Source organism: Marmota monax, unplaced genomic scaffold, assembly GCF_021218885.2.
Source record: "Marmota monax isolate L192 unplaced genomic scaffold, Marmota_monax_Labrador192_F-V1.1 WCK01_AAM20220418_F8-fsc00035, whole genome shotgun sequence".
Classification (NCBI taxonomy): Eukaryota; Metazoa; Chordata; class Mammalia; order Rodentia; family Sciuridae; genus Marmota; species Marmota monax.
The window spans coordinates 5,860,883-6,005,061 of NW_026691961.1; the positions used below are offsets into that span (position 1 = coordinate 5,860,883).

General features: G+C 42.5%; 1 protein-coding gene and 1 long non-coding RNA gene across 2 annotated transcripts; one reads left to right on the forward strand and one right to left on the reverse strand.

Annotated features, from left to right (window-relative positions):
• Positions 1-760: 760 nt before the first annotated feature.
• Positions 761-28,970, reverse strand: Ercc4 (ERCC excision repair 4, endonuclease catalytic subunit). Its single transcript, XM_046440577.2, has 11 exons — positions 28,745-28,970; positions 27,200-27,380; positions 22,668-22,863; positions 21,433-21,640; positions 19,656-19,836; positions 18,570-18,698; positions 17,404-17,514; positions 14,950-15,547; positions 13,195-13,287; positions 7,389-7,501; positions 761-5,173 (listed from the first exon to the last, which is right to left on the reverse strand). Exons 1-11 carry the CDS (start codon positions 28,949-28,951, stop codon positions 4,440-4,442), a joined length of 2,751 nt encoding a protein of 916 aa, XP_046296533.1. The 5' UTR covers positions 28,952-28,970; the 3' UTR covers positions 761-4,439.
• A 20,413-nt stretch (positions 28,971-49,383) lies between these two features.
• LOC124077616 (uncharacterized) lies at positions 49,384-54,001 on the forward strand. The gene is made up of 4 exons (XR_006846697.2): positions 49,384-49,573; positions 49,952-50,057; positions 50,260-50,316; positions 51,095-54,001. It is a non-coding gene; the product is annotated as an uncharacterized LOC124077616 (long non-coding RNA).
• Positions 54,002-144,179: the final 90,178 nt, after the last annotated feature.

Consider the following 144,179-nt stretch of genomic DNA (forward strand, 5'->3'; position numbering starts at 1 on the left):
AAGTGGACACAAACCAGACTCACAAACTGCTCCTTCCCCAAACCTGTCCACAGTGTTTCATTCTGGGCTCTAAAATCAGACTACTTGATTTCTGATCACAGTTCCACCATTTACTATGGGTGACTGTGGGCAAATTACTTAACCTTTCTGTGCTTCAGCTTTGATCTTGTAAAACAGGATTGAGCATCTTTATGGTTTTGTTGAGGATTAAATGAGAATGCATAAAGCCTCAACAAATGCAAGTCATATTACTACTAAGAAAAGGTTCATTAGGCTGCCGAAATTTTTATTCAGATATTAAAGCATTTTGAGTAATAAAGTATCCCACCTCTCACTAAAAAGGGACATGGAGCTACATTTTAAAGCCAAATCAAGAATAATTAAATCATTGAGATGAGTCAATTTGTAAATTAATAATTAAACTTGCTTAAAAAATTACAGTGAACTCCAGGTGTGTCAAAGGGGACAATTCTCTTCCAATTTTGATGTCAAAGGAACAAGTATCCATGTGGTGGGCATACCAGGAAAATTAACCCTCCTTAAGATGTCCCAGGAACTGTTTACTGTGCAATCATTGTGTACCAGAGAATTGAGTATTTTCAAAAGGAGGATACTTCCTCCTTCCCTTGGTTAAGTAGATTGTTGCAGAGTGAAAATAACCCACAGAAAAGTGTATTTATGGCAAAAAAAAAAAAAGGGGGAGAGTAAGTTGATGTTGTAGAAAGTGGATCACTAGCAAGTCAGACAGCACAGGCAGTGAGTGGTTCACCAATGTTCAGCTTTAATCATTTATTCTGCGTAATGAAAAAGAAAAGATACTCTGAATTTTAAATACTTACTAACACGTTGTTGGCAATATATGCCCTTTCACTATACATTTTATTTTTGCTTTGTCTGTAACATACTGAGGAGGATGTTGAATAAATATACATTTTATCACACACACGCACGCGCGCGCGCACACACACACACATTGGTGACAGATAGATATATTTCAGTTTCATCTTCCTCCCATCCAAATCTTGACTTACACAACCATAAATTAAAAAAAAAAACAAAACACTAGCACAGTGGTAAAGGCTGCTAAAAAGATGGGTCATGAAGTGTTTAAGTTCAGGATCGGAAAGGAAATAGCTATGAGGCAAAATAATAAAGCACAGTGACAACTCATTTCGGAGCCTGGTGACATGTGAATATACTCTAGGCTGAGAAAAAGAATCTTCCTAATGTGTTGGTTTTTCAGGGGCCATTTCTAGGTTAAACTGAAGACAAAGGAGAATTTCCCTAAAGTTCTCTGAGCCAAAAAAAAAAAAAAAAAAAAAGATCAAATCATGCTTCAAAACCAAGAACGAAGGTCAATAATGCCTGTCTCCCTCCCCTGGCTACTTTCCCCAGATTTGCTTCAGGGAAGGTTTTCCTGCTGAAGGCCCAGGCTTAGTCTTGTACTAAGTCACCTCACCACCACCAAACCTGGATTTATTCCTTTGTGTCCTGATGGGTTGATGAACGAGACAATTATCTTCAGGTCTTGCTGAGCTGGGGAACTACATTCTTAGTAGACACCCTGTCTACTAAACCTCAGACTAAAGAAACAGTGACTTACAATATTTATGGCCACTATGAGAAATGATTTCTTCCTGTGTAATTTTAAGGAATATCAAGAGAGGTACTATGATTTAAATAAACAAAACTCAAAATGATTTCTCACAATATTTCATGTGTTTTCAAGTTTTTAGGCAAAAAACTTGTAAAATCAGAACAGCAATGATGATCTATCTGGCTTTTAAAAAAGGTTTTGAAAAAGCTACACATGAGTTCACCAGTAAATTGGATATTTGCTAGATGGAAGGAAAAAGGCAAAGTTAGTAAAATGTTGCTAGAAAATAAAGTAATACTTTAATTTTGCAACGGCATGCATCTGTAGTTCCTTTATCAAAGATTCTTTGATTGTAAAAATTCATAAAAAAATTTGAGAAAAGTAAATACTTGATGAATATATTGAAAGTTTTCCACAACTGGAAATACATTAAAATACACTCATTTAGTTGGGAGAGGAAGTAAGGGAGAGTCCTTCACCTATAATGACCAATTAAAGTTCATTAGAAATTACTGGTCGAAATTCAAACATACAAGAGACGGTGTACCTGTCTTCATGTCCCCGTAGGTACAAGAGCAGGCAGCAGATTTTGAGAGTTGAGGGACACTGGAAATAAATACAGTTGAGACTGTTATCCACATTGTATCAGATGACACGGGTTGCTTAATATGGTAGCTCTCAGAAGGACTTCAGTTTTGAACGCTTGGAATGAAACCCCCATCATGGAACACACTATGTGAAGACTTTTGTTTTATGTAATGACACAACAATAAAAGGCAGGTGGAATTATACAAGAAGAAAAAAATAGAAATTACATACCCGACGCTGAAGTGCTAGGCTAGGGTGAAGAAATGTGATAATGACCATTGTCATTTGAAGTGGTATGTCTATTTTAGTGGTCAATACACTATGATTGAACTCTTCCATAAAATAATAAATACAGAAGTGAATGCCAACAATTAATGTTGTCATCATTCAGTGGGTTTGTTTCTTACCCTGGAGGGTATAGTTTTATCCCTGGGACAAAAATAGTAGCTCAAATCTTTATTCCACCCGTTTCCTTCTCTGTTCTCTACATCACCTTACGGAGTTCTATGGTCATCAAACTGGCTCTTGATACCCCTCAATTCTTTCCTGAAGTGCCCTGGAGGGAGTTCCAAACCCACAGTCTGCATCCAAGGGTTCTGTATCGTAGATTTAACTGAGAATCGAAAAGATTTTGGAAAAAAAATTAAACTGCATTTGTGCTGAATGTATATAGCCCCCCCCCCCTTTGTCATTATTCTCTAAACAGAACAGTCTAATAGCTACTTACCCAGCATTTACCCCGTATTAAATACTTAGATAATCTAGAGATGGTTTAAAATACACAGCAGGATGTGCACAGGTCGTGTGCAAAGACTACACTGTTTTATAGGAGGGACCTGAGCATCCGCAGATTCGGTGCCATAACAGGGTTCTGGAACCAGCCTCCACGGACAATGAGGGACCAACATACTTTTAAGTACCAACAAATCAAGATGCCAATGAGAGGTTCAGTAAGTGCTTTTGTTAAAAGAGAAGACACATTTCTGTTACAAGGGTCACTGTCCTAGTTTGTCATGACCAACCAAGAAAGAGCTGACACTGATCAAAGATTATACCGGATGACAGGGACAGCAGAACTGATGCCTACAGCAGCTCTTGAGGTAGAAAATTGACTGCTCGTTACTAAACAGTGAATAATAATAGCTAAGTTAATAATGTTTAAATATCAAAGTTTAAAAACTGCAGAGATGCTATGGAGACCTTGCATGCACACCTCAGTAAAAAGCAGACCTAAGTCAATCAGGAGGAGATTTAGAAGGAATTAGTTTCTTTATACATTTCATTTGAGCTTTTATATATTCTATGCTTTGATCTTCCATTTATCTATAATCCTTTTATCTCAACAGGAAAGAAAGAAAACTCAATCTTAAAAGCTTTGAGGGTTGCTCATGTTGGAGAGCTCACCCAGGAAAAGAAGGAGGTGCCTGGTACAGGAACAGGAGGCATGGGGACTCAGAGGACCATGTGTTTCTGGAGGATGTGGTATGAGTTTCTTAGTCTAGTGAAGACAGGTGGGAAAAGTGGGAGTCTTTACAAGACTGTGAGTATTCATTTGGGTTTGAAGATCTTTGGGATTTAGGAGACTGAACATGTGCAAGAACTAAGAATTCTAAGGGCTCCTGCACCTGTACCACTCGATTCTGTGAACAGGTAATTCATTTTATGTCTTAAAAGTACTGGTTTCTGATAAACAAGTTATAGTAGGTGCTGCATATATTTGGGTGGTTAGGAGACTTGTCAGCCAGCTTTAGAAGTGGCTCTCTTAAATTAGCAGCAGGAAGTCCCCAAGGAGTATGAAATTGAAGGAAATGTGGTGGAAAGAACTGATCAGGAATGGCAGAGAGACTCCTCCTTAGGGTTCCAGAGGGCCCTGTGTAGAGAGCAGGTAAGAACATGATTGTGTGTCTTATCAGTTTGTGTAGGAGACACAAATTCCTGCTTGCTTCGGAGCAGTCTTCTATGAACACTTGCAGAACCTCTGTCTGGTCCTGACACTCCTCATTTAGAGATGGAATATACTAGGCCTGACCTGGACAGTGCAGCGGGTAGGGGAAGAGAGAGAGGCCAGGGACAGTTAGAGAGACACCTAAGCCCAACGTGCACAGGAAGCTTGGCTTCTGGTCCACCGACCTTGGAGACAGGACGCACAATCATTGAAAGCACTGGAAAAGAAGGAATCACTGAGCGGATGATTAATAATGACCCCGTGCGGCTGGCAGAGAGGGCTGCGCCAGTCGAGGGAGGACAAGCCTGCTCACTTTTTCAGCTTCCCTTTAGACACGACTTCCGCATAGGGGGTGTGAAGGAACTCGTACAGCTGCTTGGCGTTGGCAGCGTGCCCCAGGAGGCCCGTGAGCTTGTCCAGGGACAGGGTGGCCAATTCTGCGATGTTCTTAACGTGGTTCATCAAGGAGTGGCAGTTTTTGGCGTTCACTCCGGGCATTTTTAACAAGAAGTCTTGGGGGCCAGGGTTATACTTCTCCGACTCGGGGAGGGTTTCGGAATCGGCTGTGACCGCCAGGGCCGTGGCCGCATCGGGCTGCGGCTTATTTTGTTTCAGTTCCTCGAACAACTCCGCGGTGGCATGGGGGGACGGGCACCAGAGAAGCCGCAGCCTGGGGAAGTGAAGCGTGAGAAGGGTGAGTTTGGAGCTGACGTCATTGCTGGAGATCTCCTGGAACAAGGCACCGCGGGACGTGAGGGAGAAGGGCTTGCTCGGGTCGAACTCGATGAGCAGCACCGGGCGCTTGTAGTAGCGGGACATGGAGACGCACTGGCTGTAGAGGCGGCCGTTGTTCAAGGAGCCGATCAGGTCGCTGATGCTCTTGCGCTCCACGCACATCTCCGGGGTCAGGATGTAGTCGCCCACCTCCAGAGTCACCGGCTCAATGTCGATGCCCCGGCGGTGGATCAGGGATGGCAGCTCACTGCGAAACTCGCGCATGTCCACTACTATGCTCTGCTGTACTCCGTTCTGTTCTTGGCCACCTACCAAAAAAAAAAAAAAAGGAGCCTTTTCAGTAATGTCACTGGGGAGACACTCTTGGAGGAGCTCTGTTAGAGTTTAATATCTGTGTTTCTGTTATTATCCTCTGATGGATGGTTACATAATGCCACGTGGCATTATTCCACATTTTTCTGTCTTTTCTACAACGTTTATTTATAGAGAAAGCAGAGGTGAATTCCCTTAAAACTAAACAGAAGTGAGAGGCCTCTATGGGTCGTTCCTAACTTGCAATGACTCACGGGTACAGACATGTCTGTTCTGGTTTGTGCTGGTTTGTTCCCTCCAAGGGCCCTCACCACATGGCACTGGGCATGTACTCCCAAATCCTAGGACAGAGCCTGCTACATACTAGACACTTAGCATGCTCACTGAGTCAACTGCCTTAGAGCTGCTGTCATGATTTCGGTGAGTCCAGAGAAAAGAGGGTCCAGAGAAAAGACAGTCCATGGGAAAAGAGGACACTGCAAGAAAAACAGGAACACAGCTTCTGATGCTGTCATGTACACACATAAACCAGGGATGGTGTAAAGAGTAGGGCTGGGACTTAAGGGTCCTAAGACTCCCCATTTCTAACAAAACTCTAGGAGATGCTAATGCTGCTGTTAAGAACTACACTTACATCTATGGAGGGTATTGCAGAGCTATGGCCCTCCAACGATGCCCATACCCCAATCTCTGCAACGTGTAAATAAGACACTTGACAGGTCAGAGGGACTTTGCACATGTGATTAAGTTAAGCATCTGGAGATTGGGAGATTGTCCTGGACTATGTGGGTAGGCCCATGTGTCCTTAGAAGTGAAAGAGGGAAGGAGGAGGGTCAGAGAGGAGAGAAGACATTGCAGTACTGGCTTTGAAGGTGGAGGAAGAGGATATGAGCTAAGGAATGCAGATAGCTTCTAGGCACTGGAAAAAAAAAAACAAAAAAACAGGGAAAGGGATTCTCTCCTGGAGCCTCTGGCAGGGACACAGCCCTGCTGGATCTTTATCCTAGCCTACTGAAACCAATTTGGAATTCTGACCTGCCTGCAGAACTGCAAGACAATAAATGTGTGCTATTTCAAGCCACCAAGTCTATGGGAATTTGTTACAGCAGCAATAGGAAACTCATATGGAGGCTTTAAGGATGGATCTCAAAGGGCAGACTTCCATTAAGAGACTTCTGTGTGGTACCTACATGCTCTTATATATCCTTCTCATAGTGTCTTTCACTCTGCAGTCCTTCATGAAATGTCACCAACCTTGATGAGTTGTTAAGAATCTTATCAAAAAAGACACAGATGTTCTGAGGCAGTGTTTCTCAAAGTGTGTTCCAAGGACCACTTCCATCAGAGGAGATGCTGAGTCCATTCCACACCCACTGAATCAGAGTTTCTATGGATGGAGGCCAGCGAATCTATAGTTCTAGAAGCACTTGAGGTTACTCTGGAGTCTACTAAATTCTGAGACCCAGTGGTCTCAGTGGCCCTGACCTCACCAGTAGTTAAATCAACTCAATTTTATTGTTTTTCTCATGTTGCTTGGCCAATCCCAGCTGTTTTCATGGGTTACATTTTTATTTTTATTTTTGATTTTTGTTGTGCTGGATGTTGGAGCATTCTAGGCAATCACTACCACTGAGCTGGATTTTCAGCCCCACCAGCTGCTGTCATGGGAAAATGGGGACTTGGGTGTGGGAAATGGTTACTTCTGGTTCATGGTGTACCTGGCCTTTGGCAGAACTTGTTGGCATGCCAGTGCAAACACTGCACAGAAACAAGATTGCCAGACACCTGAGATGTATGTGCCCAGAGTAACTCTCCTAGGTATACACCTGAAGGGAGAGGCAGAGGAAGGAGGGAGAAATCCCCTCAGCTGGGGGTCAAATTGGCTTTTTTTGATTGAAGACCAAAACCTAATCAGCATCCACCAAAGTTTCTTTGGAAAAGAGCATTCTGAGTCTCAATCAACTGTTCTAGATCTAATACTGGATACAACCACTTCTAACCTTAGGAGCACAGGACTCAACCTGATGTGTTTTACAGGTGACACAGTGGCTTTGTTCTGGGGAAGATGTGTGGCTATTAAATGGCAGAACCGAGGCTGGAGTGTGGGGCCTGATGTCCTCTCCCTGGCCCCATCTCTGTTTTTAGGAGTTTTTGGAGAAAAGCCAAGCTCCTTCCCGGCAACAGAGGTTCTTGGCAGAGGGCAGGACTCACCGGCTTTGCGGGTGTCGGTGGACGCATTTGTTGATGCTGCGCCTCTTGCAAGGTCCAGGTTGGTGTCGTCTCGGCCTTCTCTTTCTTCAGGGATGACCATGCTCGCCTTTTCCCTGGTGGAGGAAACATTGACACATTTTTTTGAATTGATTTCAAAATTCTAGATTTTAATCTTTTGAGAATTTTCATATCTGATGTGATCTACGTGACTGTCACTGTAAAAGAGAGTTCGAGAAATACATCAGAAGGGAACACACAGGTGCACGTGATGGGTGAAGGGAGCTGGAAGAATTTCTTGGTTGGGTGCTACTTCTTGATCTTCTAGAGTTAAAAAAAATTTAAAAAACCAGCTATTTATATATTTTTTCTGTATTCAAGTATTTTGAGACAATAAACATGCATGTAAAAAATGTTAGAGTTGATTTGAAGCTGTGTGTAAAGCTAATGTGTTATTGGTACTTAAAATGAAATCATTTATATATATATTTTCAGGGTACTCATTAACTAGAGGTTAGAAAATCAATGATTAAGAAAATGAAAACACACATATGACAGCACTTTGATTTAAAAATCTCCAGGTGGGTGGCTCCCTTAAGCACTCTCAATTTTAAAGGGAAATGCAGGTTCATGCATGAACCAAATTTCTACCAGAGATGGAAACAGAAAATCAACATCTCAGTATGCTATACCTCAGCAGCAGTGTTCGACCATCACTCGGGTATCCACTGAAGGACACTGTGCAGTGCCCCTTGTGCTGGGCTAGGCCCTGGGATGCAGACACCACCGTGCAGGGACCTCTAACTTCAAGGTGGCACAGTCTCTGTCTGTGATTGCAGATCACAATTCTAACTAAGGCTTGCAATTCAAAGCTATGGCATGACACGTTCCTCAGCAGTCACCGCGAGAGTATCCTAGGTTTGCTATACTCAGTTTTCAAAACCAGTAAAGGATGCTATAATTAACTCATGAAACAGTGAGTACTGAGTGTCCCATCTGTGCCAGGTATGACAGGAGAGACAGAGTCGCTGGGCCTCTTCCCTCCAGGGGCTTGTAGCCGAGTTGAGGAAACAAAGAAAGCCCTGGAAAAACCTTGCAGAACTGAGGAACTGCAGCAAAACAGGCCAGAGTAAGGCGAGGCAGAAGGGGCTTGGTCAGTACTAACCAACCTCAGCAAGGGTCGGAGCAACTGAGATTTTCTGATTAAAGGAAATGAAATCAAACGGACCGATTCTTCAGCTACTCTGGATAAATGATGTTTTAGAGCAGAATACCACTTAAAAATACCACTAAAGAACAGAAATGATAATTTTAAATTCTAGGCTATTTGAAAGCATCTACAGATGCAAAGTTATTCTCAGTTCAGCATAAATAGATGGTGAGGGGGCAGACAAGGTTCTAGCTGTGCTTTCTTTCTCATTCTCCCCGCTGGACCGTCCTCACCTTGGCAATGGCTGGGGTGGCCATGCCTTGCTGCTCCACCACAGCCACACGCTGGTTAGGACAAAAGGCTAATCAGGCAAGAAAATTTTTGCTCCCATAAATTTTTTTTCCTTGAAAATTTGGAATTACTAAATTCATTGTTTTTGTTCTTTTTTTTCCCCTCTTTATTTCTGCTTATTTTACTAGCTAAGCTATGTATCACATGTGGGCTGGCATCCCCATTTCCTGATTGGTCTGTCACCCCTGGGGGTCAGTTAGAGTGCAGATCCTGTTCCATGTCATGTGAATCTGAACCACTTACTGGCTGTGTGGCCTCAGGCAAGTCATTCAATGGCTTTGGGCCTCAATTTCTTCATCTGTAAAATGGGGCTAATAATATAACTCACTTCAAAAGACTGCTCTGAGGACTACGTTAGACACGTAAGCTGCTCTGAACGGCGCTTGGCACAGAATAACTGCAGCATCAGTGTGGCTGTTAGGACTGCTATACTGTCCTTAGAATGTGGTAACCACATCCCCGAAACATCCAGGGTTACACTATAAGACCCAAAATGATTTCAAATGATTCCGTGACTGTTTCCATTTGTGAGAAAAAAATATACCCCAGAAATGAAACCTGGACTCTGAGGAAGACAAGCCTTCCTAACCGGTCTCTCAAATTCGCTTAATAGGAACCTGCCATCATTGTAAACCTTTGATTCCTTGTCCTCCCGTTTAGCATAACTATCGGAGTTAGTCTGCGAGATAGACACAAAATAACTTTGGAAGTTCAGTGTCCTGCTTCTGCTTGATCTAAAGTACCGAGGGCTCCTGCTTTTGCTTTGATATTTTCAGTGGCATATGAACAGCTTGCACAATGTTTTGATATAGGAAGGAGGTGCTGTATTAGAAGTCTCTCTTCAAATGGGTACCTACTCAAGCCCTCCAGCTAACCTATCTTGTGACTGTGTCTTCTGACAGTAAAATTTCCAATAGTCTCACCACTTCCTTTGAAAAGCAGTGACCTCCTCCAGACTTTGTATGCTGAGGATCTTATAGTTTTCTACCCCGGGAACATTTTATTATCAATACCTAGAAGTGTGGTCTCTTTTCTCTTATCATTTGTAATCTACTCGTCTTTAACACAGCCAAACAATTCTTCCCCTGCCAGTTTGCCTGATTCATCCCCTTCTGGTTAAATAGGAGTGTTGCTTCTGTTCTTACACCACCCATGGAGGCCTTGGCAAAAGCACATTATCTTATTCTCGTGTTCAAGTTTCTTCTAAGTACAGAGCGGAGGAAATGCTCTTTCAGCAGAGAGACACCTCAAATGCGGTTTTCTGAAGAAACACCTCTCAAATTCCCCAAGTTTTCTGGGAAGGCAAATATCTTAGGATTCTAGATAGCAGAACCATCTGACTGTTGTGTAATATGGGAGATCTCATTTATAGCAAGTAGGCAATTGCCATTGAGAGTTTAGAAAAAGTTATGGTGGATCTTAAGTAAAATTAGAGTAAAACCTGATGTGGAAACATTGTCCCATTGAAGTGGGGGAGTCCATGTTCCAGGTTCTGCTGGGTGAGGTCTAGGTGCGGGGGTTCACTTACATGTCACTGAGCATAAACCAGGAGTGACATGGGGTCCCCTGTACCTGACCACTACCTACTAAAAGTACCACTTGCTCAATTAGGTTCCTGATGTATCAGAGAAGAGGCAGCCACACAACTAAAGGCTGGTACAGAAAACCCACCCCGTCAGACGATTCCTGCCTGGTGTTCTAAGCTCCTCTGGCCACTGTGCCCTGCAGGGAAAGGGTCAATTCACTTGACAGGAGATGTTCAAACTGCCCACTTCTCGGACAGGCCTGTCTCCTTGGGAATGGCCTTTGGCTCATGAGTGATGACCCCTGGAATATTCTTCCTGGTAAGAGGGCTTTGAATGCCTGAGGCCTTGGGCCCATGTCCCCTGGTCCCCGTTTGATTAGATAGTTATGCTAAAAATGTGGCTCATGGTGAATGCCAGGTTTTGCTCTGAGGTTTGGGGTCTGCGTGGCTGGGCCCCCGTGAAAACCCTGGAGGCTAAGGCTCCATGAGTTTCCCTGCGGCCAATCCTTGCCTGTGCATTCGCACATGGCTGCCGGGAGAGTTAAGCACATCGCTGTGACTCTAGGGCAGGACACCTGGAAGCATAATCCTGGTTTCCCTGGATGTCACCTGCCTGTCTTTTCCCTTGCTGATTTAATCTGTATCCTTTTGCTGTAATAAACCCAACTATGAACACAACAGTCTTTCTGAGTCACGTGAATCCTTCTAGAGAACCAGTGAGTCTCAGAGTGGCCTTGGGGACCCCTGAGGGGAACACTAATACCCTAATCTGAATATTTTAGCTCTCGGTGTTCATTTGTGATTTGGTGACAATTACTTTAATTAGAGACAATATAGGGAAAGGATGTTTTTTAAGAAAGAGTGAAAGAATGGGTAGGAGGTACTGGCCCACATCACCAATCCTTTGATTCTAGCTCCTTAAACATCTCTTAAATCTGTCCCGTCCTCTCCATTAACCCAGTGATGGAGGCTACCTTCTTTCACCCGGCAATCCCATCAGCCTCTGACTAGCTTCCATGCTGATTCATTTTTCAGTTTCATGTCACAGAAAACCTTTACAAATTCACCTAAGTCACATTCCCACTCAGAGTGCTGCAATGCTGTCCTGGGCCCTGAAGTCCCAAACCCTCAGTGGGCCTCTCGCACTCCTGAGCCCTTTGTTCAGCGTGACCAGCTTTCCACCCCATCTGTCTGGCAAATCCCACAGCTTTTTCCAGAACCAGCTTGAACACCCCTGCCTCCTGCAGCTGCTCCCGACCGGCTTCTGGCCTAGGTCGATCCCTCCATCCGCTCTCCTGCTAAATCTTTTCTTTTACCTTTGCTGTTGGCAGTGCTCTCAACCCTATTTATTATGCTCTTTATGGTCATTTAGAGTCTAGGTCTTTTGCACGGGAGGATAAACTCCAAGAAGGCATAGACTGTTCCCACCCAGAACATAGAGGCAGTGCGGCAGGATGGCTGTCCATTTTTGAAATCCTGTCTAGTGCCCTGGCAGGCTGACTGCCACTAAAAAATAATTTTTGCCCTCTTGTTGCCACTGGTACCTCGCCAGTGTCTGAGGGGTGGAAGCCTGGTGTGGACCTGCCACACTCATGCAGGCTGTGGTCTCTGAAGGTCTAGCCTCTCTGTGGCTTAGCTCAGTGATGCCTGATCCAGCCTTGGCCCTGGCTTCTGAGGCCCCTTAGAGATCATCTTCCCATACCTAACTGCAATTTCCAATGACAAGAGCAGTGACAAGATCCCTGGTGGAGGATCATCAGATTTCTAGAAAGCTTTCAGGGGCAAGAGGTAGCCAACCAGTTTGTAAATATCTCATAAACATTTTCCTTATGTTAAGCTGAAAAACATTTTTTTACTGGGATTTGGAATGCTACAGATCTCCATTATTAAAAGCATACACATATGTTCAGATAAACAACATCTTAAATTTTTTTTCTCCCTGGAATGTTTCTACTGATGGGGATCAGAACTGGATGGGTCATAAAAGTATTTCCCAGTAAATGGTAAAGTAGCCACCCACCTACGGACAATGGAGATTTTACAAGGAGGGGAAAAAAAAATCACAATTCAATGGAAAAGGAGGAATCTCGTGCATAAGGTGGGGAGGAGGGAAATTTAAGAAGAAGACATTGCTTAAAGAAGCAATGTTTTAGTAAGATTTTGGATGTTTCCTATTATAGTTTTTTAGAAGCAGAAGTTTTCTTTAACATTCTCCCAATATAGGTCCAGCATCCCTAATCTGAAAATCTGAAATCCACAATGTTCCAAAACTGTCTAAGTGCTGACATGATAGTACAAATGAAACATCCCCCAGCTGACTTCTGTCCTGGGGTGCAGTCGAAAAGCAGGTGTGCTACAAAAGCTGTCTCAAATGACCTTCAGGCCACGTGTACAAGGTGCATTTGAAACATAAATGAACCTTATATTTAGACTTGGATCCTATCTTAACGTATCTCATTATGTATGTGCCAATATTCCAAAATCTAAAAAAAAAGAAAAACGAAACAAAGCTTCTAGTCTGAAGCATTCCACACAGGGAATACAACTGGTGCTCTATTAACTAAACTGCTGAAAAGCAGTGGAGATGGTGGGAGAGAAGGGGAGGAAGAAAAGGCAAGTATGCAAGAGGCACAGTCTGGGGACACCCTGGCTGGACCCCACTCCCCATCCTCCCCCTCCCCTTTTACCCAGGGCTGGTGCATCTTCCCCCACCCGAGAGGCCTCTGGTCTGTAAAAGGCCTTCGGTGTTCTCTCGACATCCATGCTGATCATTGAGGGAGTACCTTATGAGTTTTTCAAAAGCTTCCTTTTCTTTCCTCAAAGCGGTGAGATAGCGTTGCTCTTCTGTCGAACCTCCATATATGAGAAAGTAAACCCTGCAAGTCAAGACAGAACTCCTTTAGGCTGCAGGAACACACTTTTTAATCCATGAAAGGAGCAGCAGAGCATCTGAAACCAGCAACCCAGACTGCTCAAATAATAAATGTTTGACTAAGAATCAAAGTTACCATTCATTACGTACTTAGTCAAATTCAGCTGCCTAAACCCCACCTGTCAAAGGTCTCATTACCCAAAGAGTTTTTTTTTTTAAATTCTTTCATCAAATGGGGGAACAGAGTGAAGGATAATACTGAAATCTATCTGGAGGGATAGAATAATTCTTTCCTCATAAACATAAAACAGAATTTTAGAGGCTTCTCTTTTTTTAATTTTTTCTCTGCATCTCTGCCAAACTTAAGCTGGAGAAGAGTTATAAAAACCGGCTTATAAAAGGTCATGTTGGTGAAAAATAAACAGATGAATCTATATGACCTTTACCTTCACAATACTTTCTTGGTTCTCTTTTATTCACATATTAACAGAACAGAGCCGTCACACATTTTATATAAGTACATGGATGGAAAGGATATATGGATTCTATTAGGCATCTGAAAAAATAATCTGATATATTTTCTCTTAAAAAGGCCTGCTTTTAATATATCTTGTTTGCAGCTAAAAACTGAATTAAGCACCTCTGCTCCTCAGGGTTTTCTTTATCAGAGGTACTCTCCCTTTTCAGCCTTGGTTTTTCTTTTAGCCTTCATCTTCCTGGATTATGTTTCTCTGAGGAACAGACAGGGAAATCAGTGGACAAAGAGTTAAGGGGCCTCGGCTCTCCTGTGGATGCATCCTGTGGCTGAGGCCAAGTCCCTGGCCACTTCTGGGCCTTAGTTTCCCACTGACAGAGCTGGTAGCTGTACCCTGGGGTCTCTTCTGCTCCAAATAATATGCTGTTCTGTGCTCAGACAAGAAAGAAACTTCTACACACAAACTAGCTACAAAGTTGATCGATAGTAAAGTATGAAAAATTTACCAGCCTGTAGTGATTTTACCAGCTTCATCTAATCTCTTTATCTCTGCATTATTTCTGATCCAGCTCCTCCATTCATCTCCACTCTGAAAGGCTGCATTAGTTAGACTGCGAGAAAGGTTTCTTTTGGCTCTGCTTTTGGTTCAGGCTGAGTTCAGGATATTAATTTTGCTGTTTATTTCCCCTCAGATAAGTGGAGAGCTAGAACACTATATTCCTTGGGAGGCATCGTTTTCTCATGTGGTATTTCTGTAGATTTTTCATTTGATCCTTCTTGAAACTCAAGAAAACTGGGTATAGTAATCCCCCCACCCCCAAATGCTTTCATTTTATGTGGATGTAATTTAGAGTCACTTTTTAAAATTTATAAGAAAGACATTTTATAAGATTAAAATGATTCAGCCAAGTCATAGTTATAACTTCTGGTAGAACTTAGAATGCTAAAACATTCCCTAATCTTTTTCAGATACTGCACCCCATAAGTTGGAAACTATCACAGAAAGAACACTGCGCAGTGCAACAAGAACAGGGGTAGTCCCTTAGGTCTGATGCTCAGCTACTGCATCTGACATTCGTCCCATGCTGCTCAGATTCATCAAAAAGCAAAATAAGGTTCCATAAGCCCAACCTGCGTGGTCACAGTGGAATGTGGGAGGTAAGCAAACCGCCAATGTTCTTTGTGACTTGCCTCAGAGGTTTCCCGGGCCTGCTTGCCCTGTAGATTTCCAGCTGCCGGACAAAGGTGAGCTCTGCGTCGTAGAGCACCACGTACCGCGGCTCCACTTCGTGCAGCACCCTGGTCAGCGCATACGGGTCACTGCAGCCCAGCAGTGGGTGGATGATGGTGAGCGGCTCCTTGAGGATCCCGTAGGCGGCATCCGAGGACAGATTGACATCGAAGGCTTCGTGCTTCACCTCCTCCTCGCCACTCTCGGGGCTGCTGCCCGCTTCTCTGCGGTAACCTTCCTCCACGTCCGCGGCCTCTTCCAGTTCCTCTGACTTCCCGATCATCTGAGTCAGCGTCAACTTTCGCTTCTTCTTCTTGAGACTCCTGTCTCTGGCAGAGGCCCGATCTTTGTTCTGGGGCTCTTTGGGTCTTTTGTTGGATTTCATGGCTCTCTTGGAACCGTCCTCCTTTCTGAATCGCATCCACACCTCCTCAGCTTTGCTGTCCTTCTCAAAGGTCTTCCTGTACAGCCTCAGCAAGAAGGCCTCGGCGCCCGCAGTGAGGTAGTCCCGCAGCTGGGCGCACGTGCGCTCATCGCTGGCACAGATGAGCACCTGACCTAGAAGCAAGGAAGAGCATTACCTGGTAATTGCGCCGGTCCCTTCCCACGTCCCCCACTGCTTCCTCCAAAGCCAAGGCATCTCAGCCTCCTCTAAAGGAGCCACAAGTTACAAATCGTCTCAAAAGGGTCTTGGGTGCTCATTGTGTGCCTTCCCTTCCCTCTTTGGCAGGGTTTCTTAAATCTTTTGCGTCAAGTTGAAGCCAGAGCTATTTAGAGTCTCATGGAAAGTACAGCCGCAGCAGAACAGTGGCCTTAAGGAAGCTCATTTTAATTAATAACTTTGCAGAGGATCTTTTATGCCCAAATAAATTCCAAATGGATTATAAAGTCAAATGTTAAAAATTAACTCAAGAAGAAAAAGAAGTGGGCTGGGGTTGTGGCTTAGCAGTAGAGCTCTGGCCTAGCACGTGGGAGGCGATGGGTTGGATCCTCAGCCCCACATAAAAGTAAATAAATAAAATAAAGACATTGTGTCCAACTATGACTAAAAAAATAAAAAAATAAATAAAAATAAAAAATAAGTGACTATCCATCTCTTGATGGAGATGATGATCTAGATTTAAAAGCAGTGTAAGAGGTTGGGTGTAGCTCTGTGGTAAAGGAGTGGCAGAGGAGTTGCCTAGCCTGGCAGGCACTGCAAAACAACAACCTCCCCCCAGAGACCACTGTCTTTACTTTATAATATAGAAAGTTGTATTTAAGAAAGGTGAAGTCACAAAACTTTTAATAACTATGACAAACGTTAGTAATCTTTACTGTATAAAGAGCTAATACAAACTGTGGACATAGTCTAAATTGGCCAAGGAAATGAATACGATTCACAGAAGAAAAAAATGCATTTCAGAAACTATGGAGCTTATCAGATATCAAAATTTAAAACATCTTCTTCAACATTTTCTTAAATTTTATTAATTTTAATAAAACTGTTAGATGTATATAAACTATGTACAGATACGTGAGTACTCATAACAAACAGCTAGGTTAAAAAAGAGATAAGCTCTTATGTTGCTAAAAGAAATGAGAACTTGATAGAAATTGGTGTGATAATAAGTCTAAAGAACTTTAAAAATGTTAATTCCATTTGACCCATTAATTCTATATCCAAAAATTGTTAACTATGCTATGACTTTAACAGTGTGAAATAGAAAACTCTTAAAAGAAAACCTGGAAACACACCAATGTTAACATCAGTTGCTAGAGGCAATTTCTCCTTCTCCATTTATCTTTTTCACTTTTCTGCAGTGAGCACCTATGACCCTGAGTCATAAATCATAGCATGTAAGTTCTGGGATATTATTATCAGTGTATTTACTAACACAAGGATTGGGTGCTCCTTGGTTGCTTTGTAGGAGTTCAGAGACTCAATAGATACTTTTCTTTTTGATCTCGTCTTATTTTTAAATTTATAATTCACGTTTGGTCTATTGTGCCAATCTACTAGAATACCCATGTTTGAAGATAGCAGGCCTAAAATTTGTATTTTTTTCTAGGGTTAGCCCAATGTCACTGCACAGGAGTTAAGCCTATTTTGCTGAGTTATAACACAAACACATTGGCTTATTCCTTAGGGATTCCAGATTGAAGGCCTGGTGAATACATATGCAGAGATTAGCTGAGTCTTTAAATAGAAGTCCTGATAACCCAATCAGTGAAAAATCTGCTTCATGAATGTACAATGATTTAACCTGGAGAAAAATCACATCAAAGGAATAGAATGGAGACTGCTGTAGGATCTGCATTCTACTGGCATTTATTCAGCTACAGTTTATAAACAAAATAGTTAAAAGAGCTTGTCAAATTAAGGCTCATTTGAAAGCCTCTGAAAGCAATGTCATCATGTCCTTTATTCCTACCTGGGCCACCAAGGGCTTCGCTCTCCTTATTTTCGGCCTCAATTTCTTTCAGTACTTCAGTCAGTGCCTCCCACTTGGGGTTGCTTTCTAGGACCAGTTCCTTTTTTGATTCTGCATAAACATAAAAGATAACCTCATTCTATGTGATATTATCCGAAGGCTTTTAGTTCACCAGCACCATCTCATAAGCTTACACCAGCACCCTTCCAGTTATCAATTGATGGAATGATGCTAGATAGAACCTGCTTTCCTAAAAAAGGCCTACTTAAGGTCTAAATGACAGATACTTCAAACCGGCACGAACACAGGTGGTAGGAAGCCTTAACAGAAAGTTACATGCATGGTGCTAAAAGGAGATGGTTCTGTTAGCTGTCTACTGTGATGCTTTGTACGGGGAACTGGTATAGAGTGATAGTATTATTTCCAAAATCCCCCCAATTTTTATAATCTTGAACATGGAGAAAAGAAGACAACGATCAAACATTTATTTCTACAAATACTCAAACACAGCATTAATATGTATTGATTAAGTCTTGAGACAGACCTTTAAACTAGACAGAAAGTAAGTATTAATTCTATCCCATCCCTTTAAGAAAACTAGTGATATTTGATACTATATTTAGATGTTGGAATCAAATCCGCACGTTCCTCCTTCTAGTCTATTTACATTCTTTAAAAGTTAAAAGGGGGGCAGGCATGGTGGGGCACACCTGTAATCCCAGTAACTGGGGAGGCTGAGGCAAGAGGATTGAAAGTTTCAGAGCAGCCTCAGCAATTCAGCAAGACCCTGTCTCAAAATAAAAAGTAAAAAGGGATGGGATGTATTTCAGAGGTAAGGCATCCCTGGGTTCAATCCCCACTACCAAAAAAAAAAAAAGTTACACAAGACTTTAAGTGCCAAGATAGTAGTTACTTTGGAGTTTTATTAAAAAAAATCAATTTATAGTTTTTACATAGCAGTAAGAATACTCTTGATTGGTATTGGATCATGGTTATTTGGAATCCTTTGGCAATCTGAGATTTGTCATGCTCAATACCTTCAATTTATGAACAAATAACATGCACATATATATTTAACATGTTGCTGAAGAATGTAATTTACATTTTTAACTTGGTGTTTCCACGCCAAATACTTAAATAAAAGACGCACTTAATGACTTAAGTACCTTGCCCTTCTTTCATTTCCGTTTTTTCAGGCATTTTGCCTTTTTTACTCATTTTGGCATCTGGAACATGATAAACCCTTGCTCGAGCATTTACGAACATTGAGGTGCTGGAGTCAAGAAACAGCCAACCTAGTGCGAAAAGTTAAAAAAAAAAAAGGCTTCAATTCATGGTTAATTTAAAATAGTCTCTTGACGGTCACATGACCATACCCAGTTGGCCGCCATCTTCTTTTCCTACCTACCAGGACTTCCCTCACGGTTATAGCCTCTACCACTGTTTGGCTAGACTAGTGATTTTTGAAGTATGGTCCATGGACTCCTGGGTGTTCCCAAGATGTTTTCAGGCAGTCTGTAATGCCCAAACTCTTCTCAAAATAATACAAAGACATTATTTGGCTTTTTTTATCACTGTGTTGATATTTCCAATAAAGGTACAAAAGTCCTGTGGTGGATCACACTATTGATGCATTTGTGTAAACCAAGGCAGCGGAAGGAAAGTGTACTAGCAGTAAATGCATTCTTTACTGACTTAACGTTTAAAAGTTATGACTTAAGAATGATTCTGAAGGAGTACAAATTATTAATTGTATTAAATCTTGACCCTTTGTGCCGAGGGTCCTGGTAATGGGGGAAGGGTGTAGCTGGCAGGAAAATAAGATGGCAGCCAGTTGTGTATATGTGTTATTTCCTGCAAATCTCTTCTTTTCGGTCCTCAATACTAGCTGATGAAATCCACCCCTTGCTGTCTTTTTGGGGAAAATGAATTTTAAATGCCTAACAACTAAACTTCCAGAACACAACCTATTTCTAAGTTGGAGACTGCCTGTTCTATACGCGGTCTTTTCTAGAAATAAAATTGCCTGGAATGGATATGAATATTTATTATTACACAGAACAGAAGTTATGTAGGCGGAAACATTAGCTATCAATAAAACCTACATCCTTGTGCAGTGAACATAAAATGTAATTTGAGATCTTAGTATATAACATGTAGTGGAATATAGCATGTCCCATATCTGGGCCCCCCAAATCTAACCCTTCATTCAAATCAACTCCTAGAATAATATTAATAGTGTTATATCACACCTGAATTCTGACCAAAAGCCTTCTCCGTTGCTCTCAGAGATTCCAGAAGGTTAAGAAATGTGACACAGTCGTACTGAGAGAGATACTGTAGCAAAGTTCTCAGTATCTTTAAATCCTGAACCAAGGATTTGGTCTTGGCTCCAAGCTGGTGCCACAAGGGGTCCAGATAATGGCGGATTGTCTAAAACAAGAATAAAACTGAATATTGCTAAATATATTCAATACAGCTTTCTAAACACAAACTGTACCTTCAATGAGGATTGCTCCTTGTTCCCTAAAAATGGTTAAAACAGTAAATTTTCATGTGATATATACTTTACTACAATTAGGAACCCAAAACATTATTCCCCAAGGAAGTGACTAGAATATTTCAGTTCATAAAATTCTAATAATAAATCTAATTTTTCAAATACAAAGTCGAGTATCTTATTGCTACAATCTTTATGATCAGATAGTGGTCAACCTATTATTATGTATATCTATATTATTGTCAAGGAGGGAAAAAGCCTAATAAACATCAGAAAATCAGTATCTGTTTTAATGAACAGAAGCAGTGTCATTGCACAGCATCTCATCTAACAAATTGAATACTGAGCAGATAGTTATTTGGATGACCATGTAATCTACTGACCGAACCAGGACTCTAATAAAAATGAAATGAGTTACTATTAATAATTACTCCAGGACCAAAGGAAGATGCCAAGACTGTCCTAGACAAGTTGGGACATAAAACTAATGACATGCCTCTTTTGTAAAAAGATCTACAAAAGGTTAATTTTTTTCTTAAACAAGATACAAGCTATGTCTATGTTTAAATGTGACTACTAAAAGAACATCTAAAACAATGCTTTGACTTTTATTAGCCAGTGGATGATAAACAGATATCCAGTGTAAAATATATAGGCTATTTTTATTTTTCTAGTGTTTAGTGTCATATATAGTATATATGTGTATATATAATATATATGATATATGCCATTTATATCATATATACAAATTATCAGCACTCATTAAATTATAACACACTTTAGGATGGAGAAACAGAATACATGAAATTAGTTTTATGTGTTAATATTTCACAATAAAAGTGATTCTCTGAAATAATCAGAGAAATGAGAAGTTAAACTTGTTCTTTTTGATAATCACCAGTAACAAAGAAATTGATTCAGAGCTTAAAAAAGACATTAACATCTTCTACCAAAGTATAACAAAAAGTTGCTCGGAAATTTTAAAAGCCAGCATTTTCTAGATCTATAATTCATTATAGTATTAGACATTTATATACCAGTATTAAAATTAACATATGGTGGAAAAAAAACTCCCCGAACTAATGTCATACCATTTTCTCAATTTGGAATGTAATTTTAAGACACAGCGAGTTTCACATTTATCATCCAAGTTATTTTTTTATTCCAAAAAAGAGATGATAAATTCATGCATAATTACAAAGCATTCTTATGTAAAACTCTTCTACCTGTAGATATCCAAATGTTGCCATTTCAGAGCAAAGTTATTTATACTCCTCTTGACTATAGTTAAAATAAGAGATGACTACTTACAAAAGAGCTGCAAAATTGAGTTATGCTCACATGCTGAGCCGCCCTATTTTACTACAAAGACTTTGCGATAAACCAAAGCAGGTATACCTTAAATCACTTCCAACTGAATTCTAAGATAACAGCAAATTTCTATTAAGAACACTGCAAATATTAAAAGAACTTGCATTCTTTAAAATGACAACAAATCATACTTAAAGTAGAAAAGAAAAAAAGAGCACCTTGTCGAAAGGTTTCCCAATAGCGTTTTCTAAAGATAAATCTTCCACTTCAAGAGTTGGGTTGTGGCTCTTCAGCTCCTTGAGACATGCATTTAAGATGTCCAGGATGGCCGTCTGGATGGCGAGCATGGCAGGTGTCATGGAAACATGGATCTCCACCACCTCAGGCTTGTGCTGCTCTAAGAATGAGTGGACGGACACATGGAACCTGAAGAGACAAATAGTTTCTGGAGTTTCAACAGAGCTATGTTTTCCTGATTCCAGTTTTTAATACTGTGATAGTTTTTGCAAATGCAATTATGGAATGAACAAAATGGAAAGCAAAATGGTAATGTTTTTAAGACGACTTTGGACCTCCATCAATAGAAGTAAATCAAATACGGCAGGGTCAGCGGACTCTGGTCTGGGCCAAGTCCAAGGCCTGTTTTCATTAGGCTTATGAAACACAGTCCACCCACTGTTTCCCATTGTCTTTGGCTACTTTTGTGTTTTCAATAACAGAGTTGAGTTATTGTGACAGGCCATATAGCCTGAAAAACCCAAGATATCTACTCTCTGGTCATTTATAGGAAAAGTTTGCTGACCTCTGAAATAAGGTACAATCAAAAAAGGAAAAGTATTCCAACTACTATTCTTTTTTTTTTTTTTTTGTGGCGCTGGGGATCGAACCCAGGGTCTTAGTGCATGCAAAGTAAGCACTCAACCAACTGAGCTATGTCCCCAGCCCCAACACTACTCTTAACATACTGTATAAACAAAATACTTGCTAGCAAAGGTTGCAAAAATGTTTGAAAATTGAAACTTTGTTTTCCCTGGAAATTTACATAAATTCTTCAAAATCTTTCTGCATCAGTTCCCCAGTGAGTAATCCTCAAACCTGAAGTGGCAGAACTGGCCAATAAAATCTGCAGTTCAGTAAAAGGTGTTGTGTCTGTGGGCCTCTAACTGCTGGGGGCTTCACTAAATGTTTGAGAAGGAGTAAAGTAGCTGTCCTTGAGTGGATCTGAGTAACTACCAGAAAAAGAACTCTCAAATCCCTTTCTACTTTCCAAAGATTCACAAATGGGGTGACCACATATACTTATACCTGGATGCGTTTGTTAGGAACATGATAGGGCATCTATCTATCTAGTACAACTCGCCACTTTGACATCGTATTATATTTATGTTCTATTTTTAAGGTGCAATTACATTACAGCAGACCCTGTTACAAAAATGTATTACACGTGATTTACCTTGGCCATAGGTGGAGCTTCTTCACAAAAAGATTTCTCATCACTCTTTCCACGTGACAGAAACCAGTATCAAAGGCCACGGCGTTGTCTGTGAAAGCTTTGATGAACCCACGTTTGTTTTTTTGGCGAAAGAGACGCAGGATGAATGCTTCCTGGCAAGACTCGATTATCCTGTGGGCTCTGTACACCAAGATGCCTGAGGAGGGAGGGACAGTTTAAGCTACAGAACAGACGTGCAGTTTTCACACACACACACACACACACACACACACACACACGTCTGCTCATCCACACATTCCTTCCACCTTTTCTGGAATGCCTACTTGAGAACGGGCAGGCCCTCTTCTGGGCTGGGGATACAGCCACAAGCAAAAGAGATGTGCGCCCCCGCCCCTGAGGAACGTGGGGTACACAATATAAGTAAATAAAAATAGTTAGCACATTTCAAGTGGTAAGGAGAAAGAATGAATGAGAAGAGAGGGAGAATGAGGCCTGGCGGGGGTGGTTTGGGATTTTTAGACAGGGTGACTTCACCAAAGTGATGCTTTAATAGATGTGGGATGGAGACCAGGAAGAGCACCTCCAGAGTCATCTGGGCCAAGAATGGTCCCAGCTAAGGGAACAATAAGCCTCAAGGCCCTGGAATAGGGTTGCTGGCCTGCTGAAGGAAGCAAGTGGGCAGTGAATTCTTTTTGTATACAAATCCAATGGGGACAAAATAGTTTAAGTTTGGAAGTTCAGGCAACGCCTGCATCGCCTATGAGATTGAATCAATTTTCAGAATCAGAGTATCTTCAGTTTGAGTCTATTTAAACTCGTCTATTTAGAATAAGAACCTTTAATGAATATACTTGATACACGTTTTCTCATTTATAAAATGAGACTGTTGGGCCAGAAGTTCTTTCTTATACACATGCCATTTTTCATGCAATGTGATTAGTGATGACCGGGAGAGACACAAGATGATATGAGGGTAAACAGAATGTCATTTTCTGGATCAAAAACTCAGTTACTCTACGATGATTCTCAGAATATCAGGCCTAAATCAAGCTGGTAACCACATATACACAGACAGCTGGAGAGATATAAATAAAGCCCTATGTAAGCGCATTTGTGTCTATACACATGTGCTACACACGCACACACATGTACATACATTTGCCATACATATACATGTGTATTTTCAGTACCAGTTTTATCACTCACAGGGTTTGAAAAATGATACCAATGAGTTAGGAGCCCTTGTCATAGTTCAATAAACTCAAATCTTAGTCTGCTATTTTGTCATTTAAATATTGGATCTAGCAGGGCGCACCTGTAATCCCAGTGGCTCGGGAGGCTAAGGCAGGAGGATTGCAAATTCAAAGTCAGCCTCAGCAAGACCCTGTCTCAAAGCAAAAAAATTAAAAGGGCTGGGGATGTTGCTCAATGGTTAAGTGCCACTGGATTCAACCCCTATTAGATCTATGTGGACGGAACTAAAATTTACTCTAATCAAATTATGTTTTCAATGTGATAAAAATTAACTTAGAAATCTATACATAAAAATTTTCTAATAACCTCCAATACATATACATACTACTTTACTACCCAGAAAATATTCTGTACTGAGTAGGCTGGTTTTTCCAAGAACTCTCTCTATGTATAAAGAACTTTTTATTTGCCTGGTTAAAATATTACATAAAGTTAATAATAATAAAAATGGACTTCTAAAGGAAAGGTAAACCTCTGTTTTAGAATATGTAGTAGATGGGTCTTTCCCAAGGATTCTATGAATGGGCCACAGTCTAGTTAGCTTGGGTTGAAATATTATATAAAGTTAAAGATAACAAAAATGTACTACTGAAGAAAAAGTGAACCTCAATTTTAGAAAATATGGTGTGCAGAAGGGTTGTCATTCTTCCAGAACCCAGAAGGAAGGAGAACCCATTTTGCATCTCAGGCACGCTATGCCTCAATGGGAGGCACTACTGCATTCCTGATTTACAGGTAAAAAAGACCAAGGCACAGAGAAATTAAGGAACCTGCCTAGGGACACAGAGCTGGTGCACAGTGAAGGTGAGCTCACAGACCTCCATATTTGAACTTAAGTTCACCATACTGCTTGCTCACCTTCATAGCTTTAGCACCTTTCTGCAAAACACAGGAATCCTTAATAAGTGAAATGTTTGTTGAATGAATATAAAACTGAATTCCAGCACTGGGTTTACAAAAAAAACTTTAACATGGAACTTTCTTAAAAAAAAAAAAATTCTGGGAAGGATGTTCTGAATTCTCTCTGGAGATAGCAGGATCAGTTTTAGCAATAAACGATGCATTGTCCTGTCTCACATTCTTTGGAAAGTACCATCTGGGTAGATAATTGTAAAGTTCTCTCTCTATTTAGGAATTCTAGTTGTCAGGGAGATCTAGGAAAGAATGGCTGTGATAATAGGTGGGAGCAGAGAAACGGGTTGGAGCTGGCGGTGGGGGGGGGGAGTCAGTACTTTTTAGGGGGTCACACGCTCCAGGGAATGCCCTTGAGTCTGTAGAAGTTTTGATGAGATTCTTACAGGGATCCTGGGGGAGAATCCCAAGGGAAGAGGAACTGGAAAGAATTCATTTCTGGCATTAATTTGCATTCCACTCAGCCAAGCAAGGGCAGTCCCACTTTCATTACTGGTTGAGACTTGATGAGAAAGGGGAGGGAATCTGGCACTTTTAATGAGGAACCACCTACAAGCTGGACCTGAGGGTGGCATGGATTCCAACAGCTTTCTGCCTAACTAGCTGAGGCGGAACAGACAGAATAATACTGACATCTAGTGGCAGTTTCTATGTGTTTTTCATTCTGTCAATTAAAATAAATAAATCAATAAATAGAACCAGGCTTAGGATAAAGTAGCCAACAGTAAGAAACTTCATGACACAGAAAGATTTCTGGCTCAAAAAAGCCATTTTTAGGCTATCATTTATTAAGAGTTTACTATGTACCGGGCACTATGCTGAGCATTTTATTTTATCTCATTTAATCCTTATAATTCTAAGAGGCACTATTTTCTTGATTTGGGCAGGAGGATTGAAAGTTCAAAAGCCAGCCTCAGAGACTTAGCAAGGCCCTTAGCAACTTAGCAAGATCCTGTCTCAAAATAAGACATAAAAGGGGCTGGGGATGTGGCACAGTGATTAAGTGACCCTGGGTTCATCTCTGGTACAAATAAATAAGTAAATAAATAAATAAACAAATAAATAAAACCAAACAAACAAGCAAAAAAAAAAAAAGAAATGAGAAAACTAAGGTTCTAACAATTAAGGAACTTGTTTGTAAGCAACATGTTAGTATTCAAAGTCAGGTGAGTCTGGCTGCAAGGCCCATGCCACTGTTTATAACCACTGTAAATGTTATAAAAGAGTACAAAACTTTTCCTTAACCAGTTCACTCTGAACCATATAAATCATACAGTTATTCATTACACATTTCTTGATGATCTTCTAGGTTCAGGGCAGTATGATAGACATAGCAGGGAGAATGCTTATGAATGTCCAAGTTCTCTGCCTTCCTGAAGTTTATTAAATATCACTGCCTTCTGACCATCATGCATCCAACAACTGTGTTTAGTATCTGCCATGCACCAGTCACATGCCTGGGATGAACAAGGTCTTCCTGGTGCTTAAAAAGCTTATCTCCCAAGCATGGCAGACTAATAAACAGGAAGATGTAAAGTAGTGTTCTGGTGCTATGATGGGAGAGAAGAACAGGGTAAACTGAGAAGCAAAGTCCCTAAATTAGCTATATGATATGAATTCCTACATGTACAAATTCTTTTCTATACATTCTGGTCAAAATAAAAACACTGTTCTAAAATTAATTAAGCAAATAATTGGCCTAATTTAATATCATAGAAATAATTACTCTTAAGAAAAAACAGCATTAATGGAACTATTCAATGATTATTTACAAACTGGGGGTGGTGGCACATGCCTGTAATCCCAGAGGCTTGGGAGGCTGAAGCAGGAGGATCTCCAGTTCAAAGCCAACCTCAGCAAAAGCAGGGTGCTAAGCAATTCAGTGATACCCTGTCTCTAAATAAAATACAAAATAGGGCTGGGGATGTGGCTCAGTGGTTGAGTGCCCCTGGGTTCAGTCCTTGGTACCAAAAAAAAAAAAAAAAAAAATTACAAACATTTCAAAATCTGGTTAAGTTGTAAAAGCAAAAGCCAGTTGACTACAAGTATTTATTGAACATAAAAGGCAAAGTCAAGCTTTATACATATAGTCATGCACCACTTAATAATGTTTCCATCAGTGATGGACAATGTATACAATGATAGTTCCATAAGATTGTGATGGAGCTGAAAAAGTCCTGTGCCTGGAGCTGCTGTCAGGTCATAACACAACAATTGCTCATTTGTTTGTGGTGAGGTTAGTTAAGAAGGACCTAGAGCTACTATGCTGCTCACAAGAAGGATCTAGTGTACAGTTGGGCAGAGCAGACAGACAAAGATAAAAAAGTACACATGGATGCAGACATAATGAGATTTCAAATTCTTACCAGTTATTAAATCTGAAGGTATTCTGTCAGTTAAGAAATCAACCACCAGTATTCGACTTGTTGCAAATATGACACCGCCTCTTGTGTAAACCTCATAGCGATTGTTACTTGCGATTTCATTTGTCACTCGGCAAGGGAGGTGTTCAACTCCTTCTATCTTCAGCTGACTGATAAAATACTCCTAAATCAAATCAAACTCATTAGTAGGCTGTTTAACAAAGTTTTTTTTTTTTTTTTTTGTACTGGGGACTGAACCCTTGGGTGCTTTACCACTGAATTACATCCCCAGTTTTTTTTTAACTGTTTGAAACAGGATCTTGCTAAATTGCTTAGGGCCTTCCTAAATTGCTGAGGCTGGTCTCCAATTTGCCATCCTCCTGCACTGACCTCCCAAGTCCTTCGGATTACAGGAGTGCACCACCACATCCTAAAGTATGTGCACCACAGCTACTGGGCAGTTTTTAATAGACTGCAAGTATTTAAAATGAATTTCTGCCTTTTTCATAGATAATAAACTTAACAGTGAATACACAAGCTAGGCTATTACTTTATGCTGACCAATCAACCCATCTACACTTAACCAGGTAATTTTTTTTGTTGTTTTGTTTTTGGGGTCACACTATGGAATAAATGTACTTCAGTCATTATTAGCACTTTAACAGTCACAACAAAATAACTTTTAAACTCTGGATTAAAAGATTTCTGCTACCTAGAAATGCTTTTCACTCAAGCCAGAAGATAACAAGGGAATCCTTTCTCCATATAGTGTTTTAGGATATTAGTTCTATCATGAACCATCCTAGAGGGACTTTAGAATGTCAACAGGTCCCTTGGCTCATTACCCCTCCAGTTTAGTCTACAAGCACTGGGGATACCTAGATGAAGCAAACGGGGTCCCTTACCCAGAAAAAGTCTGCTGACATTTCTCCCCTGGCCACCTGCTCTATCTAGGGGATGGTCAGACTTGTCTCTCCAGGCTGTGTTCAGGATCAACAGTCCCCAGCACAGTTGTGTCCCCCTTCCATCTTCCTCAGTGTCAGCCCTTCTAACCTCAGTTAACCTTCCCAGGATCCTCAGCTTCCAGCTCCCTCCCCTCTGACATCATGGCCCTCTTCCCCTAGCCCTCCTCCTGGGGACTGTGCTATTTCTCCAGGCCTTCCTCGTCACTACAGGGGTTTCCAGCCTCAGCATCTTCTCCATCACCCTCTGACACCCCCAGAAACACCCTTAATATCCAGCTTTGGGACACCCCCATTATCAGGTTTAGATTCCGCTGCAGACTTCGAAGCCTCCTTTGCAGGGTCCTCCATCCCACCCCCACCCCCACCCCACCCTCCTCCTGTCATTTCCCTGCTCCGCTCAGAGCACCTCCTCTTGTAGGGTCCTCGCGCAGTGACAAGGATCCCACTCAACGCCCTCCCTCGGTGCTCGGACCTGCCTCTGCTCCGAGCCCCGCCATCCCTGTCGCAAGCCTACATCCGCGCCAGGGCCTGCAAGGGCTCAGGGGCCCTCGGCGCCCTGGGGTCCCCTCACTGGCCGCCGCACCTCCTCGGCCGGCTGCGTGTTGAGCACCAGCACCAAGCAGGCCGGGTGGCAGTGCAGCCGGAGGAAATGGTAGAGGAGCCGATCTGCGCCGAGCCCGCGGGCGCACACGACCAGCCCGTCAGTGTCGAGCAGTTCCAATACCAGCTGCCTCTCATACTCCAACAGCGGCGCCATGGCTATCCGTCGAGCCGGCAATCCCGGCTCCATGGGCGCCCTTCCCGGGCCGCGGCCGAACGAAGGCGGAAAGAGCCGAACGGAGACGAACGTTGGCCGAACGCTGCCGAAGAGAGACGAGCCCGCAAGGACGAGCGCTGGCCGAACGCAGCCGAGGAGGAGGCGAGGAAAGCCGAGGCTGGGACGAGTGCGGGACGAAGGTAGCCGAAGATAGCCGAATGCAACTCGAGAGCAAGCCGAAGGTAGCTGAAGAGGAACCGAGGCCGAGACTAGAGTCGCCCGAAGGTAGCCGAAGGAAGCCGAACCCCAGGGCAAGTCCTGGTCAAACCGTGCCGGAGAGGAGCCGAGTGGAACCGAAGATTCTGAGGTGTTAGTGCTCGGGAGTGGCGTCACTTCCAGGCCTCAGGCTCCATCCTGATGCTTCTTGGTACTTTAGACTTAGAACGCAAGCTACAAAAGTCCCAGGAGAGAGGGAAGTCTCAGGTATTTAATCTCCAAACATCGACAGTTAAAAAAAGTGAATTGTTAGTGTTTCAGGTGCGCCTAGATTTTTCCTCAGGATGAGGGTTAGTCTTTATTTTTGAAACTTATCTCCTCCCTCTTAATTTTTATTTATTTATTTTTTAAATTAAACAGAATACCAGCCACTTTGCTTCTAAAGGCCTTGAATACAATAAGCTGTTTTAAAAGTCGCAACCTGGAGTCTCCGCAGCAGCTGCGTCCCGCCTTCCACTAGAGGGACCCCGTGTGTCGCATTTGTCCACACCCAGAGAGGCCTGGTAACCCAACTGGGGGCTGGTCCTGTGCAGGAATCCCCTGTCCCTCCCCACGACTCCACTTTCATCGCTAGAAAATAGAAAATACAACTAAGCAAAAATAAAAATGACTTGATATTCCAGTTACCCAGAAATAACCACTGTTGCTTCATAAATCTGTTTTTAGTCCTTCCCCCCTCCCTAAACTCTGTGCACGTGCACACACACACACATAGACACACACACTCACACAGAGTTCTTTTACCTCTGTGACACAATAAATGATCCTAATCTAAACCCTTAGTTTGTCACTAATGTTAGCAAACTTTTAAACATGATATTAATGTGCTTTCACAAAGTCCTTTGATAGGACTGTTGAGGTGTCTGTGATGTGGGTGTACCATACTTTTTTCTTTCTTTCTTTTTCTTTTTTAAAAATCGAATCCTTTATTAGAGAACACTTAATAAAAGTTTGTTTCTGCCCTCCCCCCATATTATAATCTTTCACTACATATCTTTGTGTAGAAATTTAACTATGTCTTTAAAATACACTTCTGGGAATGGATAATCACTGGAACAAAGAGAACCAATATCTGTAAGGGTTTTCATGACATTCACATGGACACACTGCTCCCTAGAATATCTGCACCCATTGACATTCACACTGACAGATTCCAAGAGGATCTGTCTCTCTACCTTCTTAATATTCTATTTTTTTGTTTACATTTTGTCATGATGGAAACATCAGATAGTAATTCCTGAGCTCTGCTTAAGAGGAAAGACATGGCTGTAGACACAACTGCATCATTTCCCGGGCAACAGATGCTAATCTCTGCAGTTCCACAAGTGAGAATAATGGAGGCCCAGGGAGGTTATGTAATTTGGGCAAGGCTGAGGAGCTCGTTAGTGTGTTTCTCAGATTTAGTTCAGGATTGGGTAATGGGAATTCAGCCCATGTTTAGGGAATGTGTTTTGGAATTGATAATGCTGATGTGTTAGCCTGATTGCCCAGCTGTGGTAGGCAGATGGCTCCTGAAAGACGCCATCCTAATCTGTATGTTATTGTCCATGACAAAAGGGGCTTTGCTAATATGGTTAGGCTGAGGACCTTGAGATGGGAGATTATCCCGGGTTATCAGGTGAGGCCAGTGTCATCACAAGGGTTCTTCTAAAGAAAAAAGAGGGGCAAAAGGGTCAGCACCAGAGGAGATGTGTCAGGGGAAACCGAGGTTGGGGTGATGTGGAAGAGTCCCTTAGCCAAGAAATACAGCTGTTAGGAGTTGAAAATGGCAAAAAAAAAAAAAAAAAGGATTCACCCTGAGAGATTCCAGAAGGATCATCCCGCTGACCCATTTTGGATTTCTTACCTCTAGAACTGGAAGTTAATGAATTTGTATTGGTTAAGCCACTCAGTTTCAGGTAACCGGTTATCTTGTTATAGTGAAGCAATTGGAAGTGAATATACAGCTTTCATTATTTCTACTGCACTGAACTTTAAATGCAAAGTCCCTAGCTGTCAAAACAGAGCAAAACAACAACAACAAAACCACTGATAGGAATATACAGTGAAGCAGTCATTTTGGAGTGTGATTGGTCAAAAAATATTTATATAAGTTTTAAATTCCTATATAGATGGATGCACATGTGAAGATACATATACCCAGCGAATGTTCATTGGGCACTTGGTGTGTTCAGTGGGCACCCCAAGTGTATGTACTAATTTCTGAGAGTAAACAAACTAGGCAAAATCCCTGCCACTATGGGGCTTGTGTTCTAGTGGGGAGCTTGTGCAGGAGGCTATTCATTCATCATCTGTGGGAGGCCAACCTTACGGGTGACTGAGTTACACTCCCCAGCTGGGTGCTGAGGCGCTCAGTCACAGAAATGGGTGTGTCTTGCTACAGCCCCACGGGTGAAGCTATGCTCACCTGTTCCTTTGTAATATAACCCCTTGCCCTGTTTAGAATAGAATCTTCCATGGAAGTGCCTTGTGTGTGTCCCCTCCTCTTACTGTGCCCTTGGGTGTGGCCTACCCAGGTGTCAGTCAACCCGCTGACAGTGGACATCATGAAGATAGACTCAGCCCCCTGAAACCTGACCCCTTGCCTCATTTGAATAGCTTCCCTCAATAAAAGGGGTCAGTGCGTGCTCTCGCTCTCTCTCTCTTTCTGTGGACGCTTAAGGTCAGAGGAGCCGTCACAGCGACCCCAAAGAAAAAGGTATTTGTGACTCTTGTGTGGTTATATCGTGCAGTCCAGTTAGCCCAGTTTAATTAGAGTGACCCCTGAGCCTTTTAGTCACGAGAACAGAAACCCAGCAATCATCATTGTGTGAATCATTGTTCCTTCTTGGACATTTCTACTAAATCTCCAGTCATAGGAGACTAGTCAATTTTTCATGCACCTCTATTAAGTGAACTGTCATGCAGCTATTAAAAGTTGAATGTGGAAAAGACACCCAGTGCCTGTTATGTATAGAAAAGAGCAGTTGTAAACCAACAACGTGTAGTAAAATCCCATTTGTCTAAAAACATCAGAAAAGCGAATTGGATCTTCATGTGGATGGACGGCATGGAAAACTCTGGAATGATACAAAATTTCAACACTAGCAGTGGCCATTGGGGAGTTGAACTGAATGGTTGGCACCAGCATTAGAAATTTAGATTTCAGTTTCTTCCCTCCTGTTCTGTTTGGTTTTTCTTACCATGAACTTATATTGCTTTTATAATAAAAGCAGAAAGAAAAATTTCACAGTGATTGTTTAAATATTTCATCAGCTCTAAGATATACCTTGTGAGTTCTAGATTTAATATGTGTGGTGGGCCACAGTTAAGTGTTGTTATCTACAGAGGCAGACTTTCGTAAAATGTAACAGATTATGTCTACATATTTAATTTTGTTTCTGGGTAAAAGTTTTCACCTGAAAGTGAAGGGATTCTATGAGCCCCCTGCCAAAAAATTACTGTCACAAAAAATTTCCAAATCTTTTAATTTTTTTGTATCTTAGACTGTCCCCCCTCCCCCACGCCCCTTAGACTGTTATGGTCACTGAAACCATTTCTTTCCCTCTAGGCCACTCTGCAGTTTTCAGTTTTGCCCACGTGTGTACCGGGCAGTCACTTACCCTTTGGCCTTTGGCGTGAGACTAGGAATGAGATTAAGCATCATTTCCTTCCTGCCTCGAGTGAGAACTCAGCACCCTCAGTTAACTTTGGCTCAAATGCCACACTTAGTCCACTGTCATCATCATCACTTCAAGCAACTTCATTCCCTACGGTGAGTCTTTCTACATATCCCGGATCATCCCTTGGTACTGTAGGGGTTTGGTTGCAGGATCCCTGCCGATGCCATTTAATGCAGCTGCTCAAGTTCCTTGTACAAAATGGTATGCTGTTTGCATGTCACCTCCTGCTGAGAGCCATAGCCAAGTAGGAATGACGCATGGCAATTTCCTTGTCAGCCTACCCAATGTTGCTTAGAGGGAGGACTCTCCATTGTGGAAATGGGCTTGCCTTGGACCCAGGTCATTTGCAGTGACATTGCAAGAATGTTTGAGAAAGGTGACCCTGCTCAAGGACCAGGGTGGATCCGGGTTTAGGGTGGATCTGGGTTTAGGGTGGATCCTGCTGGGAATAGGGCGTATCCTGCTGCCTCAGGGGCCCCGCTCCTTGAGTTCCCGTGGAGTTCTCGCGGGGTTCAGAGAGTATTTGGGATGCAGAGCCCGGTGGAGATGTGTATTTTCCTCAGAACGTGCGTGTAGAGAGCCGGCGAGAGTCGGGAATAAAGACTTGCTGTTTGAGTCTACAAGGCGGTGTGGTGGCTCGGTTATTTTGTGCCCAGCCAGACTGCGGCAACCTCCCTTACTCTGTACTCTTTGAATAATTTCTAAATGCCATGACACTAGATGTCCTTACTGCATTGTTTGGGGAATGATGACAGGGAAAAGTTTGTCCATGTTCATTACTGATGTAGTATTTGCGAGTATTGCCAGTCTGAAGTTGGTTGAATCCGTGGTTGTGGAGCCCACAGATACAGAGAGCTCCATACACTTGGCTGGTTGCTGAGGATTCAGGGATGGGAAGGCCTCCCTTTTCTTGGAGTTCTCTCTCAAAAGGAGGCCACTGACCAAAGAGCCTGTGTTTAATAATCAGGTGCTATGAAGGAAAAATCCAGGGGTCCTGAGAGTATATGATAAGGGAACTTCTAGTTTGGCTGTCCAGAAAGGCTTTCTGGAGGAGCTGACGGTTGAGCACAGCTCTGAAGCCTGGCTAACTAGGGGGAAAAGGAGAGAAACTTGTTTTGGGCAGAAGGAGCTGCAAGTGGAAATTCCTTAGGACATGAACGAGCCCATTTTTGGGAAGTGATCCCTGGGCTGAGCGCCTCTCCTAGGGCTGGTCACCAAGGAGCTTCTTAGAGTTTGCTGTGGTGGTTTAAGGGCTCAGCTGGAGCTTGGGGTGGGATTGGCAAGTGCTGGGTGCTGAGGCTGGGAAATAAATCTTCTTTGGACTGCTCTGTGCAGGAGCAAACAGGTAACCACCATTGCAAGTGTAGTTCCTAGGTTCTGTGAAGTGCTCACTATACATTAGGGGAGGCTAAGCAGTTTTCTCACTTTATTCTGTAACTCTCTGAAGCAAGTGCTAGTATTTTCTTTGTTTTTCAAATGAGGAGTCTAGACTCATAGGTGTTGAGTACCTTGTCCAAGGCCGCCCAACTATGCCTGGGGCGGAGCCCAGGCTAACTGACTTCTAAATATGTTAATCACTTTCTGGCTTCTGGCTCCTTCAGATGTCTAAAGGCCTTACATGCCACCCCAGTGATTTAAATTTGAACTTGTGGCTCAGATGATTCCCATCCTTCTGTGTTTAAGCGTGCCTTTAGCATAAAGGCAAAATGTTTTTGGATCACTGCCTCATGATGAGAGTAGAATTTTTATATCCAGGATTGAGATAATACTTTTTAAAAAGTTCCTATCAATTCAGCAACACTTGCACATACATTGTGTCTTATCAATGTAACAATTTCTAAAACACTAAAAAAAAAAAAAAAAAAATTTATGCCTGCACTCACAGTGACTCAGGAGGCCCAGGTAGGAGGATAACAAGTTTGAGGCCAGCCCATGCAACTCAGTGAGAACATGTCTCAAAATAAAAAGGGGTAAAGTGCCCTTGGGTTCAATTCCTTGTATCAAAAACAAGGAATTTTTTTCCAGTGTCTATCTTTAAAAAGCCTGCTACTGATTCCATTTTCAGACAATGCTTGGTACACGTGGGTCTAGAGAAGCAGTGTATATTATTTGGGGTTCTCCAGAGAAATAGAATCCAGAAGATGTAGATATCCATAGAGAGATTTATTATAAGGAATAGGCTCACATAGTTATGGAGGCTGACAAGACCCAAGGTCTAAGGGGTGAATTGGCAGATTGGAATCTCAGGAGACCTGATGGTATGTATCATTCTGCTTCAAAGGCCAGCAGACTCAAAACCCAGGAAGAACTGATGTTTCAGTTCAAGCTGGAAGGCAGGGAAAAACACGAATTGGGGAGGGTAATATATTTAGTCAGCTCATTGATTTCAATGTTAAACTCATCCAAAAACATCTCCACAGAAACATCCAGAATAATGCTTGAGCAAACACATGGGTGCACCATGTCCTAGTCAAGTTGACCCATAAAATGAACCATCATAAATTGCAAGACCTCTGGAGGTCTGCCCAGGACCTGAGATCCATAGGGGCCCCCACTGGTGAGTTTCACTCACATTGATTCTCTGAAAATAGGGGACCCAGTGGTACATATCAGTTATGTTAATTCTCTGAAGATGATGTCACCTGAATTCTAATGATGCTGTATGAGGTTCACTGAAGGAGGATTTTCTATTTGGTTAACTAATTATTACTCATAGAGGCAGAAGGAATTTAATCATTAAGTGAATCTTTTCTCTTGGAAATAAGGACTTTTGATGACTCTGCAATTAAATTAAAAACATTTTTACTGTTTGACAAGCCATTCATCATTAATGGAAAACGGGAGGAAAAAAGGTAAGAATGAAGTTGAACGTGAAAACTAATTACCTGTTCCTTTTTGGAGCAAGTAGTTTTTTCTAAAAATGATAGTGGTTCATATGGATCAGGCAATTAACCTTCTGTAGGGATTGATGTGGAGCCCTGAGGAAGCTTTTCTGTGGAGAAAATAATACCTTCACACGGCAAGCTTTGCAAAGTATTTTTTTTTCTTATTTTTGGAAACATTACTTACTGCATTGTCCTTTTTAGCATATATTTTAAGGGGCAGGACCAGCTACACAATTTGTGGGGCACAGTGCAAAATGAAAATGTGGGGTGTCTTGTTAGAAAATCATTGAGATTTTCATGATGGCAACAGCAGAGCAATCAGCCAGACAAGGGCTTTCTGAGCATGGGGCCCAATCTGACTCTCAGGTCATGGGCCTGGAAGCCAGACCTGAGAAAGAGCTTTGACCTTGAGAAGGTTTGTGCTAAGAGTTGTCTTTTTTCAGCAGACACTGATGATGTTGTTGAAACACATTTGCCTGATTTGGAGTTTGGGCCTCTTGCAATGGGGTAATGACTAGTGCCATTCCCCAGGCAACTCTTTCATAAGGGGACTTTGATTTAGACTTCAGATGCTTTTCCAAAGATGGTTCCTTTCCTTACAGTCTTATAGAAGTGCAGGGTTGGTAGAAGAAGACATTAAATTGCATCTGATTATTGAGCCATGTTACTTACAGTGACCTGCAAGTTAATGTTAAAAAGTAAATAAATCATGCATTTTTATTTTAGGACTTTGCTATTGAGGTGGAACATGTGAAATAGAATCAAGTCTATAAATTATAAGCAACACAAAGTTATTATTCCAAGGACACATGTAATAATAATAATACTATGATAATCAAAAAATTCCAAGTGACAATGTTTTGCAGCAAACCCCCAAGACTATAGTTTCTTACAACTGATTTTCATAAATGAAAAAGGAAAGGTGCATAATGGTGTTATAATTTACTGCCTTTTGTGGATAAGGTATATATATATATATATACACACACACACCACACACACACACACATATACATTTTATAGACTATGCTTGAATAAGAAATATTTGATTGATTTATGTTGCATATACATAGAATCTGGCACGGCATGTATCAACTAACAGTACTGGTTTTCTGTTGGAGGAAATCGGAGACATGGGAATGAAGATGAAAGGGAGAATTTTTTCATTGTTTATCTTTTAATTCATTAATTTTTGTATGTTGCACTAAATTTTGGGTTAAAAGCATGAGTTTTGATAAAGAAAATCACACACACACACACACACACACACACCAGGGAATTTTATTCCGCCATAAAAAGAAAATGAAATGACTCGGCACTGGAAGGAAAATGGATGGAACTGGAGACATCATAAAAATTCAAAGGGAGCCCAGTAGGAAAGGGACGAAGGGGGGGGGAGGCAGAGGAAGAGGAGAGGTGCTGGGAAGTGATATTGGCTAAATTATATTATTATATTGTGTGCATGTATGGATATGTAGCAACACATGCCATCATTATGTACAACTCTGATGCACCAGGGAAAATGCAGGGAAAAAATAAATAAAAGTTTGGTAAATAAATAAATGCATCTAAGTTATAGCTCATTTGAAATAAATTCTGTTTTGCATTTCTTCATGGCCTCGTCCTTTCTTGACCCCTGAAATTCTTGATTTGGAGTGTTTTCTTATATTTTTCTAAGAAATACCACTGAGTGAAGGTTATTTCTCAATTACAAAAAATAGGTTTCGGAAATTCAAGTTGGCTCATCTCAAAGGTGGACACTAGATCTAATCATTGCCCATTTCTACTTACACAGAAATATATGATAAACAGCATTGACATTTACAGTGAGAATGATGTTTGGAAGCCAAGCAAGTAGTTAAAAGGAGGAAATAGGCTGATAGTTTGTGGATCATTTCAGTGGGAGAGATAAGCTTGTAGAATAGCTTATTCATGAGAATTGCCCTTTAAGACAAATAAATCAAAAGGCTGGCTCATGGTTCTTTATCCAATCTTGAAAAAAATCTATTCTACTTCCAGACAGATTCTTGCAGTTTAACCATAAATTCTTACCAGAGAACATAATGATCAGTCATTGAGTGTATGCTGTGGTCTGCCACTCAGAACCCTCCTGCCCCTCAAGTCCAAACAGGCATTCAGCCTCCATCTGCTTGAAACGTTGGAGGGCAGGTCTTCTCCTCTGAGTCTCTAAGACTTGCTCCAATGAACAAAGCCACTTTACCCAAGAATACTTCTTCCTGGGCTGCCAGATACAATTTGAATAGACACACTGATAACCGGCAGCACCCCACAGTGGTTTCCTATGGGGTATAAACTATTATAGCAGCAAACAGCAGATCTATCTATAAATTCCTGGACACTAGTCTTATCAAAAGGTGCTCTCTGTATCCTTGGATCTGGGTGACCTTTGTGACTACCTCCATGAACAGAGTGTGGCAGATGTGATGCCGTATGACTTCCAAGGTTGATTCACAAAGGGCCATGCCAGTTTCCCTTGGGATACGCACTCAGAGATACTTTAGCTGCCATGTAATGTGTCTGGCTACCCTGAGACCACTATTAAAAGAGAGAGAAAGGAAGAGAGGGATGGCTGGCTGGCTGGGGGTCGGGGTGGGGGGAAGTGGAGAGACTGAGTCATGCCCAAGGGACCATAGAAGTATTAGATCCCTAGCTGATTGTGTATTCTCAGCCCTGCAACCAGACACGTGAATGAAAAAACCTTTGTGATGGTCCCCATCCCACCTAGTGTCTCACTGTAATGTCACAAGACACCTCAGTGAGATTTGTCTAGCTGACCCCAGCTGACCTCCAGAGTTGGAGCAAAGTGATTGCTATTATTATTGTTTTAAGTCACTGTTTTTTTAATACACATATATTTTTAGTTGTTGATGGACCTTTATTTTATTTATCTATATGTGGTGCTGAGGATCAAACCCAGTGCCTCACACGTACTAGGCAGGTGCTCTACCACTGAGCCACAGCGCCGGCCCTTAAGTCACTGTTCTTGTTTGTTACCAACCAGCACTGGAATACAGCTGCTTGCCAAATTTTGTATCTTTTGCTAGAGCAGATCAATATCTCCTTAGAAACATGGCAAATATGTTGAATTTCACCCCCTTTGAAGAGGAGGACCAGAAACAGTTTCCATTTACAAGCATGGGCAAAAGTGCACATTTACTGACTAGTCCCAGGCAAAACTTAACTTTTCTGCTCTATGCCAAAATACAGATCCAAAGGTCCTCTATCCTGTGGACATCCTATTGGTCTACTATACTGGTGACATCATTGACATTCCAGATGAGCAGCATGTTCCACACTTTGGAATTCTGCTCTGACCCATAAATAAATGTCTTGAAAGGGTATGAACTTTGTGAGGGAACGAGGCAAGAAATGAGCCTCTATAGGAGATCCAATTCATGGCTCCATCTTGGGCTGCATGACCTATGCCGATGCTGTGTATTAAAGATGTCTGTGATGCTGATGGACACCATATGGATTTATGGCAAGTCCCTATAGGAGACCCACAATGCAGGTTTTAGAGCAAGGCCATGCTACCTGCATTGGAGAATTACACCCATTTTGAAAAGTAGCTCCTAGTGTACTACTCAGGCATGGTAGAAAAAGAGTACCCCACTCAGGATAGCAAGTGACCATGTGGTCAGAACTGTCTATCATAAGCTGGCTTCTGCCAGGCTCACCATGTCCTAAGGACAGGAAACTGGTAGCTTGATAGAGCAATAATGTGACCCGTGGAAGGTGCAGATGGGCACAGCTTGGAAGGGATAACATTTGGGATACAATCTTTCAGGACACAGTCTACCCCTACATGAATCACCAGTGTGTGGTGGTGTCTCCCCATGAGGTAGGACAGATCTGGGAACTAAGGGGTGGTTCCAATGTCCTATGTGGAGAATTTGTGCTTCTTGTCCCTGCAAATTTGGATCTATACGTTTAAAACTACTGATTCCTACAGAGGGAATGCTCACACCCAGAAGGTTCAACAAAAGTCATTATACTTGAAACTATGGCTGTTCTCTGGTGACCCCAGCCTCCTGGTGCCAAGAGCAGAGAGTAAGTGATGAGAGGAGTCACCATTCTGACAAGTGCAGGTGTCCCCCATCTTTAGGAGCATGTTGGACTGCTGTTATGCAGAAATGGCAGGCGAGAATGCCATTGACACATGAGTTCCCTGGGCATGTTTTGATATTAGTTGGCCCATTCTGGATGACAAAAGGTAGTAGCCAAAAAGTGTAGGTTGCCATGCCTGAAAAGTACAAGTGACCAAGTGCTTAGATCCTTTGGGAATAAGGGTCTGGGTGGTTCCATCTTGTCAAGCAGAGGTGCTCACTGTGGGCATGGGGAATCTAGAATGGTTTCTAGAATAGCTCAGCGAGCTCCTCCTGGGATCCGCAGAGGCCTTGGTTGTGGCTGCATCACAGTTCACCTTCTTTGGACCAATCCTGTGTCCTCTACTTCCTCCTAGGTGTTGAGAATTCCCTAATGAGTTCTCTGCATGTCAATCTCTTTCTCAGAGTCTGTTTTTGGGAGAATTTGGCTTGTGACAGCCGTGCAGTGCATTTATCAATTATTAGGCATATTTTAACATCATTATACACATGCATAGCATACAAAAGTTGGAAAACACAGAACAATAAAAAGAAAGAAAATAAGCATTAGCCATAATCATTATTTTGTGGGTAGCTATTTATTTAAACGATACCACACATATTCTATTTCAATTTGGGGATCAGTGGAGATAGGTGCTATGTGGCTAGCAATCGAAATTGATTCTGGCTTATTAAAAAGCAAAGGAATTTGTGGAAAACTACTGCACAATTCACATGATTTCCAGGAAGACTGGAGAATCAGTTTTTAGAAAGGGCAGGAACTAAGAAAATTAGGGACCAAGATCATAGGCAGATCTACTCTCCTCTCTAGCTCCAGGAATAATGGCCCACTGGGTGGTGGATGTGTTCTCCTCCATCTCTTGGCATCTCTTGATTCAGATTCAGTCCCCAGAATTGAGGTGTTAGGGCAGGCCCCAGATGGCTATAGTTAGGCTCCCTTGCTGAGTCTTCTAGTGGGCTCTGTTATGATTTATGTTATTTTTCAGTATGTAGCCAAGGCTGTGTATTGGCTATGTTATGGTTAGTGTGTAGTCAAGGTCAGAAACACACTTATATGCTTGTGAGCATGTGCCCACTGATGTAACCTGTCGGCAGTGTGCCTTCTTTGTTTGTATATAAAAAGGAGGCTAAATGGAACTGGCTGGGGCTGAAGCTGAGAATCTTTGGATAACATATGTCATGTCGACTATCCTAACTGTGTCTTGCATTTTCTTCCACCTGCCGAGGAGCCCTGAACCTTGCTTCCTGGGTCTGAGCCCCCTGCACAACAGAAAGTGTCTGAATAACCCTGCTGCCCCTGAGCAGGAGGGCCTGGAAAGGAGTGTAACAGCCCTTTTCTGCTTCAGGGAAGTCTCTTTCCTTTGGTTCCTTGTCCATGACTTGCTGCCCTATATGCCTGCTGATCATTCTTGGCTTTCTATTAATATTAAAGAAAGGACAAAGGGCACATCATGTTCTTTTCTATGATTTCTAATAAGTACAGATGAATCTGCAATTATATAAAGGTAAACATTTAATAAAAATCCAACCTCAATAAATTTATGATTAAAAAATAAAAAAATAATTGGGCAACAAAAGGTTGGTGGGTAGCTCAGTGTGCAGAGGTAAAGCCTGTAGATGTCCTGGCTTCACTGAGGGATTTCTGGAATTTACCATTGCTATGTCTTTCTTATTTGTTTTTCCAAAGAAACAAGCCAATGTTGGAAGAAAAATACACTAGTGTTCTACTGGGGGATGTTTAAGTTTGGCTTCCAGAGCTCCGGAACTTGGCCAGCATGTTCCTGAAGAACAAAGTTTAGCAAAGCCCTGCTTCCTCTGTCTTTGGGGAAATCTGCTTGTTTCCACTTGAAATGTTTCTTCACACACTGTATTTCTCTTTTTCAAGGAATTTATTTAAAATTGGGAATGTATGTCAAATCTTATAATCTCACAAATCTTTCTCTATTGTAGCTATGGGCTGGATTTTAAATTTCTTAATATTAGTCCATTCTTGATTTCCATGGGCATTTTATTCAATCAGGTAAGGACTTTTTTTGAAGGCCCATCGAAGTGTATGTGTGAAGTGTAACCACAGTAGGCAAAGAGGAGCTATCTTTCGAGGAGCCCAGTCTTTTGGAAAAGCATAGGTTCTGGAACCAGAGAGGCATGTCAGTAAATTCTTCCTGTGTATCTTATTAGTGGTGTGGCCGCAAGCAAGTCTCTTGAGTCTTGGACTTAAAAAAATTTTTTTTTTTAGTTGTAGATGAACACAATACCTTTATTTATTTACTCTTATGTGGTACTGGAGGATCCAACCCAGTGCCTCACATGTGCTAGGCAAGTGCTCTACCCCTGAGCCATAACCCCAGCCCCAAGTCTCGGACTTTTTGCCTATAAAATGGGAGAACAGTAATGGATGGTACCTCACAGGAATGTCTCAATAATCAACTGAATTTCCATGATACAGAGTCAGAAATCAGTAAATATCAAGAAAAGGATATTTTGAATTAAGTAGACTCTTGCAGGAGCAGAACAATTTGGTAACACAGATTTGAAAACACATCACACAGATAATTTTGTTAGTTTGAGTTGTAGCTTCAAAGGACTATATTTCATAGTAAATTTTCAGTCCTTGAGAAAGTACATATTCCTCCTCTGTTTTTTCCTTCACTACACACCTTATTCCTCATACTAGGTTGTATATTAAAATATATTATTAGAGTAGAGTAAAAATATATTTGGATGAAACTTTCCCTCAATTTTTTCCAGAAAAATGACTATGGTTCCAAAGAAAGGAGATTGAAATGAAATAAATGGAAATTGAATATTAACTGTTTGGGGAATTTATTTTGAGTTGACAGCAAATCCAAGGGAAGGAATGAAAAATAGATAAATAGGGTTTCAATTAGGCTTAAATATAGGTGGATTTTTAGTGTATATACATACATATGCACAGTATATTTTTGTGGTTTGCAATGTATAGCACATAGACTGTGTGAATATAGCTATGAAGCTTAACCTTATTTGTATGCACATAGTAATTAGTGTGCTTTGTTATTTTGTTCTAGTTGACTTGCATAAATACAAAGTTCTGCCTTGATGGAATCAGCAGTAAATCCTGAAGACTCTTTCATCTTTTTACATCTTGCACCCAAATACAACTCCACAAATGTAGGGGGTGTGAGAAGTTGCTTATTTATTTGGATGAAGGAAATAAATTTCTTTCCCATACTAATTAGTGTGAGTTTCTAATCTCATTAGATAAAGAATTTAAAAGACTCCTGAATGATTCAAAACTAGTTAATAACATCTTAATTATCTTGCATCATTTTAATAAAAACAAAAATGTCCCTCTGGGTTGTACTTTGTCTCGGTAGGAATGATGACTGATGGGATTTAGGGAATGGCTATTTATGTAAGTAGCAAATTCTTCAAAAAGAAACATGTGACTCACATCAGAATCATTGGCTGGACTCTGGAGAGGTGGCTTTTTTGGAGATAAGATGGTCACCAGGAGGAAAGGGCCAGATGTTAGGGACAGAGTGGGAGAGATCAGGAGATGTGCTAGTTTGTGCTCTGGTGGAGCAAGGCTGGATGGCTTAATTCTCCGGGTGAGTTCCCTTGTAGGGTGAGGACTAGGAGAGAAGTGAGGAAGAGCTTCCTCAGGTTGAATGAGGAGGGAGTGAATCCCACTGTACTTACACTCTGAGTTTGAGGGACTGCTAGGTCCAGATGCAGTGACTTTAGCATCATTGCTCATGACCACAGAGGAGCAAGTGCATGAGAAAAACTAACTACATATGTAAGGGTACCAGACTTCAGAGCAGGATGAAACCCAGCACCCAGAGCAAATACCACCTGTGAGCTAGAGGAGCCACAGGAGAAGGGCACATGTTCACTGTATTTCTATCTCATGCTTTAACACTATTTTGGGGGAACATTTCCCTTGTAAACCTTACACTTGTACTTTTAAAGGTAAAGAGGTAGAGATTGGAAAGAATTGTATGGAGAGAAAAAATGTGATTGATAAATTAAAATCTGTAATGGACACAATAGCTATCTAATTTGTGGGTTGTTTAATACATAAAATAGAATCAAATGAAGTGAGAGACTTGATACATTTCTTGCAACACTCAGAGGAAGAGGACAAAGACATGAATGCCGACTTCAGAAAAGACAGTAGAGAAGAACAGAGGGTGAGTAAGAATTTCTCAAGAAGTAGAAAGAAGTGGCATAGTAAGAAGGAATAATTCAGAGGGGTGATTGAAGATAGTTTTGGCCAAAGGAGGATGTAGATGTCAGATTTGTAGTTAATTAAGGATAAAAAGAGATTAGATTAATGGAAAGAGAGGAACAAATAGTTAACACACATAGCAACAAGTTAAAGGTTTTATGCTTGGTGTCTCAGAAATGTCACTTTAAAGGATTTGCAGAACCTCCATGCTGTTACCATGTGGCAGATAGTGACTGTACGGGCTATCATGATTTCAGTGGAAAAAATGTGAAAAAATTTCATCTTCAAATCAATGATATAGGCTATGCAGATGAAATGCTTGACTCTTAAGAAAAATGAGAACTTATTATGAGCACTTGGGATAAAAGACTATTTTACAAGGGAAAAAAACAAGAGATTAAAAAAAGATTAATCTGAAACATCAAATGATCAAAGCCAATGAAACAGCTGTACAGAAAGTGGAGAGGAACATAGTGCATCGAGATTTTGATACCCAGCTGCTGCAGTCTGGCTGGGCACAAATCACGAGCCACTGAAGCAGGAACAAACTTTATTTTTGAACTGCAAGAAAACACTTCACACATGCTCCCGGGGAATTCTCCCCGAACGCCATGCGGCTCGCCCAGGAACCCCCAGCCGGAAATATTTCTCCTGGAAATCCCTCCTCCTGCACTTCCCCAACCAATGGGAACTCTCGGGGAATCTCCAGGAGATCTCCAAAGTAGCGTGAGAACTCAAAAGTAGCGGCCGAGGCGGATAGTAATGCCTCACCTGTCAACCAATACTGTTGGCAAAATGCCAGGGGCCATACAGACTCAGCTGTGGCTCTCAGCACCCAGCTCCTCTGCTGCTCATGTGGGAATTCAACAGAAAGGCCTTCTCGGGACACATATCTTTAACATTCTCTTCCTGAAAATAATTACTGATCATTACATTCCAGACAGCTGAGAAGTGAATCAAATTAAAAAATTAACAATGTTGAATTCATTCTGTAAAATAATTAGTTGTAGGCCACTAAGTGAGTAATACATTAAATCTAAATAGTCACTACTAGAATGCCTAGGGAAAAATAATAATATTCACAAAATCTTCAAAAGCATATAATATACAAATGTTGAGGTTCTCTAAAAACAGAGCCAAAATGATGTGTATACACTGTATCATAGAAAGAGATTGACTTTAAGGAATTGGCTCATGGGATAATGGAGAGTGGCAAATCTAAATTCATGTGTGGGATAGCAGGTGCAAGACCCAGGAGAATTGATAGTGCAGGTGAAGTCCAAAGGCAGTCCATTAGAGAATTCCCTCTTACTTGGGGTGAATCTAACTTTCCCTTATATTCAAGTCTTCAACTGACTGGATGAGGCCCACCCACATTGTGTAGGACAATTTGCTCTATTCTGTTGATTGAAATGTTAATATTATCTAAAAACACCCTTGCAGAAACACCTAAAATGATTTTGATCTGGATATCCCATGGACCAGTCAAGTTGACACCTAAAATTAACCATCACAACAAATAAAAGTATTTTAATCATATGTACTGTGATCTCAAAGGTCAGATTACATCCATAAAACTGGAAAAAGTTGAGAAGAGAGAAGGAAAGAAGTACATATAGTGTTGTGCTAGTAAACCAACTCTCCAAAACAAAAACATACCACTCCCTGTGCCGGTCAGCTTTCCATTACTATAACAAACACCTGACACGATGGGAACTTACATACAGAGAAGGTTTGTTTTGGCTCATGGTTTCAGATGTTTCAGTCCATGATTGACTGGCTCCATTTCTTTGAGCCTGTGGCAGCGTGGACAGCATATTATAGTGGAAGCACATGACAGAGCAAAACCACGCACCTGATGACCAGGAAGTGAAAGAGAGGAAAAGTAAGGGGCAGGGGTCCCACTGTCCACTTTGAGAGGTTGCCCTCAATAACTGGAAGGTCTCCCACTAGGCCCCACGGCTCTCAGTGGCACCACACTGGGGACCACACCTATGATACTTGGACCTTTGGAGGATGCTTATTATCTATAGTGTCCCCCCAGCAAAATCAGACAAAAACCCTTCTCCAATTTCTAGTACTTGCTGATTTTTATGGTGTAAGTGCTCTGTAATGGCTGATTTCAAGCCCAACATGGGGTTGCCCAAGGAAGGCTGGGATGAGGCTGCTCCAGGACAAGACACCTCCAGGGCAGGCCGTTCACCTGTGCAAACTCTAGGCTGAATCCTCACTTTTACCTCTCATTGTGTTTCGTTTTTTTGTTTGTTTGTTTGTTTTCATTTGCCCTACATATCTTTCTCAATTATTTAATTTTATCTCTTGGTACCAAGGATAGAACTCAGGGCTGCTTAACCACCTGAGCCACATCCCCTGTCCTTTTATTTTATTTTTTTATTTTGAGACAGGGTCTTGCTAAGTTGCTAAGGTGGGTCTTGAACTTGCAATCCTCCTACCTCTGTCTCCTGACTCTCTGGGATTATAGGCGTGCGCCACCATGCCCAGCTTATGATCTTATTTTAATCTTCTTCTTTCGTATATGTAAGTTAAGCAATATGTAGTTTTGTTTTTTTAAAACCTTCGTTGAAATTTATTGTCATTTGACAGAGAACTTTATCTGTTTATGTTTATTGTCACAATAAATACGTTCGATCTCTTGTTTCATGGTTACAGCAATTGACAGAGCAATGGCTTTTTTATGTTTCTTCTCACAGCAAACATGCTTGATTTTACATCTAATATTTTGCCATAAAAATTGATTTTCATTGCTTTTTTCCCCTCCTCTGAATTCTTGAGGAGGATTTTTCAAGTGTATCTCCTGTGTCACTTACAGTTTTCTACAGAGTCCTTCTTGCTTAGTTTTAAACTATCTCCAACGTGAATTTTAATTCTTTTAGTAGAATTTAGATTTCCTTGACCTGTTTTCTTCTTTAATGAGGCTCTTTTGCATTTATGCCTTCTTCTCCAATGGCTCTCCACTTTCGTTTCTTAGAGACTTCCTGAATTCATCTACATCTGTGTCTGCCTAGATGTAAATGAACATATAGATATGATTTACCAAGTATTTATATCTGTCTCTATGTATAGATAAATGTAGATATACACATAATAAAATATAAACAGAGACATAAATGTATAGATATATCTTCATGATTTATGGACAAGAATTTAAAAAAATTTGTTCATTTAATTTGGAAAATCACTTCTAACTTAAGCTTTTTTCTCTGGGATTTAGGGTAATGTTCTCTTTCCTTGTGTTTTAGTACCTTTTAAAGGCATTGAATGAACATAATTTTAAATGAAGCAAATCCTTGCATCATTTAGTTAACTATTCCACAAAGATATTACTTGTGAATAATAAGATATGTGATTTTCATGACAATGGATTGTTGATCCCAAGTTATAGAAGACAAAAAGTACATTCTCTGTGAGTTTTGAAGTCTAGAATAAAAGCAGTTTTAAAATAACTTGTTATTATAGAATTTATTTTCCTCTACTGAGAAGAAAGTCCAGGTGTAAGGGCAATTATTGGAATTCAGATAGATGAGAAATATTTGGTATAAAAATTGTCTAAGTGGGGTAGTAATCAAATTAGAATGGTTAAATTTTATTTGAGGTTTTCCCAATATCCTACTTAGAGTTTGATATTTTAATATGAATGCATAACATTTAGGATTTTAACAACATAAAGCAATTTAGAAATTTACAAGTTCATTTAGCAAAGAACTCTTAAAAAAGCAATGCGTGTTCACAGTTGACCCGTCTCTTCCTGCCTTTCTCAGGAACAGTGAATTCTAAGTGTATCAGCACCAGAAATTTATGAATATACAAATATCTATGTTCACGCATCCGACTTAGCAAGCCTCTTGTGAAAGTGGAACAATTTCATATAAGATATATGCAGCTTTCCAAATGTTGTTTATTTCCAAGTGTTCCTATAGAGAAATATGGGAGATGCCTATTTTTACAGACTTAGAAGGCACACACATTTCGGTGCTGGGAGTGTGAAACACCTGCTGGTGTAGAAAGAGCCAGAGATACTCTATTTTGACTTCAGACCTGCTATCAATATCCGACAAGAACACCTGCGCTGCGAATTAGTCAGTTGCTGCCCTCAGACTCCCTGCTGCGCGGTTCTCTCATTGCTGGAGGGCGGGAGGGCTGGACTGTTTGGACACATCTGGAGGAATTCTGCCAGTATGCACCAAGTGAAGGTGACCCGGATGTCCATCTTCATCTCTGCTCGGCACTACAGAGGCTAATGCTCTGGAGGACAGACCTTTAGTCATGCAGACCTAGGCTAAGGCCCAGTGCCGCTTTAGTTAGCTGTGCGGGCTTGGTAAGTCACAGAGCCCATCATGTATTAAGCAATTTGCCTTCCATCAGACCCTGAGATGGGGGCTCTGTACGTATCAGCCAGGGTTCAATCAGAGAAGCAGATCCACAAGGTGCAATACAGAATAACAAGTTATTATAGGGCTATGAGCATACATAATTATAGGAGATGGTTGGAATACACACATGAAAATGTAACATGTATAATCCCAATTTCATATATACATACATATTTCCTATAAAAATATCATATAATGCAGCATATACAAACAGTATATATATGTGTGTGAGTGTGAGTGTGAGTGTGAGTGTGTGTATGGGTGTGTGTGTCTGTGCATACATACTTGACTTCTTTGTATATTTCGGGTATTAACCTCTTGCCAGATGTATAGTTTTCAAATGTTTTCTCCCATTCCATAGGTCTGTTAATTGCTTCCTTTGCTGAGTGGAAGCTTTTTAGTTTGATGTCATTTTTGCCTTTTGTCTGTTTTCACTTTTGGTGCCTATACTTTTGAGGTCTTATCCAAAAAATACTTGCCAAGATCAATGTCATGAAGCATTTCCTCTGTTTTCTTCTTAGGATCTAAAATTTAACGACCACACTTTCACTTTTATAGCTTTTGTCAGTTTATATCATATTTTTACATATTCTCTCATTTGAAGCTCAGAACACCCAAAATGTAGGTAGACGAATCTTTGTTTCCATTTTATGAAGGAGAGGAACGGTGGCCAGTGTGGGGAGCACAGGTCCCGAGCTCAGGCAGACTTGATGTGTCTCCACCCTCCGGCAGGCAGCAAACAGGTTCTCTCTCTGTAAACATCTAAAAGTTGAGATTGGTAACCCTTATCTCTTTTGGTCATCATGGAATTTGACTGACATAATCCACATAAAGCACTCAGCTCAGTTCTTGATGAACAGGAAGTGCTCAATGAGTGGCCACTCTTACTGTGATATTGGGAAACTGAGGCTCAGAGGCATGGATTAATCTGATAGCATTTATCCAGTGAGTCAGGACTCGGGCTTCCAGTCCAGGACTCTGTTCAAATTGTTCTTCCTCTGCAGATAGGCTTCAGTTATTCATTTACTACCCTGGATACACTGCTGGATTTGACTTGCTAGTATTTTATAAAGGATTTTTGACATTTGTTTCCTAAGTGAGGTAGGATTTCAGTTTTCTTACATGTGCTATGTTTATTTGGATTTGATGTCAAGCTTATGATAATTTTGTAGCATAAGTCAGGTAGCATTTTATTACTATTGAAGAGAAGATTTATTGTCTAAAGATTAGGAAGAATTTGTCTGTCCAGCTTTATGGACTGGGGCCTTTGTTCTCCTTCTATCCCTCCCTTTCTCTCTCTCCTTTCCTCTCTCTCTCTCTCCCTTCCTTCCTTCCTTCCTTCCTTCCTTCCTTCCTTCCTTCCTTCCTTCCTTCCTTCCTGACCACCCCCTCTTCCTTCCTCTTGTGGTATATCTTTTTTTTTAAGTTATAGATGGACACAATATCTTTATTTTGTTTGTTTATTTTTATGTGGTGCAGAGGATCGAACCCAGTGCCTCACATGTGTGAGGCAAGTGCTCTGCCACTGAGTCACAACCCCAGCTCCGTCTTGTGGCAGATCATTAGTGTTGAAATTTATTTCAAGGTAAATGGTTTCTGAATTTTAAAATTTCATCTCATCCACATTTGATAATGCATCTGAAAATCTACATGTCATCTAGAATTGAAAATTTCATAGCACATGAAGTTGTCCATTTTGATTTTAAATCATTGTGATACCTGTTGTTATAGCCTCCTTTCCATTACTAATGTTATTTGTGATGTCTGTCTTTGTTTTTCTGAATCAGACTTGCTGGAGATTTTCCTATGTTATGGGTCTTTTCAAAGGTCCAGCTTGTGACGTTGTAAGCCAATGCTAGTATTTTTTTTCTGTTTATTTCTGTTTTTATTTATTTTTTTCTCAATAACCTTTGACTCTATTTTCCTGTGCTTTTCTCAGATTGTCAGTTGAATTTTTAGTTTATTATTTCCTAGTTTTTAAGTTTGCAATTCTGGTAAATGAATTTACATGGCTGTGAGTGTCTCTCCAAATACCGTTTGGACTATTTCACATGCATTCCAGTTCATTTGGTTCTAAATATTTTACAGTTGCTACTTAAATTACTTATTTAACCCTTTAACTAAAGAATCTAGGTTTCTAAATATATGGACTCTGGGAATTATCTTTTTTAGTTGATTTATGATTAGTTATACTTATTGTACTACCATCAGTGTGAGATCAGTTATTACAAAGGGTGTTGAGACATCCTTGGTGGTTCAAATACCAGGTCATTTTGGGATAAATATTTTATGTGCACTTGAAGAAACTGTGTAATCTGTTGGGCTTTAAGGTCTTCTGTGGCTTGACGGAGACCTTTCAGTTTCTCTGGGTGGCGAGCTGCGATCTGTTTTGCCTGTGTCTGAGCACCAACACGCAGGGTCTGCAGTTAGCAAGAACACCTGAATGGCAAAACTTTGGACTTTTGACCTGGTGGTGTGGCTCTGCCAGGTGGCTTGATTCTGCATGATGGCATTTTCTCAGCCGAGGAGCCGGCTCAGATCCAGAGAGCAAGCACGGGCCTGTCATCTTAGCTGGCTGTGTGCATGGATTTGCTCAGTCAGTCTGTGCTTCTGTCTCCCCAGGGGAATGGGCGTTGGCGGCCCATGTGGATGAAGAAACCCTCTGGTGGCAGACTCCACAAGTCCAGTCTCCTCCATGGCAGGCTTTCCTGCCGTGTGCTGCTGCTCGCTCTTCTAATTTGGGCTCAGTCTGCTTCCTACCTCTTCTCAGCCTCTGTCTGTGATGGACAATTCCTTGTTTTTTTTTCCAGCCTCCAAAATCTATGCTTGCTCAAGTCCAGTCCATCAAATGTTTGCAAGTGTGGTTAGTTTTCTGTTTTGAAACATAATCTGTGGAAACTCTGGCGTGCTGGGGTGGCATTAATGTTCCTACGTTGGGCTCCGCAGTGGACGGTTGCCATGCTTCTTTACTGAGTGACTATTTTTAACTGCTGTTGCAGTATAGCCAACATATAATAAACTGTTCTAATTTAAGGTGTGCCATCTGATCCGTTTTTATGTATGTTTATACCTTGAAATCATCATCCTAGCTAATGAGCTCCAAATGTTTTCTTGGGTCTCTTGTAATCTTTCCCTTCATTTCCTGGACCCAGGGCTCCCCATCGCCATGGCAGGCCCTGGAAACTCCAGTTAGTAAGTGGAGCCACCAGGGGGCTCACCTTGCTTATTTACCATCTGAAGACCACTGTCCTGCATTGCCCCAAATCCAGTGTTCTCAAACTCTGGAGGCACCAGAGGCAAGAGGAACAGCAGTGCACAGGATAGGCAAAGCAGATGGAGGGTCAGGAGGACATGGGGTTGGGGAAGAGGGTAAGATCCCTGCAAAAGTCACTTTCATCATGCACTTGAGTCACGTTCTAGGCAAAACACTACAGCGGCTCCTGGAATTTGATTCTACAGATTGACACAGTAACTTAAAAAAAAAAAGTATAAAATCATGGGTGGCTTGCCAAATTCTTGTTTTGTCAAATTAGGACATTAGATAGACAACTACTAACTATGATTACCAGCACTTCATAAAAGAGATGACATTTTACACTGAAAATGTTGGAAGACTCTTTATGATTGTCAGTCTAGCAATAATGAAGAAGCATCCTGCCCATTTAGCTTTCCAATAACCACTGGTATTTCTTACTTTCTGTCTTATACAGCAGGACAGCTGCCAGTCTCACTGGCAGACATTGTTCTCAGGGGCATTTTGAGGACCAAGTTGAACCAAGTAGCAACTGAACCCACTATTTCTCTCTGCTTTCTCTTTGCTGGTCTGTAGGAGACCTGTTGCCCTTTCTTCCCTCTGTAGGGATTCCTGCTGTGGCAGTCACTGTTTTCCATCTTCCCCTTCTTCCTGGGTTCCTACAAGACTACATTTCCCAGCTTCTTGCTGTTGATATAACCATATGACTGGTTCCAGCCAATGGGCTGGGAGCAGAAGTGTTATACTCCATCCATGGTGTGTGATTCTCCCCCACATTCCTTCCCTCTCCCTTGTAAAGGAGCTTCTGCTGACATGGAGGTGCCACAGATGGAGGCAGTCACCACACGGAGCGCAGCTTCTCTGGAATGCTGCCCACCCAGTCTCCCAGAGGACTTTGTAGGGGCAAGAGGTGAATTTAGGTAAAGCTCCAAGATTTTGGCCTTGCCTGTCCCTGCAGCTTAACTTGGTCTGCTCTGACTAATGGCAGCACCCAACTGGAGAAGACTGGCATCCGATTTTAATAATTACTACATAGAAATAAATATCAAACTGAAAAGAAAGCAATTCTCAATTTAAAATTTTGCATTTCAACTCTAATTCTCTTGAACTTCTTTTCATTTGTTAAAGATCTGAATTAAAATCTCACGAATTAGTTGGAGGATAAAAATTCAGATGGCCTGGCATTCCCTTTATTGTTTGATCTGATGTGTTTTTCAGGCTTCTTTGTTTCTGGGCATTCTTGGAGAATCTAGATAAATGATTCACTCTTGCATTTTCCCTCAGGGTCTCGTTCTTTAAAGCTCCTGTTCCATAAGGTGCCGGTAAATACAGCATGATTCCTTATTTTTGATTGTGTTCACACAGTGCCATTGACAGCTCTCTAGTTAACTTGATCTGAGCAAACAGCCAAGTTCATTCATTTGCATATTTTAAAAAATAAATAGTTGATTATTACTCATTTGTTCTTAAAGTCTTTATGGTGCAGCTACTGAATACTGGTCCCTGGTAAAAAGAGATATGAATGAGGGCAGATGTGCCTGGATTTCAGGAGGCCTTGAAGCCCCACAGAGAGCTTCAGGTTTCTTTTTGAAGATAGTAGCTGCATCCTCACATTCTCCTAAGTTCAGGCCACTGGAAAGAAGGTACAGTGCCTTTCGTTGTTTGTTTGAAGGAGTTCTGAGTCACCTGAACGTACCTGGGCTGGATACCTACACTGAAACTTCTGGCTCGAGGAAGAGAATTGTGGTCGTTGGCCAGGCCTGAAACAAACGCTTACTCTTGAACATATCATCTGGGGCAGAAGTCAGCAAAATCATGGTCCATGGGCAACCTGCCCATTTTTGTTGATGAAGCATATTGAGACATGTTGAGAGCCACAGCTGAAGGGGCCCCAGCAAACTTCCAGCTGCCAGCAAACTTCCAGCTGCCGGCTGATGATTGGCTCACAGCGGCCCCAGCAACATCTAGCTGATTGGCTCCTTGGCCCCAGCAACATCTAGCTGATTGGCTCCTCTGCAGTGATGCTCATTGGGCTGTTTCCCTGCCCTTTCAGACCACAGAGCTGCTCATTGGGGGACTTTTTTGGCTCCGCCCACGTGACCCAGCCAATCGGCCTCAAGAGCAGGAGGATTGTGGGAGGTGGAGAGAAGCTTGTGTGGGAGAGAGAGGCTTGTGGAAAGCCGGTGGTGGCAGTTGAGGCTCTGAAGGTTTTTCCTGAGAGGCTGTTTTGTTTGGCGTGTGTGGTTCTAAAAATAAAGTTAGTTTCTTTTGACAAATGGCTCCTGATTGTGCCCAGCCAGACTGCGGCATTTGGTGGCTCGCACGGGGAGCGACTGAGGGTAAGTGAAACTGCTCGCCCCTGAGGGCAGGGCGAGAGGATGGGTAGCCATTTTAAGATTCCGCTTTTATTTTGCTTCACTTTTGTTTTAAGTTGCCTGTCCCTGGAGATGAGTGAGACGGAAGAAAAACCGCTCACATCTGAGGAAAAACTATTTACGTCTGAGGAACAGATAGGGAGAAAGGACGGATGCACATGTCAGGAGGATAGAAAGGCTATAATGACTTTTTGTTGTTCCCTTTTTATTTCATTCTGTCTTGGTTTTGTTTGGCGTCATCTTGTTGGGTTGTATTATAGTAGAAATACGGGATCAGAAATTAGTAAAAAACAAACTGAAAGAGTGTTAAGTAAATTGTTAGAGGAAGGAGGCATCTCAGTAAAATCAAGAACAATCAGGGCATACGTTGATACAATACAAAAATGTAGCCCATGGCTTTTTAAGGAGGAGTTGTTAAATATATCACAATGGAACCATCATGGTGAAGATTTAAAAAGAATAGAAAAGAAAAGCCCAGGGACTCTGCCAGTTGGCACATTGCCATTGTGGACGTTCATATCTTGTTTGCTTAGTCCAAAGCCTTCAGTTCAGACAATGGTAGAGGAAGGAGAAGACATAATGATTCAAGTAAAAGAGAAGGTCTCTCAAGTTAGTCAGACAGAGGAAAAGATTCAAGTAAAAGAGAAGGCCTCTCAAGCTAGTCAGACAGAGAAAGAAAGTGTAAAACAGAAAAAGCCATCAGGGGGAAAGTTACAACAGGAGACTGCTACTAACACCTTTCTATCACCAGAGGGTGTAAGTGTCCAACCAACAGCACCACCTCTACAGGAGACTGCTACTAACACCTTTCTATCACCAGAGGGCGTAAGTGTCCAACCAACAGCGCCACCTCCATATGCTGGGAGGCCCCCAACCCCCGCAGTTGATAGTTGGGATCCTGAGACAAGATCTCAAATATTAACATGCCCTGTATTTGAGGCAGGAGGGCAGCGATTTTACCAAGTTTTAAATTTCAAAACAGTGAAGCAGCTAAAAGAGGCTGTAACAACCTATGGTCCTCAAGCACCCTTCACTGTAAGCATGGTCGAATCCATTAACAACTTGAACATGACGCCAGCAGATTGGGCTAATATGTGTAAAGCTGTGCTAAATGGAGGACAATACCTGTTATGGAAGGTTGCCAATGAGGAATTTTGCAAGGAGACGGCTAGGCGAAATGCAGCAGCTGGTTATCCTCAGAGAAATCTAGATATGTTGTTAGGAAAGGGACCTTATGAGGATCAGCAGCAACAAATTGCATATGATCCTGGCGTATACGCACAAATTGCTGCAGATTCAATTAAGGCATGGAAGACTTTACAAGGACATGGAGGTTTACAAGGTCAATTATCTAAGGTAATACAAGGAGCTAATGAACCTTATGCTGAATTTGTAGATAGGCTTATTCAAACAGCTACCAGAGTTTTTGGGAATACAGAACAAGCAATGCCATTACTAAAACACCTGGCTTATGAGCAAGCGAACCGTTGGTGCAGAGATATCATTAGACCATGGAAACATGAAGATTTAAACACATATATTAAATTATGTAGAGACATTAATGAACAAGAGCAAGTCGTGGCAGCTGCAGTAAAACAGGCTTTAGATGCCAGGCCAAGAACATGCCACAATTGTGAACAAACAGGACATTTTAAAAGGAATTGCCCCATTGGAGGAGGGTTTAACAAAACTAGGTATCAAAGGAGTAGAATACCAGGTATTTGCCCACGATGCCATAGAGGGAGACATTGGGCTAATGAATGCCGTTCTCAAACCACCATAGAGGGTACTCCATTATCAAAAAACGAACAAGGACCAGGTGTTTATCCACGATATCGTGGAGAAAGGCATCGGGCTCCATTGCCAAAAAATGGACAGGGGGGCCCAATGCTCCGGGGCCCAAAACCACAAATAAACGGAGCACTGGAGGAACCCAGCAACCCCATCAGGGTAGTGCCCAGGACACATTGTCCATCAGATCCCTCATCAGACAAACCAGAGGGAGCGCAGGGTTGGACATCTGCGCCTCCGCCAGAGCAGTACTAACTCCAGAGATGGGAGTTCAAATCATTCCCACAGGGGTGAAAGGACCTCTTCCCAAAGGAACAGTAGGCTTATTATTGGGACGCAGCTCTTCTACTCTAAAAGGACTTATGATAAGTCCTGGGGTAATTGATCCCGATTATGAAGGTGAAATAAAAATTATAGCCAGTTCTCCAAAGGGTATATCAGTAATTTCACCAGGAGATAGAATAGCACAGTTACTAATAATACCCAGCCTACATGATAAATTTTCCAGTCGTACTGTAGAAAGAGGTTCCAAGGGATTAGGCTCCACAGGTGTAGATTGGGCTATGCTTTCTTTAAATTTAGATTCTCGCCCCATGCTAAAACTAAATATTCAAGGACATGAATTTAATGGGCTACTGGATACAGGTGCAGACCTTAGCATCATCTCTCGTCAAGAATGGCCAAAACATTGGCCATTACAACAAGCCACTCAAATGCTTCGAGGCCTAGGAGTGGCAACTAATCCCCATAGAAGTGCAATGGTATTAGATTGGAAGGATCCTGAAGGATGTGAAGGAACTATACAGCCATATGTATTGGATCATCTTCCTATAAATTTATGGGGACGAGATGTCCTAGATCAATTAGGTTTGACATTAACAAATAACATCAACCAAAATGCACCCACTATTATGACTAGACAAGGTTTTAGGAAAGGAAAAAGATTAGAAAAACAAGAACAAGGTATAGCAGCACCAATACAAATAGATCAAGGAACAGACAGACATGGGTTGGGTTTTCAGAAAGGGCCACTGAGACAATAAAAATTACTTGGAAATCAGAAAGACCAGTATGGGTTCCTCAGTGGCCCCTGACTAAAGAAAAGATACAAGCAGCCCATGACCTGGTCAAACAACAATTAGCAGAAGGACATATACAACCTTCTGTATCTCCCCATAATACTCCCATTTTTGTCATCAAAAAGAAATCTGGTAAATGGAGATTATTGCAAGATTTAAGAGCCATTAATAATGAGATGGTTATTATGGGACCTGCTCAATCAGGGATTCCTCAGTTGTCTGCTTTGCCAAAAACCTGGTATGTTTTAGTTATAGATATTAAAGATTGTTTTTTTTCAATTCCAATTCATCCTGAGGATAGTCCACGTTTTGCATTTACTATCCCTGCACTGAATCATGAAGGTCCTGATCAGAGATATGAATGGAAAGTACTCCCTCAAGGGATGGCTAACAGCCCAACTATGTGTCAAATTTATGTTAACAAAGTAATCCAGCCACTTAGAAATCAAAATCCTGAACTACAAATATTTCACTATATGGATGATGTATTATTAGCACACAAAGATAAAAACACATTGCTAGAATGTTATGCCACACTTACAAACTTATTAAAAAATTATAATCTAGAGATAGCAATAGATAAAGTACAATTAAATTTTCCAATTAATTATTTAGGAGTTCTATTATCCTCAACCATGGTCCATCCACCAAAAATTCAAATACGAGTAGATCAACTCAAATCACTTAATGACTTTCAAAAGTTATTAGGAGACATAAATTGGATAAGGCCTTATTTAGGTATACCAACAGGAGAGTTGGGACCTTTATTTGATATCCTAAAAGGTCCATCAGATCCAAATTCACCCCGAATGTTAACGCCTGAAGCAAGAAAGGCATTAAAAATCATTGAAACATATATGGAAAATATGCATTTGGATAGAATTGATATAAGTTTGCCTTTATTATTTATTGTACTACCAACAAAAAATATTCCTACAGGAGTATTTTGGCAAGAAGGTCCATTATTATGGATACATTTATCTTATTCTCCTAACACTATTCTTACTAGGTATCCTGAGGCTGTAGGACAATTAATACTCAAAGGAATAAAAGCAGCAAAGGGAGTGTTTGGAATTTCTCCCAATAAAATTATTACTCCATATACTATGAATCAAATTGATGAGTTAGCTAATGAGTTAAATACTTGGGCAATAATCATGTGCAAGTCTAATGTTTCATTTGATAACCACTTACCATCTAATCCTTTATTGTCTTTTTGGTCATCGCATCCTGTAATTTTTCCAAAAATGACAAGAAAAACACCTATCATGAATGCTCCAAATATATTCACTGATGGGTCAAATAATGGTACAGCAGCAGTAGTTACCCCCGATCAAACTTTTACATTTTTAGTACCCAAACAATCAGCTCAAAAGGTAGAGCTTAATGCAGTTTTACAAGCTTTTGTGATGTTTAAAGATTCTGTATTTAATTTATTTTCTGATAGTCAGTATGTAGTTAATGCTATAGTATCTCTTGAAGATGCTGGTAGGATTTCCCCTTCTTCTACTGTTTTCTCTTTGCTTTCCACTATACAAAGTCTAATCTGGGACAGAAAAGATCCATTCTTTATAGGACATATCAGGGCACATACAGGATTGCCTGGAGCCCTTAGTTTGGGCAATGATTTATCAGATAAAACTGCACATGACATACATATTTTCTCTACACTAGAAGAAGCTATAAATTTTCATAAAAAGTTCCATGTCAATGCTAATACTTTACAAAAGCGTTTTAAAATAACTAAGGAACAAGCTAGACAAATAATAAAACAATGTCAAAATTGTGTGACCTTTTTACCACAAGTTAATCTTGGAGTCAATCCTAGAGGACTGATACCTAACCATATTTGGCAGATGGACGTCACACACTTGCCAGAATTTGGAAAATTAAAATATTTGCATGTTACAGTTGATACTTCTTCTGGATTTTTGATGGGCTCCCTTCATGCCGGAGAAAAAACTAAAGATGTTATAGCTCTTTGCTTACAAAATTTTGCCACTGTGGGTGTTCCAAAACAGTTAAAAACAGATAATGCCCCTGGTTATACTTCTACCTCTTTTAAACAATTTTGCTCAACATTTGGCATTACTCATATAACAGGAATCCCATACAATCCACAGGGACAAGGCATAGTTGAAAGAGCTCATCAAACTATTAAAATGTACTTATTAAAGCAAAAAGAAGGAATTGGGAAGGGGTATATATTCCCCAAAGATAAACTTAAAATAACCCTTTTTACTCTAAACTTTTTAAATTTGGATTCATCAGGACTTAGTGCTGCGGAAAGGCATATGTGTCCAAAAAATGTGCATAAGCCCAAGGTACTTTGGAAGGATATTCTAACAGGACAATGGAAAGGTCCTGACCCAGTAATTGTCTGGAGTCGGGGGTCTGTTTGTGTGTTTCCACAGGGAGAACAGCAGCCGATTTGGATTCCAGAGAGATTAACCAAGGTCCTGACCCAGTGATTGTCTGGAGTCGGGGGTCTGTTTATGTGTTTCCACAGGGAGAACAGCAGCCGATTTGGATTCCAGAAAGATTAACTAAAGCGATTTCTACAGACCAAAAAGAAGATGATTTGGCTCAAATCCATAACAACTGATATCCAAAACTCCAGTTTGGCTATTCTTACATCTGCAACAGAACCAGGATGCTTTTTTCAATATCTATTTTATTATTGCCCTTTGCCATATCATGAAGTTCTACTTTGTTTTTTGAGCTCATACAGACCTAGGTTAATGTTTTGCTGATCAGTTCTATTTTTTGACTATAGAGTTTTTAAACATTGCAATGGAGATTTCACCTGTAAAAAGTTATAAGGCCTTTACTATAATGTTATGTGTTGTATGTATTATATTATGTGTGCGCACTTGTGTTTTGTGTTATATGTTTGAATGTACGTATGTCCATATATCATATATGATGAGCGCTCATGATAAAATGGATCCAAATTTTTTTTTCACGTGATTTATATGGTTTAATTTAAATTGGGTAAACAACTGTTGAGGATTGTTTTAATATGTAAACAAAAAAGAAGGTTAACAGATCTGTTTGTTTACTTTCACCTTTCCTTTTCATTATATTTAATAATTCTCTTAAAGATAATGTAAATTGTTAAGAAAATTGTTTTCTTTTAGTGCCTTCTGTAATGTTACATAATTTTTTCTTTAGCCATTATTGCCAGAATTCCTATCTTCATCCCAGTGCCGGTGAAGACAATGTAAATTGTTAAGAAAATTGTTTTCTTTTAGTGCCTTCTGTAATGTTACATAATTTTTTCTTTAGCCATTATTGCCAGAATTCCTATCTTCATCCCAGTGCCGGTGGAGACAATGTAAATTGTTAAGAAAATTGTTTTCTTTTAGTGCCTTCTGTAATGTTACATAATTTTTTCTTTAGCCATTATTGCCAGAATTCCTATCTTCATCCCAGTGCTGGTGAAGTCAAAGATAAAACCAATCTACAGCTTCTACAGTAGCCATCACTGAACTGCTTGCAGAACTTGCCTGGACACATTGTGAGCTCACCTGTATGCATTGTGAACTATCTGTTGGTGCAGCGACTTGTGATAGTGTTGGGGTATTTTTGCTGATGATGTCACCGGTGGTACAATTTTTCAAAGGAGCCCTCAATTGGCTTAATGTCATGGCATTTTGCATCCTCCTCTACTAGTGATGGTCTAAAATTTGGGGGCCAACAGAGGTGAGGCAAAGAACCTCACCCCCCCACAGGTGCAAAGGCCTATCCACAAGTATAGCTGTATGCTGGACCGGTAGTCAGTGACGGGTATGATCCAATTGCAGTGGTACCAACCTAAGACAGGAGGCTGACGCCTAGAGGTCAGTTCATCCGATGACGGGTAAGGACCATATGTTGAATTGGACTGCCTAACAGGCACGGTCCCTAAGCCACATGCTTGTTGTTTAAACAGAGAGGGGGAGATGTTGAGAGCCACAGCCGAAGGGGCCCCAGCAAACTTCCAGCTGCCAGCAAACTTCCAGCTGCCGGCTGATGATTGGCTCACAGCGGCCCCAGCAACATCTAGCTGATTGGCTCCTCGGCCCCAGCAACATCTAGCTGATTGGCTCCTCTGCGGTGATGCTCATTGGGCTGTTTCCCTGCCCTTTCAGACCACGGAACTGCTCATTGGGGGACTTTTTTGGCTCCGCCCACGTGACCCAGCCAATCGGCCTCAAGAGCAGGAGGATTGTGGGAGGTGGAGAGAAGCTTGTGTGGGAGAGAGAGGCTTGTGGGAAGCCGGTGGTGGCAGTTGAGGCTCTGAGGGTTTTTCCTGAGAGGCTGTTTTGTTTGGCGTGTGTGGTTCTAAAAATAAAGTTAGTTTCTTTTGACAAGTGGCTCCTGATTGTGCCCAGCCAGACTGCGGCAGAGACACACCACACCCATTCACTTAGAACATTGTCTATGGCTGCTTTGGTGCCACAGTACAAGCTGAGTGGTTTAAACAGACCACATGACCCGCAAAATGTGAAATATTTACTCTATGGCCCTTTTTGGGAAAAAGTTTGTCACTCCCAGAGCCAGGGGTGTATGAGTTTGCTGGGGCTGTCATAAGGAACCACAGAACAAGTGGATTAAACAAGAGAAATTAATTTTCTTCCAATTCTGGGGGCTAGAAATCTGAGACCAGGGTGCCAGCAAGGTTGATTTCTTCTGAGACCTCTGGCCCGAGGAGGTGTCTCCTCCCTGTGTTTCTGGGTGGTCTTCCTTCTGTGTAAGTTTGTGTCTTCATTTCTTTTTATAAAGACACTGGTTGTTGGGTTCAGCCCAACATCAGACCACACTGGACTTGTTTACTTGCTTAATGACCCCATAGTCACATCCTGAAGTTCTCTGAAATTCACAGGGCTTCAACCCATGACTTTCAGGGTTGAGCGAGGGGAGGTTGTTTTCAAGTAGAAACCAGGATGTTTCCACCAAGATGTGGTAGAATGGATGCTGGGTGGGAAAAAGATGTCCAGTGACATGACCACTGCATTGTGTCTTACAGAACAAGAGAATGTGTGGGCCGACAGGAGAGACTTGGGAAGGAAAAACTTGTGTTGGGTGGTGGGGGTGAACTGACCTGCTGGAGAGAGAACGAATCAAACAGCACATTAGAGGGAAAAAACATGTGTGCTACCTTCAGATGCAAAACAAAATAGCAAGGCCCAAAGCCTCAGTGAGCAGCAAACCTTCTGTGCAATGCAAATTTGAGCTCCTGTCTGTGAAAATTCTAGCTGTTAAAGATCAAGGAAAACAGAAAATGCACAAGATGAAGTGCTTGCAAGTAATCGTAGGTTCACATGAATTATGTGGATCTTTGCCAGGACCCACAGACCATAGTCTATGTTAGCAACTTAGCAAGGGTTCTTACAAGGGCCGACATGGAGGGGTATGCTGTCAAAAAAGGGAAGAAAGGAAAAAGAAAATAAGGCTCGATATGTCTGGGAAAGGAATTAAGGAATTTTTGGCTCAGAAAAGGAAAAACAAAAATGACTCAGCTTCCAGAGGCTTGTTTTCTTTAGTGTCTGAGAAGTGAATTATCCAAATAGATTAGGAAGGAGCCAGTGCAGTGATTCTCAAAGGGTGTTTCCCAGAGCACCAGCTTCAGGTCCCTGGGACTTGGAAATGCGGGGTACAGGCTTCCCCTCAGGATTACCACATTAGGAACTCTGAGGATTGGGCCCAGCAATCTGCACTGGACTGAGTGTTGCAGGTGACTCTACTGCATCCTAAAGAAAAGAAAACAAATAACAGTGGATTAAATAAGGCAATGTTTATTCTTCTTATGTACACATACATATAGAAGTAAGAGTTTAAAACTGGTTAGGGTGGCTGGATGATCATTAGAAAGTCAGGCTTCATACAGTTTTACCCCAGTAAAATGTCAGCTTTCATGGTCAAAGTGCTTCACGGTGTGTCATGGCTGCTGGAGTTCCTGCAATCACCTTAGTTTTTCCAGACAGGAATTAGGAGGCAAGGGAATAGGAAAAAAGGCACTTCTTGTAGCTGAGTCAGACTTTCGTAAGGAAATTCCCTGGAAAATCCACCAAACAACTTTGGCTCACATAACATTGACTACCTCTAGTTGTATACAAGTGAGGCCAGGATATACTCCTTTATCTAGTCACGTTGTCCCATGGTTTAAAATTGGAGTTCTTATGGTAGAGAACAGAGGAAGAGGAAGTTAGTAGGTGGTTTGTAAGTCTTTCCTATAGTTGCAAACAGACTCAAGAGGCTTAAAGCTTTGCAAGCTGGGGAGAGGCGCGTGTCCAGGGAGGGGAGATCTTTCCTTTTAGGAAGATGGGGACTCTTCTTCCTTTTCTCCCTGGGGGTGGGAAGATTTAAACAGAGATTCAGGGAAGGGTTTTTTGGGAGGAATGCAGCCCCCAAACCATAATCTGGTTGTGCAAGCCAGATTTTGAGCAGGGAGGAGGACATAGGAAAGATTTTGCTTCATGTACGGGGCTGATGTCTTCAGATGCTTTTCCTTTTCCAACTTGAAGAAAAGTCCTGGCTGTAAGGACTTTAAACTTTTCTCTCTAACACCGAGTGATCCCTCCTTCTGTCACAATAGTACCTGCACACTTTGTGTTGGTGGCCTTGGGGAGAATGGAGGATGTGCGAGAAGGGAAGAGAAGTGTTTCAGTACACACAGATTCCTGGGCAACCATGATGTACCCATGTACTTGTGAAAATGTGCAATATGTACCGCTTATGGTACATGAGATAATTTTAGATGCAATATAGAAATAACATTAATTGCATAAAGAGGTGTAAATAACTAAACTGAATCTGCTGAGAAGCATACTGTTTTGCTATCCTACCCTTTCTTCTTTTTCCTGTCTGATACTTGGATGTGATATTGGCAACTCTAACAGCGGCTTTGTGGCCATAGGCAAGATTGAAGATGGAGGCCTTCTGTGGAGGATAGCAGTGTAGAAAGACAATAGCACTTAATTTGATGATGAGCATCTACTTCTAGCCTCCGTCTGTCTATATTACTGGATTTTTTTTCACATGTGAGAAAAACATGTCTTTAATTTGTTTAAGCCTCTATTATCTTTTAGGGATTTGTCACCCGCCGACGAACACAATTCCTAATTGAAGCAGAGACATCTTTCACTATTTAGAACTGTGATGTGCATGTAGACAAAAGGTAATCATTAATCACTATGGTAATTGATGGGAAAAACTGCCGTGTTTTCATTAAGGGGGAATTAAGCTGCAGCATTAAGCTAGTCATATTAACAACAGGCGTTTGTAGGATGCTGTAAAGATAGCTTCGGACTGTCATCTCCCTAATAGGATACGACACTCCTGCTGCAGAGAAACTGGATGGCTGCTGTAGGATCCATGCTGCTTGATTTGCTGGTTGTTTGAGCAAAACTTGGATGAAGGTGTCACCACTGAGGCTGCATTCTGTGCACAAAATAAGATCATTTCTTTAAACTGAAGAGGTGCACATCAGTGTGAGGACCCAGCCACAGGAACACCTGACCAAAGACACTGGGAATAAACAGGTGATGGGGGAATCATGTCCAACTTCCGGGATCCAGCTGATTCTTCCCACAGAGCAGAAATGTTGGGCCCAAAAGACGAGTGGACCTGCTGCATCTCCTGTACTCGTTACATGGTTGAGACTGTCTCAAGGGCAACATTCAGGTCTGGGGGTGCGTGTGAAAAACAAAACCAAACAACCTTACCCTTTAGTATTTATAAAGCACAGATACAAATACAGCAAAACAATTATTTAAAGTACATTTGTGGTAATAACATTTTTGTGATGGAGAGGAGATTAGGAAATAAGTCTTAAAAGGCTGCTTGGATGGGTGGTAATGAATCGCAGCTGGGAACTCCTGAGGCATCTGAGGTGCAGATGACTCAGTTGGCTCCAGTTCTTCCCCCCGACTGCATTTTGAGTTTGCCCATGTTCTTGGCTCTGGCCAGTGGAACATCAGAGCTTGTGCTATGAGCAGAGGCTTTCGTTGTGCCTGTGGAGCTGGGCTTGTTCTCCCATGTTCTAGTGACCATGAGGTCACTGGACCCTGAACTTGGACTGTGGCAAGAACTTGACCTGAACCCATGGCCTGAAGGGGAGGTGCCCAGAGGATTCCTAATTGGAGCAGAGCATCTTTCACATTTTTCCCCTGGATCAATCACACCCTGGCCCATCTGCAGTCTTATGAGCATGCTAGTTGTGGTTAAGCCACTGAAATGTCAAGGGAAATTTGTTATGCAGCATTATTGTGGCAAGAGCAGACTGATATATCTGGGGTTCCCTTACAGTGGGGTCCTGATCTCTGAAATAATCATCTCTGCTTTTTAAATTTGGTGCACATTACAACAGACTTGGCTCAGTTTGGCTTAAACCCCAAGGAATTATTCTCTCAGACATGTGAACTGCCTCCCAGCATTTTGGCCTCCTCTTTCCAGCTCTGCTCTGGATTCCTTTTGTGGCTTGTGGCTGCTACTAATTAGACTAAAGAGCCCCGTCCTTTCCTTGGGATGTTTGGATACTTCCTGGCTTCTTCTTATCTTTGGTGTGGGATTGCATGGGCTTTGGGTTAATAGGGTTGCTCAGTAATGTTTATAAATTAAATATAAGTTTTCACATTCATCAATGAAGGATAATTTGGCAGGCTTTACTTGCCATGAGCTCAATGTCAAGTGAAAATTCAGTCACCAGAATTCTTTTTTCTTAATGCCTGTCTTCAAAGGTATGTGAATACTCAGCATAGACAATGTCCTGCCTCAGATGTAATTGATGTCACTAGACAAAGCCACATCATACCATTGTTGAGAAGTCAGTTTCTACAAATTCCTCAAAGGACTCCCTGATGCATTGGTTTACTGGAGGAGTCATTATTTATCACAAAATTTTATGGCCTTAAGATATTATGCGTTCAGAAAAGATAAATGTCATTAAAGTATATTATAGTCAAAGAATGTGATCAGTGAATAGTCAGATGAACAAATGTGTTTAAGCCCTAACCAGAGCAACACAAGGGCAGGGATTATTGATTCTGTACTTTCCTCCATGGGGAAGTGGTACAGGCTGTTGTTCTGGGACACTTCTGATTCCAGAAGTGAAGGACGAGCTTGGATCAGCCCTTGTTCTGCCAAGGAGGGCTGCAGGGAGGGAGAATGGCCCCCTGACTGCCAAATACCTTGCATGGGAGGAAAGTCAGCCTGAATGCTCCAGGGTATGCCAGCGGAAGCCATATCAGAGTCACCATGCAGGGCTGGGCTGGCTGTCATGGGGCCCACTCAACCCTGCAGCATTGCTGCTCTGGACTAGGGTGGGGAGCAGGGGGTGATTGGAAGGGGAGATATACAGGACTTCTATGGGCTCAGGAGCTCTTCAAGGGCTGACTTGAGAACCAGGGCTGAACTTGGGCCTTTGGGCTCAAGATATCTGGAATAAGATACATGGAACATCTCATTTATTGATCACCTACTATCTCGTAGGCATCAGAGAGGAAGTCTTAGGTACATCATCTTATTCATTCTGAATCTTTTTGAGAGTAGCTCTCATTTTATCGATGAATCAGCTGAAGTTCAGAGAGGCAAAGCAGTTGTTTGCGAGCACTTGGCCCTAAGTGGTTGTGGCATTTGAACCTAGGAATCCAACCCAGGCCCTCAGGGCATAGAGTGCCTCAGCTTTTCAGAGCAGTGTCTTAGGAGACAGGGCTACAGGTTATGGGAGGTCACCTTGCACACAGATGGTGATTGTTAGGAAGAGAAGTGGTGGCCAGAGTGCCTGGTGCCTGCCTCCCTCTATCCCCACAGAGCTGGGTTCCTTTTGTGTGTGTTTCTGGGTCTGCTAGTCCTGGAGGGCCTCCTGCACCGTCCTCCCTACAATTCAGGATGGCCGAGTGTAAGAGCCCCACCGGCTCCACCATCTCACAGCCCTGGAAGAGGAACTCCATGCTGCTGTCTCCTTATTCATGATGCAGAAGAAGTGGAAGTGAGAAGGGCCCTGTGCATGGGCGTGGGAGAGCAGGCAGAGTCTAGCTGGACCTGTCTTTATCACAGCAGCCGCCAGCCAGGCTGTTCCCAGCCCCACCAATAAGTCCTCCATCAAGGGCGTGGCCTAAACAGAGGCGCAGAACTGTTGGGAGAGAGTCAGCTGATCCACTCCCCTAAGGCTTGGGGGGACCTTCCCCCTTCTCCAGGCAGTGGGGAGTGGCTAGAAGAGGTGGGCAAAAGAAGCAGAGAGGGGTCCGCCACCCTGAGGAATGTGGGTCCCTGTTAGGAAGCAGCAGGGGAGAGCTGGAGCCAGCTAGAGTGGCCCCAAGTCCCCAGAGAGCCAGCTGTTGAACATCTGCCTCGACATCTCTGAAGATCAGGTATGTATAGACAGGAAGGCTCCAGAGCAGAGCTGAAGAGTAATTCATCTATCAGTTATATCTGAAATTTGCTAATCCTCTTACAGTGCCCACGAAGCAAGAGAAATCTCCGCAATCGATTTCTGAGCTCTGGCAACGGGTTATCTGTTTTTTCAAAAATAATTCCAATGAGTCCAGATTTGTGGTAAAGGAAATTGATGTGTGCGATCCTTCAGGCACCAGAGGATGCAGCGGAAGGGATTAGAATGGAGGTTATCAAGCTCGAGCCTGCGTCAGCATCCCCTGGGCCTGAGCTCCTTGTGCTGGTCCCCACCCCAGGTTCAGCAGCTCTGGGGCGGGGCCATCTCGGTGCTGCTGCTGCTGCTGCTGGACTGGGGACCACACTCCACTTCGGGAGCTGCTGGACCAGCCTGGGACCCATCCTGAAGCACTTTGGGGAGTAAGTGAGGCCAGGAATGGAAGGAAGGGAATGAAATGAAGGCTGATGAAGGAGTGAAGAAAGTGCCCCACTTATTATGCACCTACTGTGCACTGGATGCTAATTGCAATACATTTTATGTACAGTCACACGTCACTCAATGACAGGGTTGTGTTCTGAGAAACGCATTGGTAGGTGGTTGTGTCATTGTGCAGTCATCCCAGAGAGTACTTACACAAACCTGGCTGGTGCAGCCTACTACACATGCGTGTGCATGTGCACACACACGTCATGTAGCAGCTTACTCCTAGGGCCATGATAAAACATCATGAAATTAAGCACAAAGAAAATGATACAATCAAGAGACATTGTAGACCTGAGACATGTGAGCCTGCTGCAGAATCACGTGGCACATGCATAGCACAGGTATGCGAGTAGCACAGTCACTTATTGTTATCATTATGTACAGTGTGGCCTGCAGTTGCAATGTGTTGCCCTCGTGGGTAACTGGCAGCGGGGTGGGTTTGTTTGTATCAGCATCACCGCGATCTTGTGAGTAAGGAGTCTTGCTGTGACATTATGACAGCCACATCCCTGGAAGGCGGGAATTTCCCACTTCATTATAATCTTGCTGTACCACCGTGGTACCTGTGGCTCATCACCATTATGTAGTGCATAGCCCTGTAGCCATGCATCCTTTAACACCTTTCTCTTTCGTAAATGCATTGACAGAGATTATGCCGTGATAACAATCAAGTGCACAGTTCCAGGGGAAAGACTGGTTTCTCCCCGGAACTGAGAGGTGAGGCGGAAGAGATTGGGGAGGAGAAGTTTGAGTTTCATTTTTCTCTTCATTCCCAAACTTGGAGAATAATGTCAAAAACTGTTGGAGACAGGCAAGGCACAGGGCAGAAGCGGAATGGATTTGTCCTGTTTTGAAAGTCAGCCGAAGGAGGATGGTAGCTCTGATCCCCAGTGTCCGCCTGGTTTCAGGGTGTCCATTCCCCGCATTGTAGGTGCCACTTGGAGGAGGGGCAGGAGGCTGGGAGGAGCTTCTCTCACAGGCATACTGATGAGCACCATTTCCAGTCACCCCTGCATGCAAGCCTTATGCTATTCCTTTTAATTTTCTTGGTGCTGTAATTGTAAATGAAAAGCAATATTGCAACACATCCAATTATAACCAGATTCTCATCCCCCAGGACTCATTGAAGAGAAAAAAATGTATTTATGGCTGCAAGGAGCCATTAATCTCTGCACATAGAGCCCCACACGTGTTTCTACAGCAGCTGCAAGACGGGGCCTCCTCCTCCCTGGTTCCTTTCTCTAGCACTTCACTCTCGGGGGCGTTTTATTGAAGTCAGGCCCTGAAGTACTGGTTGCATAAGCACCTTGATTAGGCTCCACCGGGTCTTCTTGGTCTCCTGTCCTGGGATCATCTATCCGTGGTAGTGGGATGACCCAGTTGCATAAAACTTTGAGTCAAAAGTAGCCTTTGTTTGGGTGGAAGCAGAGAGGAGGTGAATTGTCCTTGAAAAATGGGAAAATGAAGGCTTTTGTGGCTTTGGCTGTGTGACTGATTGCCATTCAGTATTCGTAGGAATCAACTTCTAGTCACCCTACTTTTTTCTGCCTTCTCGTCTAGGCCGTCTCTTATCTATATTCTTCCTGCTACTTAACACGTTCATGACTGTACTAGCTTCTTGCTACATAGAGACATCACCATGAACTCAGCGGCTCAAAGCAGCGTGCACTTGTTATCTCACAGTTTTTCTGGGTCAGGAGTCTGGACGTGCGTGTCTGGCTCCTCTGCTAGGCTGCAGTCAGGTGCCATCTGGGGCTGTTTCATCCGAGGCTCTACTGGGGAAGGGTCTGTTTCTAAGAGCAGGGGCCATTGGCAGAATCGTGTTCCTGCTGTTGGGAACTAAGGCTTCTGAGTCTATCCCGTTTCCAGAGGCCACCTGCAGCACCATTTAGGGTAGAGCTCTCAGCATGACCATTTGTTTCTCCAAAACCAACAAAGAAACTCCAGCAGGGGGGGGTGCAGCCTCTTGAGTGATGCCATCAGTGAATCAGGTGTACCCTATCAGCTTTAGGGGCATTCTGTTGGTTAGAGGCAAGTTGCAGGTCACACCCAGACTTAAGGGGAGGGAACACACAGAGGTGTGACATTTGGGAAGTGGGAAAATGGGTCCACCCTAAGAATTTGTCTTCCACAACAACAGTCCTCAATAACAATGGTAATAAAAATAGCACAATCATAATGATTAGTATTTGGTACCTAAACCACACGGCAGCCTTCAAAGTGTGGATTAGTATTATCATTCTCACTTTAATCCTGGAGAAGACCATGGGAGGCCAGGGGTTTGGAGAAATCCACACATCTTTAGAGTCAGGGATGGCAGACTTTAGAGCCTGCAGGGACCAGCAGGGAATGTCCCCAGATGAGACGGGACAGGCAAGATTCTAATGAAGGGAGGAGTCTGGACCTCATGTGAGGCCACTCCCACTCTGCCCTGTTCATTGTCATTCATCAGATTTTAGTTGAAATGCCCAGTTTTATAAAAGCCGGCCATTGATTAAACAACAGCAATGACAATGTCCTGGCTGAAGCAAATGCATTTTAGGTGCAATTCATCTTAGGGGCCACTAGCAGGTGACTCAGTCTTGGGTTTGAATCCAGGTGTGTCGCCCCAGATTTGGCTGTGTTGCTTGTGAGTGATAGAGACCCATTGAACATAGTTGATTCAGAAAACAAAATTTATTAACTCCTCTAACTGAAAAGGGAAGGACTTGGGGTACAGCTGGATCTGGGAGCTCAGAATGTGGCTCTCCAAACAACCCAGTTAGAAAAATGGGCAAAACCCCTGAAGAGATGTTTCTTAAGATAAGATATCCAAATAGCCAGTAATCACATGAAAAGATGGTGTCATTAGTCAATAGGAAATGCAAATCAAGACCACAGTGAAACACAACTGCACACCCACTAGGATGACAACAACAACAACAACGATAGAAAGTAAAGCATGGTGAGATTGTGAAGAACTGGGAATTACTGTGCAGTGTTGATGGGAATATGAAATACACTAGTGGTTGTGGAAGACAGATGGGTGGCTTCTCAAAAAGCTAAACAGAATTTCCATATGAACCACAAATTTTACTGTAGATATATACCCTGAGGAATTGAAAACAGGGAATCATACAGATACTCATATACCACTATTCATAGCCAAGAGGTAGAAGTGACCCAAGCGTCTATCCAGGTGAATGGATAAATATGACTTCTTATGGACATACATGGAATATTATTTAGCCATAAAAAGGAATGAAGTTCTGATACTGGCTACAACATGGATGGTCCTTGTGTTGGTCAGCTTTTCATCACTCAGACAAAATACCCGAGAAAAACCAACTGGAAGGAGGAAAGATTTAGTTTTGCTATGGTTTCAGAAGTTTCAATCTGTGGTTGGCTGGATCCACTGGGCTTGGGGTGGAGCAGAGCATCATGGTAGAAGAGCGTGGTGGAGGAAAGCTGCTCACCTCATGGCCGCCAGAAAGGAGAGGGAGAGAGGGAGAGGGGAGGAAGAAGGAGAGAGAGAGAGAACATGCATAACACACACAGGGGAAAGGCCAGGGACAAGGTACAGTCCCCAGGGGAGTATCCCTGCCCCAAGAACCTGCTCCCTTCAACGGGTTCTACCTCCTGCACTGTCCCCACCTCCCGATAATGCCATCAGATTGTGAATCCATCAGTGGGTGGATCCTTTGGGGAGATCAGAGCCCTCATGACCCAACTGTTTCCCCCAAACCCTGTCGCTGAACACTGCTGCACTGGGGATGACACCTTCAGTAATCCAGCCTTTGGGGGACACTTCAGATCCAGACCATAATAGTCCTTAAAAACATGATGATGAGTGAAAGAAGCCAACCAAAGGCCAAAGGTCGTGTGGTCCCACCTTTGTGAGCTATCCAGAAGAGGCCAACTCATGGCGATGGTCAGTGAGAGGCTCCCCAGGGCCGGAGGGAGGGGCAGAATGGGGAGTTACTGTGTGACGCTTGGCAGGCTCCCTCTGGGGTGGTGAAAGTGGGCTGGAACCAGGCGGTGGTGGCGGTGGTGGCACGACATGGTGATGGCATTAAAGGCCAGGATACTTGACACTTGAATGTCTCTGTCCCCCACTAGGCTGTCTTCTCTAGTGGCCTCCCAGCTGGGTTTCTGTCACTGGGACAGAACACTGTGAGCAGATCCAGGTCTGTGCTGTCTTCTGTCAGCAGTTCTAGTGGAAAGAGGTGGTATTCCAGAGGTATCACCAAGTGCTAGGTTGAGGATTGACACCCCTGTGTGGAAACCAGAGGGTGAAGTGATTAGCTGTGCCCGGGGAGCCTAGGGTTTGCTGTAGGGGGAAGAAGTGAGGGAAGGAGCATCCAGATGTGAGGAAAATGGTAGACACCAAAAGCAGTTGCTGCAGAGGGAGCGGGGGTTCATCGTGGGGTCTACAAAGTGTACCACTGGAGAAGGGTCCTCTAGAGGGGACTGTCCTTGACCTTGAGGTCAGCAGACAGGGTAAAAGACTGCTTGTATGAATGTTCTTCTTTCTTCCACGCATCTAAATAATGTGCGTATGATGATGATTTTGCTTTTTGACTTATTGAAATATATTTGAAACTTTAGTCACTGATTTTCCATTACTGCAGTCAAGAATTTGGCTCTCCTAAAACCTTTTGGTTGGGCGCCTTCCCCCAGGACTACTTTACAGTTTTTATTGACTAGTCGCTGGTCGTTCTGCAGTCACTCACAGATGTTAGGTGGTGTGGGTGTCTCCTGCCCTGCTCCCTCCCTGTTCTCCGGCTCCCAAGAAGAATTCTAAGAGTGGGCTCTAGGGCAGGGCACCCTGCAGCTGAGTTAGCTCCAAGCCCTGCACAGCTCTGGGGAGTGGTCTCTGTGAAGTTCAGGCTTCTGCCACTCTGCCCCCAGGGAGACCATGTGTGTCAGACCAGAGGCCACATGCAGGCTGAGGACGAGAGACAAACCTGTCCATCCCCTCTCCATTCTCCGGAAGGAGCTTGTCCCTCCCCACCTTGTCTCTGCATGCAGCTCTGGGAGCCACATCAGGAGGGAGGCTGCCCTTGACCTCCCTTGTTCCCCTTGTTCCTCTTGGAGACTAATCAGGCTTTGTTTCTCCAGGACTCTGGCCATCTGCTCTGCAGGGCTCGCAGGTGCCTTCCTTCCATCTCCCTGGTGTCTCTGAAGCCATCGAGGCTTTCCTGAGCAGCGGGGACTCTGCCTCTTGAGGAATAACACCCTTCATTTGCGCAGCCAGGGGCCATGTTGGCTGCTCCTCACCCCTGTCTGGATTAGCTGGCAGGTGGGGAAGGCAGAGGGGCTGGGAGCGAGGAGGAGGGAGCTGCTGGCAGGGAAGAGGCGATGGCCGGATGTGAAAAACCTGGATTTCTTCTTTCTGCCACAGCAGAAAGAAGACACATCTATAACAGGTCCATGTTCTAGAGATAGTTTTGTTTAACAAATGTGTTCCCACTCTATTATCAGGAAATACACCTGACTATAGAGCTAACCTGCCTTGGAAGCTTTAAAGAGACTGAAAGACAGCTATCAGATTTGAAGTTTGCTAACTACCTAAGTGTTTCTATATTGTAATTTTATCCTTCATGGGAATATGAATATCACTCTTCAGTTTAATAAACTTTGCTTATCCAACAGTTGTGAGCCAGGCATTGTCCTGGGTACTGGAGACATAAAGATGATGATGGCAATGATGATGATGGTATTGACGCTACTGATGACAACTGCTGTGGCTGACATGGATGGTGGCGATAACAGGGATGGGGATGGTAACAATGATGAGGATGGTAACAATAATGATGTCAACAGTGATAATGGTGGTGATGGTGATAATGGTGATGATGATGGTGATGATGGTGATGGTGATGGTGATAATAATGGTGATGGTTATGATAATGGTGATGGTGATGGTGGTAATGGTGATGGTGATGATGGTGATAATGATTGTGATGATGGTGATAATGGTGATGGTGATGATGGTGATGGTGATGATGATGATCGTGATGGTGATGATGGTGATAATGATGGTGATGGTGATGGTGATAATGATGGTGATGATGATGGTGGTGATGGTGATGATGGTGATGGTGTTAGTGATGATGATGGTAATGATGGTGATGAGGATGGTGATGATGGTGATGATAATGGTGATGATGATGATGAAGGTGATGATGATGGTGATTGTGATGGTAATGGTGGTAATGGTGATGATGATGGTGATGGTGATGATGATGATGGTGATGGTGATGATAATGGTGATGGTGATGATGATGATGGTGATGATGGTGATGAGGATGGTGATGATGGTGATTATAATGGTGATGATGATGATGAAGGTGATGATGATGGTGATTGTGATGGTAATGGTGGTAATGGTGATGGTGATGGTGATGGTAATGATGGTGATAATGATTGTGATGATGGTGATGATGGTGATGATGATGATGATGGTGATGGTGATGATAATGGTGATGGTGATGATGATGATGGTGATGATGGTAATGATGGTGATAGTTATGAGGATGGTGATGGTGTTGATGGTGATGGTGATGAGGATGGTGATGATGAGAGTGATGATGATGATGATGGTGATGATAATGGTGATGATAATGGTGATAATAATGATGATGATGATGGTGATGATGGTAATGATGGTGATAGTGATGAGGATGGTGATAATGGTGATGATAATGGTGAGGGTGATGATGGTGATGATGGTTGTTATGATGATGATGATGATGATTGTGATGATGGAGATGTTGATGGCGATGATATGGTGATGATGGTAATGATAATGAGGATGGTGGTGACCATGATGACAATGTTGATGGTTAGTGCTTATTGAGCATTTGCCATATATTAAGCACCATTGTAAGTATGTCACACATATTAACTAATAGACTTCTCATAACAGCTCTAGGGAGTAATCATCATTTTTCCCCAAATTTATGAAGGATGTGAACCTTGAAGCACAGAGAGGTTAAGTAATGCAATGAATATCGCTCAGCCTGGCAAATGGCAAAGCCATGATTTGCATGTTCTTAACTACTATCAAACCATCTATGTTCTTAACTACTATCAAACCTCTAAGAGGCTTGACAGTTTCAGAAGCAGGGACATGAGTGTGTAACCAGTGACAGAGTTTATATGTGGCTTGTGCAGTTTTTAAACATTTAAAAAACTCAGATGCCAAACTTAAAAATTGAGGTACTTCCCAACATAAATATAGATTGCCAGTTTTCCTTGAAAAACATCAGATTCAGCAATATTGGGCCAGCACTCAGTATGGCACTGTTTGGGTGGAGAAGCCGTGGCTCCTCCCTTTGGTAAGGCCGGCCCTTTCCCATCCCTACTCCCCACCAATCCCTACCGTGTGGCTTGCCCACTTTGTTTACTCATGCTTGATCCGTGGCCCTTGCACCATGAGCCATAAGAACACAACACAGGAGCTACAATCAGAGCCTTTTGGAAGCAGTAGGAGGGAGTTGGGGAAACTTCATCAAGCTGGGTCTTCAGGGTGAGAGGAGACCTTTCTGAACAGGCAGGGGAGAAGATAGATGGGTACCATTCTGATAGATGGGTAGCACGTGCACAGGGTGACGGATTTGGGACTCAGGATACCACTCCCTTACCTAGTGATGCTTGTGGAGTTTGTCATAGTCTGAATCTATTAATTTGCTTGATATCAAAGGAAAAACAATGGGTTTCCAGTAGTGAATGGTGATGGTACACAGCCTGAGTTTTTGGTCATTTTAATTTCCCTTGTGTTATATGGATCAAACCAATAGACAAAAAGACTTTTAGAAAGGCTCTTTTTTGAGTCAGCATTTAGCTGCTGTCTGATGCTTGCTTTGTATAGACATTGATTTGTTTTTTTCCCAGCTTGTCGGGGGATTCACCTTTCTCGCCCTTCCCTTGGTTCCCCAGTAGCCCAGCACTCCTCCTGTGCTGGAGCATGGCGCGGGCCTGCTGGGGAAGGAGGCACCCGGAGCCCCACCTCTAGCATCCCAGCTGTGTTTCTGGGGCACTACCTTCACTTCCTGGGCTGCTATTGGAAACAATAGTAGCCCCCACGTTCTAGAGTTAGTGGGCATGAGTTATCACATGAAAGTCACTTGGTGGGATGGCTGGGACCCAGCTCTTGGGGCATGTGGGTTGTTATCAGGGATGCTCCTCGTGCCTGGCTTGTGCCGGTTGCGGGCAACAGGGCCATGCAGTCCTTCCTAGGCTGCGAGGAGTTGGGCTTCTTGTGAAAGGTGTAAGGAAGGCTGGAAAGGAGAACGTTTTGTTTTGGAAATCCCTTGCTCTTTTATCTTTGTTTTAGAAGGAAATGCCCTATCACCAGCCCTCAGTCTCAGAAATCTCAGTCTCACCCTCAGTTCAGAAATCTCACTCTTGGCTGAGCTTTGCTGGGAACTTCATGCTGAGTGGGCAGATGCATGGGCACACAGGCTCTGGGACAGCCACACTGAAGTCCTTGGTCATATTGGACACTTTTCCATTCCTTTAAAAGAGAGCTCAGTGGGCAGGGGCGGGGAGAGGTGATGTCTGGAAATATAGGTACCAGAGGTCATATATAATCTGCTTATCTATAAATCAGTGTCTACTGTGGGTGTAAATTTTCACTTTATGGTGGCCTCGTCAGAACAGATGTGCTAAAAACCAAACAAACAGCAGCAGAAACAACAACCTGGCGACCTTGTGGACCTTGCAGAGGCACCTCGTCCTAACATCACATTCTCCAAGGTGCCGCGTCCTTCTTACTCTGCAGTGGGGAATGAAGTGCCCTCAGGTCGCCTTTCCCTCTCTTCCTCCTCCTGCTTTTTCACTCAGACGGTGCTTTTGCTATCACCTTTCAGTGACAAATGTGCACCTCCTGGGCATTGAATTTATTCAGCTAGTCCGCCTGGGAAGGATTACAAATGAGGAACAAGGGTTAGATCTATGAAACACACTTGTACACCCGGAAAAAAGTGCCTTGAGAATGATGTTGGTGTAGCGCCTCCCCAGCCAGGCTCCAAAAGGGAGCAAAAGGAGACACATTCAATTCCTATTACCACATATTTACAAAACAAGGCCAAAGGCCATCAAGAAAGAAACAGGGGAAGACTCTTCCTGCATCGCAATCATGGACAATCAGATGGGAACAAAAGGAACTGGCTCCAACTAGGTAGCTTTCGGCTTTCACCTGGCATTCCTTTCCAGTCTGTTCCCTGCAAAGGAAGGCTGGAAGTGGAGGAGGGGTGGCCGAAGCGAGAATACTGTCAATATTAATTCTTAAAGCAAGCATTGCCAAGGAAGGGTGCTTTTTCAGTGAAGAGACTTGACATTCAAGAGGCAGAGGTGGGATAAGAAATGCAAACAGCTGTTACTGACTGGGCTGTTGACAATAAATCTGGGTCCAAGCCACTAGAAAGTCACCATGGTGATATGGGAAGGCTTCTGCAGTTCTCTGTTCTGGAGGAGGCAGCAGAACCGCGGAAAGGAAGAAGGAATAGGTACAAAGCTGCTGTGCTGACTGTTCTCCCCACGGTAGTTTTGTTGAAAGGCACCAATGGGAGACACGATGTCTGCAGCCCAAGGTGAGGCGGACGCAGTTCCAGATCTTCTCCCCTGGACGGGTGTTATGTGCTGAGCTCTTTATGATGGTAGTATCTTTAATCGCATCACTGATTTATAGATAAGCCAGATTATATATGACCTCTGGTACCTATCTTTTCAGACATCACCCCTCCCGGCCCCTGCCCACTGGGCTGTCTTTTAAAGGAATGAAAAAGTGTCCAATGCGACCAAGGACTTCAGTGTGACTGTCCCAGAGCCTGTGTGCCCATGCGTCTGCCCACTCAGCATGAATGTTAGGTAAAATAGTTTCTATTTCCTACATAGCTTTTTATTTTAGAATAGTTTTAGATGGACAAAGATGTGCACAGGGGTGTGGAGAGTTCTAGCATGCCTGATTCTGGTTTCCCCATGGTCATCATCTTCCATCACCGTGGGGCGTCAGTCTAAACTAAGCAACTGGCATTGCTGTTAGCCAAATATGAGACTTTATTCAGATTTCACCAGTTTTTTCCATTAATATTCTCTTTGGGATTCAAGATGGCGCCCATGGCAATCTCTGCGTGCATCCTCGCGTTCTCTAGTCTCCTCTGATCTCTGTCTCAGTCTTCTTTATTTTTCTGTATCCTTGACAGTCTGGCAGAGGACTTGTTTTCTTTATTCTATCTGATCTAGAAATTCAACCTCGGGAGGTGAAATTTGTGCACAGTTCAGCCAGGTCACAGAGGTGCTCTGGATTTCTGCTCAGCAAGTGAGCTCAGTCTGCAGCCGCATTGAAATCACCAGGAGGTCTTGGGAGGTCTCAGAGTGCTAGAACCCTCCTTGCTCCTCCCCTCTGCCCCCTGCACTCCCTGCATCCCATTCTGTGGTGCTGGAGTTGAGATGGGGAAAAGGACAGGTAACTGATTTTCAAAGAAAGCCAAATGGGTACATAGCACTTCCCCATCAACCAGTTGCTAACACCTTCAGGCAAAGGGAAGGATCATACTTTCCAACACAAGCAATCACTCCCTGAATAGCTCTTTTTTTCTGCCTTTTAGGCAAGATAAGAGGAGGAGACGGCATGAGAAGAAAGGAAACCTAAAGTCTATAAAAAAGCAAGACACCCCAGTCCCTTTGGCACCAGTTTTGGGTCCTCTCCTCTTTCTCTCTCTCTCTCTCTTGTTTCTTAAAAAATTTTACTTTCTACTCTTGTCTTGGAGTTTCTCTGGTGTTTAATCTTCAACACCAAGGGAATGAGGACCTGATCCTGATTTTTAAGACCAGTATCAGCTGGGAGCTTGTTCAGGATCTTCACCTAGGAAGGTCCTCCTCATCCCACATCTTTCTGAGGTGCACCTTTCTATCTCTTTTCTTTCTTTCTGTAGAAAATAATGGGGATCCGTCGGCTAATTAAACATGGTTAGTGCAAGCTTCTGTTCTCACTTAGGTGAGAGGATTCACCATCTCAGTGGCTCATAATCACCTGTCCTGTGGGCCAGGGATGTTGGGTTCTGCCTAAGCCATTTCTTACTGTCCTATTCAGGGTCATAGCGTGTCTGGCCTCAGTTGACAGCGTCGCTAATCCCAGTTTGCCTTTAGATGCACAGAGAGATGAACCAAGGATACAACGACTGTGCGATTCTGGCCAGGACTACTCCCTGGTGAATCTTTTTTTTTTTTTAATTAGTTGTTCAAAACATTACAAAGCTCTTGACATATCATATTTCATACATTTGAATCAAGTGGGTTATGAACTCCCATTTTTACCCCGTATACAGATTGCAGAATCACATCGGTTACACATCCACGTTTTTACATACTGCCATGCTAGTGTCTGTTGTATTCTGCTGCCTTTCTCCCTGGTGAATCTTACAGGTTTATTTTTTTTCTGACCTCATCTCCCGACAGCCCTAATAGGGTATTTTATGGTGAGTGGTTGATCATGGGGTACTGAGCGAATGCCCCAGTGACACGGCCATCCATATGAGCCCACTGCAGTGTCTGGTGCTTTCTCCTCCTAAGCACTCCCTGCCCTTCGCCAATCAGACTCCAGCTGACCAGACTCTAGCTGTTAGGAGAGGGACATTTTACATGGAGTGGTTCATAAGGAAGTGCCTGGTTCCCTTTGTTCACATAGTAAGCCCTTACAAACCTGTAGGGACTCTCCTCATTGTTGTTTCTGTGCTCCTGTGTGCTCTCTGAGCTTCTTTGGCTGCAAAAAAAAGGAAACTCTTACCCACAGCCTTTCAATTCACCTTTGGCTTAGATTCCTAGGGGAAAAGGGCGTTAAGCATTCAACAACCACTAGATGTCCTCCTCGCCCTCTGGAGATGCCTTTGGTCCACAGTGAGCATAAACTCTATTCTAGCCTTTACCCCTTGTGTTCTTCTGCTACCAAGCATGGCCTCAATACAAAATCTCTGGTAGAGAATCATGGCCATCAGAGGGAAATACAAAATTTAATATCATTCTACAGCTTAGCCTGTTCTGAAAAAGGAAGGAAATCGTATGAAGTTTCTTATATGCAGGTCTAAGGACTTCTCAGATCTTGTTTAAAAAACCCGAATTGCGCTAAACATGTAAATTAGATTCAACTATGATCCTCTGTTCTAAGTGAGACCCCCCTTCCCAATTCACTACTACTGGTAGGCTCAGCACAGACGGATCAGGATTCATTACAAGAAAGAACCTAAGTGTGATCTCCCAGGGTTACAAGTCAGATGGTAAGGGTGGGTAATCTGGAAGTTTGACTTTTTCATGGCCATAGAGGTTTTTACACTGTGTCTTTGTGCAGAGGCCAATTTGTCAAGGGTTAGCTCTCAAATACATCAGAGAATCTCCTTTTACAAAATCCTAAGAAGGACATAGACATGGTGATGTTAGGACATGGCAGTGATAACATTGAGGACAAGTGGCCACCTGAACCTTTGATTTCAGTGTCCTTCATGGCTATCAGACTTTACACCTAGCATTTCCTACTGTACAGGACTGCCCTATATTTAAGTCATAACGTAAAAGTTTGATAGGCTTTATTTTTTAAATATTTATTTTTTAGTCATAGTTAGACACAATAACTTTGTTTTATTTATTTTTTATGTAGTGCTGAGGATTGAACCCAGGGCCTCGCATGTGCAAGGTGAGCACTCTACCACTGAGCCACCATAGTCCTGACCTTCATAGACTCTATTTTAATTTTAACAGGTTAAATCTAATAGAAGCATTCATAAATATCTGTAGTATTTCCTCCTCCCTGTGCAGATCTACCTATAAAAAGCTACAAAGTCTTTGTTTCCTTTCTCTCTTATGTAGGTATACATACCTGTGGATTGTACTGTCGTGTCTACTTATGTGCTCGTGTCCATATATCATGTACATGGTATCAAAATTGGCATAAAGATAAACAAGTGCTCATAAATCAAAATTCAAATGAGGAATGGATCTAAATAGCTTTTAGTTCATGTGACTTAAAAAAAAGGCTCAGAGTAAACTGGGTAAACAGATGAGAGTAAATATGTTTTCTAAACTACTAACTCACACGTTTTTCTAGGTGGTCAGACAATTAACTGAGGGTTTGTTTCTTTAAAATGTCTAGAATATGATATTCATTGTTTCTAGGATTTTTCTTCAACAGGGAAAAAATGGCTAATACTGTTAACTACATTTGTCTGATATCTTGGTTTTTACAGTTACGATGAGTAAATTAGATTTAATATCAATGGGATTAATCTTCATAAATGTGTTTGTTAGAGGAGACATCTGATTAATTTTCAAAGTCAAAGTGCTAAAACATCAACTGCTAAATATAAAATCAAGTACTCTTAAATTTTAAATTCCATAGGAAATATACTTAAACATTTAATGTGTTTTTATAAATTGGTAAATGAAAAAAAGTTTTAAGAATACTTTGTTTCTGTGTCTTCACTAAAAACAAGGTTACTAAAAGTTAAGATTTATGTACAAAAAAGTACAAAATGTTTCAGCTGGGTTTTAATTAAAGTACTATAAAAACAAAGTATTTCATCTTATTAAAATGGAGTAATTTATCTAAATTTAGAAATTTTATAAGGATTGTTCCAAAATGTAAAATTAAAAAGGGATCAACAGCTAGGAAAGAAATATTAGAAGGTTCTAGGTATGGACATATATTTTAGTATGAAAGCTAGAAGGAAAAAGAAATGTTTCTGGATGAGAGAATCTTTTTTTTTGTATGGTAAAGTAAAAAGCTGTAGAATGTCTAAGTAAGTTACATAAGGTTTGTGGAAGGTATATCTCAAAAAGTTTGTGTGTAACTAAGTTGGATATAATTAGCACAATCAGCTAAAGTTATTTAAGGATTTTTCCTAAGGTGAAATATTAATGTACTGATATAAACTAAAGTTAATTTCTGTGTTGAAGTAATAAGGATTTCTGAAAACATTAATCTTATTTACCAAGATAATTTCTTGTACCTATTAAGTTTTATTATTTAGAGAAACTAGTCTTAAAGGAATTAGGATTTGTATAACTCTGGTTAAACAACTGTTATTTTAGAGTATTTCACTACACTACAGATTCTAAATTTTTCTTTAAAAGCCAAACTTGGTTACTATAAGAACATTAGTGTAATTTTGGTGCTGTTACTGAATTCTTTGCATACTAGATGTATTCATATCTTCCAAGTATACAAGTCTTTAAAATCAAAGCATTTTACCAAGCTGGTATTCTTCAAACTAAAGTTTGAAGTAAAGGTTTGGGATTATAAAAATTATGTTTCTTGGTTCATAGCTATTATGTTTTTCATCTAAATATTTTTTTACTCATGTTAATTTGATTTTATATTTTTCTTGTAAACTTTATAACTATTGTCTGTTAGTGCCTTACAGAAGTACAACTTCTAATATAACAAACTGAGTTAATTTGAGATTATAGGCCATCACCTATAGGACAGACAAGATGTAAGCCTGATTTCCAATACTAATACTAAGCCCAATTAAATAGAAGGGGCAAATAACTACAAAGTTATAAAAATTAAATTTAAAATCCAGTACTCATGTCTTCTTGTTTCTCTCATAGAAATGCCCACCTCTCAAATGACTTTACAGCCTGTTCTTTCTGAATCAGACTTTTACCATGGACCCCTCAACTGACCCAAAACATTCCTAAAAAGGGAAACCCAAACTGCTTTCCCTACATCACCCCCTCTCAGCCTGAAGCAGCCAGAGTGGTCATAGCCCATTTCCCCTTACAGCAGTAAGGGCTCCCTTAATCAGAGATGGGAGTGAGACTGGGCAAAGGACAGGTAGCTAATTATCAAAGAAAAGGAAATGGGTAGATAGCACTTCCCCATCAACCAGTTACTAACACCTCTGGGCAAGGGGAAGGGTTACACTTTTCAACACAAACAACTACCCACTGGATGGCTCTTTTTCTTGCTTTGGGTCATGTGGTCAAGATAAGAGGAGGAGGGAGCATGAGAAGAAAGGAAACCCAAAGTCTATAAAAAGCAAGATGCCCCCATTCCCATGGGCACCAGCTCTGGGCCTCCTCCTCTCTGGAGGAATGACTCTCTCTCTCTCTCTCTTTCTCTCTCTGTTCTGTTTCTTAAATAAAATTTACTTTTTACTCCAGCCTCAGTGTTACTTGGGTGTTTAATCTTCAACACTGGGGAACAAGGACCCAATCCTGATATTCAAGACTGGTATCAGAGTGATGCCCAGAGTCTGCATTTCTGACACATTTTCCTGGGTGCTGCTGGTCTGTGGACCACATTTTGAGAAACACCATACCAAATCAAGTCCCAGAGTAGAGTTATTTTTAGATGAAAAAGATCCATTTGAGTTGTTCACCCAGATTAAATTAATTTAATAGTTGTCAAATCTTCATTTCACTTTCTGAAGTACAAAAATGAACTTCTAAACCTACTTTCCCTCCCTCCCTCTCTCCCTCCCTCCATCTCTCCACTGCTTTGAACATCCCTGAACTAGGCACAAAGGAGTGTGACAGTAGGACTTAGGAAAGCCCTGGGCTTTGGAAAGGACATGGTGTTTGCAGCCTGGCAGATTGATCTGTACTCTGTTCCATTATAGCTGAGGTGGCCTTGTGACTTCATGAGAGAATTTTGGTTTTAGTATCTTCATCTGAGAAATCTTAATAACTAATTCCTACCTTAGACATACAGCTGGTGTAGTTACTTAAAAGGAGGAGATTGACAGATGAAACAATGTGGATTCATGTATTCCCTTGGAAATCTGAATTTCCTCTTTTCTTCTTGAGAAGGTTTCCATGGTATTGATTCAAACTTGATTCTTCCTTTTTTGCTTCTTAAAAAAAAATCTGAAATGTGCTAAAGCAAAAATCTGGACTTGGTTGACTATCGATTTGAGAATTAACATACAAAGGGGAAATGGACCATAGGGCCTCACTGCAGAGGCCATTCATTTTTAAGACTTAAATAGCAACTGGTAAAATGAACTTCTGAGCCACTATGACAGCTTCCAGTGACCCGGCATTGAATAAAACTGCAGGTCAAAAATTATCATGCTATCCTTAGTGACTTAAAAACAAATCAATTAATATTTGTTTTCTGAAGTGGTTTATAAAGTAGTAACTCTACTCCATGTTCTTTCCTTTACATGATTTTAACCCTGAGATTATTTTAAATGTTTCCTTAAAATGACCGAAGGGGAAGAAAAATTTTTAAAAAATGCAGCTTCTCAGTGTGCTCTGGAAAATTCCTGCAGATTTTCTGAAACCGTTGAAGAATTTATAACCTTAAGTCCTCCCTTATTAATGATTAATATTATTTCCAAGCTTTCTCCCCATTTCATATGTTGATGAGAAGCTCAGTCTGACTTTTAAGTCAGGCCCAATTCACACTAAAATATGAAGCTTCAGTTGCTTCATTTGTTATCCAACACATCTCTGCTTCTTAATCACTGAAAACACTTTTAAACAATCACAAGTTTTCTAAAACAAAGAACAAATTATTATGTGCACAGGCCTTGGGGCAGAGAACAGAATTCTGTGTGTGTTAGCATACTTAATCATCCCATTTTGGGGAAGATAATCCATTTTAGTTTTCTTAGACCGTGTTCCCTTGCTTTCATTATTTTCTTTACTTCAAAGATCAACTTGACAACTATTTTTCTTCACAACAAGGCTTATGGTATTATTCCAAATCCGTCTGATTTCATGGCCTTCAGGGTTGCTTTCATGTATTATGAATTTCTCAATTGGCAGTGTTTATTAGATGGAAACTTCCAACTCCTTGAAGAAGTATTATCTTGCAGAAATTATTGCTAGGGTTTTTATTTTTTATTTTTGAAAGAGAAGAAAATACCAGTATTTTCAGGAGAACAGTTTGCTAAACCTACTAAATAATCGTGTGCTGACTTGCATTTTTTGAGACATGCACTTATTAAAAATTTTCTTTTCCTTTTGTTGTCTCCCAGGTTTTCTCCCTCCTCACCTCCATCAATCAGAGACTTGGCTCTGTGCTCCATGCCTCAGGCAGGGTTTGTGGTAGACCTATCTCTTTTCCCTTCTTCCTGCTTCAAAAGCTTATGCTTGCTGATGAGACTAGGGTTTGGACAAAGAGGCTTTTTCTCCAGACTTAGAATAGGGGCTTTAAAAAGATATCTGAACTTCTGGGATAGCAACAAAGCCACAGAGGGGCTGGCAGATTTTGAAACAGGAATTGCATTTGACTGCCAGTAACAGTGGCTCAAGCAACCAAAGGAACCATGAAGCCCAAGAGGAAGCAATCTGGAACCCATGTCCACCAACTTAAAGTTACCAGGGACTTCCATTTCTTCAGGTCTCTGTCTCACTTTATGGCTTCCATTCTCCAGGTGGCCTCTTAGTCTCAGACCAGCCACTTCATCTGTATTCTGGACATCAGGACAGTTGAAAGGGCGTTTCTCCCAGCCCAAGAAGCATCTTTTGAAAGATCTAGCCCAGAAATCACACATAATTTGTGTATTTATAACTCACTAGACAGAACTAGTCACATGCCATATCTAGCTGAGAGAGAGACTGAGAAATTTAGCACTTTGTAGTGGAGTTCTGTTACTAAGGAAGAGGGGAAATGGAAATGGGCATTTGGAAAGCAAACGGCAGTGCCTGACGCCAGTCTGGAGAGAATAGGGGATGGATGTCAGACCAGCTTCAGTGTGGATCAATGGCTGTGGGCAGAGGCCAGGTGCCCCGTGCTTCTCAATGCACCACCCCAGTGCAAAACCAGTAGAACCTCCCCAGTCCTGGGAGGGGCAGGTGAGCACCTGCATCCTCTGAGCCACAGAAATGGGGCTTGGAAAAGAAACACAGCAGAATGAAATAAAATGCAAAAGCTTTAGTTTCATAAACACCAGAATTTACGGATTTATATTTGTAATCATTAGGCTATCTAAGAACTCAAGCTTTGATTAAAATGCTTACAAATTAAACAGTATATCTTGATTAATTGTAGTAAAAATTTAACACGATGGAAGACTTAAATGGCATTTTTCTAAAATGATCTATTGTTTTCTGAGAGTGTCTGACAAACTTGTACTCCATGTATGTTTCTTAAACAAAGGATAACAATCTGAGAGGTTTTTGTCTCTGTGTTTTCATGTCTATTTGTCTGCCTCTGTATTTGTTAGGATTCCTTCAGTTCTAAGTAATAGAAATTGAAGTCAACGTACTGAAGGGAAAAGATAATTTATTGGTTCATATATATATATTTGCTATTCCTGGAATCAAAGCCAGGGCCTCACACATTGGCTTTTATTTAAACCATGAGCTTCAGGTGTAGCTGGATATAGGGGTTTGATGATCTCATCAGAACATGGTCTTGTGTTCTCTCCATTGAATTTTCCTCTCAGGTAGACTCTCTGATAGTACCTCCATTAAAAATCGACTTTTTATCTTTGAGTCCAGTGGGTAAGAACAGCTTTTCAGGCACCAGCAATACCATTCCTCATTTGAGTCTTATTGGCTCTGATTGGTTTGACTTGGTGTGAGAACACTTCATTAGAATGTGACTGTAGTGGACCAGGACTTAGAACTTATTATTGCTGGTCAGTCAGGATCCAGAATACCACACCAGTTATTTTTACAGAAATAATTGAATACAAGTGGGTGAAATCCAGTCTATTGTCTTTTTTTTTTTATAAATAAAGTTTTATTGGAACACAGCTGCGTCCATACCTTCAAGTATTGTCAATGGCAGAGTGGAGTAGTCACAACAGAGACTGGGCAGCAGGCTAAAATCTTTACCATCTATCCCTTTCCAGAAAAAGCTTACTGACTCCTCTGATATATAATAGTGATGGCAACATGTTGATCCCTGAGTAGGGAAGAAAATGTAGTAAGATATCTTGGGGCAAGATTGCAGGAAGCAGCTACCTCAAGGGTGGAAGGAACAAAGGGAAATGATTGGAATTATTAAAACTTAGAAATTTGGAGAAGAGGCCTCCGGAGTTGAAACTTCAGACTTCCAGGGAGGAATGATGTGGTCCTGGTTTTGTCATTGAAAGAGAACAATGAGCTGGTTCTGTGAGTATGGAAAAAAACCTGCAAACCATGACCAACTGGCATTCATTGAACGAGTCACCAGTGCTGAGCCAGAAGGGCTTTGCTGGGTGACCCTGACAGGAGCAGGACACAACGAGAAGCAGGAGCAGAGCCTTCTTCTCCCTCCAGCCTTCTGGTTTCCTTGGTAGCAGAATGTAACAGGGAGCAGCCATGAAGGAAGAGAGTGGCATCAGCATATCAAAGCTGAGCATTGAAGTGGGGGCGTGAGGTTGAAATACAATAGCTTTGAACCTGGCAGAATCCACTTTGGCTAGTCAGCACTCATCCATGCTCTTCTGTGCATTTTTTGAACATCCACCAAGAATACAACTCTATGCTTCCACGTAGCAATATACAGCTGTCCTTCATTCAAGCAAAGACATTCTCATCCTGCTCCAAATGAGAAGATTCAGTTCTAGTATTCATGTTTGGGTTATGCTAATTACTCTCCAAAATCCATTTCTGTCCCATTAGAATATTCTGTTTCTTGAAGATTAAACTGTAAATTTAAGGGGTACTAACAAGATTTGTTGAAGATATTAGAGGAAGAAGAAAAGAGAGGCAGACATTAGAACATAACAGAACAGAACACAACACACACACACACACATCAAAGAAGGTGATATTCATAGTTGCTACAATCCTTGCTTCTAACTGATCAAGAATGTGTGTATGTCTCATGTTGCTTCTTCATTCTGTTTCCTTGGATCTCAGCTGGAGGAAGTAGAGAAACTTCCTTCTTTCTTGTTAGTTCAGTGGCATAAGGAGTCAAAAAAAATATGTCCAGGGGATAGTCTCATCTTTCAGCTCAACGGAACCCTTGCACCCCCTGGTAGAAATGTTCCCCACTTGGGACCAAGACTTTTGATGCAGTAGAGCTCAAGGTTGCTGGAATGGGAAGCCAGAGTATCACAAGTGGGTCACTGGAGGAACATTGAGAGGAACTTCACCCAGTGCACCCTTCTATTCCTGACCCCGGGCATTCTGGCTGTGGGGTAAACAGCTTCGTAAGTTGGTTGCTGAGTGAAAGCATATTACATCCTATAGATAGAAGCCCATCCTTTTGGGTGCTGTCTCCTCAAAGGATTTGTAGCTAAGTCTTAAGTGGACCATTCCTCCATTCTCTTAGGCCATCTGCTTCTGGCAGATAGGGTTCATGGCCAGACCAGTGAATTCCATGGACATGAGCCAAATGATGGATTTTGGTGATGAGATGCATTTCTGGATCAGGGAAATGCTATGGTATTGAGTAAGCATTCTATGAGCCCTTGGATGGTGGTGCTGGCAGGAGCATTGTGGAGAAGATAGATTCCCTCCCAGAACCTGTACCTGCTACAGTGAGGTTGAATCTGCCCCTCTGTGACAGAAGGAGCCCAAGGTAATCATCCTGCCACTAGGTGACTTACTGGTTCCTCTGGGGAATGGGGCATTACTGAGCTTCAGTCTTGGTGTCAGCTCTTGGCTGATTAGGCATCCAGTTAGCCCCATTGTTGAACCCATACATGGTCTTCACACCTGTACCTTTAACAGTTTGCACTTGGACCATTGAACAAGCACCGGGATGGGTGGGAAAGAGGCTGGCTGACATCCAGTTTATTGACAACCTTCTCCACTATGGATTCATGTCCCACCTGCATCATTCTGGGCCTATTCCAAGATGTCTATCCACATACCCCTTGTATAGGCCTTGTCACCAGCCATGTCTGTTCTTTATAAGAACCTAACCATCCAAAGCATTAGCAACTGCCCATGAAGAGATTCTCTGGGTCCATGCAAAGTGGATAACCGAATGTCCTATTCAGAGTTCTGAATGCTGGAGGATTCTCCTTTATTGCTGTCCTTCAGGGCCACTTCTTCGGTCAGGCTGCAGGTACCAGCAGTTTTCTAGCCTCTGACTTTTTTGTCTCGCCACTTTCCTTCTCATCCATCCTCCAAGTCTTTGGCTCAGCTCGGATGCCTTTCCTAGCTCTGTCTGCCTGTAAATCAGCTCCAACAATACTGCATCTGGTTAACTGTGTTCCTGGGGCTCTTGGCACTCTCTCTGCTATGGTGCTTGTTTCAGAGATTTTATTATTTATGTTACTCAAGTATCAGCTGGGATCTCCTGACCTCCTTAAGATCCAGAGCGCATCAGCTTGATTTACAACCCCTCAGAGTCCAAAGCCCTTCTCAAGATACCCACACATTGTCAGATAACTTACATTCTCCATCTCTTTGTTTTCAAATACAGATTTTGCACATATTTTTTTTTTCAGATTTTTGCCACGTTAACCTGATTTGAAATTGAACTCTGTCTTCATTGTGTAGCATGCTAATTTAGATGCATTTTTTTTTTTTAATCTACTTGGGACTGGGGATGTGGCTCAAGCGGTAAACACGCTCAGCTGGCATGCACGGGGGCTCTGGGTTCGATCCTCATCACTACATAAAAATAAAATAAAGATGTTGTGTCCACCGAAAACTGAAAAATAAATATTATCAAAATTCTCTTTCTCTTTCTCTTCTCTCTCTCTCTAAAAAAAAAAATCTACTGAACTTTTTTTTTTTTTAAATAGCTTTGGTTTGTAAACTTTTTCTGTAAAGGATCAGATAGTGAGTATTTGCATCAGGGAGGAGTTGAACACGGCCTCTGTTTTAACTACTCTACTCTGCTGTTGTTGTGTGAAACCAGCTATAGACCACCAGTAAACAAATGGACATGGCTGTATTCCAATAAAACTTTGTTTATTTATTATTAAAACCAGGTGGCAGGCTATATTTGGCTGGTCAATGCGCTGTAGTTTGCAGATCTCTAGCATATGAGAAAGTTATGGGCTTTGGGACATTAAAGTTAATTTTTAGTGAGTTATCTTTCATTCTTTTGCTTATAATTTTTCCCAGTTATCCTGAAAACTTGGATTTTTAATGTATACAAATCATATTGATTGACAAGGGCTCCCTCATTGTCTCCCTCTTTGTCCCTTAACCTCAACTTGGTCTCATTCTTGGCCAGCCATCCTTGGCTTGCTGAGCTTAGTTCAGTGAAAATTCTGCCAAGCCAGTTTAGCAAGAATGCCCCTACCTAATACCCAGGCCAGTTCCTCTGAATAATTTCCTATTCAATAGGTCCCTCACCCTGCCCATTATTGGTCATCCCAGTTGCCCCTGCCTCCACTTGCATGCAGAGCTGGGCTCCTCTTTTTCCTCTATTGTAAACATCTTGATTCTATGGCAATAGTTCAGTCCCTCCTGTGGGCGCCTTCCTTGCCTATTTAACTTGTCCAGTGCCATTTTTCTTTGACACACCTTACTGATTTTTATTCTCAGTTTCTTTCTCTTGTCTAAGTTCATCAACCACTGCCTGCTGACCTAGGTTGAACAGTGGTGGTGATAATAGGCGTATTGGTTAGGCTCAGGATAGGAGGCAGAGGGAAGAGTTTAACGGGGAGGGGGTGGCTGTTTCCAAGGAGTGGCAGGGCTAAACGACCCAACAATAGATGATGACACCAGCAGGGCTGGCAACATTGGGCAGCACTAATGAGATCCTAACACGAAGGAGCCAGGGTGGAGGTGTGCAGACCACTGTGTCTTAGGAAGAGGAACCCGCCCTGCTAACCTCATCTAGATGGGGAGGCAGCTGGGTGACTGTTGACCTTGACCCCTCCATTCTCTGCTCTCTGACCTCCTGCCACATTGATGCTGTGTTTTGAAAGAACACAATCAGAAGTCACTAGGGGTGGGATGCCTGTGATGGAGTGGCCTGCTGGGATGTGAAGCAGGGAGGAGCGGTGGAGAGTGGGCACCTGGAGGGGGTGTGGTGAGAACCATAGACACTGTTGCTGCGTTTGGACTTTATGGGGAAGTTTCTTGTGTTTCCTAGTTAAATAGCATGCTAATTTGGTGAGCAAAATGGAGATATTTTATCATGTTAAGAAAATATTTACATTTAAATTTTTTTCTTTTAAAAACAATAAGGGATGTTGAATCTTATCAATGCCTTTTATTGTCAATGCAAATGATATTTTGCTTATTTTATTTTAAAAAACTCTTAATAGGTGAGTTATTCTTGAATTACTGGGAGAAACTCCTCTTGATTATCGTATGTAAGTGTTGTTGGATTCTGTTTGCTGGTTTTTATTTAGAATCTTTACATGAATATTCATGTAAAGATTCTTTTACACATGAAAGAGATGATCTACATTTTATTCTATGTTGTGCTATCTTTTTTTTTAAGAGAGAGAGAAAGAGAGAGATGAGAGAGAGAATTTTTTTAATATTTATTTTTTAGTTTTCGGTGGACACAACCTCTTTAATTTTATGTGGTGCTGAGGATCGAACCCAGCGCCCTGTGCTTGCCAGGTGAGTGAGTTACCGCTTGAGCCACATCCCCAGCCCCTGTTGTGCTATCTTTTAAGTTTCACGAAAATACACATAAGCCCTCTTGAAGACTATTTTCATCTTTTCCCCTTTGCTGCTGAACTTGGAAATGCATTTCCTCTGTAAACTAGTTTGGAAAACAATGACTTCACTATTGTTGGGTTTTCCTATCTTGGACCAGGCAGGACACAGTCTGGGTTTAAATCCAGTTCGGGAGAGCCAGTGGCTTGAAGTGAACCCTAGAGGGGAAGAATGGGACCCTCAGACAAAACTTTGCAAAAAAATTATTTCATTTTAAAAACAAAGGCCAGTAAAAGGCTTTCAGCAGTGGTACCACCAGATTTTATGTCTCAATGATCCTACACTGACTTTCTCTTCATGGGGAAATTATCTTGATCCTCTATGCTTAGGTTTCCACATCTATAAATTACAAAAAAAAAAAAAAAGGATGAAGAACCCCCCCCCAAAAAAAACCCCCCATAATTATAATAGGGTTTGAGAAGTAATACCATGTGAGGTAATTAATACCTGTAAAATACTTATCCTAGGTCTAGTACACCATAAACATTTAAAAAGGTAGTTTTTTGGGGGGTGCATATCCAGGGATGCTCTACTACTAAGTTACACCAAAGCCCTTTTTATTTTATTTTGAGACAGGGTCTTGCTAAGTTTCCCAGACAGGCCTTGAACTTGCCATCCTCCTGTCTCAGCTTCCTGAGTCTCTGGGATTACAGGTGGGCTCCACTGAGTCTGGCATGCTCAAGCAGGTTTGTAGTTCCTTCATGCAAAAACCAAACCTTTTTTGTACAAGTTATTCTTAGACACAAACATGTTATGCATACATACTCATACATATGTGCACTACTGTGAGTGAGAGGGATCTTTGCACATTGTTGGTTTAAGGGAGAGCTATGGATTTTTGTGTATTTATCTTATATCCAGCCATCTTTTTGAATTCTTATTAATTCCAGCATTTCTTCAGTGAATTCTCTTGGTTTTCAACTGTATTGTCTGCAGTTTGTTTTCTTTGCATATCATTACTTGTAAATTGCCTTCAACTTAAATTTGTTACAGGATAACATTTATCCTTGGAATCAAGCCAGCATTGCACATCACAAACAGACTGTTTGACAGAGAAGTGATCTGCAGTTTAAATAACCTCTGCAGTTGAATAGAATGATAATTGTGATGATTGCATAAGATACGTTTAGAAAATAATGTTGAATTTTTAACCTACCAGGTAGAATAGAAAACAGACTATTATGTGTGTGATTGAGTTCTAAGCACTGTTTATATGATCTCCATATTTCTCCTGTGAAGTTAGGCATTTATCTCCTCTTGAACAAAGGAAAGATCAAGAGGTTTGAATATACACCTCTTCCCCTCTGAACTTACTATTGATTTGGAATATAAAATGGGTCTCGGTTTCTAGAGAAGCTGATTACTCTTGGGGAAATTCAAGTTCAGGCTTTATGAACAGCAATAAGCATAGGGTGTGTTTAAATGTAAAGACATTACACAGAGATACACACACTACACATATATTTCCCTCTCCTCCCTTTAAATATATATGTCTAAGGTCTATAGTCAAATATTGTGAATTCTCAAATTTTTGCCGTGCCTTGCTGATCCTATGGGATCTGCCTCCTATCTCAGCTCTGCCCTCCTCTTCTGCCTTTCCCTTACTTCCAAAGATCTGGACTTGCCTGAAGCTTTTGCCTCTGTTCTTCTTCCTGTCTGGGATGCTCTTCTCTCCAATAGTCCCATGGCTCTTTCCCTGGCTTCACGAGTTCTTTGCTCAAATGTCTGCTCATCAGAAATGTTGACTTCCATGACCATTTGTGTAACCATTGCCTTTCTTACCCCACATGTCCTCTTCTAAGGTTTATTTATTTTTTGCATGGTACTTAATATTTATTTTATTTGTTCGTGTATTTATTGTCTCTCCCCCACTTCCATCACACACACTAGAAATATTAACTCTATCAGGGTGGGAACTGCACCTGCCTTGCCCTCTGTCCCCTGTGCCTAGCATAGTGCCTGGTGCATAGTACCTGTATGCTAGCGTACCATTTTCGAAGATGAGCAATACAGTGATCATGGCTTGAATTAACAGAATCAGATACCCAGACACTGATATTTCCTTGGTTCATCAAACACACCAGTAACTACTTCACAGAGGGTTTATAATCTTGCTAATTGGCAAACTGAAGTTTGCAGATTTCTTGGGAGCTGAAGTCGTATAGCTTGGGCATATGTACATGGAAATGTTTGTAAATGGTTTATGTAGCTTAGCAGCCCCCAAGAGGAAGTCTGGAACACAGGGGTAGTTGTAACTTTGATTGTTAAGAAACAAGGCTGGGCTTGGGTTTATTTCCTGCATCTCATGTCCTTGGACCAGAGGCTACGTAGGTCATGGTCTTCTCATGGTGAGTGGTGAATGTGCAAGACAGTGAGCAAAAACACCTAATTCCTCTTGACATCTCTTCTAGGAATTGGCTCACTGTCACTTAGGCTCCATTCTATTGCCCAAAGCGGGTCACATGGCCAAACCAAGTCAGTAGTATGGGAAAATGTTCTACCTATTCTTGTGGGAGGTATGATCATGACAGAGGGTGTTGAACATAGAGTGCCAATATAGAAACAGCATAAAGATTTAGTTCTAAACAATGGCTTATCTACTACACTTTTAAAAATTATTATCATATGAGAGTGAAGCCAAAATAGAAGAAAATAAGACCCAGAGAAGATAAGAGTAAGTTGAATATAGCAGTGCCTGAGCTGACCCATGGCAAAGGATAGAAATCCAGTCTGACCAACTTAAAATAAAAGCCGAGCATTATGTGAAAATCCTCACTTATGTGAAAATACCAGGGGAAGTTCAAGTTCAGGCTTTATGAACAGCAAGAGATTGTGGTGTTGTTTGTTTCATAGCAAGAGATGACTGAAACACACATTTCCCAACTATCTTTGAGTATGGAATTGTTTTTTTTCATTGAGTAGTTTGCAAGTTTAGTTTGAATCCTTTTAATTAGGAGAAATGATGATCTACCTTATCTTTCAACAATCCTACATAAACATCACTTTATTCCATGAAGGTTTTGGTGAGAACTGAGCAGATAAAAAAAATCTAACTTAGTGTTTCAAATATGACAAATTATTTCTTAAAAATTATGGGGAAAATCCATCTCTTAGAATGTATATTTCTTTTTGAAAATTACTACGAACTTGAACAGGAAGGAGAAAGAAAGAATTAAATCAGTCATGTATCTTCAGTTTGCCAACTAGCAAGATTATATTCCCTCTGTCAAGTAGTTACTGGCTCCATGGCTTGATCATGTCAGAACTGTCGTCTTTATGATTCTCTGGCCTTTTCCTTTGTGATCATGAGGTGATTCTAAACTAGCCACCCTGTCTGTCTCAAGGTCAGCTTCTTGTATAGTTTTTTTTTTTTTTGGGGGGGGGGTACCAGGGATTGAACTCAGGCTCACTCAACCACTCAGAGCCACAACCCTAGCCCTATTTTATTTAGAGACAGGGTCTCACTGGGTTGCTTAGTGCTTCACTCTTGCTGAGGCTGACTTTGAACTCACGATCTTCCTGCCTCAGCCTCCCGAGCTGCTGGGATTATAGGTGTATCCACTGCACCTGGACTTGTATAATTTTAATCATAAAAATGAAAGATTTCCTAGAAGATCCTAGGCCTGCATTGTGTCACATGACCTCTCTTAGCTGTAAGGGAGTCTGGGAAGTGAAATAGTTGGCTTTTCCAGGCTCCAGAGGGCAGATGACAGGAGCTAGAAATAAACTGGAAAAACCTATTGGGTTGGTCAATCCTTTGGCTTTTGATGTAAAAGGAGGAATTTCTGCCAATTCCTCAGGCTCCTGGGGAACATTCTGAGGAGGAAGATTGCCTTCTTTTGATCCTTGCTCAAGAGCCCCTCTCTGTGGGAGGAGAAGTGGCTTACCTGTTTGCTAAGAGTGAAGGAACAGTGCTTTCCCTGAGTGTGGTTGGCTTCCTTTATCCTTCCCCCCTTGTCCCTCCTGCTGTTTTCCTGCTGTTTTGGTTAGGCAAAGGCAATCAGAGGCAGAAAGCTCTGCAAACAGAGGCCAGGTCCAGCCTGTGTTCTGATAGATTCTATCTCATAGTTGTTAATTGGGTCAGGAGTTTGGGTAGAGAACATTCCAAACCCAAATGACTTAATTTGGATGCATTTTTTTCAGTTCAAATGACAATTTCACATACATATACTAATAAGTTTATGCATTTGGCATTCTGGGAATTAGAGTCATCCCTCAGTATCCTTGGAGGACTGGTTCCAGGACCTCCTGAAGATACCAAGTTCATGAATGTTCAAGTCCCTTATTTAAAATGACATATTGCATGAAACCTACACACATCAATATAAATGCCAGGTAAATAGCTATCATCATGAATTGTTTAGGAAATAATGACAAGGAAAAAATGTGTACACGTGTTCAGCCCATATGCAACCTCTTCTCAGGTATTTTCAATCTTTGGTTGAATTTGTGAATGTGGAAACCATGGATTTGGAGGACTGCCTTCAACCCCATTTTACAGATGAGGGCATGGCATGAAGAGGGCAAACTGATGCCAAAGTCAGACTCATATAGCTGGTGGTGGCATTGCCAGAGCTTAAGCCCGCCCTCTCCACTTCAGCGTGAGACCCTGCTGCTCTGGGGCGTTTGTTCTCCATTCCCTTTGTGCAGGCCCATCAATTCTGCTCATCCTGTGGTATTGGCTTTTGTATCTCATGTCATCCATCCTGCAGTCCCCTTCAGCCCAGGAGAGCATTGTCTCAGCCATCGGTCAATGTTAATATGCCAGCCATTTCCCAGAGCTTTGTTGTTGAGGAGCCTGTCTTGATTTATTATTCTAAACGTGTTGCTTAGGCAACACTGATTAATGATCAATTTTTACATTACAAGGTAATCATACAGCCTGATGAAACTGTTCAGGAAGCAGAGGGGGCCTCTTGAGCAGGTATGGGAATTCAGCCCTACCCCAGACTATCTGTGGCTGCCCCTCTGCACGTTTTTGGCTTATTCTGCACTGCCACTATGTTTGTGTTTCCAGACTTCTCAAAGAAATGTTGCCTTGAGGTGGCAGTTTCTGATTTGTTGTCTATAGTGCATTTGGGTAGAGTGTTGGAAAATGGGGTGCAATAGCTTTTGGCTCTCGGTTCTACTTTTGCAGGTGGCAAGCAATACCAAACACAGGGTAGACTATTTTTTTTGCTCCCAAATTAAAAAAAAATACATTTAGTATCTAAATTTGTAGTTACAAAGATAACCAGAAAAAAATGTACCCCAAAAGCAAAGAAAGCAGACAACAGAGTGAATTATCTTTTTAAAAGATATACAAATAGAAAATGAGGTCAAATTAACATGAGAAGATGCAGATGAGCCTATCCATTGTATTGATAAATGAAACACAGAGTAGACTCTTAAGTGTTGCTGCCTGAATAGATGAACGGGCCCTTGGGTAGTATGCACTGCTCTCTTGGCCCTGACTGGTCACTACTTCTTTTTCTGTTGCCTGGACATTTAGGTGTGATGTAGGCTTCGGGGAATCTCCTTGATTTTCTAGTAGTTGCTTAACTCCATTCAGTTTGAAAACATGCCCAGAGGAAGGCAGCAGGCTTCACCTCTGAGATCCTAGGGTTTGGCTTTAAATCTTGCTTCTCACACTTTCAGTCCAGTAACTTTAAATGGGTTTTAAACCCTGGTGAGTCTCAGTCATGTCACCTGTAAAGTGGGAGTTCTGTTTTCCACATCTACTTTACGGGTGCAGTAAGATTAAGTGTATTGCTGCGTGCTGAGTATTTTGCAGTGTCCGGCACCTAGTGAGCCCTTGATAATGAAAGCTGTTGGTTCTGTTGAACTCAGCACTTAATGAAGACAACATTAAGATTAGCCAAGAATGACTGAATCCGTCCAAAGGAATGAGGACTCAATAGAGTTTGCTGTAGAATCAGTTCAAGTCCAATATTTACAATAATCATGAGAGGAAGTGCAGAGGGATTACCAAGACAATTAGTCAGACATGGCTAAGAGAGCAGAGTTTACCCTCGTTGGCCTGGAGTTTACTTTCCCTGCACCCAACGCTGTCTGTTGATTTCATTTGCTTTTCCCCCCACTGTCCTTGGACTTCCTGTCTGTTGTGGGATGTGCTTAGCGCTTGCTTGTTTCTGGACCTTGTTCTCACATCTCTGCTTTGGCAGTTTGTTCAAGTTCAGATTTCTAACAAGGAGCACTTCATTAGCTATATTCCCAGGGATGTAGCTTCCCTCTAATTCACTTTGCAAAATTCACCTACTATGTTTGCCCAGGAAGGCTTTTAAAACTAAAAGCTGTTTTTCGTTTTGCTCTTTTCTACATCTCTTAGTCCCTTATCGATATTGGGTTTGCACTTCAGGAAATTTTTAGTGATGTGTAATTACAGAGAGCAAAATGCACAAATTTAAATGTGTGGTGCTATACAACACTGGAAACTCAATCTCCTATGCAGCTGTGTCTTTCTACCAATTAACCAACCCTCCTCTATTCCACACCCTACCACCCTCCAGACCCTAACCAGGATTCTACTCTCTACTTTCATGAGGCAGCGATTTTAGCTTGCACATGAGAGAGACCATGCAGTGTTTGTCTTTCTGTGCCTGGAGTATTTCACTTAGCATAAACGTTGACATATGTTTTCATTTGTTTTTGTAACACTCTTTAGGAGTGGAATTGCTGGATCATAAGGTCAGTGAACTGCTAAACTGATTTCCAGAGTGGACTTATTTTGCATTCTGTGATTTTCGGTTGCTCTGCCTCACCAGCACTTAGAAGGATCTGTCCTTTTTATCTGAGCCATTCTAGAAGGTGGGTGTCAACATCTCATTGTGGTTTAATTTGCATTCCCTTGATGACTAATGATGGTGGCCATAATTTTATGTGCCTTGCATTTTAAATGAATTAACATTTCTTCTGTTGACAGAAAGAGCAATTTCCTAGTTGAATTCTAAATGAACACTTTGTTCTGCAGGAGTCTAGATAATGAGTATCATCCCTTTTCTTTCTTTCCTTTTTTTGGTGATATTAATATTAGACATTGATAGGTGCTCTACCATTGAGCTATATCCTCCCTGTTCTCATTCTTTGGGTTTTAAGTTTCAAGACAGGGTTTCACTGAATTGCCAGGCTGACTTGAATTTGTGATTCTCCTGGCTCAGCCTCTGGAGTAACTGGGATTACAGGTGTGCACCATTATACCTGGATTCATCTTTTTCCATGTAGAACTCTGCACCTAACCCTTGTCCACCATTCCCTTCTACTGTCTTCTCCCAAAGTGCCCCAGTTCAGCGGCATTTCCACATGTATACCCAGTCCTGGGCTGGCTTTGCCACATAGGCTATAAACATGCGTGCAGTACTTTCGTGTGACATCTTTGGGATTGCAATTAAAATCTCCACAGAAACAAGGTATCTGGAATTATAGCAATAGACATGGACCCAATGAGAATGGCAGCCTCCTACCAACATGGGGGAGGGAGTGGTTGAGTGGTGGATCCCTGGCTTTTATACTGGGGCTCCTTAATGATGCTTTCTAGCTGAAAGATATGATCAGGCAACAACAACAAAAAAAATGATATGGTTCTTGCCCTCCTAATAGCAGAGTGAGTAATAGAATAACTGGAAGATGATAAACCTTCATTCAGGGAGGGTGATTAAGGGTGCTGATGGATGCAGCAGCAGCAGGATGAAGCTCTGTCTCTTCACTACAGGGTGGATGCCAACCCTTTATTCATGATGTGAACTCAGGCTTAGCATTCCAGAGAGCAGAACTCCCATGAATCACAGCCCATGCACAAGCCCATGCCTCAGAGCCCTGAAGGGCAGGCTTCCTTCTTCTCTTTTAAACAGTATATTGACTTGCTTCGTTATTTAATTTATTTATTCATCTCCCAAAATATTTGTTCATTTGTCTCTGACATACATATGTTTAATATTTATATTTTATTATTTATTTAAAATGTATGAATGGGAGGAGTTACTCCCCAGGTTGGGATAAAAAATCGCCCTGGTCTTTTAATTGTTCTCATGAGTCGTCCCTCATACTAATGTCAACAAGTCCAATGTCTTTCCTCTCTAGACCTGGACCCCTCTGCGCATTATATATGAGCCCCAGGGTGTGGCTTTAATCTCAGTTTAAAGGTGAAATGTTGGCTTCCAAATACAGGCAAAGAGACAATTAGTGACTTGGAAGCTAGTTTACCTGGTGTGGGACATGTTTTGTTACTGCTGAGAATCCTGTCTGGCCTGCAGTGAGGGCCCCTAGGAGTCTCCTCAGCTCTGCCCCAATTCAGTGATCACTTGTGAGCCAGACTAACCAGACTTTCATCTCCTTTCCCAGGGCCTGGTGTTGAGGCCCCGTCGCTGCTGAGTGGTGAGCATCCCCTCTGCTGCCTGGGTGTTTGAAAACTCACAATCTCAGTGCTTCCTGGGGATTCTAGTGGGAGTCATCATCAGTGAGCACCATCAGTGCAAGAGTAGTAGGTCTTTATTCCTCTTTCCAAAATGCCACTAGTCCTTTCAACACATTTGCCCATGTCCTCCCCAGATGCTGGATCAAGGATATAGGAAGGGGTGGTATTTGCCAGGCCACAAGGATCCCAGGCTGGCAGTTGGCTGTGAGCCTGAAAACCACCACTTGGGGGTTGCAGAAGAGGTCAAGAGGACTCTATGAGGCTCCTGTGTCTACCTGGCAGGAGGAACAATCCCAAATCCTCTTACTGAAACATCTTAAGAAGCAATGCACCAGACACTCTGCTGTGAGAGTAGAGTCTGCTCATTACAGCAGAGTTAAGGAATCCCGAAAGAGAGAAAAGAAATCCCAGATTCACCCACTGTCCTAGCATGTACAGGTCCCCAGTGTCACCCTTTGGCAGGTATTATTTCAGTCTTACTTATACACACACAAGCACACACACAGAGATTTGAACCTATTCTTTTTTAACTCAAGAATACGTCATGCTGTGATATATACATACATACACACAAACACACACACACACACACACATATATGAATATACCACAGTGAATTTCACCTTTATGTATGTCTATAAGTACCAATTAAAAAAAATAAACAGGAGGAATACCAGGAGATTAGAGAAAGGGGAACAGGGTGAAGGAGGAGGGGAGGGAAAGAGGAAGCACTGGGGACTGACATGGAGCAAATAATATTCCATGCATGAATGATTATGTCAAAATGAACAACTATGATGCACTGATAAAACATTTAAAACTTAGAAAGAAGACAAAAACAACTATAAAAATAAAGAATCCATTATTTATCAATTCATGTAAAGATATCTGCTGAGGAACAACTACACGTCAGGAGCTTTTCTTGGAACTGGGATGTGGCAATGACAAAACCCCTGCTTCATGGAGCTTGCTTTCCAAGTGGGCTGAGGCAGATGGGTAATAAACAAATTAAATAATCAAAGTAAGTTACGTGCCAAAGAACAAGCATTACAGAGAAGACACAACCCGGACCAGGGATGGGAAGAGTGCGGACACATGAGTGTGTCATTTTCTGGTGGCAGCTGAGGGTATGCTGTGTGGTTGTCACTTCCTGGGTGCCCTGTTCCAGGAAGGAAAGCAGATGGTGGGAAATAGGCACTCGATTTTATTTATTTAGCTTCCATTTATTTTGTGTTTGGGTAGGGTGGATATTGGGTTCCTGAGTAAAATTAACAATGGAGTGTTTTAGTGCCTGACAAAGATCGAGAAGGGGAGCCAGCAGGGTGAGCCAGGAAGGTCAAGAGCCAACAGAGACCTCCCAGAGGAGGTCTACAAGGGAAGAGTAGTGATCTTGAAAGAATTAATAATGTTGTTGTTGTTCTGAGTCTAAACAGCAAAGCATACACATTAAAGAAAACCTAAAAGTAAGTAAGTATGGAGTGAATAGCCACCTCTCTAGAGATAGCAATATACTCTTTTATTGCTTCCTATCCCAGAGAGTCACGATTTGTGTGGTCATAAATATCTGTATGCAATTTTATGTTCTGCCTTTTTCACTTAAAATTATGTCAAGAATATTGACTTCCAACAATGGGAATATGTAAAAGTGTGATTTTCATTCCTTGTGTGATATTCCACAGGTAATTGAACCAGTATTGTAATCAGTGCTATCATCTCTTCACTGTTGGTGTTTTGGTTGTGTTTAATATGGTGGTGCTATAAATAATGTGGTCATGAAATTCTCCATCAGCATCTTTGCCTGGATCTCTGAATATTTTATTAGGATGAATTCCTAGGAGTGAGATGACTGGCACCATGCAGAGGAATTTTCCTTTTTGAAATGCCTGGAGCCTTGAAGAGATGGGAGGAAGTGGGCGAAACCTTTGTGTGGTGGGTCTTAACTTGCTTAACCAGTAATTAACAGATGACTTGCTATTCAGGTCTCAAGTCTATGATTTTGGCATTACTATTTTCCGTCCATTTCTTAGATTGCAATAAAAAATACTTTGGAGGAAGCACAGGGCATCTTACATTACATGTCAGACTTCATTTTTCCAGGAAAACCCAATTGAACAAGCTAAAGACAAAGAAGTAGAATCAATGTGAAAAATACAGAGGATACCCAAAAGCATTGTGCAGGCCTTAATTGTATCTGAATTAAAAATAAACGGTAAAGGGGCTAGGGTTGTGGCTCAGTGGTAGAGCACTTGCCTAGGACAGGTGAGGCCCTGGGTTCAATCCTCAGTACCACATACAAACAAATAAAAACAAATAAATAAAATAAATGTTAAATTCTTTAAAAAAACAGTAAAAACATATTTCATTTATAAGATACCTAGAAATTTAAGTAGTGACTAACCTTTGATAATATTGATAGTGATTTTGATAATGTTAATAAAGTAATTATAAATATTATTAATAATGTAGTAAATCCTTATCTGAAAACTTTGAAGAGGAAATGATACTATGTCTAAGATTCTCATCCAGGTAATTTGGGTGTGGGTGGGTGATGGGGCAGATTGGCCTTGAGTTAATGGTATTTGGGGTGGGAGACAGGTACAGAGGGGCTTATTTATAACAGGGATTAGAAAGCTGGGTGACCAAATGCTGCCCGGTGCCTGTTTTCCTAGTTGGTCAGAATGCCTCCACGTCCTTTTGTGCACGCACTTTCTCTGGTTGAGTTTTGCAACAGTAGAGTTGAGCTGCTGCAACAGAAACCATGGTGTATACAGAGCCTAAAATATTTACTATCTGGCCCATTATAGGAAGAATTTGTAGGAGGGTGATGTACATTATTCTACCTATTTCTGTTCAAAATTATTCATTCATAAGACAATGTTTAAAACATAATTAATGTAAAAAGATCTATGTGGTTCCTATAACTACTACCACAGAGGGCTATTCATGTATTAATAATATCTCATGCACATTAAATCACAGCTGAAATATCTGTGGGGCTATTCTTCTATAACAATCCATTATTCTGTGTAGGTAATAAGTACATGCATGATGGAAGCTTCGTGGGGCCTTCTCTGGAGAGGGTCTCTGTTCCTTCCTTGTCTCTCATTTACCAACTTCCCCTCCCAGGAGTTTCCTGTTTATTCTTCTAGGGATGATCTTTGTGTAGAAAAACACAATACAAATATAAAGTATTGTTTTCTCCCCCATAAAGTGATAGCATATTATTTTGTCAATTAATGTATCTTGGATATCTTTTCACATTAGTTGTGTAATCGTTCTTCTACACACACACAGGCACACACACACACACACATTCTCAGCTTATTGGGAGAATCATGGGGACAGATGCAATGGTCATGAAATGAAATTAAGCCCTGGAGGACTGTGTGTGTGTGTGTGTGGGCAGTAGGAGATGATGGAAGGGGGAGTTTTCATACCTGTTCCAAAACCTGTGGGCAGAAAGAATTCAACAAGTTGAAGTTTGCTGACTATTTGAAGGTTTATTCTTCTCTTTGTTCTTTAAAACATCAAAGAAAGAAAAGTTAGAAATCTTGTTTGTTTTATCTTCAAAACATCTTCAGGACCTGAGCGCCTCCTGTTCCTCTCTATCCTGGCCCGAGACCCAGACCTCTCACCTGGCCACCATGACAGTCTCTACTGGGAGCCTGGCTTCTGTCTTGTGTTCCGTATAATCAGCCTTTTAAGTGAGATTCAGAACACGTCTTCTCTCTGCTCAGAACACCCAGTGGGTCATTTTACTGAGTATAGAAACCAAAAGTCTCACAGGACTTACGAAGCTCTGCCTGATATGACCAATCCCTTCTCTGTGTTCCTCTTTTCCTGTCTTTACAGACACCTCAGTTAATATCTCACTTACCAATAAAGTAATTTGAAACATGAGGGCTTAGTTTGAAATCTGCCCTATGTAAATGAGCAACACAAGTCCAAAATAACTCAAAGAGTATGTTTATAACTAGAGCCCTTTGACTGGGAAAACCAACACAATTAACTGGCAAACATCATCACCATCATCATTTCTTCCCAGAGGGTCTGTGTTGCTTAGGGCTTACAATTTCCTGATTTCCTTTAGGTTCTTGTTATCAATGAAAATGTGAACTCTCAGCATACTCTCAAAGTTCAAAACATTGTGACTTGCATACACTTTGGCATTATAAAGTGGTATATGGTCCAAAAGTGAATTGTGGCTCAAAGCTGGCAAGTTTGGGTGGAGAATTCTGTTCTGAGGACAAAAATAGGCTGGGGCTCTGGGATCCTGGGGACCAAACCTCTCCCACACATAGTCACTTCTCCCTCTTCCTGGTCCTGGATGAAAGATGCTCCCAGAAATGCTGTTCTGTGTCTGAAAGGAGCAGAGAGAGAACAGGATTGATGTTTTGACTCACAACCGTCTGCTCAGGGTCTGTGGCCAAGCGGGCTCCTGGGACCCTCATAACTGCCACCCAATTGGCTCCCTCACCTCGCCCCAAATCTCTCCTGGAGACGAATCACTCCACCTGCCTGTGCTCAGCAGCACGGTGCCCAAGGCCTAGCTGCAGACTTGCCCTGTAGCTCTGTTCCAAGAAAACAGTCCAGTTTCGATTCCCTCCCACTGCCTGAGACGGTCATAGCCTGGGAGTGATTCTCAGTGGGATTTTCTGTTCTTTACAACTTATTATTTTCAGAGATGTTCTCAGCTTTTAAATCCCAGACAAGAGGATAGGGGCACTGAGCATTCTTTTTTTGGTGACCTTTCTTCTCAAATACCTTCCCCACAACTAATTATTAGAGTAATATGGACTCACTGTTGGAAGATTGGGAAATATGAACGAAAGTGTTAAAGAGAAAAACCCGAATCACCAATAATGCTACTACCAGATGTCACTAATAGCATTTGGCTTTATTTTCTTTCCATATCATCTCAGTGAGCATCCATGTATGAATGTTCATATGAATATAATCATGTGATTATGTTTACAAATGTATGCTATAAAACATTTATATTTTGCACATAGTTTTTCAACATTTTGCTGTTAAAATTTATACATATGGATAATTGGAAGAATTACATAATGGACACTCAGGAATTGACCATGTAGCTTCTACGATTAAATGTTACTTCATTTGCTTTATCAGTATCCAGTCCTCCTTCCAACCCCCTTCCCATGTCTCGTCTATTCCTCTTTCTCCTCTTTCTACCCATCCATCCCTCTGTTCATCTGTCCATCTCGTCATCCATCTATCCATCCATTTTTGTAGTACTTTTCAAAATAAGATGCAGACAGCAGTAAACACCAGCATTTCCGCCAAAAACCTATACACATAACATTTATCATGCTTCTTCACTTAGCACAGTGTGAAAAGTTTCCTATATTCTCAAGTATTTTTCAAAACCATTTAGAAACTAACCACATAATATTCTACTGCATAGATGTATCATAATCCATTCTTTTGATTAATTTTGTTTCTATATTTTCCACATTAATAAATGATGCTGCAGTGAACATCTTTGAACATGAACCTTTGACTGCACCTCTGATTATTTCATTAAAGTAGAATAACAAGAAGAATACTGTTGGAGGAAGTAGTATTATGGACATTTAATAGTGTTTGAAGCACACTTTCTGGTTTTCTTTTGATATGGGAGCTTATTACAACCTTACAAAATTCTTTTTTTGAATCCAGAAGGATGGGTGGTATCTAGGTCCTAATTGTGATGGGAGAAAGTGGTGGTGGGCAGATTCCAGACATCTCTAGCCAGGTTGTAGATGTGTTGGAGAAAATGTCCCCATTTGAGGTTTCTTCATTTTCTTCCTTCTGGAATAAATAAGGTTATAGCCAGGGCTATTGGAATCTGCCTGGGAGGGGCCTGCCATCTAGTAGGTGCTAGGTGCTCAGTCCTTTATTAATCGACAGTCCCTTCCCCTTCCAGAAACTGTGTTAAGCACTAAACAAACTTTTAATTTTTAGTGTTAAGAACTAAAAATTCAGTAGGGAGAGTGCTAAGGGCAGTGGGGTTCCTGGAGACAATGACAACATTCATAAGGAGCATATAATAGAGGGGGAGAGTTAGCGTTCTGCATAGGAGGGTGCTCTGTATGCAAGACTATGTTGTCTGGACCAATAAAGACAGAAGTCAAGGGGATATAGGAAAGTTTAGGAAGACGTTGTTGGAGGTCAAGAGAGTTCCAGAAGTTTGTGTTCAAGAAAAACGTGCGTGCGTGCGTGTGTGTGTGTACATGCCACTGTGAGGAAAGAGCCTGGAAAGGTAAACAGAGGCCGGGGATGAAGAGCCAGGCCCACAGATCTATATATTTAAAGCAAGACCAGGGCTGAGTACTCAAGGGGCCGTGTAGTACTCACGAAGCTGCCTGGGGCATCAGAGAACTCTTGGTAGAAACGTGGTGGAAAACGACAAGGCCCTCTTGTCCCCACTCAGCCAATATGGGCCCAGGAAACCCAGCTCCAGGATGCTCAGCCTTTCAATTTTTTGTCAGAAGCTGAAAAATCTAGATTTTTATGAGGAAACTGCTAATGCAGAACACTTGCTGCTATTTAAAATAAAAGAATATCATGGATTTCAATATTGTGTAGACCCAATAAAATATGTCTACGGGCTGGAATCAACCTAGGGCCACAAGTTTGAGACCTTCTGAGGGGGTTGATGGTGCCACTGGTGAAGCACCAACAGAGTGATTGTGTCCCTGAGGTGAGTGGAGGGACAAATCATGTATTTGCTGGTTAGATCTTAGGGTCCTGAGCCCTGTACTCACTCTTCACTGTCACCCTGTCTTGTCTTTTCTTTTTAAGTAAACTTTATTGAATATATTCGAGAATTACAACATGATGTTATGAGATATATATTGTTATGTTTGGATATAAGGTGTCATCCCAAGCTCTGTGTCAATGAAGGACTGTTCAGAGGTGAAATGATTAGATTGTGAGAGCTGTAACCTAATCAGCCCATCCTAGTTTGATTTACTGACTGGGTGGTAACTGGGGGCAGAGGGGGTGTGGCTGGAGGAGGTGGTCTCTGGGGTGTGACTGGAAGGCTGAATCTTCCCTGTGGCCCTCCCCCCTTTTTCTTGACCCTGCCATGAGTTGAACAACCTTCTTCCACGGGGCCCTTCTGCTGTGATGTCCTGCCTCATCTTGGGCCCAGAGCAATGGACTTGGCCCACCATGGACTGGACCTGTCATACCATGAGCCCAAACAAACTTTTCCTTCTCTAAGTTGTTCTTGTTATGTATTTTGGTCACAGTTGAGAAGCTGAATAAAACATGCAGAGATAACAAAGTGATCGCCATAATGAAGCAGATGAGCAAATCTGTCATCTCAAAGTGAATGCAGCTGTATTGTATTAGGGGTTGTTAAGCAAGTTGATTTTAGTTCTCTTGTCACTCTGCCTTTTCTCAGGCCGTGCCCTCCTCTGCTACTTACGTTTCAAGAATCACTTGAGGGCTGGAGATGTAGCTCGGTGGTAGACCACTTGCCTAACCTGTGTGAGTTCCTGGGTTCCATTCCTAGCACCGCAAAACAAAAAACAGATGAATTTGCCGTGTTCTTTCCTTAGGAAGCCCCATACAGGGATCAACACCCTTTGTTTCCATTCCCACTGTACCAGGCTTGTCTGTACGAGAGCGCTTAATGGTATCATTTTATTATTACCTGTCCACAATCAGCCTCCCCTAGGTAGTTGAGCTCTGTGAGGACAGAGTGTGTCTCATGAACTAGCGAATACCTGGGCCTGGCCAGCTCAATGCTTGCTGAGCAAGAGAATCGGTTCATAGGCCCACTAGACTGGTGAATATGGTGAATACAAAGTTTCCTTCCTTCCTTTCTTTTTTTGACAAAGGCAGATTGCTTTCCTAAATTTGGTTGAGACATCTTTGAGGTAGTCTTCATCTGTAAAATGGGCACAATATTACCACATGCTATGTGGGTTGTCTTGAGGTCAATACTTATAATGAGAGAATACCTCATCTGCGAAATGCTTGACAAATGACTCAAGTTTTTTTTTTTTAAATTAATACTTTTATCAATGGCATTGGTGACTATAATGTCCCCTGTTTGGGACACACTATGTACACAGGAGGATGTCTGGAAGCTGTGTGTTAGCGTGGTTCAGGGCATGCCTGAGTCCCTGTTTTATTGATAGATAGTGTAATCAGTGGTCAGAAAGATCAGAGCACAGATAATTTAGACGGAACAAGGTTTCCTGATCTCTATCCTGGATTTGTGTTGAGGAGTTTCCATGGGAGAAAGGGATGCTCAATTAGGCATGAAACACAAAAAGACAAATTTGGCAGTAAGTGTCTCAAACCAGATGAGCCAGTTGCCTGTGTTCCTTTCTAGCAGAGACTCATAAATACTTTTTGTGAAATGCCCAATAATGAAAACATTTTAGCTTTTATCAAGCAGATGGGCTCTGTTGCAAGCTCAGTGCTGCTCTTGGATCAGGAAAGCAGCCACAGACACTATGTAACTGAATGGACATTACTGTGTTCCAATAAAACTTTATTTACAGAATCAATCAGGGGGCTGGATTTAGCTTAGGGATGGTATCTTGCCAATCTGTGTCCTCAAATCCTCAGAGCTGGTGACATGGTTAGGGTTGGATAAAGGCAGTTGCCTTTCTAATTGGCTCAGAACACTTTAAGTTCTCCTGCAGCATCTGGGGTGGAATGAGAGATGGAATTCACCTTTCCTGCATTTTCTGCATTGGATACATGTCATTGAGTATTTGCTAACTGATATTCTTTAGGGGGTTTTTAGGGCATGTCTCCAACACCAGGATGCTGGAAGTGCCTCAGTGCAAATGTTAAAAAACCCTAGGCTCTGTCTGGAGCCAGGAAAGCCTGTTTTCCACTCCCATGTCTGCTTCGCAGCTGTGTGATCTTGAGCGTGTTGGGGAACTTCTCTATGCCTCAGTTTCCTCTCTGTAGAACGGAGTTAGTAATAATACCTATTGCATACAGACTGTTAAGAATGTTGAAGGAGACCATGTAGTAAAGCAAGAAGGGCAAGGCTGCTCAACTTGGGTGCTCTGGACATTGGGCTGGTAATTCTTGGTCTTGGTGGTGCTGTGCTGTGTGTGCTGGGTTGCTTGTCACTTCCCCAGCCTCTACCTGCTTAATGCCAGTAGGATCCCTTCCCTATTTTTAACAACCCTCAAAATGTCTCTAGACATTACTAAGTGTTCCTTGGAGAGCACAACTTCCCCCAGTGGAGGAAAATTCCATCAAACTCCAGTTCTTATTAACAGTTGTTGAGGGTTTCAACTACCATGCTGCTGATGCAGATTGTTGTATATCCATGTCCTACAAGGACTGGGATTTCTGAAGACAGCCCTAAAGCATGCATAATGGTAATATTACTAAAGTGAGAGTGGCCAACACTTACAGTCTTACCATGTGCCAGCTGTTTCCCTGCCACTTCTTTTGTACCAATTTACTTGATCATACAACAGTTCTCCTAGTGACAACCCCTTGCTGCTTAGGCTGGCTGATACAATGAAGCAGAGTCTTGAACCTGCTACAAGTTTGGTGCCATATTGCAAAAAGATCAAGACTTTGGGCTGTGTGGGGCTTTGCAAAGCCTTGCTCTTGTTTTGTGGATGTGCACAGTGACATAATGAGACAGGCCCAGGAGAGCCAGGAACGTTTCCCAAGACTGCGCACCATATGTGTCTTGGTGTTTGTTATGTTCCCTCTGTTACTCCAGGAAGGCTGCAATTTCAGAGGGCAGAGTCCAGGCACTGAAAAAGCTTGACCAATAAAGTTCAATTTGGAAATAAAAGTCCTTAGCTTCTGGGTCAAATCACTGATCGCTGTCCCCAAACAGCTTTGGTGAACGTGCCCGAAGGAGGATTTTCTAAGCTACAACCTTTCCTGCAGTGGAGAACAAGAAAGATGAGCTGCGAAAACTCTGTTAGGTAGCTGTGGTGGGAGTTTTTAAGGCATGGCCTAAATTTAGTGAGGAAACTTAGACTGAAGTGTTTGCTGTTCTTTTCCTTCTGGACTGCAGAAAGTTGTGCACAGGTGGGGTGCCAGGGGCTTCCAGCTCGGAAAGCGGTGTCCTTCTTCCATCTCACCACAAGATGGCACTCCAATGCCTGCGTTGGAAACCAGGTCAGCAGGAGCCCGGGCTCCTTGGACCACCACACAAATAGAAAGCCACTGCTCTCATCCATATTTGCTTTACAATCTATATTAACAAGACACAGTCATTTTATTCCAAATGCATAAATATTACTGAGTTTTCCAAGGGTTTTACCTGACTCCAGGACAGAGGACTGACTTTTAGGACCTAGATGAAGGTGGGAAAGAAGCAGGCCTGGGGAGGAACAGGAAAGCTTGCCTACAGGGCTTTCTTCAGCTGCTCATTCACTCCGTGTCTGCATTTTGGTATTAACATGCTGCAGTACAGGTTTCTACGGGACCAAGGGTCACACAGATGCCATTCTCTGGCCCCGGGCAGGGGGTGGCTATTCTGTCATTTGTACTAAGGCCAGGTGAGGGACGCCAGGAGAAGAGGAGCATCTGCTCAAGGCTGTGGTTCGCTTCCTCTCATCTTCCTGGGCCTTGACTGCATCTTTTCTTCAGCTTGATTATATCTGATTCCTACATCCAGTCACTCTGGAAGGTCAGACCTCCTGTCTTCTTAATTTCAACAAATGAGAACCACGTCCTTATCTCTGCTCAAGTCAGCATCCCCATTAGTGCAGCCTGGGATTCCTGAGTCCTCTGAATTGTAGAGAAGGAGGTGCCATCAGAACTGGCTTTCCCTTTGAGCAACTCTTCTTTGTGTGTGTTACAGATACAGAAAGAGGAGCCCCTTAGGTGTCCGATGCCCTGAGGGTTCAGTGCTTTCTAAGGAGCCTGGAGGCTTTTGGATGAGGATTTTCTTAAAAACACAGCAGCCAGATTATAAACCAAAAGCACACAACCAAAACAGCCAAACAGCAACACCAACCAGGGTGAGGCTTTGTATTTATTTCACTTATTGGATTGGAATAATGTTTCCTGTCATGAGCATCTCATCTCTAGCAGAATGTCACTGATTTTGCTCGATTTAGAGACTTTTGAAGTAAGAATATTAAGAGTCATTTTTGACTGTGGCAACAGTCTCAATGCCCTTCATGACCTGTTTTTTCTTGCTACTTCACTGGGTTTATTTACTCCTATCCTAAACTCCAAGGATATCAAGATTTTTTGTAGGTTCTTGGCTTGCAACCTGCTATTCTTGCCCTCTGTGATTTGAGCTCTTCTGTGTTCCTTCACCTCCTGATTAGGATTCTTTTGCTTGCAACTGACAGAAACTCAATTCAACTTGGGTTAATTAAAAATAGTGCATATATGTGATTCATTTTTGTATATAATAGATAAATTCAAGGGATTCATAGTTTGCCTTCAAGAACTGTTGGATCTAGGAGCTCAAATGGTCTTATTAGAGTTTCATTCCTTTGTCTCTTTCCATAACTTGTCTCCACAAAGGCTTTTTTTCTAGACAGGGTATCTCCATGCGATGACCCATATATCCTCCAGTCTTCCATTCTACTTGCTAAGTAATGCCAGAGAAATGAGTGTTCCACAAGAGCTTGGGGTTATAGGCTTCATCATTCAAATAGCTTTGGACAAGTAACCACACAAGAGGAGTTGTGCTGGGTAGCCTGGTCTTGGTTATGGGATCATTCTGTTGCCAATGGATAGAGACAACTAATCCATAGAGAAGAGGAGGAGAAGAGGGTCATGATTACACCTTTTGGTGGTATGCTGGAAAAGGTCGTCTCTATCCATTGGCACCAGAATGATCTCATAACCAAGACCAGGCTACCCAGCACAACTCCTCCTTAGCACAGCATTGGTTCACGTATGGTTACTTGTCTAAAAGAGCTCTTGCTCTTTTGTTAAAGATCAGTAGACTTTATGTGGGTCTAGTTCTGTGTTTTCTCTCCTGTTCCAGTGATCTTTTTGTCTATTCTTTTGCCAATACAATGCTCTTTTGATTATTGTATCTTTTAGTAAGTTTAAAAATGTTTAAATTTGTTTTTAATTGACATGCAAAAATTGTACCTATTTATGGGGTATCATGCATTTTTGATACATTGTGCATTTTTTTTTCAAATAAGGATAAGTATGTCTATCTCCTTACATTTATCATTTCTTTGTGGAGAAGACATTCAACATCCTTGCTTCTGGGGTTGCAGGGTAGCTCAATGGTAGAGCACTTGCTTAGCATATGTGGTCCTGGGTTTGACCCCAGCACTGCACTGCACTGTAACAAAACAAAACACGATCCTTTCTTCCAGTTTGTTTGGAATACACAGAACAGTATCATTATCTGCAGTCACCCCACTGGGTAGAAGGACCCTAGAACTTCTGTCTCCATCTAACTTAGTCCCCACTGATCAGCCTTTCCCTGTGTTCCCTACACTCTACACTTCTCAGCTTCTAGTGACCAGTATTCTACTCTCCAAATAGTAAAACTTACAATCAAGTAGTGTCAATTCTCCAATTTTTTTCTTCTTTGTCAACATTGTTTTGAATATCCTGAGTCTTTTGTTTCTTCATGAAAACTGTAAAATCTGGTTGTTAATGTGCACAAAGTTACTTGCTGGAATTTTAATTGAGATCGCATAGATTTTCATAAGTGAAATTGTGAAGATTGACATTATGACAAAATTAAGTCTTCCTATTTATGAACATGGGATATCTCTCCATTTACCTGGCTCTTCTTGGATATCTTTCATCAGAGTTTTGTAATTTTCTACACCTACACTTGTATATATATGATTTCTGTCTAAGTGTTTATTTTGGGCATACTAATGAAAATGGCAGTTCATTTTAAATTTCATTTTTTCTTTGCTTATTTATAGGAAAGCGACTAACTTTTATTGTATCAACCTTATATCCTGAAACATTACTATAAACACTTATAGGTTTCAGAAGATTTTTGTCAATTCTTCTCAATCGGTCTAATGGAGAAACATCTACTGATTATCAAATTGGAGGAGAATCTTGCTGTCTTCTGGGGGATATTCTAGAGTTGTCTGTAGTTGATAGCTTTCTGACTATTAGAAAGGAACTGGCCTTAGGATAGCTTTCATGCCTTCTCTGGCAAATCGGCAAAATGGGAAGAACCCAGATCCTTGATGATATTAATGAGTGGTTGAATCAACCAGTCCCGAATCCCACTTGAGCCCTGGACTTTATGTTAAATAAGATACGTTAAAATATGTCTGTATTATTCAAGGGAGATAAAGTTGGCATTACCTGCCATAATTTTATTTCTTTTATATAACAGAAAAAACTGAAGTTTTCGGTTAAAAAAACTGAAGTTGAGAGAAGTTAATAACAACAACAGCAGCAGCAACAACAGTGATGCTGGATGAGAAAGCTGAGTCTTACCCTTGCCTGCTGACTCCGCAGTCCACACACAGGCCCTGTGTCCAGCTCAGGAGTGTTGTCTCCCCCTGAATATTATGTAGAAACGCCTGGGAGTTTGGCAGGGGAGGAAGGGAATGGTAATGACTTACCATTAGGGAAACAGGATATTGGAGAATATTGAATGAGGCTTGGTATTTTTATAGAACTCAGGATATCAACATGCCCACAGGGAGGGAATTGCTTGACTCAACTCTCAGTGGAGAGAAACTACACTTTAAGTCTGATCAACTTCACAGGACCTGAATTTTGACACGAACTGGTTTTGTATTTTTTTTTTTGAGGGAATACCCTCTTCTCCTCATTCCTCATTCCATGTTTTAGTCATGAGAAAAGACTGTTTTCCTACTTAAAACCCGAAGAAAAAGTCCAAATCCCCTTAGTCCAGAATGAAGGACAAGCTGACAATGGATGACAACTTGATTTTACCCTTGTTTCTGCCTCCTGGAGTGTGACTCTTTGGACCTTTGCCCAAAGATGGATTTGCCTGTCACTTCAGAAGTTGCCAAGAAATTTTGTAAAAAGCTCACTCAGCAAAAAGCTGACGGAGAGAATGAATGATACAGTCGGGGCTGAAATGTGCTGAAAGATGTGGTAGAAAGATTGTCAAAAAGAAAAAAAGAAAACAACTTCCCTGGAAAAAAGTAGACATTTTGTTCAAGTAGTAGGCTCCACTTTAAGCTGTAAGACCTTATGTTTTTATTTTGAAAAGTGGGAAAACTTGAATCAATATTTTTTTCAAGAAGATATACAACTGGCAAATAATCACATCCAAAGATGCTCAGTAGCATCCTTAGGGAAGTGCAAAAGGAACCACAATGAGATAGGAGATCCACTAGGCTACTGGGACAGTTACAACAAGGGAGAAGGAAGGAGGGAAGTATGTGTTGGGAGGGAGGGAGAGAAATTGGGGCCCTCACACATTGTGGTGGGAATGAAAAATCGTGCAGATGCTATGGAGAACTGCATAGAAGTTTCTCAGAAACTGAACATAGATCACCACACAGCCAGGTAATTCCATTCTCAGGTATATATCAAAGAATTGGAAACAGGGACTCCAATAGTTACTGTATACCAATGTTTATTGCAGCATTATCCATAATAGCTAAAGATGGGAAGAATCCAGGTGTTCCTCAGTGTGGTGAAATCATCCAGTATTCAGCCGTGAATAAGGATGAGTTTCTGATATAGTTTACAACATGCATGGACTTGAGAACTTTGTACAAAGCCAATGGAGGGACAGATTTTGTATTCTTATATATAAAATATCTAGAATAAGCACATTCACGGATACAGAAGGAAGATTAGAGATTACCATGGGCTGAGGAGAGGGGAATAAGGGGCTCTTGCTTAGCTTCTCTTTAGGGTGGTTGAAAGTGTTGGAAACAGTGGTGGATACACAACACTGTGAATGAAGCAAGTTTAAAGAAGAAATCACAGAGAGGAATAAAGAATAACATAACAACCACCCAGGCGTTATTGGATAGAATTAACAACTATTATTTTATCATATTTACTTCAGATATTTAAAGAAGGAAAATAAAACATTGCCGATAAAGTTTTGTCCAGTAACAGTGCTACATGCCATATCCCTCTCGCCCATCCCTTGGTCCTCTGGAGGTTGTGGTGGACGGTGCCATCCATGCTACCTCCTGACCTTTGAGCATATGCATCTCTAAGCCTCTTTGCTTGAGGGCTCTCTCCAGGGCTGAGGAGCTTGCTCAGCCTGTCCACAGGGCGATACAAGAGGAGAGGAGACGTCATCATGTTCTGAAGACAACCCTCAATCTGCAGGAGATGGGAGCTGGAAAATCACTACCCCAGATGCCTTGTCCCTTGGTGGATCAATTCTGAGACCTGTCTGTGTGACTTTTCAGAGAGTATTTAACGAGACTGAGCCCCAGTTGCCCATTTCTCCACATCCTTACTATGATTCCTTGAAATTAATTTCTTTCTTTTTTTATGTATTTTTTAGTTGTTGATGTACCTTTATTTTTTATTTATTTATATATGGTGCTGAGGATTGAACTCAGTGCCTCACACATGCCAGGCAAGTGCTCTGCTACTGAGCCACAGCCACAGCCCCTCCTTGCAATTTCTACTCCAGTAAACTACCTGCATTTCCCTCCCCTGGGCCCTGGTCATCCAGGCTTCTGCTTTCTGACTTGGTAAACTTGCCTGTTGGAGATGGCTCCGACAGATGAGATCATGCAATATGTGGCCTTTTGTGTCTGGCCTCTTTCCTCAGTCATGTTCAAGGTCCATTTTTATTGCAGCATACATCAGTGCTTCCTTTTTAATAGCTGAATATGAATCCCATCATGCAGATGGGCCACATTTGGACGATCCATTCATCTGTTTAATCAACATGGGAGACGGTGGAGTCCAGGAGACGAGAATGGATAAGTTGGTTGGGCTTCTTCCAGAAGGATACCCTGAGACAATGATTTGTGTTGTGGTTTATTTGGAAGATGATGCCAGAAAACATTATAGAGGAAAGTGGAAATGAGCCAGGGACAGTAGGGACGTCGATGAAGGTCACATTAGCAAGACAGTCACCCACGTGGCCACCTGCAGCTCAGGATCCAGTGTGGAACATGCACTTCAGAGTTGTCCCCCAGGGGTGAGGTAGCTGGATGTTTATCCACCAACGCTTGCCAATCATCATTCGAGAGGTGCTTCCAGGGGACATCCATCCCCAGCATCTCGTCCCCCATGTTACGGTCAGGTAGGTCCTGGCAGCCAGAGTGAGCCCTAAGGAAGGCAGCTGCAGGTGCTGGCAGATGGGTTGGTTGAACGTGTGAGGTCCTGATAGGAGCCTCCGTGAACTCTAGAGCCTCTTTAAGTCTTGGCTGTTCTATATACCAGCTGTGCCATCTGGGGCAACTCCTTAATTTCCTCCTCTGTAACTAACCACAGCAGCCTCTCCAATAACATTTACTGAGCACTTACTCTGGGCCAAGCACTGTGCGAAGCCTCTTGTATACTACCAACTGCCTAATTCTCATGACCCAGTGGGTAATTATGTCTGGTATCGTATCTTGCTTTATAGATGAAGTGGAGTCTCAGTGGGTGAGGATGAGGGACCTTTCTCTACCCTTCTTTGTGCCCTGGATGCAGACCTCTATGGACAACACTGATTGGATTCCTTTGTCACCTGGCTTCTGTTGCATTGTCCAGTGGGAGGCTCTGACAAGTGGCTGGAGTAAGGGTTGCAGTTCTTCCTCCTCTGGCTTTCTCCCTGTGGGTTATTAGTGCAGTGTTCCTCTACTGAAGGTTCTGCAAAGACTTCCTCCCCCCGTCCACCTAGGCTCAGAGGTAGAGATAGCCTTTGGTTGTTTTTAGTCCCTGGATGTTTCTTTAATCCTGCTCACATCTTCAAATGGTTACTTCATTAAATTCTCTTTAATAACGCTATCTTTGTTTTGTGTGGCAATAACAAAATGCTAAAGGCTGGGAACTTTATAAAGAGAAGAGGTTTATTCATGGTTCTGGGGATTCAAGAGCAGAGTACTGGCCCTGGAATAGGCTCAGCTCTGGTGAGGGCTCATGGCAGGTAGCATCACAATGGAGGAAGCCTGTGTTAGAGAGCTCACGAGAAGAGACAGGAAGCCAGGGCGATGCAGGGGCAGGCTCATTATTTTTTATGGTGATATGCTATCAGGGAATTAATCCACTTCCACGAGACCTGACCAACTCCTCCAGACCAGCATAAATTCATTCATGAGGCTGGAGCCCCATGACCTAATTTCTATTCACCAGGCTTCACCACTTTAAAATTCTGTAGTCCCAACACTGCTGTACTTGGGTCCAAGTTTTTAGCACGTAATTTCCAAACTGTAGCAACCCCCTCTGAGTGTGCTGCTTCCTGCCAGGATCTTTTCAGATCCATAGCTGAACATAAATCACAGAGCTACGTTGTGCTCCTCTGATCTCCAACCCGGCTCTTTACTACTGGGCTGCATTTCATGGTGCATTGGGAACTTGTTGCTTTTTGCATTCCCAAAAGGTAAGTTGTTTTAAAGCGTAGTATAACTACTCCTCTGCACAAGGACTGTTCATTTTAATAAAATAGAATGTTGACTTCTTGAGGTCAAAGATGATGTCTGATTCGTCTGTATGTCCGCAGAACCTAGGAAAGAGAAGTGACTTCCCAAGGTCATACAAGTGGTGAGTGGCCTTTAAAGAACACAGTCCAGCTATGTGAATCACTTCATGCTTCCTCCTTCACTTACACTTACGTGATTCTGGGCAGCATGTGCAGGGGCTAACTGGAGCAGGGACAGACACCAGAGGGATTTAGGAGTCAGTCTCCTGCTGCAGACCTCAGCTCTCCACGTGTTGGCTGTGCAGCTCTCCACGTGTTGGCTGTGCAGACTTTCTTGAATCACAGCCTCCCTGCGTTACCACTTCCTCATGTGTGAGATGGGGATGGTTAGTACTGTCCTCAGAGAACTTCGTGAGGATACAGGAAATAGCCCCTTTGAAGCACATAGCACACACAGTGCCTAGTTCCTGGTAACGCTCAGCAAGTGTTGGCATTATTATTCCAAAATCAAATACAGGTGTCCGGGCACAGCAAAAATGCTCATACTTCATGAGCAGTATCGTTCTGAAGCTATTCACAGGGAAACCCAGTCATCGGTGTGCTACAATGAGAGTGTTGGGGTTGTGCAACTCTTGTGTCTCACTCTCTGTGCATCTTAAGTACCTGGTACATGGTAGGTATAGAAGGGTGGCAGTATATGCCACTCCAAAATAGGCTGCTTTGGCTTACAGATAATTTTGAGCTAAAGGCACTTCAAAACCAGCAGAAGCAAGAAGGGAATTCAAAACTCTTTTCTTCCTGAGAAGAGGAGATCTTTCCCATATGACAGATGTCCTCCCTATACCAGGAAGAAGGGACCCTCCTTCAGTGGGAAGTCATAGCTGAGGGAGTTGTGTGCAGACCGGCCTAGGTAAGGCAGTGCTTGTCTTCCCTTAGACTCCTGCACAGTCTAGTTACTTTCCCATCATGGCCTCTTTTTGTTCAACCTGGAAGGTTTTTCCATTTCTTTGGGTCTTCATTTCCTCATGAGGGCTTCCATGGCATGCAAAGCTTTTATAAGTTTTTATGGTTTTCTTCTGTTCATCTCTCCTAAGTCAGTTTTATCTCAGGCCCAGGTGAGGATTAAGAAGGTGTAAAATTTTGCCTCCTCTGTGTGTTCTGCACATATTAGTCCCATTAAAAGACTGAGTATGAGAAAGTGAGGTGTAGTCATCAGTACTGTTCACAGAATGTTTCCACAATAGCATTGTGCTTCTCTGCCTTCTTGAAGTTAAGCATGGCCCACTTTGGCCAATGGGATGCAAGCAAAGGGGCAGGGTGTCTGGTCAAGGACTTTACCAGCTGGAGCTGGAATGACCACAACCCTTCCCACACTGTAGCCGTCTTGGCCAGGTTTCAGGGGTTGTTTGTTTCTGCACCTAGCCCAGCCTGATACATGCCACTACAGATGGTGCTCTACTTATAATGGCCTAATCATTTTTTTTTCATTTTATGACAGTGCAAAAGCCACATGCATTCATTGGAAACCATTCTTCAAGTTTTAAATTTTGATCTTTCCCTGGGCTAGCCTATGTGGTACGAGCCTCTCATGAGCAAGAAGTTGCAGCCCCCAATCATGAGGGGAGACCGTTGATATGCTGCAGTGTGCCCTATGGCTGAGCTTTGTAGGTGAGGGATATTGAAACATGATGCTTTCAGCTCACTATGGGTTTATGGAGCTATAACCCCATTGTAAGTTGAGAAGCCTCTGTACAGCTTAATGGAAGTTTTGGGGTGTTACTAAAATTTCATAAAAACCCAAACGTACTCAACTGAATAAAGAATCCCATAAACGTTGGCCTCTTCAAAGCTATTGAGACTCTACACTACCTGATTGTTATCATCACTTGAAAGATTCTTTTATAATCACCACAAGAACCCACAGCACTTTTGTTTGCAAGTCTGTGAAGCTAGCAAATCTTTATCCTTTGCAGAACCTTCTGTTTACAAAGAGGACGCATGAAAAGCCAGAGTCAGGTCTAGAAATTCAGGTAGGGTTCAGCAGGTTTGGATCATTTTTAGTAAAAACCCAGATGAAACTCTAAAGAAATGAGATTTATTATGTTTTTTCCCCATAATCTGGCCTGTAATTAATAATATTGTTAAACATTACTCATGGGTGGGGGTGAAGCTGCATACAGCAGTCTGGAGAGGGCTTTTTAGAACCCTATTGTTCACTGTGGCTCCGGGAGGTGAAGTTCTTTTAACCCTTACCCTGGAGAGCAGTATGTATGGTGGTTAGTGCTCAGTCTTTGTCCTCCATTTCTTTATCTGTTAAGTAGAATAATGACCACCTCCTGGGCAGGTTCCTACCAGGAGGGGGGGGGGTTGTTTTGCACAGTGCTTTAGATTCAATTAACTTTGACTTTCCTGTGACCTAACAGCAAAAATTGCTTCCATGAATGTGAACACTCACTGCATAACTAGGTAACTAAAAGCATAAGCTTAGAAATCAGATCGCATGCATTGAATTCCATCTGCATTTCCCGTGTGGGTTTGACTTCTCTGTTCAATTTTCTCAGCTGAAAAATGGAGACATTAATTGTTTCTACTTCATGGTCTCGTTAGGGTTAAATGAACATATGTACAGTTTCTTGAACAGCAGCATCAACATTCCACCATGTTACTATCTCTCAACCTTACAATTTGACCATTCAGGATGTTAGCCCATTTTACAGAAGAGAAAACTAAGGTAAGACATGGGTCCAGGATATGACCTCGGATCCAGCTCACTTGAATGCCTGTATTCTTTCTATTATATCAAACTGCAAAGTAGTTCTTTCCATTTATAGCCTCTTTTAGATCTTCTGGATATTCCAGCTTTTTCCCTGACTGGTCCTCTGTGTTCTTTGGCTTCCAAATGGTAGTCTAGAGCCTCTGCGTTGTTTCCCCTTTTTATCTGTGTAGTAGACAACAAGATGGATCCCCTTGCTCTGCTAATCAGGGTTGGAGGTATTTTTTATTGAGAACTGGGACTTGAATTTCTACCATTGTACGTGCTGCAAATTGATCTTCCCTCTCCTTCCATTTATCACTCTAGGAATTGCTTTGGAAAAGGCCTTTGAAGGAAAACAAAACAACGAGGGGTGGAAATCTAATTAGCCCTGGCCCTGGGCTAAAGCTCCACCCAACTGGCTGCTTAAGCTGGTTATTTGTGGACTGGGAATCAGGGACTGCTCCCCTGGTGTACTCCCGTGAAAGCAGGGGTGCCCTGAGAGAGCTTTGCTCTGATGCGTTACCTGCAGTGAGCTCTGGGGGGTTGGATTGGAGGAGTTGAAGCCATCTGTACCACTGAGCACTGTAAAGCAGACCATTTCCAGCACAGTTGAAAGGAAAGGAAAAGGGCTTATGCTGCAAAAGCGGGAGGCAGAGCTCAGTCAGGAAAACACACAACACTGCAGACTTTCAGGAGGGCTCTGAGCTGCGGCTCTCTGCAGAGTGTTCCCATAAAATGTTTGTTTAAACAGCAGCTAGGCTGGGCCCTTGGGGTTTTATTTACTGGTCATTAGCTACTTGAAAGAGAAGATGGGGAACAATAAGCCTCGAAGCTTCAATTAAAAGTTAGAAATTCCTGCCACTGAATATGAAGAAATAGACATAAGGAAGTTTGTAACTCTCTAAGGCAAATTAATGTGAAAAAATAAAAATAAAAATAAAAACACCTTTAACCCAAATTCTACTTACAAGCAACCATCTCCAAAGACTGGCAGACACTGTTCCCTCTGCTTAGACACCTGTGTAGCCACATCTCTGCCTGCCTAATCCTATCCAATCTTCTGGTTCTGTTTCTTGGGCCCTTCTGTTCATGAAGCATTTTCTGACCTCTCATATTAGGATAATTATATACGTTGCATGGCAGACCAAGATAAACAAAAGGTACACAATTTGTCTCCCACTTGTATAAAATGCCACGCAGGTTGCATAGCCTTGCTGCTAAGGCATTTGAAACATGTGGCCTCCAAGCTCTCTGAAGAGAGAAGGGAAATGAGGGACAATAGCTTTTAATGACTTCAGCCTGGAAGTGTCAGCTGTTACTTCCTCTCACAGTGTATTGACCCAAACTATGGTCCCATCTTAACTTAACCATGGTCCCATCTTAACTTCAGAGGAAGCTGGGAAAGATAGGGGAGAAAGTGGGATAATTGGTGAGAATTAAGTCTCCATTATCTGCCCAAGCCTAGGTGGATGTCCTTCCTATGTGTTTTCAAATCACCCAGTAATAATACTTCTAATTTTTCTTTTGGTAATTTATTTGTCCACCCAAATTCCAAACTTATAAATTCTTTGAGAGGACTAAAATATTTCCTTTATTGAACTCTGTGCATCCAACCCCCACAAAATACCTTCAATAATATTAAATAGTTATTAAATACATGAAAAAATAAAAGGAATGAATGGCCCTTGCAGGAACATAGCCTTTAAAAAATAGAGGCATAATTGTTTGAATGTAAATCTCTGTCCTAGGAGATTGAATGTTTTATCTGTGGATCAGATGGCCTTTAATCTCCTAGATGTCATTCAAGTCTTTGATCTGAGAGTCTTCAGACAGGAGCATTTGAAATCTCTCCTCCTCTAAACTGGTATGAATAGTATATTTAAGACTAGGCTCTGTATAAAGCTTCTTGGCTTTGTTTTAGATTGTCATTAATCATGGCTGGCTTAATGTTTTCTTATCATGCATACACAAATTAGGGGGAATGAACTCGCAACTGTGCCCCTCTGTCCCAAACATGATCCACATCATTATATTATTATATTAGGCAGGTGATCCAGAGACATAAAACCAGGTGTGTGTGTGTGTGTGTGTGTGTGTGTGTGAGTGGGAGTTCCCACAATCTGCTGTCTGCAAGCTGGAGATCTGGGAGAACTGGTGGTACAGATGTGTGATCATCTTTTGATGTCTATGTTACAGCTCCAGGTGATTCCATCAAACATTAATGTAGGGGCTGCTATGAAGGTATTTTGTGGCTATGATTAAAGTCCATGATTGGTTGGCTTTATGTAAGGAAGAGGATGGTTGTTCATTAGATGGGGGTGGTTCAATCAGGAAAGGCTTTAAGAGCAGAGCCTCAGCTGATGAGGAGAATCTGCCTGAGGGCCACAGCTTCAGTCCAAGGGTTCATGCCTGCCTTTATGACATCCTGCCCCTAAAGATTTGGGACTTATCTGCCAGCTCCTGGAATCATGTACACCAATTCCTTGCAATCAATTTCAGTATCTGTTTGCTGCTGGCCCTGCTTCTGTGTTGTTGATAGAGTGGATTTGGAATATATTTCAAAGGCAAGGCCAAGGAGTTTGTCAGGGCTCTGGTTGCAGGAGTGAGGGAAAGCAGGAGATCAAGGATCATCTTTATGTTCCTTTGGCTCATATAATTACCCTCCACACATGCCTTTACTCAGGGAAGAGTGGAGGTTTTGCCAAAGTCAAGGTTGGATGCATCACCTTGGACCTTTCTCAATGATTTCACACTGTACTTTTGACACTGTCTTCCGGAACAGGGCTTGCCTCTTCAGACCCCGTTTATAGATTATTTCTTAAAGCCCTTGCACATTTCCCTGGCCTTGCTAAATTAGCAGCATTTCAGGGCAAATCTGTGGGAACAGTGGGCAGAACTTCATGAAGTGCAAATGAGCATTGTCAGTACCAATGGTTCCAACCCCCAAAATATCTTTGAATAATGTTTCTGTATCTTTTCCTGTGGGTCATTGTCTTCTTGTTGTGATTAAAGGATCAGGGATGGGGGTAGTGTCCTTCTGGAGGACCCAGGCTGGAGGAGACAGAGGGAGAGAAGGATGTTTTTAATCAGAATTTCCACATGTGTGCAGGACAACAGGTGGAGACCGGGGCCTCTTCACAGGGTCTGGCATGGTGAGGGGCAGCCACAGCACTGACCGGAGAGGACCACACCCTCTGGCGGATGATTCATGGGGCGATGGCTTAGCTGGACACAGATCCTCCTGGAAGTTTCTGGGTGTATTTGAAAATCCCTGCTTTGTGTGGGCAAAGAGGCATCCAGGGAATGGAAAATTGGGGCAAATGTCCCCACTGGGGCCCAGAAGGGGGTCCTTAGTTTCAGAGTCTTTTGAGCAGAGAGAGTGACTATAGGCTGCAGGCACAAAAAGTTTAAAAAAAGAAGCCAAGCTCATTTATAGTCAGTCAGCTCATGACCTGTCTCTTTCCCAGCACAAAGGCAGAAGGAGGGGGGTGGTTTCCCTGTGGCTTCCGCCCTGTTCAAGGCTTTCCTTGAAACAGGAAAGAGCCCCCTCACTGCAAAAATTATAAATTATACGTGCTCATTTTAAAATCAAAATTCACACAGTACTGAGATATATAAATATATATGAAAAAGAGAAACCTTCCAGACTCCCACTATCCAGAGATGATCACTTTAACATTTTGATAAATATTCTTCTGGATATTTCTAAGCATACGTCCTCTCTCTTTCTCTCTCTCTCACATACACGTGTGCACACACATGAGCACATACTCTTACACTCACATGCACACACACACACACTGTCTCACATGCATGCTCATGCCCACACCCATGGATACCCTCACATGCCTCTATGTAAATGAGATTGCATTGTGACTGTTCTGTAACCTGCTTTTTTACTTCACATTATGCCATGGACCTCTTTCTGGGTCAACAAATTTAGAAATATCTCATCAATTTTAATGGCTGCTTAAAATTCCACTGTGTGGTTAAAATGTGTAAGATTTAACCAGTTCCCGATTGGTGGACATCTAGGTTGATGTGGATGTTTAGTGTAGAGAATGTTGCTAGGAAAATCCTCGTGGTTACATCTCGATCCACATGTATAATTTATCGCTTATTTAAACATGTCTTTTTAAAACACGTCTTTTGTTTTAAAAATGCTGTACATAATGCTCTTTTTCGGGATCTGAGATGAGGAAATAATATGGCATTTCTGGAGACTTATGAATCCCCAGGGAGAGTTCTCAGGAAATGAAACTCAGAGCCAGGCTGAAGCCAGGGCTGCCCAGACTTTCCGATCATGAGGATTATGAAGGGCACATGCTGCAAGTTATTGTTACCGGGATCTCTGTGGCCTATTGTGTTAGTGTTCTCAGGGGCGGAGACAGTGGTACCTGGCAGAGATGGGGACACAGAGGCAGAGGGAAGCAGGAGGAAGCTGTGGGAACCCAAAGAAATCACTGGCTGATCGACATGATTCAGGTTTGATCTGAATGAATTGTTTCAAAGGAGCACAGGGATCCTAGAAATTATAATATGGTGAGATAAGTCTTAGGTACCAGCACAGGATGTGTTGGAAGCATTAACAAGCCCATTCATGTCTGGAGGCCTAAGAAGGCCTCCTGGAGGAAGTCAGCTCCTCGTAAATGCTTTTAGGTGTTTTGGAAATGGCCAGGCGATGGACACATCGGGAGGGGTTCAGGGGGCGTGTCCTGGGAAGATAGCAAAGCTGGAGAGAAAGAAAATGGCTTTTGCCCTCACTAACTGGGCTTCAAATCTAGACAAATAAAGGGGTAACTTCAAAACACAGTGTAAATGTGGTGGCAATCAGGACATGTCTCAGCCTGGGGACATGCTGGGGTCTGATAAAACATGAAAACTGAGCTTCTCTTGAAGGTATCTCTTTCCTCTCATCTTTGGGGACCAAGAGTATGTTTTCTTGTAAATCTGAAAACAATAAACTAATATTTACTTCAGTGCCCAATATTATTGCCTTTTAAAAAATTAAAAATCTGAATTTTCAAATAAAAATTATAAATATTCAAAGCGTAAAACACGATTATTTCCTATATTCATACATTATTTAATGATTAACACAAATTAACATTATCACTACCTGTATTTACCATCAAATGAAACTGATAAAGCTCCAGTTTCTTTAATCCCAAAGAAATGGAGATCTATGAATTGCCTGAAAAAGAATCTAAAATAGCCATCTTAAGAAAGCTCCTTGAGATGCAAAGAGACACAGATAGTCTACAAAATGAAACTAGGAAACAATGTATGGAAATAAAACCCCTAAAACAGAACCTGACAGAAGTTCTAGAGTTGAAGAAGACCATAACAGAACTGAAAAATTCCATGGAGAGTTTTAGCAGCGGACTTGGTCATGCAGAAGAATTAGTGAACTTGAACATGGTTCATTTGAAACTATCCAGCCAGATGGAGGGGTGGGGGGAAGAAAGAAATAAAGAAGAATGAAAATGAGTGAAGGAAGCATAAATGATTTATGGGACACCATCAAGTGTATGAGCAAACAAATATTATTATATTTTCTTTGTGTATTCAAGGTAGTAATTGAAGTTATTTATAGGTCAGGAGCTAGGACTCAGGCTCATAAATGGAGCTAGGATTGCTTTGGGATGATTTCTGGACTTAAATGAGAATAGGAAACTGAGAACAGCTGAGGCTTTGAGAAGGAAACTGAGAGGAGGTCATTTTCAGAAACTCAAAGGTGCCTTAAGAGTTGGTTCACATGAAATCTATGATCTGAAAGTTCTGGAACTTCAGAAGTTCCTGATGCAGCCTGTAATAGTTTCTGCAGTTTCCACCTCCAGCCTTGAGGCAGAGGCTTGGATGGAAATGAGTGCTTATACACGTATCACAGCCTGTGCCATGATTTTTGAAGTGTGTTTTATAAACCAGGCTTTTTAGGACCATCTGAAGGTTTCTAGCTGGAGCATCTTTAAGTCTCACCTCAGATCCATGGAGGGGACATTCTTGCCTGTTTGTCTAGCATCCTCTCAGTTTCCACTCTCATTCTCCTTCTTCCCTCCCTCCTTTTCTGTTTTCTCTTCTCTTTCCTTTTTGAGATGGGGTCTCGCTATGTTGTTCAGGCTGGTCTTGAGCTCATGGACTAGCTGGGACGATGGTGTGTGCCACGAGCCTGGCTGCCCTCATCTCTTTTCTAGCAGAGTTGTGTTTTGTGGTTCATGTGTACCTCTAGCCTACATAATATCGTAGAACTCCAGGAAACCTAATCTTAGGTCATGGCCTGTCTTCAAGGAATTCTATTTTTCTGACAGTGATTACTTCAAGAGTAGGTGTCTGACTCAATTTAGTCCAGTGAGGGGTAAACCAGAAGCCTGTTGAAGGCTCCAGAAGAAGTTTCCTCTTTCCTTACAAAATAGCATGGGAAAAGGCAACTCCTCCTCTCCCTTCTCCTTCTCCTCCTTCTCTCCTGGATGTTGCTGAGTCAGAGTGCTTTGCCTACAAGTGCTGCTGCAGTTTCTCATAACCCCCTTGAAGAGGAAGCCAACCCTGAAGAGAGCAGAGACTGAAAGAACCTGAGTTCTTAATGACTTCACCGAGTGGCTGAACCAATCTGCACTGTCCTTTCTTCTCCTTGGACTCCTGTTACGTGCGGTAATAAACTCTTATTGCTGTTTGAGTTTCCATGTCTTACTGATCAAGCACCTGAACCAATATGCACCCACAGAAGGAGGATCTCTGCTGATGAACCCACCTCATGTGATTCTGAAGAACCCTCGAGTGTGGAAGCCACTGGAGAGATGGTGGGACACTGAGCTGGCTCTCACAGCTCCCAGCTCTGGTACTAGCTCTGCCATTAAAACGGGAGGTTCTCTACCTTTGTAGATCATGTGGTTCTGAGTGGGTGTGGTGGAACTGTGGTAGAAGAGCCCAGAGGAAAAGATCTTACCAAATGCTTTGACATCAGTATTGAAGAGTGGTTATTTCTATTTTAAACAAAAGCTGGCTGTAGACTTTTCTGCTTTCTAGAGGAATGGCATAATTAATCTCAGGGAGACAGAGGTTCTATCGTTTAGAAAAATACCTGGATGGGCATTTTGATTCCAGTCTGGGGCCCACCCTCCGTTGCCCTGCAGAGGCTGGTTGAGTGATGGCAGAGTAAGGGGGAGGGCTGGGCTTCTTTGTACTGTGTAGTAAGGGGCAACGGAATCTTGCTTTTCTAGCAGTCTACAGAAAAGAGGGTGAGGGGTTTGGGATAAGAGATATGATAGGAGGTGTGAAGAAAACTTAGGGTGGGAGAGGCCTAAGAAGATATATGTGATGAACCAGGGCCTCAGGAGGATGTGGACAGAAAGGAATCTCCCTTTCTTAGGTGGTGGTGGCCTAATGCACAGACAGTGACAGCCCAGGATCGAGGACCATCCTGGGGCTGGGTGAACACCCAGGAGTCTGCATTCCAATGTGAATGCTTTTCAGTGTGTCAGAGGCATGTTAGACCTTTAGATGGTGACATCCTTTCAACGACCTAGTGAAGTTGCTTCTCATTAGGTCCATTAAGTTTCTCAAAGCTTCATGATGCCCTCATAGCAATTTCCTGATTGGGTGTTCTTCCTTTTGCACCAATAGACTGCAGCTTGCTCTCCCAGCATTCCACAAGGAAGGGGTGATACCTCAAGCTCAGATCAGTTTTTACCTTAACATTTTTCTTGCTAGTAGGACATGATGTACCAGGTACAAGGAACGAAGATAACTAGCAGGCCTTTAGTGACGTGGCGGTAAGGTGTGGGGGCAGGGGTAGCATTCCACAGCCCTATGATTAGGTCTCGGTCTTTTAGTGGGCCTGTGCCTCTGGACTGAGAACCTCATAAGTGCTTCTCAATTTCTCTTTCCTCCTTAGGTGGGGCAGGATGGCCAGAGCTTGCTGGATTGGGTATTTCCCTTAAGTCCGTTAGTTCCTGATAAAACCCAAGGTTAGTCTCTGGTTAACGTTCCTCCTTAAGGCAGATCTTGTTAAGAAGGACCGAATACCCTGGCATATTTCAGAATGGTTCCTTTCGCCCTCCCCTGCTGGAAGCATGAGGGATTTTTCTCTAATATTTACTGTGAGAGTGTGGTCAAACTCCTGGAAATAAAATTCATAACAGTGGTGTGTGAATAGGGGGTTGCCCTGTAACTGGGTCCCCTGGAAGTTTTAACTCTCAGACTTGTCCACACGGAGCCTCTAGCAATTTGTTGATTACAGTTCAGATTTCTAGCCTTGGTTGGGTTCTGGGATGGTTTCTGCTTGTGAGTCTCTGCTCCAGGAAGCCAGGCCTCCTTGTACTGGCCGGTCTGTCTCTCCCGTCTTGGGGGCAGTAGTTGCCCTCAGGCCTCACTGTCTCATGGATCAAGAAGAGTTGTTTGATTTTTCATTCTGCTCAGCTTTTAACTTGTTAGGATAAGGGGGGCAGCTTCCAAGGCTTTCCCTGCAGAACTACACACTAAGTAGTTTTGATCAGGGATATTAAAGAGCAAAGGATCTTTAGCAAACAATGTAGCTGCTAATTTAAGTTGTCTCTTTTTGAAGGCATCCGACTGGGCCTTTGTCACTACCAAAATCCTGCCTGAAAGGTGAATGAGGAGCCTAGAGGCTGTTAAGAGTTTTATGACATCAGTGTACACTTCTGAGGACCGTGGCCAGCTTTACCAGATAGATTACTTTACCTCTGGTGGGGAGACTCGAGTGGCGCTGCACAGTCTTTCCCAGCCCTCCCCAGGATCTATAAATAACCTTGTGGACCAGTAGTGAAGACACTGTTCCCAGAAGGCAGTCCACATGACGGGGGCAGCCACACACCAACAAGCCCACAGGAGGCTGTACGTATGGAGGCCAAATACTTGTGCAAATGAGGCCACTGTCCCATAGTCCTACTTGACTGCTCATCTCCTCCCATTCCTGTTGCCACATCCTGTGAGTGCTACCCCAGCTATGGCTTTGCTACCAGTCTTCCCTCCACATGGACAGCCCTTCTCCCTGCCTGGCTTGAGTTCAGGCCTAATTGTCTCTGTCAGGATATTAACTTAGCCCTTGACTGGGCTCCCAGCCCCTTGTTCCTAAATTCTCTGCATTCTGTAGTGTGTGTGTGTGTGTGTGTGTGTGTGTGTGTGTGTGTGTGTGGTGCCAGGGATGGAACCCAGAGCCTCATGCATGTTAGACAAGTGCTCCGCCTTTGAGCTACACCCCTGGCCCTCTGTGTTCTTTAGCCATTATAATTCTTTAATTGCCTCTTGGAGATTCTCTCAGCTCTAGTGTCATAAAGAGAACTTTTGGCTGTAACTAAAATTTAAAGGCTCTCTTATCAGTTCATTCCCATCATTCTCTTTCCTCTTACAAATTTTACCTTCATGAGATAAGAGCTTTTAAAGATCAGCCTCCCATTATGTAAAAATGTGGATGTGTAACCGATGTGATTCTGCAATCTGTATTTGGGGTAAAAATGGGAGTTCATAACCCACTTGAATCTAATGTATGAAATATGATATGTCAAGAGCTTTGTAATGGTTTGAACAACCAATAAAAAAAAAGGAAAAAAAAATAAAGATCAGCTTCCACTAGATTCCAGGGGCAATTACATAAGCGATAATGGACAGTGACCTTCTGGCAAATTTTAATTATTTTTTTTATAACTCAGCATTAATTCTCATGAATGTGAACCAGGATGCTGCTTTCCATTTGAGGCTTTCTTTCTTTTTTTCCCCCCCTCAAGCATCTTGTCTACGTAGATTCTAGAACAATTTCTGCAGAGAGCTGGGTTAGGTAGCTCTTTCTCAGAGAGACTTGAAGTACTCGATAATGCCTGTTCTACAGGAGCTAATTCTGCCTTCTGAATTGGTAAAGCACATCTGGGATTCTCTAATTCTTGAAAATATCCAACCAGGGTGCCTGAAACCACCTCATTTTTGCCATTTTCTCTGGTAATAATACTCAGGATCTGGCTCTATGGCTGCTATAGCTAAATGGGAAAAGACATTTAAGAAACTCTTTCTGATGAAGGGTAAAGGAAATTAGGTTTCCAGTGTGTCAGCTAGTCCTGTGTTTCACTTCTGACAGTTTTCTTTGACTCTGTTTTAGAACAAAAAGATAAGCTTTATTTTAAATTCTAATATGGCAACCTTTAAATCATGTTTTATTAAGGCTTAGGATAGCGGGATATAAGAAAGAGTAATAGAAAATCAAAGGTTCAGGATTCTGGTTTTCATTTTGGTATATTCCATGACCTTGGACCACACATTTAATCTCAAAGGACCAGATTTTCTGATCCATTAAAAAGGGGGGGATGATTCTAGATGAGAATCATTAAATAGGTTCAGCTCAAGTCTATTGCTAATGGTCGTCTGAAGTTCTGTGTTGAGAACTCTGAGGCTGAGCTGTGGTCAGTTAGTGATGTCTGCCATGTCTGCAGGATGGGAGATAGCAGCACAGATGCCCGGAATTTCCCTTCCTTTTTATATGACCTTTAATCTGTTCTTCCAGCACATGAAAATTTATGCTTCTATTCCTACCAAAAAAAAAAAAAAAAGGAACCACTTAAGCACCCTGTTAAACTGTCTCCAATGTGTTGCTTACTAATTTAATCCTACAACAAACACAGGTCTTAACTTGGCCATCATAATTTGGATTAAAAAACAGTAGATTATCTTTGACACCTGAAGTGTGTCATCTTTATTCTTGTATTATATAGCTATCTTTTGACATTTGACTGCTTGACATCAGACATACTGGCTTCAATCTTTTCCTTACCTTGAGATACTTGATAACCATAGGGATATTTTGTGAGCTTGTAGGTACTTGGGAACTGGAGAACAGAAGTGAAGTAAAACCTGAGAGACCAGACCAGGAAGCTCTGAATGATGCTTAGAATAAGACTAAAGCTTCCCTTGAACAGAGTGTGGATGCAGAAGCAAGGGAGGACCTCAGAGGTCACAGATTGTCTCAAAAGGACATTGAGATCCTGGGAGGTGGAAGATTTCCTGCGAGACCGCCTAGCTAGTAAAGGGCAGGGCTGGGGCTCCTGACTCAAGGGCAGCAAGCTCTTTCCAGTTAAACCTGTAGCACCTTCCAATTCACTCCCAAACGTCTAGAAAACAGGATGAATTTTGTCAAAAATGTCAGGTGAAAATATGACTGTATTATTTTTTAACTTATAAAAGGTGAGTGTTCTTACCATCTTGTGAATTGGCTAAAACAATTGGGCACTTATGCAGCTTAGGGGAGGGTTAGGCAAGGAAACCCTGGAGCCAGGGATGCCTGCTACTGCCATTACTTCTCCCTGCCACAAAGTGTTGCCATGGGACATCCAGCCAACAGTTCAGTGCCCAAACCTGGCCCATGCAGGGCATCCTGGGGTGGGCATAGTCATCTTCTGCTGATGATCTCTTGGGGCCATACTTGGCTAAAGACATCACAAATTGGTGTTCAGAGCATTTGGTTCCAAACACAGTTGCAGTGGGGATGAATAGCATAGTGAAATGGGCATTTGTCCTTAGAGATGTGTGACCACTGACCCCTCATCTTTTTCCTAAGGATCCATGCACTGGGGATAAAGCAGTTTTTCTTTTTAAAATTCCGAGAATCAAAGGACATCAATACCCTTCCTTCTCCAACTGTTGACCATTCTTTCTCTAGCATTCTCCTCTCTTAATCAACATCCTGTTTTCTCCAACATTGGACCTTCTATAGCTGTAGTTCTCAGTAGGCCACACCCACACCAGGGGACATTGGGCCATGTCTGGAGGTGCTGTGGTTGGCATAACATGAGCAGGGGAAGGCTACTACTGATACATAGCAGGGAGAGGCCAGAGACAGCGTGAAGCATCCTGTAACGCACAAGACCGCGGCTCAGCAAAGGCTCAATCGTGCTGGCACCCAGGATCCCTTCTCTAGAACCTTTCATGTGACATTATGCTTCAGCTGTGACTTACCTTTAAAAGGATAACCAAGGTAGCTTTCTGAGCTTTGGAGTAGATGGAGAGCCAGGAAAAAACCGACAACTTTCAATCTTCATCAGGGTCCACTCTTACTGGAAGGCTCTTTGTCCTGGGAACACGGTTCATTATATCTACTAAGGTGATGGATGGGAAAGAGCTTATGGGTGGTGAATAAAAAAAGAGGAAGTTCAGAATGAGATACAAGGAAGATACCAGTGAGAAGACTCAGATTTAATATTTGAAAAATCATAGTTCTCGAATGTAATATTTGGAATCCTAGTTCTAGGTCCAAATCTTGTCAGCTTTGGAGGGTGAAACTGAACCCTGGGTAGAGTGGCACTCTGGGCAGGGGAATCTGGACTTTATAAGATGTTGCCAGCCTTCCTCATGCACTCGCCTGGGATTCTGATTCTGGATCATCCTCTCATCTTGCCCCAGGTGTAAGGCTCCTGATCTTTTTGCGGTTCTTAATGTACCATTTCCCCATGGCAGCTTCTCCTCTTTCTTATCTTCCTCTTGTAATTTTCTGAAGTGCTGTTTTGTCCTTCACTAAAGGACATTATAGGAAACATCTTTACACATTTACAAATATTGATACTTGTAATGGCCAAACTCCCAGGAATATCAATGCAAATGTACTTTTTTTTGATGGATGATGATATATTTTTATTCTAAATCATTTCCCTTTGTATATATCATGCCGAGCCAATTCGAATGAGTGCTTGTTTTCTCACATGCTCGTCAGCAGTTGATTTTTGTAAATTATTTTGCTTCTGGTTTACACATGCATAACATTTTAAATTTTATTTCAATTGAAATTTTTAATGTCTGCTATTTGCATTTATATTTTGAGGGGAAAAAAGGTTGATTCTTGTAGTTGATTCTTGTGCCAACTCTTGGGGTAGACCATTACTTTTACAATGTTGCCCTACTTTTATAGGAGAGGGCTTTGGGATGAGTCAATGACTTTTATCACGGCACATTTTCTGGTACTGGTTTATTCCAGAGGCTTAGAGTAAGGACTGTATGTCTGTGTGTGTTGTCTTCCAACACATTAACTATCAAGGGCTCTCATTGAGCAATTGGCAGGAAAAAAAGGTCAAATAAATCTCAGGGATTTTTATTTGTCATTGCTAAAGGGTAGCAACGGTCCCCATTGCTTAGTAAACTTGCTTAAATAGACTCCATAATAACTTTTTCTTTACTGGTGAAATACAAATTACTGCCGGGTTTGGGTGTGTGGTTCTGACTGCCAAAATCTGTCTGGTTGCAATGGAGAGACCCTTGAGAAAGGACTTCTCACTGCTGTGTTATCTACTGTACCTAACAAATTCCCATGACTTAGTGGAGCTAGAACAACACATATTTATTGGAGTGTGGCAGGGCTTCATTGGGTCCTCTGCTTAGGGTCTCACAGGACCAAAATCAAAGTGTTGGCAGGTCTGTAGTCTTACCTGAGCTCAACTGGGGTGGATCTGCTTCCAAACTCACTTAGGCTAGTGGTAGAATTCATTTCCTTCCAGTTACAGGACATCAGAACTTAGTTTTTTTTTCTTTTTTCTTTTCTTTTTTTTTTCTGGCCATAGACTAGAGGATACTGTCAGTCCCTAGAAACTTTCCAAAGTTCCCAGTTTCTGGCCAAAATGATTTTTTACTTCATCAAGCCAAGAGAGCAGAGCAGATCTCCTTGCATAAGCATCATAAGAAACATAATTTGGCACATGTGATCTTGCACATATTGTCACAAACATCCCATCGCTTTGCTGTATTCTGCCTGGCTGGAACTCACTTGTGGTGAGTTTGAGGATTTGGAAGCTCATCAAGGAAAAGGATGTAACTATAAGAAGACGGTAGCTTCCTTTGGGTGGCCCTTTGATGAGTTTCACGAGTGGGGGGACATCTCACAGTAGGAGACCTTCTAGATACAGTGGCATAAGCCACAGATTACAAGGGCAAGGGATCTCCTGAGGGAGAGTTGGATGTATAAAAATTTGAGTTTGACCTGGTGGGCTTTGAGCTAGTGATCCCCGTTGGCTGGGAGGAGGTGAGTAACATGGGGACTAATGTTCAGGGGCCTCTTCTGGTCCATGTATGCAACAGTGAGTCATGGACCCCACCCTCGGTCCAGGGGAGGGGATCATACCAGCGTGTGAACTCCAAGAGGAAAGGAGTAGCACTTTGAGGGTCTGTCTCCTTCCACAGTCACATTGGGGTGCTGTCCTGAGGCAGGTGCTCAGTGGTAGCTGAGGAGGCTGACTTAGGAAGGGGACTTAGGCTTCCTGCTTGTACAGTGAAGGGCCTGGACAAGGTCAGTGGCTGCTAAGTGTGTTTCACCCAGCCCTGGAGATGTAGGAAGGGGACTCAGGGGCTAGGTCCAGTGCTTTGGGCAGGCGTGGGCAGAGCTAGTAACTCATTTCATGCAAACGAGGCTTTTGTCACAGGGTATTCTTGAAAATTCTTTTCCACCCAAATTTCTTTTAAATTCCAAGAAATTCATTTGAACTTTTTCCTGTTTTATTCTAATGATAAATTAATGCATGAATAAGTCAAAAGACCCGTCTTCCATGGTTTAGAAGGGAGGCAGTGTGGCAGAGGGCAAGGTGCCCACAGACAGCTCTGGGATGACCCATGGAAGCTGTTGCTGCTGTCTGCTCAGCAGGCTCCCCCCTTGCTCCTAGGGCACAGTCATGAGCATCTATCCCAAGTTTGGCCAATCATTGTCCCCCCCATTTCCCTAGCTACATTGACGGTTTCGGGTGGACAGTGTGCTGCAGAGGGACTAAATAGAGCTCTTCCTTGGGATGTGTCCATTCAAAGCTGCAAATTTGCCTCTGTGGTCACTGCCAATGCTTATGAAAACAGGAGTGACCAATGACAAGCCCCTGTGCCACGTGGGGTGGCATTACTCCTGTGCAGGAGGAGAGAACAAGGCAGAGAAGAGATGAGTGGCAGTGAGGAGAAGGGAAGGGAAGAGAGAGAAATGAGGAAGAGAAAGACCAGCCCAGCATTGCATCTCTGCTCCCTCCAGCCCTTCTTTGCATCTTGTGCTCAACTCCAGCACATTCCCTTCTTTCATGGGCCAATACACTCACTTTTTTCTCCTTTCTTTCATCAAGACTCAGTTTTCTCCCCCTCATCATTGAAATGATTCTTACCAATACCCTCTCCATGCTTCAGTGTCTGCATTTATAAATGGGGATAATAGGAGAACCTACCTCATAAGGTTATCCTAAGGAGCAGAAAGTTCCTAGCATTGTGTAACAATTACTATCATTATTGTTTGCAAGTATCTGGCTCAGGAGTTTCTGTGCAGAGTCTGTCTTTAATATTATGAAGGGTTAACCAGTAGCCCTTGAGTGATAGGATCTGAAGTCAAATTGTAGAAAAGACTTCCTGACCCAGGGTTGAAAATATTGCAAGGAACAGGCCCCTCAACACGTGCTTCTCAGTGATCTCTGTTGCCAGGCTGGTTCGCCACCTGTCCAGGTTGGAGCCGTCTTTCGTGGTGGCAGGAGGGCACCCTGGATGACTTCCTGGAGGTCTGCTTGCCCTCCAGGCCTTCTCTCTTCTTTTCTTGACAAACTTTGCCATCTCATAGGGTACAAAGGACATTTTCATGTCTTATGTGGGATACTCCAAGGACTTCATTTCCTAGGGAAAAAAAAATTGAACCTTGTATTAATGCACTGTAATTCCATCAGCTAATTAGAGCCATTGCTGTCTATTCAACTGATTTGGAGAATGATCCTCCCGTGAAAGCAGAAACTACATCCTGGGTGTCTCACAGGTCTTAAGATGACTCTATTATTCTGAGTTGTTTATTTTGCTAGACAAATCCATGTTTTGTCCCTGAATGTGCAAAAACCATGGATACTGCTCCTTTCTCAGGTGATCAGGGGAACCAGCAGAACACAGAGATGCAGCTGAATGCCTCATTCCCCTGGATTTTGTACAGAAAACAAGAGGGAAGGCAGGTCATGCCCACTGGTCCTTGCCAATTCTTATTTTATCTTGGTGGATGGATCAATTGCTCCTTTATCTTCCAAATGTCAAAATCTTTTAAGGCTCATTTATTTGCTCTACAAAAGGCACATCTACAGCAGGGGCAGCTGACTAATTCTTACCAATTGTCCCCAAATGCCATGGTATAATACAGAACTATGGTGGGCTTACTTTGAAGTCAGTCCTGGGAATACACCATTCACCTCAAAGGCTACGACATCTTGGAGGTTTGTGCCTTATTTATTGGGCTGAAAGTTGAGTCCCCATGGATAACAAGTTATCAGCAAATGATTATTAAATGGTTGCATGACTCCTATATGTTATCAGCTGGTAATGGATGAAAAGTCTATTTCATCTGGACCACCCAGCATTAGCCTCTGTTTTGCATAGAATCCCCATAAAATTTGTGTCTACTCAGAATCTCAACAAGAGATTTTGTCTTTGCTGATGTAATGAAATTGAGTTCATTCTTGATTAGGGTGGGCCAAGATCTATTTTCAATATCCTTACAAGAAGAGGCACAGGGACAAACAGAGGAGGACAGGCATGTGGCAATGGAGAGGGAAATTGGAGTGCTGCTTCCTCAGGCCTAGTAGGGAGGAGTACCGGCAGCCACTGGCACTGGGGGAGAGGCCTGGGCAGGTTCTCCTAGTTCCAAGAAGTAAACCACCTGCCGCCACGTTGGCTTTGGAGTTTTAGCCTTCAGAACTGTGAGAGAATAAATTCCTCTTGTCTTTAGCCACCCAATGCATTGAACTTCATTATAGCAACCCAAGAAATTAATAGTTTCTAAGCATTTGTTTTTCTCAGGGTGAAAATGTTTTGAAGCACAGGATCTTAGAGTAAAAATCAATGAACATAACAAAACACCAGACTTGTTTTCGCACCCCCCCCCCCCGCCAAAATTTTTTTCCAAGTAAAATTTTATGTGAAACCTTAGTGTATAATATGGACATTCTTGGGCTGAAGTCTAGCTCAATCTTCATTAAACCAAAGGAGATACCAGACTGGAAACAGAAAGTGGGGTGCCTAGATCCATCCACGGGGTCTGAACTTTGGGTGCTTCATTTTTGAAGAATCATATCCAGGACATCATGGGTGTCAACTTCCTGTTACTATAACAAATATCTGAGATTAAAAAAAAAAACGTGTAATGAAAACAGGTTTATTTTGGCTTACAGTTTTGGAGGCTTCAGTTAATGGTTAATTTGTCCCATTGATTTTGGGCCCATGGTGAGGCAGAACATCGTGGTGGAAAAGGGAGTACATGCTGGATTAAGACTGCTCACTTAATGTTGAGATGTAAAGGACAGGAAGAGGAAGGGTCCAGATTCTCAATACCTCCTTTAAGTCACACCCCTAATGACCAAAGTCCTCCCACTAGGCGCCACCTCTTAAAGGTTCCACCACCTCCCAATGGTGCCTTAGGCTGGGTTTAACGTGTGGGCCTTTGTGAGGCTTACCCACAGCGTAGCATAGAATGAGGGTGATGACTTCAAATGCCTCTCAGGGCCGGGTGGGTGAGGCAAATGAGCAAAGCCTGCAGGCAGAGAGGCCCAGAGAACTGCAGAGAGCCTCCCCCACCCACCCGATGGCTGCTGTGTAGGGAGGCGAGCCCAGCAAGGTAGAGCTCATGCATTAATTCTGAGAGCAGCCACGGGACCACATTTTTATTTGAGACAATCCCCTTTAAAAATAACGACAGTTAATTAAAACATTTTTAGGCATTGCATGAAAAAAATCTAAAAGAAAAAGCACAACATCAGAACTTGTCCATTTGCTGTGACACGGATGGCAAGAACTTCCAGCTCACTGGGTCCTTGGCAGCTGCCACTCCAGTCTCTGTCCTCACATTCTGCCATTCTGAGACACAGCCAGCTGTTAGTCAGGATGGAAGGGAGGTGTGGGGGGATGCAGGGCAGACATTTATCTTATTTAACAAATACATATGTGCTACTTCCTACTTGCCTGTTGCATTCCAAGTACGAATATCAGCTCCTTTTACCCCCATAACAGCCCCATGGGGAGGTTCTCTTATTAATCTGCCATGAGTCAATTGAGACCAGAGAGGTGGCACCTCTTGCCCAGGGTGGTGCAGTTAATAGGAGATGCAGCCAGAATTCAAACCCTGGAGGTCTGGCTCCAGGGTCTGTGCTCTAACCCTCTGCTTCTACTGTCTTGGAAAACTGAGCAGAAAATGTTTACTTTCTGTTTAACTTAGAGTCGTCCTCAAAACAGAAGGGTAGAGGAAAGAGGATGCAGAGGAGCCCAACCCAGCTAATTCTGATCATAAAGCTTCCGGAAGCAAGCGCCTGGTGAGGACCTAACCCTCTCTGTATCCATTATGGAAATTGCCCCTGGGTCCTGTGAAGTCCCTTGTCCTCATGTGTTCTGAATTGTGGCCTGATTATTGTGGGAGGGAAGATGGCTGTTGAGCCCAAAAAAAACACAGTGAAATGAAGTATTGGTCTCCCTATGAAAAATAATTAGACCTAGAGAGATGATTTTAAAGTCTGCCTTTAAAAAAGCCTTTGCAGCTGATTGCATTTCATAAATGTTCTTCGTAATATGAGTGCCAAAGCCAAGGAGGGGACAGGAAGACGAGAGGAACGTGTGTATTTATGTTTCCTCCAGAAAGCTCCAAGCTTGGGGGGCTCCGTGTGGTGAAGAGGAGCAGCTACCTTTATTTGCTCTTTTTTTGGACACAGATGGCATGGTCAAAACCGTCGAAACCCCACCAGTGGATTTGGGCACAACTCTGGACACTGCCAGGTTCATAAGCGTCACTGTAACAGACTGCTAGAGGAGACAGCCCTGGATTTTCCAAGTTTCTTCCGGGGCAGCGTGAAGTCAGGGAGAGTCTCTGAAAATGGCAGGCCTGTGTGTGGCTGAAGGCTGGCCATGGGGTATGAGGTCATCAAGTTTCTGCTTTTTGTGCTGGAGTTTTATTGGAGGGAATGAGGAGGAAGCTAACTGGTTAATGGTTTTCATGCCTGGTGGGGAGAGATGCGTGTAGCTCCTCAGAGGTGAGGCTTGTGTAATCCTGAGAAGCCTGGTGGCAGGAGAGTCTGCTGACCTGGGAGCCAGTTGCATCTCTGACTTGATCTGCAAGGAACTTGGGGGCTTTGGAACTGTACATGCAGAAGCCCTGGAGGGTTCAGAGGAAGCCCAGGGAGGTCTTAAGCAGAAGGAACTTTCTTCCATGCTTCTGTTTCCCAAATTTGGACTGGGGGAGGTACCTAGAGGATATATTCAGCTGGTCCAGGGATAAAAAGTACCTGGCACATGTGCTCTCCCTTCCTGTGCTGCACTCAAGGCCAACGTGGCTGACCAACATATTGAACTCTCCTTTGAGCCTGGTTGGCACAGCCTCTACTGAGAGGTGGACTTGGCCTGGGAGAGGAGCCACATGGGCCTGCTCAATATTCTCCCAAAGACCTTCCCCATTTTCTCTTCCCAACTTCTGCTGCACTGCGGGGGAGCAGTATAACATGTTAGTCAAGCTTTGGTGTCAGAACACCAGGGTTTGAGTCCCGGTCCCCCCTACTCTGTGGGATGGTTGTCTTGTTGCTGATCCACCCCAAGCCTTGGTTTCCTCTCCTGAGAAATGGGAGCAACCAGCAATGAGTTTTTAGGGTTGTGGTGTGATGGTGGCCTGTGTGTGCAAAGACGACTTCCCCAGCAAGGTCCTTTCTCTTCCCTTCAAGGGGCCCCAAGATGGTGTACAGGGTGTGCTTGAGGTGGCCTGGACGGTGGAAGCATGAGGGGGAGGGATGGGATTGGAAGGAGATGAGCCGCCTGGGGCTAGATCCAGTAGGCTCTGGTCAGGGGTTCGGACCTTCTCCTAAGAGCAAGGGGAGCAGGATGTGCGCAGACCCGGATCCTTGACGCTTGCCGTACTTCCCCCCACCGCAGTGCTTCTGTTCAAGCCTGTTCCCATTTGCTGGGAGGCTCGTTTCCTGTCTCCTGTTCCAATCCCATCCTGTTCACATCCTCTGTTTAGTCCTGAGGATCTTGCCACTGCTGTCAACTGTCTCCCCCTCAGGGAACCTTCTCGGATCTCCATTCCTCTGTCCTGAGCCTCTGGGGCCCCACGCCCCTCCACCTCACAGCTCCACACTGGTCACTTCCCATCTATTTTTACTGTCATATGACCAACGTGCCCTCCTCTGCCAGACTAAGCGCCACGTGGCCAGGGCTCTGTCTGCTTTCCTCATTGTGTGTCCCTGAGCCCAGCTCCCTGCCTGGCACCTAGTGGATACCCAAAACATTATTTGCTGAATAAACGAAGGAATGTGGATCCAAATTATGCTCTAGGAATGTTACTGTGGTCACATGACAGAGAGGACCCTGGGCCACAGTGAAGGTGGGGAAAGCAGTGAGGGTGCCAACCCTACAAACCAACTAAAAAGTCAAGGTGACCTTGAACCTCATGTGATGGAACAGATGTCAGGGCTCAGAGGAACTTCACAAATTACTGGCAGGGGTGTTCTCCCTTCTTCTCTTTCTCTCTTTGCATTTTACAGTTGCCATTTTGCTTAATAGAACTTCCCAAAGGGGAGGAAGAAGAAAAAGAAAAGTAAAACATAAACTCTTGCAAACTGAGATGGCGGAGGGCTTCTCTTCCCCATGCTAATCAGAAGTGGGCAGAACCTGTCTGGCAGACCCTTTCCTCCTGTCCCCCACAAAGGCCGTTACCAGCCTTTGAAATCGGCACCTTGCTCTGCCAACTCACAGTTCAAAATGCCCAGTAGGAGTGTCTTATGAGCTCAGTGAATTAACTGCCGAGTGCAGAGGAACAGGCTTATTGAAGTTGTCAAAGCTGAAAGTGTGTTTGAACTGTGATGTGTCCTGCCGAGCATTTTATGAATATGCAGAATCAAACAGGAACTAGTAGGAGCCAGAGGGAGCAGGCAGAAAGGCTGTCTTTAAAATCCCAGCCAATGGAGGCGCACATTCAACTCATTAAAACACACAACAGGCTGTTATAGACACTTTTAAAAAGAGCTTTCTACTGGGTAATATCCTGGGGGACTTTTTTTTTTTCCCTTCTTTCTTCTTTGTAGAAAGTTTTCCAGGGGGCAACACCAAATGTTCTAAGGCAGGCGGTTGTCTCAAAGGACTGGACGGAAGTGGAGGGCAGCCTTCCTGTGGGTGACAAATCGGCTCCGTGATCTGGGCTTTCAAAAGGCACGTTTCCTCCTCTTCTGAGTTATCTGTCTAATCTCCCAGATTCATTTACACTCTTCAGTTTGATGGTCTTTACTTGACAGCATGGCCCATATGCTTGCTGCTTTTGATGGAAATGGTTCTGCTTGAATTCCCTTATTTAGTTTTAATTTCCTAATTTTAGGTTTGGATCTGGGCTTTTTAACCATTTGCAAAGGAGAACGTACCCCCGCCCCTCCTTTCGCAGGCCTCCGTGGGATGCTGCTCTGCTTCCCTAGAGCCTCAAGTTCTGCATGGGGTCACCTTGAAGATTTCTCAGCAAAAAGCCAGTGTAAAAGCCGGTGTGGAGCAGCCCCTTATTACCAGTTCCCTAGGCAGGAGACCCCTCTCAGGAGCCCTCCTCACATGGGGCAACAGCAGACGCTGTCCTTTCTCTGCTTGGGATTCAAGTCTTCTCTTGTTTCCTTGGGTCTCTGGATCTTTCTTCCTTGACCTCCAAGTCCACAGAAAACTATTTCTATTCCTCTTGTAGCACTTAAGGGAATTATCACAAAGTGTAACTATGTTGGAGAAATAAATCCAGCCACTTTGTATGGTCCAAATGCCAGCTATTTAGACCCAAGCAGACTTGAACCTCTTCATGTCTGTCTCCTGTGGCAACTTGGCTCCCATTTATCATTTCTCTTGAGATCATGCCTTTGTCATGTGACTCTGCAATGCTCTCCCACTATGACTCAATGGCCACGTGGCTCCATTTGGCAAATGTGACTTGAGTTGAAGTTTGAAAGTGCCTCATGCTTGGGCCTGCGTCCTCTTGACCTCTGCCATTGCCAGGAGAAAGATATTCCCAGGCTAGCCCACTGGTCCCAGGGGAAGGACGAGAGACATTTGGAACAAGACCGAGTCCCCGTGCCATCCTGGTCAAGGCCATTGCTAAAGCCAGAACAATGGCCCAATCAAGTAGACCCATTTCTGAAGAGGAAAACAGATATATACGCCTATCATTAAATGACAGTTTATTCAATTTCTACCCATTCCTTCATTTTCTGGTCTAGGTTCCTTGTTATTTATGAATCCATTATCATTTTATTGAATGTAACTTAGTTATAGGCCACCACAGATCCTCTGTAAGGTGAGATGAAGTAAAAATAAATACAGGTAATAAGCTATTTAAAGTTTCATCTGTTTTCAAAACATTATTTTTAGCGTGGGTTTCCTTAAAAGCAAACCCCAAGACAAGGATGTGAGCAGATCATTCACCTTAGAGAAATAGGAGTAGTGATACAGGGAAAGGGAGCCAGAAAGTGTGTTTGGCAGGTTCCTTTGGAGCTGAGTGGGGTTCGATTCCACTGGGACCTCTGGAGAAACCTGTGGGACATGTTTCCAGAATTGTCCAGAGAAGGGAGCCGGAGAGAGCCTCAGCTTGGTGGAATGACAATCTCTGCAGTTCTGGCTCCCCGTGTGTTCCAAGCAAGCTCCCCAGCCTGGAGGAACCCTGTAAGCACAAAAGCACAGAGCTGTGTGTACCTGAAGCACGAAGCCATGCAGGCCACGAGGAACATGACCTGCAGCTATGGTGGACTCTGCTGGGCCACAGGTGTGTTGGTTGGAACCCAGGCAGCACTGGCTACGACGTCCTAAGCAGCGGAGTTCAGCTTAGTCCTGATGCTCCAAGAAGATTTTAACAGCCATTAAGCCAAGTCGATTGCCACAATGTTCTATAAAAAGCTTATAGATGAACATTCTACACTAGATTCCTCATTTGAGGAAGACAGAAACGATAATGCTCTCTGAAATCTGGTACGTGAAAATCATCAATAACTGTTTTGGATGAATGCATTTGTTGCCATAGTTCTTGATTCCAGGATGCTGCTGATTGCAAGACAAACCATTGACTTAAGAGCAGCTCTCTTTTGGGGGAAAAATGACATTAATAACATACGTATCAATTTCAAGAGATGTGCCAACTTCTTTTAAGGACAAAGAAAGCCTCTTAGAAATCAGAAAATACAGTATAATTCAGTTTCGTACTATTGAGTGCCTACTAAGTGCCAAGCTCAAGTGTAGACTGTGATGTGGTTCCTCCTCTAAACATAGTCAAAGCACACATTCTCTATTTTTAATCAAATCTTTATTGAAAAATAATTCACACAGCATATAATTTACCCATCTACACAATTAAAGGTTTTTAGTACAGTGTACTCACAGAATTGTGCTTCCGTTTTATGACATTTTTATTGCCTCAACGAGAAACCCCACACCCATTAGCAGTTACTCCTTATCTTCCCTCACCCCAACCTCTGTCAACTATTCATCTAAAATCTGTCTCTAAAAAGATTGATTTGCCTATTCTGGACATTTCAGATAAATGGGATCATACAATAGAAGCAATTTATTTTTTCTGAACACATATTCTCCATTCAGGTACAGCCCAAAGCATTTGGAGAATATTATCTCATTTATGGTTATGACAATCCTATTAAGTGGAGACCCATCATATACCAGATGAGATAACAAGGCACCGAGAGGCAGAGTGGCTTCTCTAAGGTCACACAGCCAGGGAGTGGTGGAAGTGAATTTGTTGCCAGGGAGTCAGCCATATTTATAGCCTGTGCTCACTGCTACTGAAGAAATGTCAAAACTTGAATGATCTGGAGTTCTTTCCCAGATTCCGCCCCTTTGGGGTGCTCCTGCATGGTGGTGCTACCCCCATATGTGGAAGCTGGTGCCTCAGAATTCTCCTCTCCAATGGGGGGCCCTGTAGGGACTGGGGTCCCCACTTTGGTGGGGAGATGGCTTTGTGTCTGGAGAGCCCATGTTCCCCCAGGAGCTGGGGCTGTTGGCCTCTCCAGCAAGCCACTCCCTGGACCTTCTGTTTCCTCATGAGTACAAAGAAAACTTTGAACCCTCTCACTTCTAAGGTCTCTTTCATCTCAGGCCATCTTTGACTATTTTCATCTCTATTCTGTTCTCTGGATAAGTCTGCGCTTAAATTAGCATCAATGCCAGCGTGAAAAAACGCCTCTGCCGGGGTGGTGAAGAGGATAGATCTGTT

Excerpts from the sequence above, each read along its gene's own strand:
- Ercc4 (XM_046440577.2), bottom strand. The coding sequence starts at position 28,951 with ATGGAGCCGGGATTGCCGGCTCGACGGATAGCCATGGCGCCGCTGTTG. Across the intron at positions 22,864-27,199 it reads ACCTTCAGATTTAATAACTG|GCATCTTGGTGTACAGAGCC; the intron begins GTAAGAATTTGA and ends CTCCCTCCTCAG. Across the intron at positions 21,641-22,667 it reads AAGCTCCACCTATGGCCAAG|GTTCCATGTGTCCGTCCACT; the intron begins GTAAATCACGTG and ends TTGTCTCTTCAG.